General features: G+C 32.1%; 4 protein-coding genes and 1 pseudogene across 16 annotated transcripts; 2 read left to right on the top strand and 3 right to left on the bottom strand.

Annotated features, from left to right (window-relative positions):
* Nucleotides 1-9,792: 9,792 nt before the first annotated feature.
* Nucleotides 9,793-25,400, bottom strand: LOC139491497 (carboxypeptidase B-like). Its single transcript, XM_071279228.1, has 9 exons — nucleotides 25,234-25,400; nucleotides 23,595-23,904; nucleotides 21,956-22,057; nucleotides 20,536-20,640; nucleotides 17,867-17,977; nucleotides 16,336-16,420; nucleotides 14,497-14,699; nucleotides 11,434-11,518; nucleotides 9,793-10,031 (listed from the first exon to the last, which is right to left on the bottom strand). Exons 1-9 carry the CDS (start codon nucleotides 25,302-25,304, stop codon nucleotides 9,847-9,849), a joined length of 1,257 nt encoding a protein of 418 aa, XP_071135329.1. The 5' UTR covers nucleotides 25,305-25,400; the 3' UTR covers nucleotides 9,793-9,846.
* Nucleotides 25,401-38,298: 12,898 nt separating this feature from the next.
* LOC139491493 (agrin-like) lies at nucleotides 38,299-93,503 on the top strand. 9 transcript variants are annotated; one of them, XM_071279211.1, is made up of 28 exons: nucleotides 38,299-38,433; nucleotides 43,060-43,162; nucleotides 44,300-44,402; nucleotides 46,002-46,127; nucleotides 49,815-49,940; nucleotides 51,210-51,335; nucleotides 53,380-53,508; nucleotides 56,548-56,673; nucleotides 58,207-58,332; nucleotides 59,259-59,384; nucleotides 61,988-62,113; nucleotides 63,787-63,912; nucleotides 65,483-65,608; nucleotides 67,914-68,045; nucleotides 68,464-68,589; nucleotides 70,004-70,126; nucleotides 71,930-72,049; nucleotides 74,413-74,541; nucleotides 76,631-76,765; nucleotides 79,401-79,538; nucleotides 80,511-80,633; nucleotides 81,081-81,209; nucleotides 81,617-81,754; nucleotides 82,718-82,843; nucleotides 83,572-83,694; nucleotides 86,330-86,470; nucleotides 88,053-88,072; nucleotides 93,399-93,503. In XM_071279211.1, exons 2-28 carry the CDS (start codon nucleotides 43,096-43,098, stop codon nucleotides 93,413-93,415), a joined length of 3,153 nt encoding a protein of 1,050 aa, XP_071135312.1. In that variant the 5' UTR covers nucleotides 38,299-38,433; nucleotides 43,060-43,095; the 3' UTR covers nucleotides 93,416-93,503. The 9 variants fall into 9 exon arrangements, with proteins under 9 accessions (XP_071135312.1, XP_071135315.1, XP_071135316.1 ...); XM_071279214.1 differs by lacking the exon at nucleotides 51,210-51,335; XM_071279215.1 differs by lacking the exon at nucleotides 53,380-53,508.
* Nucleotides 89,984-92,932, bottom strand: LOC139492115 (uncharacterized; annotated as a pseudogene).
* Nucleotides 93,504-97,476: 3,973 nt separating the features above from the next.
* LOC139491496 (serine protease inhibitor dipetalogastin-like) lies at nucleotides 97,477-115,035 on the bottom strand. 4 transcript variants are annotated; one of them, XM_071279225.1, is made up of 14 exons: nucleotides 114,999-115,035; nucleotides 110,702-110,805; nucleotides 109,449-109,548; nucleotides 107,236-107,364; nucleotides 106,719-106,847; nucleotides 106,049-106,177; nucleotides 104,399-104,527; nucleotides 102,984-103,070; nucleotides 102,030-102,161; nucleotides 101,081-101,209; nucleotides 100,144-100,272; nucleotides 98,806-98,931; nucleotides 98,251-98,270; nucleotides 97,477-97,560 (listed from the first exon to the last, which is right to left on the bottom strand). In XM_071279225.1, exons 2-14 carry the CDS (start codon nucleotides 110,769-110,771, stop codon nucleotides 97,526-97,528), a joined length of 1,344 nt encoding a protein of 447 aa, XP_071135326.1. In that variant the 5' UTR covers nucleotides 110,772-110,805; nucleotides 114,999-115,035; the 3' UTR covers nucleotides 97,477-97,525. The 4 variants fall into 4 exon arrangements, with proteins under 4 accessions (XP_071135326.1, XP_071135325.1, XP_071135327.1 ...); XM_071279224.1 differs by lacking the exon at nucleotides 114,999-115,035 and adding an exon at nucleotides 111,872-111,979; XM_071279226.1 differs by lacking the exons at nucleotides 106,049-106,177; nucleotides 114,999-115,035 and adding an exon at nucleotides 111,872-111,979.
* Nucleotides 115,036-117,230: 2,195 nt separating this feature from the next.
* On the top strand, nucleotides 117,231-130,613 carry LOC139491495 (serine protease inhibitor dipetalogastin-like). 2 transcript variants are annotated; one of them, XM_071279221.1, is made up of 14 exons: nucleotides 117,231-117,339; nucleotides 119,115-119,215; nucleotides 120,169-120,268; nucleotides 121,853-121,984; nucleotides 122,372-122,500; nucleotides 122,890-123,018; nucleotides 124,133-124,261; nucleotides 125,374-125,460; nucleotides 126,304-126,435; nucleotides 127,238-127,366; nucleotides 128,230-128,358; nucleotides 129,248-129,373; nucleotides 129,938-129,957; nucleotides 130,530-130,613. In XM_071279221.1, the coding sequence occupies exons 2-14, from the start codon at nucleotides 119,149-119,151 to the stop codon at nucleotides 130,562-130,564; spliced, it is 1,344 nt and encodes a 447-aa protein (XP_071135322.1). In that variant the 5' UTR covers nucleotides 117,231-117,339; nucleotides 119,115-119,148; the 3' UTR covers nucleotides 130,565-130,613. The 2 variants fall into 2 exon arrangements, with proteins under 2 accessions (XP_071135322.1, XP_071135323.1); XM_071279222.1 differs by lacking the exon at nucleotides 122,890-123,018 and having other exon boundaries at nucleotides 117,273-117,339.
* Nucleotides 130,614-144,179: the final 13,566 nt, after the last annotated feature.

Below are 144,179 nucleotides of genomic sequence, written 5' to 3'. Positions count from 1 at the left end.
AGCTGCGAGACATAATATGAAGCTTTTTGTCGAGTGAGCGTAGCGAACGAGATCAAAAAGACTTCATATAATGTCAAGCAGCTGATATTTTACAATATCAATATGCAGATAATCTGATAATCGATTTATCGGGCTATATTTGCGTGTTTCAGAAGTGTTTTCTTTGTTTCACCAGCACACAAAAGATCATGACTTGATAAGTTCGGGTCAAAGTTATTAACGTCGGTTCAAACATTATGACGTCGCTGATATGTCCGGGTCAAAGTTATTAAGGCAGATATAGACAGTTGGACGACCGATAAAACTAATTATCGGTCGTCCAACTGTCTATATCACTCTGTTCAGCTCTTAATATTATTCCGTATCATGTCTTTGTGACGTCAAATACGTTGACCCGGCCTTAATAACTTTGACCCGGACATATCAGCGACGTCATAATGTTTGAACCGACGTTAATAACTTTGACCCGAACTTATCAAGTCATGATCTTTTGTGTGCTGGTGAAACAAAGAAAACACTTCTGAAACACGCAAATATAGCCCGATAAATCGATTATCAGATTATCTGCATATTGATATTGTAAAATATCAGCTGCTTGACATTATATGAAGGCTTTTTGATCTCGTTCGCTACGCTCACTCGACAAAAAGCTTCATATTATGTCTCGCAGCTGATATTTTACGATATCAACATGCAGATAATCTGATAATCGGTACGTCAATGTGCATAATAGTTTATTTATTCAATTATACAGTTGTTGTAAGTTTCAGATATTGCATAGAAGGTTTGATAAAACTGCTCGATGCAAAACGCACAGACATGGTGCAATTTCATACGTTTTATGAGATAAACAATGCTGAATATCTTTTCGTACATACACATTTGCGTATTAATACCTTAGGCAATAATAAATAACTATACGTTGCATTACTGCGTGCCTTCAAATGTTCCGTAGAACTTAGAATAAACGCAATATCATACCAAATAAGTTTTCTTTTACTGTATTGTTCGTTCCACCAAATGTGTCGCGTTCGTTGTGCGTTTTTAAATAATCACTGTACAGTTCGTTGACAAAAACCGTCACAAATCACTTTCTTGTCAAGGTATTCGAGATGGTTTTGACGACTCTTTTTCTGTATTTTATTGTAAATGTTTATCTGTTAACTTAGTCAAATTAGGTTGAACTTAAAAATATCAGTCATACAAAGCCAAAATTTCAATGTTTAACCGACGTACATCAGATAGGAATGTTTCTATTGAAAATTGGGACTTTCAACGTTATTCTAGATGAAATGAACAGTTAATAAATATATTCCAGAGAAAGTATAGTTCAGTCAATAAAACTTTAATGACTCACTTTTCACAATGTAAGGCTCTTCCAAATACCGATTTTTGTCCAAATTCGCCTTCACGAAAGCAGACATACTAGGATCTCGTTGAACTTAGTTTGCCGAATGACTTACCTGGCATTCCAATTGCTTTATTTTAGTTTTTTTTTTTTTTTTACATCTAAAGCTTTGTACATGTAGATGAGGTGTGATGGCCAGTGGGACAACTTTCCACCTAAGTTTAAATGAAATGGGTGTATTTATAAAACAATTATTATAGTCCAATGTACAACATTTCACAATGAGGAAAACCTATACCATATAGTCTGCTGAAAAAGGCCCCGATATATAAAAAAAAAAAAACCAACAACATGTTAAATAATTAAAACGAGGAAACTAACGGTTATATATTGATAACTTAAAAATTATGTATTAAAGAAGGAAAAAAATATGACAGATCTGTATAACCAAATTAATGAATGTACTACAGCCAGGCTCCTGACGTTGGACCGACACACAAAAAAAAAATGCGGCGGGATTAAACAAGTGAGCCCCCAACCCTCTCCTTTACACGTGATACTTGCGTAACAGCAAAACATGATAAAAAAGCCATGTACAGTTGCAATTAGCTCAACTCGAAATGTCGGCACAAGGCACAAAAATCATATACATAAAATATCGACAAAGGGGTAACTAAATAACTCATAGTTATTTCAAAGCGAATTACAACTAGGAGGTAAATCATGTATTAAAAGTATTAGTCAGTATATATCCAACGGTTTTAGGTAAAGACGTAATAAAATGCATAATCTTGTGCAATGCCAAATAACTATAATAAGTAAACAGTATCAAGAGAATGTACGATCTTATGAGTTCTCATAAGTATGCGTATATTGTATTAATGTTAAGTGATGTTTTAATTTAACAGGTACAGCAAAAACTTTCTACATTGTAGCCACATTTTATTTTTTTTAATTTAATGTTATGAAAGAATTTGGTAAAGGGTGACTGGGATATATACTATTATAAATGGTCACGTTGGTCTTCTTTTCTGATCGGCAGTAAAACCTGACCGATGTTGGCCACCCGTTTAGATGTGTGGGATGTAAAAGTACGCAGTTGCGTCCAATCCGAATGGGAATATTAAATCCAATGTCTTGTGTAGAGAGAACACCTCGCTAATACACTGTGCGGACCCTTGCAAAAAATTTATGATAGGTCCATAAATGGCCTGTTGAAAGGCAACATTTGTGTCCTTATTCAATATACCTCATTTAATCCGGTGGCAGTCCAATATTCTCTGGCTTAATTCCGGAGGTCCTCCTTCCAGGACCTACATTTAATATGTGTTGCTACTTTGTGATTATCCTGAACACGCATGACATATTTGCAAGTGAACGTTTAAGCAACCAACAATCAGCCATTACGTACGCGTGTCATTAACAAATAATGGGGTGCAGAAATTGGTCCGTACCAACTGTGAAACGTTTCATTTTTATTGATAACTGACGCCAAGGGTAACTGGGGAATATAAATATGGTCCCTTCTCTCTTCTCCAAATAAGTCAAAATTTGAATGAAATGCATATGGGTGGGTAGACATTAAGGTGCTGTTAGTAACTAGAATTACGAATCGTTTAGATTTTGCCATCACAGTACCAAGACTGTAATGTTCGAGGAAGTTAAGCACAATCTTTATACCTTAAAAATTATCTCTTAATCTTTACATCTTCACATTAAAGAAACTGAATTTCTATTGATGGCTATATTAAGTTACGTGGTCATTGTATACACATATTTTGTAGCCTTAATGTAACTCTATTGTAATCTATGACCCACTAGGACTCGCCTCTGAGATTCAGATCAAAAGTATATAATCCATTGATTGATTTTTATTGCTGTATATATTAAAAAGAAGATGTGGTATTGAAACAACTCTTCGCCTTTGAAAAGACCAAACGACACAAAATGAAAAACTATAGGTCAGCATACGGCCTTCAACAATGAACAAAGCCCATACCGCATAGTCAGCTATAAAACACAACAAACAGACAAGTGAAAAACAATTCCTACGAGAAAACTAACGGCCTAATTTATGCACAAAATAGGGAATAAAAAATATATATAACTACTGAATTACTGAATGAGGCACATACAGCTTTTGACGGAACTAAACACGTTAGCGGGCACCCAACCCATCCCCCTAACCGTACATTTACTGTCACGTAAAAAACCCCCCTTTTAAAAATGGCTGGATCCGCCCCTGAAATGTATATGCATCTATCGAGTTTTTGTATTTTCAATTTTCAATGTGTTTTTAATTTGATAGATGCTTTTGTGTTCTCTTAAATTGTTTCTTTTAAAATTTTACATGCACAAGGTACCTCTAAGAATGTTCCAACAATACAACGGTTATTATAGGTTGCTGTCTGCATGTAATGTTGATAAATTATTTTTTTCTAACATGTATATTGGTTATAATCATACCAAAGTATAATTTAATACATGCAAAATTTCATTGACAAACGCAATATTGTGTCAACGAAGCGTACAGCACAAAAAGGTGTAATGACAACGAAGCGTACACAACATGAAATTAAAGACGCTTTAAAACGTGTATTTTTCTTTTTCTAAACAGAACATAAAGATACGATCTTAATAAGTTTGTTAATTTTAAATATGAAATTTTCAAAAATGTATGTTTAAAAAGCTTTGAGGTACGAAAAACATTATTTTTGAATGTTTAAAAATAACGTTTTATCATTGATATCGTCGTGCGTTTTTTAATGTTTTTATATAAAGATGTCACATATTTGAAAAACCTTTTAGTAACTAATGAGTATTATGACAAAGAATATATTGGAAGAAAATATCCGAAGAAATTAAAGATATTGGATTTTCTTTAAAAGTATTATTTTTTTATTGTCAAAACTCAGTGTTACACGGTGTGTTCGATTCGAACGCGTCAACGTCCGGTCAAGTTCATCTGTATCGGGGTTATACAGGGTGCTAATGTAATCTACTCCTGGTTTAGAAAAAAACTTTATTTATTTGCAAAATCCAAATGGGTTTCAGAATTTGTTTGAAGTCAGGAATAATTATGACAGTTGAGCATGGGAGCACGTTCCTATTAGAGATTTGCAATAAAATGACATACGTACCTAATTCGACGTACGCACGTAACGGGACCGGTCAGTGGCGTAGCTTGCATGTATGCTCAGATGCTCAAGCATCCACATCATTTTGATCCAAAAAAAAAAAGATTAAAAAAAAAATGCGTTCGTAGGAGTTAAACTCGTATGTATCCAAATGTAACAAGAATGGAAATATGAGGATAACGTCCAATCATTTCTAAAGCTGTATGCGCGGTCTTTTATGTATGATCAATTAGTTTATGTAAACAAGATGTATCAATCGCAGAAAAGTGTTCTGACTTTCTGACTTTTTTGGTGAAAAGTCTTATGTCGTCAGCTACGGCAAGCCCAGACAGAGGATGATGACCGGCAGACCTGCGGAGATGTCTCATCTGAAATTGGGCCAAGCGGAGAGATGGCTTCTACATCTGACGTAGCAACGTTACTAACAACTAAAGTCTAAACCACCATTTATATCCTGATATCGTTTCCTCTGACATGAAAGACGACGTAATAAAAACGTGAATTTGTAATAGAGTGTGATCATTCATGGGCTTATATATACCCCGCGTTTCCATCTAGATACAAATAATATTTTTTTTAATAAAAGAAGAGCCAATGTTCCCCATATTGCATTTTTTTTATCTATCCAAGAAGCAAGGCCAATAACTAAAAATTATCTAAAGAGAAATAAAAGCTTCAGAGCAAATGCAATGGGATTTCTATTATAATTTTTATTTCAAAGGGGCATAACCGGTTAAAAATATTTGATCAGGACTTATTTTTGATAGTGTCAAAGACATAGCAAATGATTTAAGTTTCATAAAAATCTGGCAAGAATTATACACATGCGAGTGCCAACAAGACCGAACAGACGGAGGGACGGACGTTCGATATTTCCATGTCCCCTGCAACGCGTTAAGCGAAAGATTAATCACTATGTTTCGAAGTTCCGGCATATACAGATGTGCCGCTGTAATGGGTCCGTTTTTGAGATGTCAAATATAAGATTTGGTGGAAACTTTTACATCAAATATTTATCATGTTTATGAATTGAATGATGGTAGTTTTGAGAAAACAATAAAATTATGTTGGAAATATATGAATTGGTGGGTATTTTGAAATTACATAAAAAATCTAACAAGTGTCGGATTCTGGGGGAGTACACGTGCAAATAGAAAATGTCCGAAAAAAATAAATAATTTTCTGCATAAAAAGATCTCCAAAATTTTTTCGACTCGCTATGCTCGGCGACAGTTTGACATCCACATCATTAAAACCCTGGCTACGCCACTGCCGGTTATTGGTAACCAATTAATTATGTTAAATGCATCACTAAAGTTTTAACTAAGTATTCCTAAACTATGAAACCCATTCATTATAAATCTTATCAATATCAAATATTTCTAAGATGATGAAAAACGAAAGAAATCATGATTTTTCACGTGATTATTGAGATTGTTGCCTAAACTTCGCTGTCATAAGACCACGTATATATACGTATCTTTATCTATCATTCGATTCATTTGAGTTGTCTTTCATAGTTTGACCATAACTTAAATGGTTTTTCCGATATACTTTGCAAAATTTAATGAACCTTCTATTATTTGATATTTATATTGTTTTTGTTTGTCAGTGGCGGATCCAGGGGGGGGGGGGGGTCCGGGGGTGCGCACCCCCCTTTATTTTTGCCGATCAATGCATTTGTATCGGGACATATGTTTTGCACCCCCCTGCACCCCCCCCCCCCCCCCCCTTTCGAAAATTCCTGCATCCGCCCCTGTTTGTCGACTCGTTATCAGATAAATGTCCCTTCTTCTGTCGTTTTTTAATGTTTTATAATATTAATTTCCGTGGATATTTATTATTAGATAGATTTTTTATAGCCATTTTAGAAAAAAATGAACTCAAAGTGTTAATCAGAATGTGTCTCTGTTAAAGTTGATAACTGGGATTGCATCATACTTTATTAAGCACCATTTCAAACGTTCTCTTCTTCTGCAGTTAATCTCCTTAATTTTAAAAATACGATCTCCGAAAAAAAAATTCAACAGGGAAAAAGTACGTCAACGGGAAGTGTACATAAGTCATTTAAAAAAATAATAATATAGGTCTTGTACTTCTTTAAACTTTAATTGTTGACATACTCTTTTCTTTCAAATGGAAGTCAAGGAACATTAAAAAAATGAATATTGTAATTGATAATAATGTATGTAAATAAATGTGTACACCAATTCGTTATATAGATTGTAATTTGGAAGGTGTACTTGATTAGCAAATGATGACTAATAATCTGCATATAAACATTGACAACTGTGGATAGTAAACTATCAATTTATAATAGTACATTGTAATTGGCTAAAAATATCCTGTTCCCAAGTATCCCTGATTTAAAGCGGATGAGAGAATGCCAATTTACATAGTTGTTACAACTATAATTTCACTTCAATCTTGACGGGAATTTTCTCTTACTATTACCTATCCAATATTAATTGGAAGTAGATTCTAAAGCTATCACATATTGATTGAGTTAGCGAAAAAAACATTTTATATTCATAATTATATACTTGTATATGGGATTGACTGGTACATGTATCAGGCTATCCTCAAATACGGGTTCAATTGTTTTGTTTGACCCCCTGATCAAATGACTTTAAGACTGTATTTTTCGGCTTCTCCACCAAGTGGCTTCCACACTTCATTCACGAGTAAGAGCAGGTATTGGTTTACTCGTAGAAAGACAAGTGTGTCTTTAAAGTGGTTACGCTCTCTTCTTACCTAGCATATGAAAATGTGACTCTAATGCTGAGTTCACACGGAATTCGAATTCGATTCGCATTAACTAATCGAATTGGTTTAATTCGCATTCGAAACGTTTAACGTCCTAACGTCATTTCTAATTCGAATTACAATGCGCGTCAAATTCGCTTTACTGTTTTTTAACTTTTTTAAATTCGTATTGACAAAAGCGTATTTCTAATGCGAATTAGCCAATTCGAATTCGATTCGAATTTAAAAAGAAAACGCAAATAGCGAATTCGATTCGCATTCGAATTAAACGTACGTGTGAACGAGGAATAAGTGTTGGTCATGTATAAAACGGTATATGCATTTATCATCATATGTAATATTTGTCGCTGGATATAAGACTTACATCAGTATCATCATTATCATAAGTACTATAACTTGAGGCTAAATCTTCGTCGTAAGTATTATAACTTGAGGCTTAATTCTTTATGGAAAGCCAACGGGGTCAAAATTCTTAATTCGTAACTTGTAGTTGTGTAATTTCACAATTCGTAATGCGTCAATTGTCAGTTTGTAACTTGTATATTTGTAATTTCAAAATTGTTAATTCGTAAATTGTCAATTTGTAACTTGTAACTGTGTGATTTCAAAATTCTTTATGGGTAAATTGTCAATTTGTATATTGATGTTTTGTAACTTGTAACTTGTCGATTCGTGAAATTTCGTTGTGTGAAATGTCAAAGTGTTAAATGTTGTCGTTGTATTATGCTAACGATCATTATGACGACAGATGGCGCTCGGTTTCTTATTCTGTAAGTAGGAGCACCTCCATATGGAATGTATTATAAATACCTAACTAATTTAAATCAATTATATACAGCACATACATATAATAGAAAACAAATAAACATAAAATATATTGTTTGTTTTATATAGAGGTAACTAAGTTTGATTTGTAAAATTCAAGCGTCTGGGTAATCGAGACTATTAAATTATAGAATTTTTTTTTAATAGTCGAGTACAGTCACCTTCTACATTCGGGTGTGTTGGAATCTACTTAAAACGTTGAAACTTGTTAAAACAATAAAAAGGCGACCGTCTTGCTTCGGGATTCATTATTTTAATATTTTCATGCTACATTTTGTCTTGGTAACTTTTAAAATTCATTATTTGAAAAAAACTAAAATATTGGTCAAGTGAAATGACAAGAAATGATGGGTGTATTTGATTAGAAATTCCCAACTTACTTATTCCATTATAATATTTGTGTCAATTAAATCATTGATTTCAAAGTTTAATGACAAAATAATAAAGATTAAAAAAATTAATTGGATTATTTTTTACTTAAAGTATATTCCAGAAAACAATGCATGTTAAAAGAGCAAAACATGCATGCAGTGTATGCTCCTTTCAGTCATGCTTCAATGCAATAAGACGAAACACGTTGAGTTAGGTCGGTTATGTCGAGTAAAGTCATTTTATTGGAAATCTCTATCACGCAAGTAAATACTCAAAAAAATTACAAAGTTAAACCAAAAAGAGCAAATATTAATACAATCAAAACCCGGACCACATGCACACCTTTGATATATATGTATAAACAGACAGCAAAGTAAAAACATCCTAGGATTCTTACTGTAAGAGGAGTTATGCGGAATAACTATATATCCATAATAAGACGGACGGGTGGGAGGAGGGACAGACGGACAGAATGACAGGGGTAAAACAATTTATCTTATCTAATAATCTTACCTCCTATACATTTCCAGGAATATGATTGGTTAAAAGCGTCCGCGTGCAAACCGTGTATATTTGATATTAGGTTAGTAGGGAGGCGGGGCTTATCTCATACACGGTTAGTAGTGGAGTTACGTCCCTTTATATTCCATATAAGGTAAGAAGGGGGTGGGGCTTATTTCATACACGATTAGTAATGGTGTTATGTTCTTTATTAAAACAAAACGGTACTGAGAAAAAATCTTAAAAGTTCCAACAGACGAAGAAATTGATGATTAAGATTGAAATAAATTCATAAAACACATTTAAACCTTACAATTCGTTATTGTTGGCATCTGTTTTTGTAGGATCAATGGAAGTATTTTCTTAATGCTAACAGTATTGAAAACTTGCTCATTTTGAGAATCACTAGTCTTAATTTCACACGTTCAGATAGTCGGTAAGATAAATTCGGTACATAGTGTGCTAGTGACGTAATACGGTCACTAGCACACTATGTAACTAATAATGCCCCCAAACTTTATTTGCGGGGCATAAAAAATACCATGGGGACTATACAATTATTGCCTAAAATATGTATATAAGATTTTGAATGATTGCACATGAGACAAAAATCGACCCGGACCGCTTTCAAATGTGCATAAATAAGCCAAAAAGATAAAAGACAGGCGGGTTGACCAACTACTCCACCTGATCTTTTAGAATTTATATAACTACAAATGTACGAGTTGTGGGAAAACGTTAAAATACTATCATGTGTCCTGTCTTTGTGATTTGTATGTTCAAAAAGCGATTTTAATAAGTCTGTTGACTTTTTTTCTTAACATAAAATTGAAAAAAAACATAATATTTTTATGTCGTTTATTTCGACATGTAAACAACTATTCAGCTGATTTTAATTTAGTGATGGTATACATATGTACACAGAGCCTTCAATGCCTCTAAAGTTTCTTTCCCCGAAGGAATAATCTCTTTCGCCGGAAGTAAGAAGCCATATTGTCCTTTATCTCGAAGCTCTACACCGTACGAATATTTGATCTTTTCAGCTCCATATGTCCAGTCGGCACTACTTCCACTTGCAACATCTGCAAACATAAAACAAGTTGCTATAAAAAAAAAGAAAAGCAACACGCGAACCAAAGACCGCTAACTTGTTTTAACTTTGAATTCGTTTATATGAAATTGATAATTAAAATGGAAAATGTGTCAAAGAGACAACAACCCAAACCAAAGAGGATGAGTATGTATAAAATATTTGTCATCGAGATTTCTGGAATGTTTGATCCTTATGGTTTTATTATCTTCTACAAAGTTAAACATTTACAACGGCTAGAGTCTAGTCAATTCTGACTAAATTCTGTTATAAACATGAACCCTAAACTGCAAATGTAAGACACATTTATCTTGTCGTTCTCTTTCATATCAAAAGTCTACTCTAAATTTTGGTTAATTTGCTATAGATTGTGTGTTAAGGGTTGACCTTGCTGATCAGCTAAGATTAGCGTGGATATGAGGCGATGGAACAAACAACAGAAAAGAAAAAGATTTTTTTTTATTTTTGCACAAACTTGACCGGTGATATTAGTGGCTATGTTGTGCTACCAGCTACATGTAACACTACCGGAGAACCTGCGATCTTTCTGAGGTTTTGGCCGAGCTCGTGTTGTTCAGTATTCGTTTTTTTTTATGAAAATGTTTTACATTCTTCTTAATGTTTTCGTTTTTTTTGTTTTTTTGGCCATGACATTGTCTCAAGCTTTAGTTTTCTAGTCAACATGTTTGTGTAGGAGCCAGCAGAAGCCTGCATCCGTGTGCGGGATTTTCTCGCTGTGTTGAAGACCCGTTGGTGGCCTTCGGTTGTTTTCTGCTCTTTGACATAAATTATTCTCCATTTCCGTTCTCAATTTTATTGTACATTTATAAATGATACATTGTCTAACATTTCAGTTCTAAAAGTGAGCTATTCAAGTATCTATTTTGATAGTTTGACTATTGTATCCGTGAGTCCGGCTCAAAATGCAGCGGAAGCTTGCAACTAATGGTATTACACATATGACATATAGACGGGAAACACTTAATACACAAATCCATTCAAGCAAACGGTGATTTGTTACAGTAGGTGTTATGTTACATCCAGGTTCTTTTTTCGGTGGTAGATAGTCGTGTCAATATTAATGCAAATCATTCATCATCTTATTTTCTTAAAGTGCCAATGAGACAACTCTCCATCCAAGTCACAATTTGTAAATTAAAGTATTTTTTACAATTATAGGACAAAGTACGGTAATTAACACGGAGCGTTGGCTCACACCAAACAGCAAACTATTAAGGACCCCAAAATTAAATTACTAATGTAAAACCATTTAAACAGGAAAACCAATGGTTTAGACTATATAAAAAACAAGAAACGAAAAACACTTAATATGAACCACATCAACACACGACAACTACTGAACATCAAATTCCTTGTAAGAAAATGATACTTACAAATAATATTAGCTATGCTACCATGTTCATATTTTGTTCCATAGTCCACTTGTAATGCATCACACGCAGCCTTAGCTCCTGCATTCTGAAAATGTAAAACACATTTATGGTCAGTACAATTTACCAATAAGCGAAAACGAAAACTAATTACTGCTACACCTGTAACGTCAACTTCTGATGATCCATGGTCCGTATAAGTATATTCAATATCAATCTTTATTTGTCATATAAGTAACATTATACTTGTGACATAAACAAAAGTAACAACAACAATAAAATAACTGAGTTAAACACACACATATCTATATATATACAAGTAAAACTAACTAAGAGTCCCCTGTCCTCAGCTCTAAAGACTGTTTTATAAAGGAACCTGTTTTTTTCACTTGGTTTATATACTGAACGACTTTAGAAACGCAATACTAGATTATTTTTGTGTTATTTTTGAATGAATGTGTCAACGTCAAAAGCGATGACTGCCTGTAACTAACGCCAAAATGATTGTCAGAAAGGTCAACAAATTCTGTCTGACATTTTTGGATTCTGTTTTACACCTTCTGATTTTGCATTTGTCCAACCCATTAATTGGTTTTGGCAATTATGCGGTTGGAACTTGAGGGCTTTACAGGTTTTCCTTCAGTCAATTCATTGGCAATGCAGTTCATAGGAAACATTTATGGCATGAATCTGTACTCAATGGCACTCGGCAATTTGGTTAGCAGTTGACGTTGCGGCCGTAAACATGATTGGCAAATGACGTTGCATAATCAAATTCTGTTGATGTTTCATTGTCACTACACGTTGATCTGTTCATTGATGGCCAGCAACAAATCTTGTCTACTTGTATCGTTGTCAGAAGGACAGTAGAACGAGTTTCTGGAGTCATACGGTATGTATGCAGCACATTTATGTTTTCATGTTTGCAGTATTCTTAAGGGATAATTCAGTTCTTTGTTTTTTTTTATTTCTCAGACTGGGCAAAATGGAGATGCAACATTTAAAAAAAAAGTAAGTAAGGCAAAGGATTGAAAGAAATGTTTCACAAAGCAAAAAAACTGAAACAATCTTTCATGGGACCAAAATTTTGCTTTAAGAAATTCGTGCGACTTAAACAAAAACGGTATGTTCAATAACCACAGGTAAGTCTGATTTTGATTTTTTGTAAGGAGAAAGAAGCATGATAAGCATGAAAAGTAGTTGTAAGAGAATCAAAAAAGATTTGGTTAAAAAAATCAACAAAATGAGTGTTGCGTTTCTAAAGTCGTTCAGTATATTAGAAGGATTTAGTAGGACTACTAGTTTTTCAGTATCAGATAGATTTGGAAACATAGGATTATCTATTGCCATGTCATTAAAAAGTTTTATACGTAAAACATCATTAATTTGTTTTTAATGAAAACAGAGCTTTCCTAGCTTTTTTGGCTAAATCTGTTAAACTTGCATTTAGATTTCCATTATTTTTTATCAGAGTGCCCAGAAATTTATACTCAGTAACGTTATCAATTTTTTCATTATTGAACCTTACAATGTATGGTTCCAGTTTTGTAGTTCTTTGTTCAATGATCATTGTTTTTGTTTTTTTAGTATTTAGACATAACTGCCATTTTTGACAGTAATTTAAGCTATTTTGAAGACCTTCTTTACTTTCGGATAAAATTATAAGGTCATCGGCAAACAAAAGACTTCCTATATCAGAATTTAATATTCTCAAGGGTTTTGAACCTTTATGGTCAAAATTTTCAACTATATCATTAATAAATAAATTGAAAAGTGTGGGACTAATACTGTCCCCTTGTTTTACTCCTCGGTCAATGGGAAAGAATCTAGAATGTTTATCATTATATTTTATAGATGCTTCAGTATGAATAAACTGTTGTTTTATTATTTCAAACATATGTTTCCCTACACCCATTTTAGCTAATTTATAAAGCATTCCAATTCTCCAAATGGAATCAAAAGCCTTTTTAAGATCTACAAAACAGACATAAAGTTTTCTTTTATTTTTATGAATATATTTATTAATCCAAGTTTTAAGGATAAATACACTGTCTGCAGTTCTATGATTAACTCTAAATCCAAACTGGGCATTAGTTAATTTTTTTCCCATAGTTTTAATCATTCTTTGATTTAAGATACTAAAAAATAATTAAACATGTAAGTTAACCAAAAAAAAAAAGAAGAAAAAAATCGGCGAACTTTTTTCAGTAGTGGTAATAGTTTAATTACCTAATTTTTATTGATAGTGGCACATGCAGATATTAACAGGAAATATTAAAAATGCAACTTAATTAAAAAGCCTTCAAAAGTATTTTCACTGTTTTAAAACATTTTGAATCGTGGATATGAAGGTAGACTGTAATTTATTTCATCTCCAAATGATGCCGTAATTGTAAAATGCCATCCCATTTTGTGATTGTCTCGCTATTAATTCAATTTATCAAGTTTCATTGAGATTTTTTAGAGGAAATTTAAATTGATTGTTAAAATTAAGACCTTATAATGAATAATTGAATCATGGTATGTTTAAAGAAATCAATAAAGTCCATCATAAGCTGTTCGGGTCATCAAACACAATACATTAGAACTACAATAAACAGATAATCGAATGACACACGTGTTTAATAGTCGTCTTTAACATTATACTTCCTTGTAGGGTAAGATTAATTTTTCATTGATGATTAGGGTAAGATTAGTTTTTCATTGATAATTAGTATAAGGTTACGTGAGGGGGTAGGAGGGGTCCTGACCCCCCGAAACCCCATCATATAGGGATGTCGAAGTAATCACATAACCACAAATTAGTTTGCAAATATAATCGCATAAATCTTTAATTATTTTTTTTAAACAAGATAATCCAATAATCAAAAAAATACAGTCCAAGATTATCAGAATAATGAATAATGAAAAAAACACATAATCATGAAATTTTTGGTCTTGTAATAAAATGATCACTATATATATACAAACGGCCAAGTAAACAAATAAATAAAAAAAACAAACATAGGGAGGCTCGTTTAAGGGGCACTCATTTAAAAACACCTTTGAAAATTTCATAAAAATTACCTGATCTTCGTAATCTGCTGGTAGTTTCTTTGTCCATCCCCAGGGAGTCATCCAGAGTTGGGAAAAACTATGGAAATCGATGAAAGCTTTAATGGTGCCCTTTTGTGCAGTAATAAAATCGGCCACAGCCTTCACCTCTACCTCTGAGAAAGCTGATGGGCCACAGTATGTATCAGAACACGGTTCCTTACTTGCTCCTTCCTCTAAAATAGTACAAATTTAAGGAATTTAATGCGACTGTTATACAAGTGAGAGGTTTAGCTAGCTATAAAACCAGGTTTAAACCACAATTTTCTACACAAGAAAATGCCTGTACTAAGTCAGGAATGTGACAGTTGTTATCCATTCGTTTAATTTGATGTGTTTCAACTTTTGATTTTGCCTTTAATTTGATTGGCGACTTTCCGTTTGGATTTTTAGTTTTAGTTTTGATAAAAAGTTGGATATTTAATGTACAGTTAGTAAAGAGATCCGTTATATAAAGGCCTCAAATCTATTACAGTAAATTGCCAATAAGACAACTATCCACCAAATTTTATAAAGACATAATTTTTAAATCCCCTTCAAGCTGGTTGGAACATAAATGAATATTCGTTATTTCGAAGACCAGTTATTACATACATGTATGGCAATAACGGCATAACACACTAATATATTCATAATTTCGAAGATCAGTTTGTTCATATGGCAGTAACGGCAAAACAAACTAATGAATATTCATCTGAAAGACCAGTTTGTACATAGGACAGTAACGGCAAAACAAACTGATGAATATTCATGATTTCGAAGATCAGTTTGTACATAATATGGCAGTAACGGCACAACAAACTAATGAATATTCATAACTTCGAAGACCAGTTTGTACATAACGGAACAACAAACTAAAGCCTTCTCTCTAAAGTCTTGATCCCTATACAAAAACATTTTTACCTTTTCTGAATCCATACATTAGTGGCCCAGTTTTGCTGCATTACTATATTACAGGTTCTTTATGAAAGTTTAATACTTATTTTGATCAGAGATACATGTATACAAGAAAAAAATCCATTTACTAATAGATTTGTTGTTCTAATAGGATTACGTGGCGACATGAGACAGGCTTTAATCCAACAGTTGAATGTTGAGATTTAAGAACAAAAATGAAAATCATTTGAAATCTCAAATTAAAAGAAAACTTATTGAGAAGAAAAAATCTTCATTGAGCTTAAGGAAGTTCGCTCCTCAGTTTCAAAATAACGAGCTTTTTATAACACTAGTAAATATTGAATGGGGTTTAATAAAGGAACCAAAAAAGCAAAACAATTATATATAGGTTAATGTGCTTGTTTTGGAAATTGTACCCATTGGAATTTCGGCGGGAAAATGTTCTCTCTTGATTTTTCATAGCTTTGTCATTGACAAGTTAAAGTTCTCAAAAACTATTAAAAAATAACAAAGATTTTATAACACTTTTACAGATGGCTTATAATTATACACATACAAGATTTTTAAATATAAAAATGGGGTCAATTGGCATTTTTTTAAGGCATTCAAATGGATAAAACCAGAGAATTCCCAAAATCTGACAAAAAGTTAACAAAAAAAATTATGACATGCGAACATCGTTAATTAAGTGCGGACCTTTTGTCATCATTTTCGCAAAATAAAATTGACCCCTGTGTTCAATAACTCAATATTTCTAACTTTCCAATTTGGTCAGATTCTTTTAATCATATGCATTTGCTTTGTAAATGAATGTTTTTCATCGGACAATTTAACAGATTTTCCTAATTATCATATTTTATGATAAATTGGAATTCAAACTTGTGTATCGTTTCTTTTGTTGTTTTGTATACTTACTACACCATTCATAATCCCAATTCCGGTTAGGATCAACGCCAAAACATGCGCCATGTTTAGATCGAGTCTTCCTCCAGTTTCTATTCTGTCAAAATCAAACACAAATTCTGTTTATTTCGTTCTTTATTATTGTTTAATTTTCTATTGTTTATTTTTCCAATTTTTTAGATAGTGTGTGAAGGGATATCGCAGAGCGTTGTTTGTTCTTACAAAAAAAAAAAAAAAAAAAAAAAAAAACCCCACAAAAAACAAGATTTGCATTATCAGTTTGATTTTGTATGTATGTTTATAATTTTCATGCAAATTTTCATGTTTGTGTGTGAAGGGATAGTGTAGTGTTGTTCTTACAAAATAAGAAGCAAGATCTGCATTATAAGTTTGATTTTCTATGATGCTAAGTTACACAAGTTGTCAAAAAAAGCTATCAATGCTAAGGAAAATTACAATTACAATAGATATACAAATTGAAAAAATAGTCTACTTAAAAAAAAAATGGCTAAATATGCTTAAACCTTGAGTTAACTAGCTTCTTAAAATACTTTTCACGCTTTGGCTCTTTAATTTATAAAATTATATACCACCAAAGACATCCTTTATTTCATTGTTCGAGTAAGGGTTTACCTCGTTGGTAGCAGCACTGCATTTTGATAGGTGTTTTACTTGTAGTGCATGATGGAAAATTTAAAGTTTGAGATTCGCACGTAAAACTTTGAACACTTACATATATATTGAATCCTATAAGAAAATAATTGCATCTTTTAAAGAGAAAACTATAGGCAGAAACCTTATTTTCAGTGGTTGTCGTTTGTTGATGAGGTTCATAAGTTAATAATTACATTAGATGTATGTTTCATTTTAATATTTTATTCTTATTGGCTAACTGCACATCACGTGTTATTCCGTAAGCAGTTGCATTGCTCAATACAACTTTTCATTCATGATAACACGTGCTCCAACAATAAAGTGCACAGGTGAATTAAATAATAAAATATATAAAATTCGTGTTTTCATGATCATAGCTAAAAAATGTAATTATAAGTATTAAATGATTCTTTTTGTAACTTTATAGGGTTGTAAGAGCGTTGACCGTGCGTACATTTTTAGAATGAAACGCTTCCGCGCTTCATACAAAATGTACTTCGGTCAACGCTTTTACACCCCAATAAATTTACAAAAAGAAGCATTCAATTCTTAAATGATTTTAATATAGATCAGACCGTTGTTTTTCCTGTTTCAAATATTTTACACTAGACTCATTTTGGTGCTCTGTATAGCTTGCTGTTCGTTGTGAATCAATGCTCCGTGTTGAAGGTCGTACTTCGACCTGTAATGGTTTTAACATGTACATGTACCTAGGCTATTACAAATTGTGACTTGATGGTGAGTTGTCTCATTGTCACTCATACCACACCTTCTTATATCTATATCTAATAAAACACGAGCATGTCTAACTAAACGTACAGGGGAAACAACTTGTTTGTGTTTTGACAAAATTCTTAAATGCATTGTATTTAACAATTATATGTATTACCGTTGTCCATGTATACTCGTAACCATCCACATTAAACACTGGTAAGATGTACCACGTGTAGGAATCAACAATGTCTGTTATTTTGGCGTCTATTCCATATCGGTCTAACATCTAAAATAGAGAATTATATTGTTTATAAAGCTTGTAACTTTAGGAATTGTCCTTAACATCTTTCTCCCTGGTCTATTTGACTTCTTGGTCAACCAATGCATTCACTATTAAAGTACATATTAAATGCCAGTTTGTTAATTTATAGTTTGAAGAAAAGTAATAATTCATGTTTTGTTTCAGATTTTTCTATATAACTTTATTACTTTTTTTGCCGTCGAAAATGTATTTATACATTTGAACACAATTCATTTCTGCATTTAATGTTGCAGCATATTCATTCTTCTCAGGTCTCGTTGCAAAGTTATTTATGTTCAGTTCTAATTAGGTCATGTTATACATTTTCAAAGTCATCCTCCCCCTTTTCCCTTTATCATAAAATTACGGAAGCCTGTTAGGACCATGCTAGTCTACTTTTTACAATTTGATATAAATAATTATAAATTTGAGATAACAAATTATTAATTTGATAAACAAATTATTAATTTGATATACCAAATTATAAATTTGATATAACAAATTATAAATTTGATATAACAAATTATCAATTTGATATAACAGATTATCAATTTGATATAACAGATTATAATTATTTGATATAACTTATAATTATTATGAATTTGATATAACAAAAAAGGAAATTTGATATGTCAAATTAAGTATGCATGGATTAGGGTTATCCCCTTCTCTATTTGACATAAAGGATATATAAGTGAAACGTTTAAACTGTTTAGAGATATAAACCTAAATGTTTGTGCACTGCTCATGATCTGAAATCCTTATTCTATACATACAACGTTATTCAGGTGCTCAGATTATACTCGTGTGGTCTTTTTTTAACAGAAATTGAAAGTCCGCAATCATTCAAAATCTCACGCATGTTTCTTTGATTTTAATCAAACATTTCAAAATCAAACATTAATGTTGAAACAAATTTATTTAAGACAAATGCAGTGATGAATTGAAGGATGTTAGATAAATCCTTTCATAGATATAGGAAGATGTGGTATGAGTGCCAACTCTCCATCCAAATAACAATTTATAAAAGTAAACCATTATAGGTCAAGGTACGGCCTTCAACACGGAGCCTTAGTTCACATCAAACAACAAGCTATAAAAAGCCCCCAAAATTTACTAGTGTAAAACCGTTCAAACGGGAAAACCAACGGTCTAATCTAAATACAAAAATGGGCAACGAGAAACAACAGGAGAGTATTATATTATATGAACTGTTTTCTGATCCATAGCACTAAGTTACCTTCAGTTCTACTTTTTCACGCTTGCTTCAAAAGCCTCCAAAGAACATAATATATAACTGCTCAATTACTTATCCGAATCACCTGGATTACCTTACAATTTGCGTGCTGTTGTTTTAAAAATATTTTGTTTATTTTTGTATGTTTTTGTGAGTTTTGTATTTTTTTATAGTTTCATTTAATGTGCCAAAAAAAAAGAAAAAATGACGTTCGTGACGTCACATACCAAACAATGACGTCATTCAATAGATGACCGTTCTATTGGACCTATTTTGAGGTAAATTTTTCTTACAAAATCGAAAATCTGTTATATCAAATTGATAATTTGTTATATGTCAAATTGATATTTTGTTATATCAAATTGATAATTTGTTATATCAAAATAATAATTTGTTATATCAAATTAATAATTTGTTATATCAAATTAATAATTTGTTATATCAAATTAATAATTTGTTTTATCATATGTTTAGTAGTAAATACAGTAGTTTTGCATATGTGATAAATAGCCTGCTGTTTAATCCATATCGCGCAACTATGATGCGCACCCTTTATCGCATACCCTTTATCACAACCCTACCCTTTATCACACCCCTACTTTTTTTTTTTTTTTTTTTTTTACATAAAGTCAGTTTTGGTTTTTTTTTTGCTTAAGAAAAATTTTCCTCAAAATAGGTAAATTTTTTGAATGACGACATTGTTTGGTATGTGACGTCACGAACGTCGAGTTTTTCATATTGTATGTGACGTCACGAACGTCAAGTTTTCATATTTTTTGGCACACTAAATGCAACTATGAAAAATACAAAACACACAAATTAATACAATAATAAACAAAATATTTTTAAAACAACAGCACGCAAATTGTAAGGTAACCCAGGTGCTTCGAATAATAATTGAGCAGTTCTTTTAAGGCCTTTGAAACAAGACAAAAGTAGAACTGAAGGTAAGCCAGTGCTATGGATCAGAAAACAGTTCATATAATTTAATACTCTTCTGTTGAAATATATGATAAAGTGTATAATACATGGCAAAATCCGTATCACATGCCGAATCACCCTCGACCAATATCATCCCTCGGGCCTAAAGGCCCTTGGGCTGATATTGATGTCTCGGGATGATACGACATATGATACGGATTTTGCCATGTATTATTCTCTATATATCAAGTTTATAATTTGTTATATCAAGTTTATAATATGTTATATCAAATTGTAAAAAGTTGACTAGCATAGCCCCAAAAGGCTTCCGTATAAAACCAAATGGTAGTCCCCTAACCTCATACTAAAAATTATATCTTATTACCTGACCAGTCATGTAGATAACGGTAGCCGGTGATATCCATTCCCTGGCATGGATTCCACCCTCCATGAAGAAGCCATCCTTTTGTTTCACTTTTCCTGTATCAATCTGTATGTAACAAATTGAACAATGATGTGTATACGTATACCAATAACAAACGATCATCGATAGCGAAGGATACTACATCAGAAATGATATGGAGCCTCAGAGTTAAGTCGTTATACAAGTGCTTAATACATGTATTGGTTTTTACAAAATTACTTATTTGTTTTTCCCACTTACAAAAAAATAAGTTATTGGCTTTAAACTAACTTTCAGTTATTGTGAGTATTCACAGATCTGTACTTTGTGTTCGTTTTAGTTTTTGTGTGCATTGTATCGATGTGATGAGTGCGATCCTTTTCAAATAATTACATGGTTTGTTCTCATGTGTTACTGTTTCACCACTGTACCAGGGTATAGGGATGGAGGGACAGCAAAAAAGTTCCTTGCTGATACATTCTTTATGTACCTGGCACTAGTCAGGAGTGTGATGTTTAGTGGTTGTCGTATGTTGCTGTATTGCATATTTGTGTTTTGTTTAACGTTGTTTTGTACATAAACTAGGATGTTATTTTTTTGTTACATCGTTGCACATTAATTGTGTTATTTCAGGCATTTTTTACAATGACAACTATGCAGTATGGGCTTTTTTTTTTTTATTGTTGCCTATATAAGGTGAAGAGTTGTCTCTTTGGCAATCAAACCAAATTTTCTTGTTTTTAAATGGCGCATATAAAAAAAAATATGCATGTAGTAACGCCATTTGCTTATTGGTTAGACGTGTTTGCATGAACTAATGAGGTTTTTAAGTCCATCATTCCATGTTATTGAAAGATAATATACAGAACAAAATTCCATACTACTCCATTATATTTAACAGACGGTAGAACCTTTCCAGTCTTGCTGTGATCCCGAGTAAACCAAATTCTACATGACTTTAGTTCATCTTTTTCACCAGATAGTGAACTTTGAAAGTATTTTAATGTCTTTTCATAGAAATATTCCAAAATAAATGCATTTTGTTTTTCATTATTTTTAGACGCATTGATCTACTTTAAAAGAGCATTTAGACTTGTTATTGTGGACTTTAACGGTCTTTTCTTGCGGAGGTCATTTTGTGGACTTTAGCGGAAAGTTTGTGGACTTTGACGGCGTTGTGGACCTTAGCGGAAAATTGTTGTGGACTTAAGCGGTGTTGTGGACTTTTGAGGAGTTGTGGACTTTAATGGTGCCAAAAAGCATAATATGTTGGTTAATAATAAAATTATCTACATCTAATCATTTACGTGACTGTATAAACAAAGCTATTATAGATGTAACAATTATCAGTTTATTGACTTCTATGTGATTACTGGTAATACATTTGTAACAGTATATGTACCTTGATTAAGCGGATAGTTCGGCCTTCAAATGATTTCCCTATTTCTATCGCTTTAGTGATATTGGCGTAGACTGTGGTTACATTCGTTATCCAATCATTTATCTACAACATCCAAATACAAATAAGACAAAATCTTTTATCGTCTATTTTTGTTTGACCTTTTTATTGGGTTGCTGTCCCATTTACATTAACCCTCAAATTTTTCATTTGGTCAAATTACAACCTTGTTCAGGATTTTCTAGAAAGCTTGATGTCATAATTTAAAAATAAAAAGATATCAGGTTGACGAATAATCTTTTTATTGGGTTGCTGTCCCATTTACATTAGCCCTCAAATTTTTCATTTGGTCAAATCCAACCTTGTTCAGGAATTTCTAGAAAGCTTGATGTCGATCATTATTTAAAAATAAAAAGATATCAGGTTGACAAATAATCTTTCTTTGGTCTCTGGTGGATACCTATACCACAAAAATTTTGATATTGTTCCTTTTCCTGGTACATGTACATGTATTTCAAACTACTTTCTCTTGTTTAATATTATATATATATTTTTTATTTTAAGAACATAATGAGATGTGCTGTTTCTAAGTTGTTTTACAAAGTTATCTCTCTGTAGTGTTATGTACCATCTTAAGTCTGTTTCATCATTATATATCCATCGTAACGTAATTAGAATGAAATTCAAAACAGTGTGGCTGTGGCCATTGATTGACACATTAAATTCACCCATTGACTGGGACAATTTAGGTGAACGTTTGTATGTAACGACCACTGCTCACTATGTACTTTTTAAAGACACTTAAACAATGAGGTCACCAAAGGTTCTCAACACCTTAATAAAGTAATTCGAAAAATTAATCAGAAATAACACGATGTTTTGATTTATATCAATTATATAAATCATAACATAAAGGTTCCTGATTAATTTTTCGAATTATTTTATAATTAAAGGCGTTAAGAAACCTTTGGTGACCCCACAGTTTAAATGTCTATCGTAGGTACGTCGTGAACAGTGATCGTTACAGACAAACGTTCACGTAAATTGTCCCAGTCAATGGATGAATTTAATGTGTCAATAAATGGCCACAACCACACTGTTTTGAATTTCATTCTAAACCCGACACAGTCGATAACATCAATGTATGGGATTTTATCATTGTTGAAGGCCATTCGATTGAATATTATTGCATGCATCCACTTAATTTGAAGTCTGGAAGATAATTGTCTCGTTTGAAATCATATCACTTCTCCTTAGTTTTTATACAAGTATGTATACGTATTTTAACCCTTCAGAATTTTTTTCCACAACTATTCTAGTGATGCGTATTTTTGACATTAAATAAAAATGGCTAAATAGGTCAGTTTTATTTAATTTGTTCTAACGTCTTTAAAAAGCGACATTGAATATGTTTTAAATATATCAAGTTGTAGTGGTGTTGTTGTTCTAAATATAGAAACAGAAAAACATGCCACAATGTACGCGTATGCAGTCGAAACCGACGAAATGTGGTTGATACGAAAACGTATGACATACGAAAACATATGACACGACGATAAATCAAAACAAAAAGATAATAATATTATAACAATCCGTGAAATTTAATAAAGTCGTTTATACAATAATTTTATTAGAAACTTACATCAGCGAGATTATGGTATTCCCCGTAGTTGAATAAAGCTGCTTTCCCTTTTGGAGAAAATTTTAGGTCAACTTGATTTTGCTGGTCAATATAGTGCTGTACATTGTCCATAACTAACCGAGTTTCCATTCCTACCAGTCGGAAAGTTCCTATGAATTTACTGTTTGGAGGCAAGGAAATATGAACAGGGATATTAATTCCCCTTGGTGGCACCCAAAAATCTATTTCGTCGTGTTTGGATTCTTTGTACATTTCTTGTAAAATACGCAGCTGTAAGCTTGTCTTTGGAACCACATCGTACATTTGAAACCTGCAATCGTAGTTATGTATTTAACCGTTAAAACTAAGGCTGTGAATTCATTATTATTCGTGGGATATCAATTTTCGTTGATTTCATGGGTAAAAATTAACCTCATGTTCAAAGAAATACCAATGTTCTATGGTATTTTATTCAGATTTTGGTAAAACCACGAAACTAAATATCCACGAAAAGCATTATTTTCTCAATCCCCGATTATTGATACCAACGTTATCAAATGAACTCACAGCAACTCTTTTTATAACAAGATTTTATGTCAAACTAGAACGTGTAGAACTGGATTTGAACAAACTAGCAATGATATTATAATAAGCAACTTGCATCTTTCCAAGTTTTAGCATTTCAAAAGACCATCGAATATTATCAAGTAAAGCTGACAATAATATACATGTTAGTATTAAAACAAACCCGTTGTGTAGAATTTCGAGAAACTCTACTTTTATAGTCACATGATTATTTTTATGCCCCATTTATGAGCATTATGATTTCTGGTTTGTGCGTCCGTCCGTCCGTTCGTTCGTTCGTCTGTTCTTCCCGGTCTATCCCGCTTCAGGTTAAAGTTTTTGGTCGATTTAGTTTTTGATGAAGTTGAAGTCCAATCAACTTGAAACTTATTTAACATGTTCCTTATGATATGATCTTTCTTATTTTAATGCCAAATTAGAGATTTTACCCCATGTTCACGGTCCACTGAACATAGAAAATGATAGTGCAGATGGAGCAACCGTGTACTTTGGACACATCCTTGTTGTTTGATATATTCACAAGATTTCTATACATTTGTACTTGTCTACATATTAAAAACTTAAAAAGTATTTATTGATTTTTTTATACATTGTGTGAAATGAAACGAAAAGTTAAATACAAGCAGGTAACGCCTTGGCGTAATTATGCAGCCCCAACATTGTCTTACCATTTTTAAAACACGACACACATTAATACAAAAAAAACGAGATTAGTAACTACCAATCAGGGGCGGATCCAGCCATTTAAAAAAGGGAGGGGGGAGGGGGGGGTCCAAACCCAGGACAAAAAAATGGAGGTTCCAACTACATGTCCCCATTCAAATTTCAAATGCATTGATCATTCAAACCCCGACCCCCTTTCTTGATCCGCCACTGACCAAATAATTATAAATAGTTTTATATTACATCCTGTTCGACTCATCCTATCTTACTTTCTTTTTGTTTGGTATGTTTTTCTCTTGACTATGCATGAAATATTTGCCACTGGACGTAAGGCTAAGACCAAAATCAACCAGGACAGCTATGGTGTAGAAAACGCTAGCGCTGTCACTGTGTGTAAGAATATAAGACTTACCCATGGTAAGATGTCTTGGCGTCAGCTAGCGTCCAAACAGCTAAGCACATATAAATTATTAATAGCCTCATTATAAGTCGTTAAAGCTTTTGAAATATATCACAATAACTGATCAACAATAATCATTTATTAACTTTTGTTGTGTAATCTTATTCAAAATCAAATATTTGACAAGGAAGATAATCAAAAGGACGTTGGGAAAGTCCGAAAAATGTAATCTAATATGATCTGTAAAGTCACGGATATCATCGAATGGTTATAAAAGTATTTAAAAACTCATAGGTAATCGAATGTAAAAGTAAAATAAATGTTATCAGTAATAAAATTCAAAAGCAAAAAGGAAGTTTAAAGTAAACCTTCGGAGACCTTTTTTTGTTTACCTTGTGACCTCGTGTGACCACGTGTGATAGGTCACAAGATGACAGTAGAAATGCTATCTCATTGATTTACATTACTTGAATTACTTCAAACGTTTAATTAATAATTTTATGTTGTTTTTTCGATAAAAAAACACACACTAGTGCACACATAGTGGCGGATCTAGGGGAAGGGTTCCGGGGGTTGGAAACCTGCCTTTTTTCTTGGACGATCAATGCATTCGAATGGTGACAAATATAGTTAGAATCCCCCCTTTTGTCCTAGGTTTGGATCTCCCTTTTTTAAATGGCTGGATCCGCCCCTGAAACACATACAGACAAGATGACGATATAAGGATAAGACTTAGGAATGGGGAAAATCCAAGTTTGTGACGAACATCCTTATGAATTGTGCTGAACCTTTATATCGCTCTGATGTCAAGTTGACGGATAGATGAATCAGGGCTTGAGTGTTGTTTGTTTGCACGTGCGAATAAGTACAACAGGACCCGTATGCATAAAGCTACTTAAGTTGAGATTTCTCCAGACGGAATTTTTTGAATGTCCTCGATAAATTGGTACAACGATTGGATATTTTAACTAACGTGGTTTTCTGCATATCAGCAATGAAGTCCAAATAACTTGTTTTAGTCTCAGTTTCCAGTCTTTCTGTGAAATATGATACACGTTGATATCGGCATGAAGTTACGTGTATGCTCCTGTGTTCCTAGAAGACAGAAGACGAAATATTGAAAACTCGACGTTGACTTTCAATGTAGGTATCGTGTCAAAGACAAAAGTGATTCAAAATATTTTAAAGATTTAAATTACCTTTCAAACTGTATCATATGAAAAAAAAAATCCGTTGGGAATACACATCATATATTACGTTATATGTTTCCTTTGGGACACTATCAGGGAACAAGGAGATTGCAAAAAGGAAATAGATCCAAAAGAAAAGAGAGCTGATAAATAAGATTATTATACCTCAGTATGTTTTTTCTTATATAAAGAATAATGAAATAGTTGTGACAGACTATTTGCCAGTCGATATTTTCAAAGATTATAACCCCGGTTATGAAGAAATAACATAAAAAATTTGGTGCACACTGAATAACGCGCGTAGCGGGTTATTTAACAGTGCGCACCACATTTTTTATGTTATTTCGAATAGACAGAAAAAATATTACAGTTATTTCTTATAATTTAATTCTAAATTCCATTTTGAACTGTAGAAAACCATGAAAAAACGTTGATGACGTCACGGTCACATGACTAAATTATGTCTATGGGTTGATAACAAAATAACGTCAACCAATCAGCAGACGCGTTACATACAAAATTAAATTATTTGTTTTTAACCTTAGAGCTTTCAAATTTGTACCAGCAACAACAATATTGTATTTTAATGCCTTTAAGAGTGTTACACTGGTAGTTATATAACTAATTACTAATTACACCTTGTGTAAGAATCCTGGATTTTGATTGGTTGATAGCCAGCGTATTATTCACCAATTTACTGTTATCAAATGAATATCGTTCATTTTTTAACGACGCCGGGGTATTTGGCAAAAGGATAGACCTTTTTTACCCTCTCTGTCGTGGTATTTGCAAAAAAATACACTATCCGACTAGACGCTTGTAACGTCACGATCATCAATGCATTTTTGAACATTAACATTCGGTGTAATTATATGGCAAGCCGTTGTGGAATTTATTCCCTATTTATTAATATTAAAAAATCATTTATTAATATTAATAAATGATTTTTTAATATTAATAAATCATTTTTTAATATTAATAAATCGAATTTTTAATATTAAATAATACGCTGATTTTTTAATATTAATAAATGAATATTAATATTAAAAATTCATTTATTAATATTAAAAAATCATTTTTTAATATTAAATATTCAGTCTGATTTATTAATATTAATAAATGAATTTTTAATATTAAATACTACGCTGATTAAATCATTTATTAATATTAAAAAATCAACATCAATGTAACCTTAGCGTTTAATATAAGGCAAATCAATCATTATCTGTCAAACGCTTTAATGATGATTATTGGACAAGTCGGTCCGTAGAAATTTTGGAGACTAGTCTATGTTAAGTTAACTCGGACCACAGGCACTAGACGTTCTGTCAATAGTATAAAAATATTGGCAATTGGAAGAAAATAGTGTCCATATATATAATATATTATATATATGGTCACTATATTATATATATGGACACTATTTTCTTCCAAATGCCAATATTTTTATATTATTGACAGAACGTCTAGTATTATATATATGCATGGACACTATTTTCTTCCAATTGCCAATATTTTTATACTATTGACAGAACGTCTAGTGCCTGTGTTCGGACCATCTTATATCGACCCTGACAAGTATTTAGGAAAGTTTGAACTATTTAATGATTATAAACCATTAAATATTAAATGTTTAATTAGATTTTCTTTTAATAGTTTCTGAACTTGCCAAAATAAAAGCGTTTTAGGGACAAAACAAATTGAGAATGACCGATATTTGGCAAACATACCACAGTACCGTGGTTAAATATTCTGCATTGCCCCTATCAGAGCTTTGAAAAGATCTATTCATATCAATATTTAAGTTCAGGAACAAATCAAAACATAATGTCACATTCAAGTGAACCACTGACTAAATTCTCGATCGATTTATTTACTTGGGTCGACATAAGCGATTTGTATGCATCTTTTTACTAGTCAAATAAGACACGGAATTTCGACCCTTCCATTTTTTACATTCAAATAATTGTAATACGATTTCCCTAACTTGGAGTCTGGACTAAGTAAACATACAAACTATTAGTCCAATGCATACAGTTGAGTTACCTTGTTTCTTCCAGGGGCGTAGCTGCCTTAGGCACGTTAGGGACGTGTCTACACATAATTTTTGTATAAACAAAAAATAATAAACAACGCTATCTGCAGATGCACGCCAGAGAAGTCGTCAAAACTCTTTAATTATCAAATATCATGTATACACTAGTAACTATTAGTGAATGGAGTATTGGATATACTTAAATGTCATCATATCCCCCTTTATATAGAAAATATAACTAGAACTTTCGTTCAGATCATTTCGCTTCTATCAACAAATGCTAGAATAAACCTCAACTTAGTTATAAGTAAATGAGCTGTAACGACAAATTATTCACCAAAAGAGAAGCCTTTCATGTCCCTCTCTGGAACGCGGCGTAAATTTTTGTTTTACGTAAGGACTTATTGCCACCTCAACTTACACACATGATCTTTTGTTAATTAGTTGCTGGTTTTCAACTAACTTCCCACTTAGTCTGCATTCTACCTACATAAAACCGTGCCAAAGTTGGGCGTCCGTTTGGCTGTGCAGGATGTATACAGACGCAGTCAATTCAGGTCAGAATGGGGACGTTAAATCCGATGTATGATGGAGAGAGAATGCCACGCTCTCTGCACGTTAAGAAACTTGCAACAACTCTTTGAGGGGTTCGTAGGTGGTCTACTTAAATTCTAAATTTATGTTCCTATCCACCTCATTTGCCAATGCATGGGATTTCCAAATTTCCAGACCTTCATTCTCGACGACCCCTATTACAGAACCTAGCTTCCTGTTATATTTATCATTATTTTTGATTTAGTCCTGAACATGCATGAACTATTTGCCACTGGACGTTAAACAATCCATCAATCAATCAAGCTTTCAGTAACTTCGAGTAATCAAAGATCTACGTGTAATGACCATAAACATGCATTCAAATTCCTTAGCAGGTAGGGAGTTTACTGTACAGGATATAAGGAAATATGAATTTCTTGAATTTTGTTCCAAAGTATGAACAGAACTTCTGCCCGAGGCATAGACGGTGTGTATATCATTAGTATGTGTTTGTGTAGCCAGGGGCAAGATCGTCAATATACATGTACTTTCAATTGACGTATATTAATTATTCCCAATCAGAAAGAAATAGATGTGAAAATACTATATAAGTTATGCTGCTTAATTAAGGGCTTATGTTAATAAAGAAAATGTTGTATGATTACCAATGAGACAACTCTCCATAATTGTAAAAATGAAGATGTGGTATAATTGCCAATGAGACAACTCTCCACAAGAGACCAAATGACACAGAAAGTAAAAACTATAGGTCAACGTATGGCCTTCAACAATCAGCAAAGCAATGATTTATTAATATTAATAAATAGGGAATAAATTCCACAACGGCTTGCCATATAATTAAACAGATATATCATAATCTTGAGGGGTATTTGCGAAAAATACCAGTCTTCAGAATGAATTTCCCTCGCCTTAATATTCTCTGGACCGGTATTTTTTCGCAAATACCCCTCCTTAACATGATATATCTGTTTATTATCTTCTATGAGGCCCTCATCATAGAAAAACAAGTTTTCAGACATATCCAAGGCAACTGAAGCATTAGTATAACAATATATGTAACAGTTGTATATGCGTATGACTATACATAGATCATGTGAACCTTCTTTTATAAATTTATTTCGTATACATTTTGCAGATTATCTGGAGATCGACACTCATGATTTTTTTTTAACATAAAAGTCATAAGACCAATGTGACGCATTTAGGGTTCAACAAGCCTACACATAAAATCTACTCGGAAATATATCAGAAAACTTTGTTTCTTTTCACTACACTTGTTGTCGTAAACAAGAAAAAAGTGTTAATTTGACCTCTGCTACATCCATATCGTTCATCCAACCAGCACACCGATCCTAAATCTGTCATTTGCTTAAATGAGACATTTTTAATTGGTTTCTCTTTAGAAAAGCACCCTTGAACAAGTTGAAATATACATAATCATTGTTTTTTTTTATACAATTTGTGAAATTAATGGGTCGATAATTGGACACATTGAATAATGTAAGTGGTCTTCGGAATAACATCAACTGATAAAAAGATCTAGTCTAAGAAAGAAATATACAGGCCATCGCGTCACAAGTAAATCTAACAAATTTGTACACAAGAGGGGCAAAAGATACCAGAGGGACATTAAAACTCATAGATACAAAATAAAAAATATTCCAAAGACACTGTTTACAATATTATGCTGACGCTAACTTCAATGGTGATTTAGCTAAATAATTTCAATTACTTAAATAATGACGATCCTTCCGTAATTACAAAAAACTAAGCATGCTATACTATGGTACTTATCATTTGTTATATTATTTTCATATTATAAGAGAAAATTATGATTATGTTGCTCATCCTTTGCGCTGTGATTATATACATGTATATGATATTTGTTTGTTTGATTTTTAGGCTAATAATTAAACTTATTCATTGTTATCAATTTGAGCGTTATTATTTTTAAACAATTTATAAATCACCTGCAATGCATAATATGTTTTGTAAAGTACTTTATACTTAATTTTTGTTATCTAATAGAAAACACACCCGACTTTACCCACCAATAAGCACTGACCGCCACGAAATATATAGCAACATGAGCAAGAATGTTAAACAGTATCAATCTATCAATGTTAGAAAACACGAAACATAAAATTTTACATTCAACGTCAGATCTCCCTCTCAAAAATAAAAACAAATCAATCATAAAAACACAGTTAGACGTAGTTTAGACCCCAATGACCCACTTAGGAGTGTCTTTATATATACATGTAAAATAAGTGTGTGTGTATTGACGCTTCACTGACTACACGTGACTAGAATGGTAAACAATTTAATTTGTTATTTTTATTTGTACTACAGTATTCATCAATAGAAGTGACCACCCTTTAATCTGCTCATTTCTAAAAAAATTGAATTACTCAAGAATTTTCACATTTTTAATTCATTTGAAATAAAAAGTCCAATATAATAGCATTAATTGAAATGAAAATGATAGCAACATAACAACACAATTTCTTCATAAAAATTAAACTGCGAAAAATACAAATTAAAAATACCACATCGTACATTGTATCTGTCGAGATAAAATCTTTTAACTTCTGTACATAATGTGCTCTTACCTAATGAAGGTTACTGAAGGTTAGAGTGCCAAGCTTTCCAAGTTTTTGGTATAAGTGGGCAGTGGTGTCCTCTCCGATGGAATGCAATACTGCATTAACCTGACGAAGTAGAACCCAATACTGCCTCAGCCATGACGCCACATCTGTGGTAGTTATTTTTGTGGGCTTCAATAAGCTAACAAAAATAAATTTGGAAAGCTAGAGTACGAGATTATCATTTCTCGTTCTCTTCATTCTCTTTTCTTCTCTCCTTCTCTAACATATCTATCTCTCTAATAAAACTACTGTCTATATCTAATCTTTATTCTTTCTGGTTTTTACTTTCTCTCTTAATTCCATTCTCTCTCTCTCTCTCTCTCTCTCTCTCTCTCTCTCTCTCTCTCTCTCTTCTTTCTTTTTTTTCTGTGCCCGTAAGACACAGTCTCAGCAGTAGCAGTGAGGGAGAGAGCTAGTGAGGGAGATTGTGACAAAGTGAGCTGGTGAGGGAGACTGTGAGAGAGTGAGCAGGTGAGAGAGTGTGTGCGAGAGTGGGCAGGTGAGGGGGTGTGTGCGAGAGTGGGCAGGTGAGGTAATGAGCAAATGAGGTACAGTGTGAGTGAGACAGTGAGCAGGTGAGGAAGAGTGGCGTTGAGGGTGAGGGAGAAAGTAGGTGAGCAGCGAGCTGACAGGTGAGGGAGAGACAAGTGAGGGAGACAATAGTTGAGAGAGAAAGCTGGTGAGCAGGTGAGGGACAGTGTGAGGAAGACAGCTGGTGAGGAAAAGTGAGCAGGTGAGGGAGAGTGTAAGACAGTGAGCAGGTGACAGACAGTAGGCGAGGTAGATAGCTAGTCAGGGAGGGAGCAGGTGAGGGAGAGAGCTAGTGAGGGAGACAGCTGGTGAGGAAGAGAGTGAACAGGTGAGGAAGACAGTGAGCAGGGGAGGGAGAGTGAGCAGGTGAGTAGGTGCGTGTGTGAGAGAGTAGGTGAGGGAGAGAATGAGAGCGCGAGAGAGACGAGCGAAACGGAGTGTGAGGGAGAGGAAGAGACTTGAAGGCGATTCTGAAGGCGAGAATCGCGATCTCGGCGCTAGAGTGTAGGTAAGAAAAAAAGTATGAGCGAGAGTAAGTAGTGACAGGGAGAATGTAATTCCTGCATTTAACTTCTAAATTGGCAACCTCAGATTCGAGTACATGTATATACCGTTTTAGTATTAAAAATTCAATTCATTTAATATTAATATTATAATTATTATTTTTTTTAATTGCGTTGGTTTTATTCAGACTGTGTTAAAAAGCCTCATTTGATTAATAACTTTAAGGTAAGTATATACTCAAGTGTGCTTGTTCTTTATAATTATTGTTATATAATGTAAGGAAAAAGATTTCATACGTTAGTAAAAATTATGTTCAATCCTTTTTTTGTCTTTTTGGACAATTGAAATCATTATCAACTAAAATACAGATGAGATTATATTATCTGAGTATACATGTATGTTCATCAAAGTATTATAGAATATTTTGCTCATCCTAGACTAGTTTACATTACGAAACTATGGAACTACATGTAGTTCTAATTAAAATATTAATAAATACTATTTATGTATTTCAAAAGTCGTTATTGATGACATTTTTGTTTTTTTTTCTATTCCAAACTTTATATCAATAAAACAATAACTCGTATATCAAAAATTGAATATTGAGTTGTGGCAAAGCAGATATATTTAAGAGGGTGTCCATGGAAAAACCATGCAGTGGATGGCACATGACATATTTTGTTTTCAAAATTTTTTCATTTATTTCATATCACAAATTCATTCTTTCTCAAAGTTAAATTTTGTTTTTTTATTAACTGCAACAAATAAAGAGAAAAAAAAATACATAGAAAGCACTGAAAATTCATTGAAAAGGGAAGATAACTCTTCATTTTGTACAAAATTTTGTTGCATTGTTAGTGAACTTTAAAAACATTCTCTGAGCCATCCACTGTTGATTAAAAAATATCTTTGACATATATATCCTTTGTATGATATAAACATTGCATTGGAACCAAAAATTCAGTGGGAAAAAAATTATGTTGTGCCACCCATATCATAGGATTTGCTTGATATTTACTTGGACAGCCTCTTAATGAGTTGGTTTACTATCGTTTGAAATAACCATGCATAAGAATTCAAACACGTAAGTAAATGTTCTATTTTTCGTTTGCATTAGGTTTCACTGTTAACACTTTATTTTGAACTATTATATCTTGTATTTATATAGTATAACTAAGGTGTATCAAATACTCATTTAACCGGGTTTCGAATAGTGGATTAGACACAAGAGTAAATGTTCTGTTTTCTTTCTTAGTTACACATCACTCCCGTTTTTATTGTAAAGTATTATATCTCATAGTTATATAGCATTACTAAAATGTATCAAAGTTTCATATGACTGGGTTGCGACGAGTATTTGTAATTAATTGAGCATGATCTATGCAGCACTTAAAAAATATTAAAATAAAACAAACAAAAATTTGGAACACTAATCTTTCAATAACTTCACAATAGAAACAGCACAACCTATACAGGTTTTCAAACTTTCAATGAGGTTCTAATGATCTGGTTTACAAAAGATTTAACATCTTTTAAAAGAGAAGTTTCAAATTCTGAAACAAATTGAAATTACCAAAAATATTTCGATTATAGAAGATTTTCAACTGCTACAATTGTGCATTGATTCTGATGTGCAAAGCTTCATTCATCTTGATTGTAAAATGTACTTGACTGAGCAGGAGAAGATAGCACATGTTTGTCTTTCGTAATTTTTGCCAAAAAAAACCCTATGATTCCAAGTTTGGATAAAAACGGATAAAAATTCATCAGCAACTCTAGACTAGCAGGAGCACAACTTCAACAATTGTTCAACCTTTTCTATAAAGTTTGATAGAGCTGGATATAAAAAATACCTAAAGGTGGAGTTGCTTACACAAATAAGTCATTCCCTTTTCGCCGCCATTAGACTTTCGAAATTATTGTACTATAAATAAAGGTAACAGTAGTTTACCGATGTTCCAGTCGGTTTTTGAAGTAAAATCTAAGTGATGTAGCGTAATATCATGCTTATCACCGTTTTCGTAGATATTTTTCAAACGTTGTATACAGATAATAATAGTGCACTGACTTGACATATCAACGATATAACGGATGAGGCTTAGAAACGGGGAAATGCGAGGCTGTGCCTAGCTTTTCCCTCGTTTCGGGCCTAATCCTTATGACGTTGATATGTCAAGTCAATGCACTATTATTGTCTTTATACTGCAATCTAAGAAAAACATTTTCATTTATTGTTTAGTGTGTTAATGTTATTTGTTTGATTCAAATATTGGCAAAATCCCCCTTTATAAAGGCCTCATATCATACAGGCGGAGAAATATACAACACGATGAAATGTACATTCATTTACCTGACGAAAACCGCAACCGATGGTGAACGAATTCGTTTGAGTATACTAGACAAAAATAACTAAAAGCATAAAACACAATGATTTATAGGTTGCAAACAAAAATATTACCAAGTGTAATATGTTTTTCCAAAAATTGTAAACGAAACAAGTTTGAGTGGTTAAACGTATCGTTGTTTATATTGGAAACAAGAACAGGTTGAAGAGGTCGTATGAATAATTAAATATAATTTCGGCAATTTCTATTTAAATATTCATGATGAAAAGTGATATCGGGTCAGTAACTGTATATGACATAGAAATATACAGTCGATGCATTTTGACTGCTCAAATAGAACGAGTGCAGTATAAATATATATATATATATATTATTAATTCGTATATTTTAACAAATTTGATTCGTTTAGGGATAGTCACATGTTAAACTATATTTTCGAAGGTAGAGAAAAACGGCGGATAGCAAAAAGCATATTGCACAGAGCATATTGCACAGTTATTTTTAGAATATCTAAAATCCGATTTACCTTGTGACGTCATGTAATGAATTTCAGGATATCGTTAAACATTTTGAAACAAATGATATTTGTAATCGATTATTTGACGAAAAAAAAATCTTCAAATACATAAGATGTCAAACAAACAAAAATAGTATATAAAATAACAACTAATAATAATGTTGTTATTGTCAAGGAGACAATATGATATCTATAAAATTCAAACAAAATCAAATGACGATTTTGATACAAATATGCATAATGGTCTGAAATTAATAATATAACAAATATAGCCTTTCTATGAGGTCCTCAGTCAATATACTTCTTTCAGGTCAATATATCCTTGTATCGACATCATACAAAGGCTATATTTGTATAATATATATATATGCCTTATTAGCTATCCCAATTGAATATGCGGCTAAATGGATGATATAAAAGAGATGGAAGATAACTGGGGACAATTTGAAGTTACAAGTTAAAAAAAAATTAAAACGATGAAGAGATGAACATAACACAACACATAAAAAAGACCGAGCAACACGAACTGCATCAAAGATCGAGGGTTGAACTCAGGTCCTCCATATCAATTGACGTGCCTACTATTGGCAACCATCGTAATAAATATAAGACTAATATTGATTTTGTGTGAGTCATTATCCTTTTTTTCCAGGATCAAAGAAACATCGTAAAGCTACGGTTATGTTTATCTCTATGTATCTGTTTGTTTAGAATCTTCAGTTTCTGATTCATGATGTCTTGAGGTTTTTTTTACGATTCTATAAATGAGAGGCAACCATAGTTTACAGATATCCATAGTTTTACGATCTACTTGAAAAAACAAAATAAGAAAAATATACGATTACTCGTACTCACTCCAAACGGAACAAACACGATAACTACATGTAAATCCAGACTCATTCAAAATTTGTTATTGAATAAGACAAACTTTTTTCCTTTCAATATTAGAAAACTGACAAATGTATTTTTTTGTGCTCATACATGGAACACCAAACAACCATTTGATGTGTTTGCAAAGAACAACGGCCAACTGGCAACAATGTTATCTGAGGCCATACACCATGTGCATATCTGTACACCGGCTATTGTCTAGATGGTCGATAGTGTTCCATTTGAAACCAATGTATCGGGATTTAGGGTAGTCGATCCCGTCAACAAACACAAGTGATCTGATAGGGTATGTTTTTGTTTTCATTATTTTATTGAATTATACATCACATATAATATGTGCATCTATATTTCAAGAGGTAATTATATTTGCTTTGGACTTATAAGTTTATTACTATATGGCATTATATAGTTGTTAATTCAATGCATATGCATGTAGTTATCATTTTGTACGGATTTGACAAGATTTTAAGTCCTTAATGCTTTTATTAGATCTGCGCTGCTGGGGAAGGAACTTCTGACCTTTCTTAATCATCTGTGTTTACCCCAAGTTATTAGTATATCAATGTTTAAGCTTCTGAGTAAGGTTTTGCTATTATTGAATGTCCTTTTATATGTATGGCTTTCCAAACATGTATTCATTGAAGTTTAATATTCCAGAAACATGTGTTTTTCGGACGGGAATATTTGCAAATGTCGTTCGTGTCAACGATATGCTCAATGTACTAATAGTTATCAAAGGTACCAGGATTATAATTTATTACGCCAGACGCGCGTTTCGTCTACATAAGACTCATCAGTGACGCTCATATCAAAATAGTTGTAAAGCCAAACAAGTACAAAGTTGAAGAGCATTGAGGACCCAAAATTCCAAAAAGTTGTGCCAAATACGGCTAAAGTAATCTATTCCTGTGATAAGAAAATCCTTAGTCTTTCAAAAAATTCAAAGTTGTGTAACAGAAAATTTATAAAAAATGATCACACAATTGATATTCGTGTCAACACCGAAGTGCTGAATACTGGGCTGGTGATACCCTCTGGGACGAAACGTCCACCAGCAGTGGCATCGACCCAGTGGTTTAAATAGTTATCAAAGGTACCAGGATTATAATTTATTACGCTAGACGCGCGTTTCGTCTACATAATACTAACATTTATCATTTACAAAGCATTAAAACGATAGTTTTTGCATATGCGTAAAGAGCGGAAAAAATTAAACATACATTCACAACAAGGCTGATAACCAATATTAACGCATATGTGATGTCACGTGGCGTAGATGATGTTTGATAATTAGCCTGAGTGCGTTCGCACATCGGAAGTTATGATAAAAAAAAATACACGTCCAATTCCATTCAGGACTAGGGTTTATACTAAGACCCAAATATCTGCACGAGTATAAATATGGAGGTCTCGTAATGAAATCCGGACCGTTAGGGCAAATACCATGTATGAATAATCGAATACAAGAGACATATTTTGTTTACAGAAACATACCGAGTATAAAACGTCAGCCTTCATTGATTAGATATGTATATTTGGTTAAATCTCAATTTGCACAGAATGACATGTGTCATATTTACTGTAAACATTTTCTAACGAAGCATACTTTTAATTATCAATAATTATTCTTGCTGAATGTAATCATCTGTAATGTAGTAAGTACTTATTCTACGCCCTTTGGTACTTATATTGTTTATAAAGTCTACCAACCATAAATAATTATAATACTACAAACGAAAATAACATTACACCTGTTACGATGTACATTTCTTAAATTGGCAAAAATCAAAGGAAACGAAATAAGATTAAAATGAATCGATTGATACTTGACTTGAAATGAACCTTGTAACATAAATATTTTCCGGGGTTTAGCTTTCACATGACAGGGCAATCCTATTGTTTGGATGTAAGGCAGAATGGTTCTGATGTATATGAAACCCAATCAGTAGGGACATTTATTTTCATAGAAGGAAGGACATTTTGTACCCTGTCAGAGGTTAGTTTCATATACAAGATGGACAAATTCCGCTGCATTTTTATTTCTACTAATATTTTGTAAAATCTTGCTTTTCCCCTGATGAATAATAATAAGTAGCACTTTTTATACGATTAAGTAATTTCAATTTTTTGTTATATTTTTATTCCAGTATATGATGCAACATTTATTACAGAAATGTGATCTCCGTGACATTATTTATACAAAAACGAACGAAAGAGGTGATTTAATTCGTTATATCATGATCTCAGCATAAACACCTAATTTCAGAAAATGATTTTTTTTGGTTTAAGTTTATTGGATTTTTTAACGTTGAACATATCTGTATAAATTTATATCTGCCAACGCTTTTGCGCCTAAATGAAATAAAAAAGAAGCATTCAATTAAAAAAAAAAGACCAAAGAAAATTTTTGAGGTGTTTATTCATAAAAAAAACTTTGAAAAAAATAATACAAAATATAAGAAAAAAAAATCAAATGAATACTTAAAAAAAGGTATACTTCTAAATATATCAAAGGAATTATAACTGGAATAGCGTAGTTATTGAGTCTGTATGGAGTCCCGTTGTTCTCATTGAGACAAAAAAATAAAATAATAGGATTTCTGAATATAATAGTGCTGGGCCACCAATGTTAAGTTAAGAGCCTATAATGTAAGGTCTAGCACTTTCAATGAATGGCCCAGGGAACTTATTCACGAAGCATCCGTTTACTAACTTAAAAAAACGTAATTATATGTCTTCTATACCAATAACATAATGAAATATCAAATAACAAATGTAAGTTTTTGAATCATCTTATTAACAAAATAAGATAGGATCTTATTTATAAATATTGAGATAATAAAACAGATATCTTATAAATCAATCATGCAAGTTTTGCTTATAAGATATTTTGATATGGTTCCCTCGGTTTTTAGGTTTCAATCAGGATTTGTGTTCTCTCAATCGATTTTTTACTTTTGAACACTGGTATGCTGTTGTTTTCTTTTTTCTAATATAAATAAGATGTCTTATTTGATTTCAAGTATTCTTTCAAATATAAAATATATATCCTAGCGTATTTGCTTTAAAGATATCATTAAAAAATAAGATAGCGGTTGTGTCGTTGTATCCTCTTATAGTTGTTCAAAATAACAAATATTGATATTGATATTTTGTTAACAAAATAAGATATTTCATAGACATCATTAGATACTAGTAGTTATAGTTTTAAAAATATCCGATCAAACGTAAAATATATCGCCTTATCTATATGTTTTAAATATATCCTTGAAACATACGATAGCGGTTGTTTCATTGTATCCTCTTATAGTTGACGTGTTTCCCTAGGTTTTAGTTTGTAGCCCGGATTTATGAGTTTTGATTTATGACTTTTGAACACCGGTATACTACTGTTGACTTTTTTAAATCTTAATAAGATATCTGATACGATTTGAAAATATCCGATCGAACGTAAAATATATCGCCTAATATATATGTTTTAAAGATATCCTTGAAACATACGATAGCGGTTGTTTCGTTGTTTTCTCTTTAAGTTGACGTGTTTCCCTCAGTTTAAATTTGTAAACAGGATTTGATTTCTCTCAATCGATTTATGACATTTGAACAGCGGTATACTACTGTTGCCTTTATTTATAAATAATATAAGATAACTTAAATATGATCTTCAAACTCATTAACATATCTGAAATATAAGAAGTTGTGTTTTTAATTCCAATGATACAACTCTCCAACTTATCAAATTATCAAACAAGATATATGATGAACTTATTGAGATATATTATTATAAACTTATTGAAATATCTTATAAGCCTTTTGAGAAATCTTATCAACTAATAGAGATGTCTTTTGAACTTATTGAGATATATTCTAAAACAAATGGAGATATCGTTTACATAGAGATTAATACATGGCATTTTCCATATCAGCCTGGATATCATCCCGAGACCCCTATATCAGCACCTCGACTCCGTCTCGGGCTGATATGGGGGTCTCGGGATGATACCCAGGCTGATATGGAAAAGGCCATGTATTAATCGCTTTATCATATACTTCCGACAATAGTTTCATGTAAGGCAAATAAACAAATGCAATAACTAAAACGGTCAAAAACTTTATAAAGAAGTTAAATTATGAATCAAATATAATATAATTGTCCAACAACAGCATCACTACCTCCATATATATGTATGGTAATATTTCCTAAAGAGACATTTTGAAACATTGGAAATTTGGAAGAGTTTTATGATCATTATTACTCGATGTTTGTTGTACTATATAATGATTCTTAATAGTCAATGGCATTTGTTAGCAAGTACTACACCACAAAGGTTCCCGTATATTTTGACGTCGTCATAAAAATATCTGACGTCACAATGGAAAAGCAAACAATCGATACCGGAAACACCGAAAGTAACTTGCACGAGAAGCACTGTTATGGGTTTTTGCACGAGACGCCCCTGATATGGGTTATCAGCCCGGGTGGGAAATTATGGCCTGTGTACTTCCGCTCATTACACATATGCAAAAGCTATCATGTCAATGCTAAGTATATGATAAATTATAATATATCTGTTAAGATTAATACAGATATCGTTTTAGCTAAATAAGACATCTTAAATCTTGAATCAGATATCTTGAAAATCTAAATAAGATATATTATGTACAATAAAAAAATAACTTATGAGCAAAATGAGATATCGTGTTATGATATTTGGATATCTTTAAACAAAATAAGATATTTCATCAACAAAATTTGATACATTATAAATTAAATAGGATACATAATAAATCAATCATTTAATATATCATGTATAACTTATACGATATTTCAAAAGTAAATGAAATATCTTATACATGTTATAATCGTTTTTATCATATACTTAGCATTGATATGATAGCTTTTACATATGTATAATGAGCGGAAGTACACAAGCCATAATTTCCCACCCGACCTGATAACCCATATCAGCCCGAGCTGATAACCCATTTCAGGGGCGTCTCGTGCAAAACCCCATAACAGTGCTTCTCGTGCAAGTTACTTCCGGTGTTTCTGGTATCGATTGTTTACTTTTCCATTGTGACGTCAAATATTTTTTATGACGACGTCAAAATTTACGGGAACTTTTGCCCCCAGTTTAGTACTTGCTAACGAATGCCATTGACAATTAAGAATCATTTTATAGTACAACAAACAAGGAGTAATAATGATCATAAAACTCTTCCAAATTTGCAATGTTTCAAAATGACTCTTATTAGGAAATGTTACGATACATATATATGGAAGTAGTGATGCTGTTGTTGGATAGTTATAGTATATTGGATTCATAATTATCTCCTTTATACAGTTTTTGACTGTTTTAGTTATTGCATTTGTTTATTTGCCTTATTTAGTCCTGGTATCTATGATGAGTTTATTAACATAAAACTATTGTCGGAAGTATATGATAAAGCGATTAATACATGGCCTTTTCCATATCAGCCTGGGTATCATCCCTCGACCCATATCAGCACCTCGACTCCGTCTCGGGCTGATATGGGGGTCTCGGGATAATACCCAGGCTGATATGGAAAAGGCCATGTATTAATCTCTATATATCTTACAAAGTAGAAAATATATCTCATAACGTATTTGTTTAAACTATTTCGTTAGAAAAACCACACGATAGCTAAATAACTATTAAAGACAAATAATTTAATTTAAAACATCTATGTAAGAATATTAGATATTTGTTTAACTTTCCATACTTCAAATTAAACAAGATATCTCATAAAGACTACAAGCTATCTTATGTACTGAATAAGATATCTTTTAAAGTTGATAAGATATTTTAACAACTAATATCTTGAGATTTAATGAATATAAAAACGAATAACCATTTAACAAGACGTGTTGCATAACTATAAAAATGTTCACTGTAAATACACATCAAACCATTGAGTTTTATAAGAGTCCAAGCCTGCATATAGAGAATGTATATACTTGCTTATTGATTAAATCCTTTTAGAACACAACGCAGCTTATGGACTTCCAACGCCAAATATGTAAATTCTTTTATTTCAATCCAAAGACTTTGAGTAAACGTTGTAGATTTCATTCTTTTTTGTTGTGAGGTTATTGAGCAAGACACTAAACAATCTTCACGAAGATAAACTCGCTATTGGTCGATATTTAAAACATCCAATAATAACAACATTCAGGATCAACATTTCAAAGACTCATTGGCTTACAGTAAACTTGTTACTGAACCGTTCACACAGCGAAACCTTAAACAATTCAAGGATAATGGAGGTTTAAAAAAAATGTGCCATTAGACCAACACCACATATGAAAATTATAACAATTCGTAAGATAACAGACCACAAAAATGTTTTTGTTTTAATTTCATTGACCATGACATAAATCCTGTTATGTCTTATAGCTGTCATAAAATTGTGTCAGTACTTGCCTTGTATATTTGCAATCTAATTGTTTAAAAATATCCTGCTGATAGACACTACATATTCCGAAGATGACAATGAAGTAACTTGCTTTTCTCTTCAACACGTTTGCATTGGTACTGAATTTGTTATAGCTATTTAAAAGGTATTTATTTATACGAAGATTTTTAAAACTACACTTCAGATTATTGGAAGGGACGGATAACCACACCTGTGAAAGATGAACGTCTACATTACCAGTTTTATCGTCCTCTATGTTAACATATTTGTGTTATCGTCTGCGGCATGTACGTATCTATTTATATGTTAAAAAAATTAATAATCCATTACTTTACTTATTTCGAACCAGCGTTAACGAGTTTAACATCTTGAAGGACTTTATTCTTGGTACTCATTAATTGATCACATTTCTGAAATATATGGAAATAAATCAGAAACATCAATCGTAGAATCTCTCAGGGTACGTCACTTATATAATAAACCGACCATCACGAAATAGCACAAAAGTGCTGAAGTGGAAAAATCAGTCAATTAATTTATCATTTAATATATAAACCATCGATTTCAAAAATGTTTTGTTTCCAAAAGTTAATGAGAAATAAACCTCAGATATAGTTTATAAATTTGATTCCTCATCTAAACCTTTTCCTTGTGCAAAGCTTAACACCGAGTGTCAAACTGAGGCCTAAAATCTAAATAACAATCATTTCTCATACAAAAAAAAAACCCCAATCATAATTATGTCAATACGTTCAGATATAATTACTTATTTAAGAGAAAATCCATTAAAAACAATATTAAAAAGTCTTCGTCCCATCTCTGAATTTAAATCTTAGTTAGGACTCTTTATATAATAGTCTCTTGAACTGATGTAGACTTACCCATGTTAACCAGATTCATGATACTTCTGCAATAAATTTTATCTTACAGTTGTGTATTTAGTATTTTGTACATATATGCTCTTTATTATTTAATTAATTGACCTCAATGAGTTTAATTTTGAGGTAAATTAATATATTTATTTCTGTGACTGTATCATCCTGATTATACGATCCTTTACGATAGATATTTCGCTAATCTGAAATAACTTCCATCTTCATGCCTAATATATGATGTACTGTGTTAACAACTCTAGATTCTACTGACGAGGAAAAGTAACACTAGGCCACCGAAAGCTTAATTATTAGTTCAGTCTAATTGACATGTGGTCTAAAGCGATGAATCCGGACGGTGATGTATCGATATCCCAATAATATGAGTTCGATTCCCGACGAGGGATGATAAACAATTTGCTTTCTCAAATTTGCAGATTTAACATTGTTGTGCTGATACTTAGCTTAGTTTCAAGTTATGTCCTGATAAATTTTTTTTAAAACAGATTTAGAAAATATGAAAAAGTACTCATTTATGGTGATTTTTTTCAGGGAGAGCGCGAAAATATGGTCGTAATCGATGTAACCATTATTCTGGACCTGTTTGTGGAACGAATGGCAAAACATATTACAGTGAATGCCAAGCATTTTATTCGTAAGTATAATATAACTTCAAAATATTCAAGTCTTGTTTCATACTCGTTCATGCAATATAATACTTTTTGTTATCTTTTTGTATCGCATCACAGTGCGAGGCTATTAGTTTCAGTCGATAAACACGCCATATTGAAATAATTAATTATCATATATTTAATATTCTGAATGGTTGCTTTATGATGTTGCTGAGATACAGTAAAAGCTATTCGCCTTTTAAAATGAGGATTACATAAAAAAATATGTGTATTTCAGTTTCGATGAACTGTCATAAATTCATGTTCGTTTTATTATGCATATTCATGTTTATGACAGTGAAATTTAATATTGAAATATCAGTTATTAATACGTGTTTTTTGCTTTGATAATCTGCAATATGCACGATTTGTTTTTCTAAATAATGTTCCTATACAATGTTAACAAAAATGCATTATCTTTATTTCATTACTTCTGCCAATCTAGGCACACCTCCAGAGTCGTGTCTTTTTATAAATAAAATTGGTTTTCAACAAGTAAAGGGAACAATTTTGTACTATTAGGATAGAGCGAGGCCGTCCACAGCTTTTTAGAAAGCTCAAATGTTTAGATTTCAATTATGCAGTTTTCTATAGGCTATACTTACGTCATATGGTATCATTACATATGTTCATTCCGTTTATAGATTTAGATTGGATAACATTTTGGAGCATTTCCCACTTCTTACATATTGTAAACAACAGGATAATCTGTCGAAATTACTTCAACACCTCACACTTTTGTCATACACACAACTGTTACATATATAAATGTTGTACCATTTCATAGATAACATGATCACTTCCGTGAACGTAGATCAATTTGCCCTATACAGTTCTTTTTTTATATTGTGATTCAATTAATTTGTTGATCGATATGAAATAATAAGTATTAAGGTTTTTAAAATTAAATCATATCTTTAATATTCTGGTATTGTCTAATAAATTTAAGAAAGGAAAGGGGGAATGTGTCAAAGCGACAACAACCCGACCATAGAGTAAACAACAGCCGAAGGCAACCAATGAGTCTTCAATGTAGAGAGAAACTCCTGCACCCGTAGGCGTCCTTCAGCTGGCCGCTTAAAAAATGTTTGTTAATTGCACTATTTTCAGTTTTTCAAATTATGACATTTTGTATATATATATATATCTACCACGAAATTGATAAGATTTGTGTTGTGTCTAGTGTGAAATATATGAAACGTATTCTAAAAATATTTGAAGTTTAATTTGATGGCTCTGCAATCAAATGTTTACCACCACAAGCCCTGAGACTTAATGTTCAACTTGAAAATTAAAGCGATATTAAATGTATTATCTCAGTAGTATGAAAGTACCATACATAATGTTTACCATTTAAACTTCCAAAACCCTCTCACCAACCAACTCGAGGAAAGAAATTCTATAAAATAATTGTATAAAGCTTAAGATAAGTGTAAGATGACCAAACAGTATGAGCTTTTGGCTTATAATTAACATCGCCATTTGAGGTGAAATGGAAATTGCTATCACTGACAATTATACTGTATCACCCTATTTGTTTATACTAGAAAATGTAAGAAAGATTATATAATATATTTACACAGAAATGTAAAAGTAAATTGCGCCAAGAGATGTCCCTGTAAGGCACCTTGTGTCTGTAGTAAAGTGTACCGTCCAGTTTGCGGGGCAGATGGTAAAACGTATGGCAATGATTGTATGGCAAAGTGCGAGTAAGTATGACGTATAAAAGGAGTAAGTATGATAAGGCCACATGTATTGCCCTCGAAATCGAAAATAAACAAACTATTATAAATCCTTCAAATAACATCCGTCAAAGGGGCCTCATCGTCAGAGCTTGACGTTAATATTCTGAACAACAGCTTAATATAGAAAGATATTTTGTGGAGACTTTAATGTGTGTAAAGTTTTTTTGAATAAAGCTGTTGCTCGTTTATATTTTTACCTAAACCTTTGCATAAAGTGGCAACTATCGGTCAAATATTTGAATATAAACATGTTTATAACTTCAACGTGACATCAAAAGTGACCTTTTTGTTCTAAATGACAATATTATATTAACATGTCTAGCCATCCAAAACATTATCAAAATATAAGAACGCTTTTATAAGTTAATAAGTTTTAAAGTTTTGCAATTTCAGGGGCAACCAATGGTTCTTATCATACTTTCTCTTTATATCAATGTGTGAATGCATGACAATTTGTAGTAAGTACGAACGGTAAAACCCATGTCAATACTTGTTTAATAAAGCGCAAGTAATTATTAAGGATGAAGTTATTGCAATGCTTGTATTACAAAGTGCAACTACATACGAAGGGTAATTTTTGTATGGCAAATGCAAGTAAGTAAGAAGGTTGAACACTTATGAAAGTGTTTGTATGACAATGCGCAATTAATTAAGAAGGGTTGAACTTAACTTAGAAAATCTATTAATTATGTATGCTTATATGCCAAAATGCAACCCCTTGAAATCGAAATTTAAAATGTATTATAAAACTATAGAATAAAAATCTTCAAACTTCCGAAGACATAATTCAAGTTTTTCAAAAATCTTATTACTATGTTTTTCATATGCTCTGACTTAACGTCCTTGCATTTTAGAGATAAACTGCAGAATTGCACAAAGATCTATTTATGATAAAAAAAAAAGCTATGTATAAAATGACCTTTTTAGGTCAAGCAGTTCAATTTAAACGTTTTTCAACCCAAATTTGTCCAGATTACTATACTAAAAGTACTCTTTGTATTTGTATGTTCATTCAGAATATTATTACAAATGATTGAAGAATTATTATTTTCACACTTTCAGAGTCCGAAAAATTGATCGTATCATACCTCCTCTTTTTTTCATTTTATTACAATGTTGTTGGTTTTTGTATAAAAAGGGTTCAAATTTAACATATTTAGATAACAGGATATATGGGCCAAGCGATAAGAATAAGACAACATAATAACACGATGAAACACAATAAAGTAATCACCACAACATAAACTAATTCTAAAATGAATCTCTATCTTTAAAAGTTGAACATTTTGTTTACACATGTTACAAAATTAGCAATTTTAAGTTTGCGGTTCATTCATAAAATCAATCATGTATATGAAAATTTCATGTATATCTAGGACTAACTGAAACTGATGTTTATTGTTGTATACTTTAAAGGAACCCCAATATATATGTTTGGTTGCTTTTCCTTATACTGTATTGCTGCTTCATTGACTTAGGCCGTGTTCACATTGACATAAACTCAGTGTAATGTTAGTGTAACTCACACGTTAACTAAACAAAATTACGTTCCCATTGATAAAACTTAATGTTTACATGCAGTTTAAATCATGTTTTGTCTACATGCAGTTGATAGTCAATGTAGGCCTTGTGTAGGTTAAGTGTACACAAAACTTGGCATTTAGAACATTAATTGTAACATGTATATTAAAAGAAGAAACGATTTTTTAATAAAATTGATGTTTATATAACAATTATTAATAAAATTCTTTACATAAATATTTGTATAAACTTGATATATTTATTTGTTATAAAAACATTTAACGTAGATTTATTAACCCCTTATCAAGACTCAAAGCATCATCATTTTCGAACAAATTATTCATTTGAAAGGGTCTTCCTGAATTGACTGGACGTACACAGAAATATTTGACACTGGTCTTTACTCAAACAACGATTCACTCATGAATTATTTTTATTCAGTTTTTGTTTGCGATGTTAGCAATCAAATATTTGTTTTCAATATTTAACACTATAATGTATGGGAAAGTTCTGGATTCAGAATAGTTTTTTTAATCATCTGTATGACCAGAATTTTTTTTTTATCAAATTGGGGATCAGAATATTTATCAAGGAAAAATCCTTCCCCCTCCTTTTTTTGAAAGTGAAATGGTCGTTCCCTAACTGCTAGAAAAGTTGCATTCGGTTCTACGTAATGAACATTTAAATGACATATAGTTTACAAGTGTGAACAAATCTTATGTACAGGTGTATAGATGTTAACAAATTTAATGTGAAACCAGTGTACATTACATTAAACTAATTGTATAAACATGTTTACTGTACATGGCGTTTGGTGTGAACACGGCCTTACTCTTTTTTTTTTGTGGTTTTTGAAAAAATTGCGAAGCTCTTTTATATTGAGGTAGACACAAGCTGTTCAGTATTACACATTATGAACAAAAGAGAAGGTTCATGACCAACCTGCATATATATTGTTATATTTTTGCTATGAACGCATTATGGTATAAGTCAGCATGTCATATCACATATTTGCTTTAATTGGAAGATATGTTTGCAATGTATACGTTTGCAAGAGAAATAAAAGATATTGAAACAGTCATTGTTGATTTGAAATACCTTACATAATATAATGTAATTGAATATTCAAATAAGTTTGACCAGTCTAGAAGTCACCATATCGATGTTGACATTAATATCAATTATAAGTTGTTTTTTTTTAATAAATTTACCGTTTGAAAAAGTATCAGTTATTCGAAATACTGGGAATGTTCTTATCCCAGATATAGATTACCATGGTCATATTTGGCACAACCTTTTTTTTTTGAATTGTGGTCCTTAATGCTGTTCAACTTTATACGTGTTTGGCTTTTTTTTTTTATCTGTGCGTCACTGATGAGTATTTTGTAGACGAAACGCGCATCTGGCGTATCAAATTATAAGACTGGTACATTTGATAACTGTTTGCAGTGTTGATGGTTATACCTTTTACAATGAATACACCGCTAAATGCAATTTGTCAACTAATAAAAGGAAAACTATTGAAAACTAAAATGCATGAGGTTAAAGATATAAAATCGTGCCATGAAATCAGTTCACAATAACTGTAGTATTGTTGACAAACACAAAATTAAGATAACAGTCATAGTAATTTTCTGGTAAGTTCAATACTTTTCCGTATGATAGGTTGCTGCATCTCGACCCAAGGTGAAGCGATAATAAGGGGACCAAAATATGTCTACTTCAGCAGCTTTTTAGATTCCTGTCCCAGTACAATACCAGGAATCTGTAATTATGTGGTACTGTTAGTTGGTGTATATCATATTTTTTATGTACCTTAATCAGGTAGTTGGTTTACTCGTTTCAATTGTTTTAACGCTTTGTAAGGTCAAGGCTTTTTAAAGCTTATTAAGCGAAATGACCTACCCTTGATAACTGCTTTCTCCGTTATTTAATCTCAGTTGTAAGTTGTATCATTGCCAACGATACGAAATCTTTTTATATCATTTAAAGCATATACTTTATTTAGTTGATTCAGAAGGTTCTGGACACAAGTATAATTTCAGCTTGTCATATCGTTTAGACACCTGTCTAATGTTAATAACGGTATGTTGACCTCAAAATGTCTTAAGTTGTTTTTGTTATCCAAAGGAAAGTAAAGGTAAAATGCAACAAGAGGTGTCCATGCACAAAAACTTGCAGATGTAGAAGAATCAAACGTTTAGTTTGCGGAGTGGATGGTAAAACCTATTGGAACTCATGCAAAGCAAATTGCAAGTAAGCTTTCAAATAACTTTCGGATAATCTTTATTAATGTAAAATAGAGTGGCGATTGAAATAAATGAAACATTTAGAATAACTTGCCCTTGATCAATTAATGTAGTATCATGTTACAATTGAAATAATTGAAGGACAGGGAGCAATCATATGTGATACTGAACAGTGACCATAATTTGATTAAATAGCGTTGAGAGACTATATGGTCACGTCGATATGATTTGGATCTTTAACGTTATAATGTGCAGAGTAATATAAACTAGAAAACATTATCATACTGGTTTGGTTTGTGTTTAATGCGCCTTTAAGGAGGTAGACCTAGGTTAAGGGAAATAACTCTTAAAATCATCAGTACGTTTGTGTCAACCATTTTCAAAAACATATTCTAAGCTTCTAGGTTACATAGATTATTTTCAATCTGTTTCAGGTAAATGCTTAAAATACATTGGTGAACTTGACTTTTACAAACGCTTGACTGATTTAAAGAGTTATCTCCCTTAACCTAGGCCAACCTCCTTAAACAATGCGTTTACCCTACTTTAAACATCACACACTGACAAATCTAAAAATAATCTTGTATGATTGACTATTCATTGCTGAATTACAAATGAATAGTGCTTCTGTACACGAAAAATGCTACTTAACATGTCATTATAGTCTCTTGTGTCATGGGAATGCCATTGCAAATCATACCAAATCTCCTTCTAATATTTTAGTTGACTAAAGTCCATCTGTAAACATATATAAGACTGAAACGGTCATTTTTATCTGAATAAAATAGCTCTCTAAAGAATGAATGAACAATAAATTATAAAGCAATTTGCATTTTTTCAATCACTTTAATTTTTACCAACTGCGGTAGACTAAGTACATGTACTTGTCAGATCATTCGACTGCAGTCAATTTAGATCAGTTCATTTTATGTTAAGACTTTTTAGTTGTTTCTTTCACGTTCAGATTCACAATTTATTGAATTGTCTGAAATTTACTGAACATTTCTGAATTGACTGCCAGCAAATGGTCTGCACAGTATTGAATTAATTGCTATCATTTTTACTGAAAATTACCTGAAAATTTCTGTAAGAATAAATATGACTTAATGAATTATGGTTCAGACTTTTCAAATAAACTCAATATTAAGATTACTGTTTCAGCCCAAACTCCGGTTAAAATTAAACGTTTGTACACTCGGTCGTATTTTGATCTCATGCGTATGTTGATAACCGAATGATGAACTCCAAATGTGTTCAGTTTTGTTTTTGTCCCAAGGAAAATAAAGGTTAAATGCTACAGGAGGTGTCCATGCACAAAATCTTGCAAATGTAGAAGAATTAGAAGATATGTTTGCGGTGTGGATGGTAAAACCTATAGAAACTCATGCAAAGCAAAATGCAAGTAAGATGTCAACTGGTATTCAGAAAACATGTATACACTTAATTATAGTGTAACTGCGATAAGCAAAACTGTGAAAAAGAAAAAAGACTGAATCAAACTTTTGAAAACCATGTTACCATGGACATAATTTTAGAGTAATATGTGATAATAAAAAGTGGCATAGTTTTTGTTAGTGTAATGGACCAAATTGCATTAAAGAAAAAAAAAGAAAATACTCGGATTTAATTAGAAATTGTAACCCCACAATACATTGACAAATCGATACAAAATTAATATGGTCAAACTGGTGTTTGAATCGCCGTAAAATAAATCTGTAAACCTACATGTTAATGTATCACAGTTTCTGATACATTCCCGAAAGTACCTAGTATGATTGACTGTTCATTGCTATATTATATATACCTTCTCTTTTGTTATTTCATTACAAATATATTATTACATGTAAACAAAATAGAATAAAGAAGTTGACCTGTAACTTTTTAAAATAGCAGGATAAGAAGCTTACGTCAATGAGAACGCCACCCAACAACATGATACATAATTAATCATTACAACATCTAAAAGTTATTATAAAATGAGTCTAGATTTTTGAATTAAAAAGTAACAAACGCATTTGAAAGTAATGCCTTGTCTTCTTGATTGTGCGGTTACTTTATAAAAGCAATCTCCTATGAAATGTAATACCAAAGATTACTTCTGATCGTTGATTGCTTAATGTCTAATTTTTAATATGTCATGTTTATCCAGAACAACTTAAACGCGACCAAAAATTATGTTCAGCTTAGAAAAACACAATAATCAAACCGAACACTCACAAGCACATTTAAATAAAGCATATAGATGTAAACAATACTTTTGTTCACATTTTTTGACTAGTATGGATTTATAACTTGAAATGTAATACAGTGAAACCTGTTTAAACCGAACCTCTTCGAGATTTAAAATTGTGTTCGGTTTGGGCCAATATTCGGTTTTATCAGGTTCACGACGCATACAAAATGATATAACAGTGCTAAAGAACATATTTGGTTTGTACAGGTTTTCGGTTTATGCATGATTCGGTTAAGCCAGGTTTCACTGTATTTACAAATATCTATAGTAATAATTACTGTATCTTAACCGCCACTTGTATTATCTTTCTCGTCATTCTGTTGTCCTGCTGCTTTATTGACTTATTCCCCTTATTTGCTTTTATACTAATTTTTTGGGCTATTTGACATTGAGGCGGACACAAGATGGCCAGTAAAACACATACGCAATCAAACCAAGACTTACCTGCATATTTTCTGTATAATCATTGGAAGATAATGCATTTTGGTTTATGTTAATAACACAACATTCCATTAGCTAGCGATTTTGTTATTTAACTAATAAAAAATCTGTTTTGCCCCGGAAAATAAAATAAAATACCAAGAGTTGTTGTCTTTGTTCAAACCTTACATATGTAATATTTTCATAACAGTTTACGGTATGGATGGTAATACCTTTAGCAATGAATGCATGGCTTAATACAATTAATGTTCAGATGTAATTAGAATACGAGAAATTATAAAAACGTACGCCTAATTAACTTTTGAGAACTCTAAAATTGTTGACATACTAATAATAATGATAACAGGCCCATACAGCTGGATTTAAAGGTTAGTGCTTATGTTGTGCTGTTACAATTTTATCACAGGTTGAAGGAATGTTTCGGGCCACAAAAAATAATAGAAAAGCGGTATTTAATATTCCTGTTTTAATTCAGGAACCTGTAGTTGTCGTTTGTTTATGTATATTATATTTGTTTTTGCTTGGGTTATTTTTACCTAATTCAGGTCGTTGGGACCCTTGTTAAAACAATTTAGAAAAAACGGGGCTTTTTGTGGCTTTTTATGCAGTATGGCCTATAACTGCTTGTCTCAGATGAATGCAAATTTGCTTATTTCATATTAAGACAAGCGTTGGTTTTGAGCTTGACATATTGTTGATATTTTAGACACCTGTCTTATTTTAATAACCGTCTATTGACATCAAAATGTCATTGTATTTTTGTCGTCTTAAGGAAAGTAAAGGTAAAATACTACAAGAGGTGTCCACGCAAAAAAAGGTGTTTATGTAGAAGATTTAAACGTCGGTTAGTTTGCGGAATGGATGGTAAAACTTATCGGAACTCATGCAAAGCAAAATGCAAGTAAGATGTCAACTAATATTCAGAAACCAATCATACACTTGAACATGGTGAAAAGAGATAGTTGAAATAAGTGAAAACATAAACATACCATTCACAAACAAATTCACATATAACAAACGAAATATACTATATTCATGTGTGATACCGAAAACTGACCACTATTTGTATATTCAATGACTCCAATGACGTAAAAGGACTTATAAATACACCTTCTTGTCGGTCTGATTAGAATCTCTTAACTCCCCAATCAATCTAAAATGATAACAGACAGATATTTTTGTCATGCTGGGTGGTTTGATGTGCCATATAAAACCGGTTTTACCCTACACTATAATATGAGAGTTTTCGATATATTCAAGTGTTCCAAATATTTCTTCCATACTGTGAACGGGAAGCAATAAACAATATGAATAAAAAAGACTAGAGGCTCTCAAGAGCCTGTGTCGCTCACCTTGGTCTATGTGCATATTAAACAATGGACACAGATAAATTCATGACAAAATTATGTTTTGGTGATCATGATGTGTTTGTAGATCTTACTTTACTGGACATTCTTCTTGCTACAATTATCTCTATCTATAATGAACTTGGCCCAATAGTTACAGTGGAAAATATATTCTAAAAATTTACAAAAATTTATGAAAATTGTTAAAAAATTACTATAAAGGACAATAACTCCTAAAGGGGTAAACTGCCATTATGGTCATGTTAGCTTATTTGTAGATCTTACTTTGCTGAACATCATTGCAGTTTACAGTTTATCTCTATCTATTATAATATTCAAGATAATAACCAAAAACTGCAAAATTTCCTTAAAACTACTTATTCTGGGGCAGCAACCCAACAACAGGTTTTCTGTTTTGTCTGAAAATTTCAGGGCAGATAGATCTTGACCTAATAAATTATTTTACCCCATGTCAGATTTGCTCTAAATGCTTTGGTTTTAGAGTTATAAGCCAAAATCTACATTTTACCCCTATGTTCTATTTTTAGCCATGGCAGCCATCTTGGTTGGTTGTCAGGGTCACGCTAAACATTCTTAAAACTAGATACCCCAATAAGGATTGTGGCCAAGTTTGGTTAAATTTGGCCCAGTGGTTTCAGAGGAGAAGATTTTTTAAAAGAATACTAAAATTTTAGAAAAATGGTTAAAAAATGACTATAAAGGGCAATAACTCCTTCATGGGTTAACTGACAATTTTGGTCATCTTTGACTTATTTGTAGATCTTACTTTGCTCAACGTTATTGCTGTTTACAGTTTATCACTATCTATTATAATATTAAAGATAATAATCAAAAACTGAAAAATTTCCTTAAAATTACCAATTCTGGGGCAGCAACCCAACAACAGGTTGTCTGTTTTGTCTGACAATTTCAGGGCAGATAGATCTTGACCTAATAAATTATTTTACCCCATGTCAGATTTGCTCTAAATGCTTTGGTTTTAGAGTTATAAGCCAAAATCTACATTTTACCCCTATGTTCTATTTTTAGCCATGGCGGCCATCTTGGTTGGTTTGCAGGGTCACGCCACACATTTATAAAACTAGATACTCCGATGATGATTGTGGCCAAGTTTGGATTAATTTGGCCCAGTAGTTTAAGAGGAGAAGATTTTTGTAAAAGATTACTAAGATTTACAAAAAATGGTTAAAAATTGACTATAAAGGGCAATAACTCCTAAAGGGGTCAATTGACCATTTCGGTCATGTTGACTTATTTGTAAATCTTACTCTGCTGAACATTATAGCTGTTAACAGTTTATCGGATGCCTCTGCTGGTGGACTGTTAGTCCCCGAGGGTATCACCACCCCAGTAGCCAGTACTTCGGTACTGGCATGAAAATACGGATTTTTTAGTGTTATTAAAATTTACTGTTACAAAATGATAGAAATTATTATAAATTAAGGAATGTATCTCCCTCATGCAAAGCTCTGATTCCTTTCACGGATTTGGCTATACTTTTTGGACCTTTCGGATTATAGCTCTTCATCTTTTATATAAGCTTTGGATTTCAAATATTTTGGCCACGAGCATCACTGAAGAGAGATGTATTGTCGAAATGCGCATCTGGTGCAAGAAAATTGGTACCGTTAATTTAATTATCTTTATCTATAATAATATTCAAGATAATAACCAAAAACAGTAAAATTTCCTTAAAATTACCAATTTAGGTGCAACCACCAAACAACGGGTTGTCCGATTCATCTGAAAATTTCAGTGCAGATAGATCTTGACCTGATAAATTATTTTACCCCGTCAGATTTGCTCTAAATGCTTTGGTTTTAGAGTTATAAGCCAAAATCTACATTTTACCCCTATGTTCTATTTTTAGCCATGGCGGCCATTTTGGTTGGTTTGGCGGGTCACCGGACACATTTTTCAAACTAGATACCCCGATGATGATTGTGGCCAAGTTTGGTTAAATTTGGCCCAGTAGTTTCAGAGGAGAAGATTTTTGTAAAAGAATACTAAAATTTACGAAAAATGGTTAAAAATTGACTATAAAGGGCAATAACTCCTTTAAGGATCAACTGACCATTTCGGTCATGTTGACTTATTTGTAAATCTTACTCTGCTGAACATTATTGCTGTTCAGTTTATCTTTATCTATAATCATATTCAAGATAATGACCGAAAACAGTAAAATTTCCTTAAAATTACCAATTTAGGGGCAGCAACCCAACAACGGTTTGTCCGATTCATCTGAAAATTTCAGGGCAGATAGATCTTGCCCTAATAAACAATTTTACCTTGTCAGATATGCTCTAAATGATTTGGTTTTTGAGTTATAAGCCAAAAACTGCATTTTACCCCTATGTTCTATTTTTAGCCATGGCGGCCATCTTGGTTGGTTTGGCGGGTCACCGGACACAATTTTCAAACTAGATACCCCAATGATGATTGTGGCCAAGTTTGGTTAAATTTGACTGTTGACAATCCTCTTTAAATATTAAAGCATGACCTTGAATATATTTAAGTCAAGATAGTTACATACTTGTAAAATACTATGCATATTTTTTGCATTTTTTCTTCAGGAAAGTGAAGGTAAAGTGTAACCGGAAATGTCCATGTGAAAAACCTTGCATATGTACTAAAATTCTTAAACCAGTTTGCGGAGTTGATGGTAATACATATAGCAATGACTGCAGAGCAAGATGCAAGTAAGTTGTTGACTGATATATGGAATACAATTTTTAACTAAGATTAATGAGGTGGTGAGAAAAAGAAGTGAAACTGTAAAAATATTAACCATTGTTTGATAATTGTGACTCTGCAGTCTGAGATAAAAAGGGAAGATTCCTATGTCATGTATCTTTTTAACAGTGGCCATTATTTGTAATGTAATAATTGATATTGCATTGGAGAACAGGATTTATGGATACAGATAAACTAGTCGTTTCCGGTATTTAACTCTGTAACTTTGTTACGAGAACAATCCATTGTCTGGTCTATGCGACCATTCGTCCTTTTTGCCGTCCTGTATCAGGTTAAAAGAAATGTTTTTACCAATTCAACATGCGGTGTTGTCCGATCAATGTTGATTGTGACACGAACGTTTTGAATTTATATTTTGAATCTTTTCACGGATCACCGGATAACATGAACTGAACTTGTTGTCTAATATAGAATCATTCTTCTCCGAAACTAATAGTAAGTAAGTGCATTTTTAATTTCCTTCGCAAAAAAGTGAAAAAATGCAAAAATTAAAGTCTTCAAAATTGAAAATGAACAAGTATGAAAATTCGCGATCTTGACGCAAGACACACACAACAAATAAATGGGGAAAGGTAACATTGTATCAACCAAAGCAGGGAGAAACTGAGATGCTCTGGGAGGTCCAGTTCCCGTTTCAATTTGTCACACTTCTCGTGCTCCATGTATGATGGTCTGTGATAAAAATAAATACCCGTAGGATAAGTTAATAATAGCGAGTCCGTAACTGAATAAACATACCTACGCCTATTCTTGTTTTAATCTGGACAAAACACGTGACACATATTACTATTATCGCACCGCTGGTAAATATCACGTTATGATTGGTTTATCGCCGTCACGCGGTGACCCTCTGTAGATCTGTAAGGGGTTAGTAACTTTCATAAGGGGGGATTGACGTCACGTCTACTGTTAATGGTGACGTCGTCTATTGATGTTGTTTTATTTCATTGTTTATTTTTCTACAAAACGCAGCAGGAAAAGTCCTACAGTCTACTGCCTCACCCCCGATGGATTTTACTAAGCCTCTATGGATCCGTAGGGGGTCAGTAGCGAACCATTTAACTTACAATCTCGGTATCGGATTTGACCCTGAAAGTCTTAATTATTGATACTATTAATAATGTGGAAAATAAAAGGGTCTGAAATGGTGTTTTTTTTTTGTAATCAACATCGTCAATAAAGTTTATTTTTTTGAATCTTCGTTTTAACAGTATGTCGTCAACAAATTTGACCTCGTCTTTTATTAGTATATATATTTCGTCCATCAATGTAGACATTGCCTTGACTGGTGTTAAACATTTTTGTAAAAAATGAGAGAATCTGTATATATTATTATGTTTAGAGGACCCACATTTAGCCTCTGGCTGTTGACAATCCTCTTTGAATAAATATAGAATCAAATTAAATTTATTTAAGTCAATACGTTAACAAAGAGACGCTTTGTTAAATAATATTCACACTTTTTGCATTTGTTTCAGAAAAGTAAAAGTAAAGTGCAACAGGAAATGTCCATGTGAAAAACCTTGCATATGTACTAAAATTTTCAAACCAGTTTGCGGAGTGGATGGTAATACATATAGCAATGACTGCACAGCAAAATGCAAGTAAGTTGTCGACTGATATACGGAATACAATTTTTATAAATATATATACATATATATTTTCCATCCATTAGATAACCAATCAATGATATATCAAGACGTAAGGCAGTCTCATGAAATATGTTGATAATAATTTTGGATTCAAATTCAATTCGACTATAACTTCTGGAAACTTAGATTAAACAATATTTATTGAATCTCTTCATGAAACTTTCATAGTTCTATTTATAGTTTTCACAGAATTTCCCTAGCTATATTTGTACATGTAGATGTATTTAGATGTCTTTCCGTTTTGCTCCTCAACTACGTGCTTTATTTTGGCTTTTTACTTTCCTAATTCGAGTGTCATTGCTAGTGCATTGCTTTACGAAACGTGCATACGCGTCTGGCATACACAATTATAGGATGGGTATCTTTGATGAATCTATTGTGAATCCTGTATCAGGCGTAAATGTACACTTACATGCAAATTACTTCCATTATGTAGAAAGTAAACGTGTACCAAATTCAAAGTCATTTAGGATTTAAAGTACGATAATGTAAAACATAAATACGAATTTTGACGCTTTCAAGCAAAGACTTTTGAATCAGACGACAGAATTTTAAAACAACTTGTAAAACATTTCCAATAATTTCAAGTTGCATAACGTGAAATTGGTAACGTAAACTTTTGATAAATAGAGTATTTAGCTCCGTCAATTTGATGAGGCGTAACCGTTACATGTGAATTGAACACCGTTTCTCTCTATTCATATCATCAGAGGAAATCAGTCTAATGATATTGAAATCTCCATCTTATTCTTAACAGTTGAAGGATGGTTTTCTCTTGATGTCTTTGATTATTGTTTTTCATTCTTATTTAGTTTTGATGTAATCATGCATATATTGAATTAAATAATTTATCATGTCTCTCTTATGCTTTATTTTAGAAAGGTCCAAGTAAAATGTCAAGGTTCTTGTCCTTGTAAACCGCCATGTACATGTCCACGTATATTAGCACCTGTTTGTGGAACTAATCGAAAACAATATGCAAACCAGTGTTTAGCAAAATGCGAGTAAGAAATGTCATTTTTATTCCTGGAATATAACAATAAGAAGACGTAATATGATTGCCAATGAGACAGTTCTCACAAGAGACCAAACAACATAGAAGTGAACAATTTTAGGTAACTATGCGGCTTTCGACATTGTAAAACGCACCCGCATAATCATTACTCATATAAAAGACTCCAAAATTATATAGCGAAGACGGTTTTGCTCTTGATAAAATTGATAAAACAACTTTTATTTGCAGTTGACCCAACATAATAAAAAGGAGCAAAAGATACCAGTGGAACAGTCAAACCCATCAATCGAAAATAAACAGACAAAACGCCATGACTAAAAATGAAAAATACAAACAGACAAATAATAGTACACTAAAAAAACATATAAATTTAAAGAATAAGCAACACCAAAAACTGGGGGTGATGAAAGAGAAATATACCATGTTTCAAACTGTCCGTAGTAATATATTGTTATAAAACTGAAATGAATTTTGAACTTCAAATTTTTTTTCTTAATTTTTCTGTGCAGTTCAATCATCTTTCTATCCACTGATTATATTTTTCTTATTTTTGACCTTTATCTGCAATACTGTGTATTCATTAATTTTCGTGGATTAAGAATATTTATTATTTTTTTATTTTATCTTGTGGTTTATCTCAAATTCGTGATTTACCTTTATCATCAAGATAAACGAAAATATATATCCAACGAATAATAAAAAATACGCCGAAGTGCGATGCTGGTAACGCTGAAGTCCGATAGTCTACATAAACCTCATTTGCTAAGCTTTTCTTGTCGATGTATAAGTCAATGTAGATAAGAGACTGGTATGGGGAATGTGTGAAAGAGACAATAACTCGACCAAAGAGTAAAAAAAAACTACCGAAGGCCACCAAACGGTGGTTCATCAACACAGCGAAATAAGCCCACACCTGGAAACTGACTTTAGTTGGTCAATAAACTTAAACGTGTACTAGTTCAATAACAATGAACTTCATACTTTACTCCTAATCCTAAAAATGAACTAACATTTAAAAAAACAAACAAGACCAACAAAGTTCCTGACTTTGCACAGGCACAAAAATATGACGGGTTTAAACATGATTAGTGGAAAATCAACGCAGTTCCCCTATATCTCTAGCCAATGTAGATTAAAAAAAACACATTGATATACACCGTAAAACTCAGTTTAGAGAAGTGAGTGTCCGATGTCAGAATAAGTAACAAAATTAACTAATTGTAAAAAATTAACTAATTGTAAAAAAGGACTACTAGCAGTTACTGACATGATACGGGTCTGATAATATTTTAATACTACGCGAAACGTTGAATACTTTTTTGGTGGATAGGGGAAATCTGCAAAGGATTCTGTTTAACGTGCGTGACATTCCCTCAATACATTCGGGTCTGCAAACGAACTTTCTTCATTAAAATGATTATGCACGAGGCACTCATAAGAGAAACAACGTATAGGCCTAGGTAAAATAATAATCTAGAATTATGTCCACATGTAGGAAATCGAAGAGTACGAGCTCTCATTTAGTATGAAACTGAATTAAAGGACCGCAAAATACAATAATGAAAGTAAATTAAAAAAATAAATATGAAAAAATCTACTTATAATGACAAGTGGAAGTCTGTAGAAAGGAGGTTTAACTAGCGATCATGCGTCAAATAGACCATCGCACATCAGCGTACGAACCATCGCACTTCGGCGTAGAGCATCGCACTTCGGCGTAGAGCATCGCACTTCAGCGTGACCGTCGCACTTCAGCATCCCAATCGCACGTTCGAGTCCTACATATATATAAATAATAGCTTCAGTTAATATAAAAAAGAAGATATGGTATGATTGTCAACATGGTCAATGAGACTACTCCTTCACAAGAGACCAAGTGACACAGAAATAAACAATTTGGATTGATATATATATTTTTCAATGTAATATTCTATGAAATCAAAACACCGTAAACATTTTTAATATGAATTTGTCTTCTTTACAATAAATATGCATAATCTACATACATCAATCATCAATCATCAATCCTCGGGTGAGTCCGCTACTCTCCTTAGATGAAGGTACGGAATCGGCCGAGATGTGACGAATGATACACTCATCAATCGGCAATCCTCGGGTGAGTCCGCTACTCTCCTTAGATCAAGGTACGGAATCGGCCGAGTTGTGACGAATGATACACTCATCAATCGGCAATCCTCGGGTGAGTCCGCTACTCTCCTTAGATCAAGGTACGGAATCGGCCGAGATGTGACGAATGATACACTCATCAATCGGCAATCCTCGGGTGAGTCCGCTACTCTCCTTAGATCAAGGTACGGAATCGGCCGAGTTGTGACGAATGATACACTCATCAATCGGCAATCCTCGGGTGAGTCCGCTACTCTCCTTAGATCAAGGTACGGAATCGGCCGAGTTGTGACGAATGATACACTCATCAATCGGCAATCCTCGGGTGAGTCCGCTACTCTCCTTAGATCAAGGTACGGAATCGGCCGAGTTGTGACGAATGATACACTCATCTCATCAAATGTTTGATACTTATTAATGAACTCAAGTTTGTTTTGTTATTCGACGATTTGTTTGTCTTTACAGAAACGTTAAAGTTGATTGTCATGGTAAATGTCCATGCTCTTGTATAAATTACTGTCCCCTTAAAGGGACACCTAGCTGTGGAGGAGATGGCGTTACATATATAACAGCCTGTCATGCAAAGTGCGCGTAAGTAAACTAGTAGTGTACAATACCAATGGAACATTACAAACTCATAAGTGGATAAAACTTGACAATACATGTATAACAGCCTGCCATGCAAAGTGCGCGTAAGTAAACTAGTAGTGTACAATACCAATGGAACATTACAACCTCATAAGTGGACAAAACTTGACAAAGCCGACGTAAAATCCTAAAGTGTACAAAAAAGACAAATAAGTATATTAAGGACAAAAACGAATACTTTATGTGGTATGGGTGTCTTTCGTCATCTTTGATTACAACAAAACAGAGAACTTAGGTCAAGGTTTTCGATCAAGTTATCAAAGTTGGATGCAGGAATGCAGATAACGAATGTGATTTTCATTTAAAAGTACAAATTTATAAGATTTTAACTTAAAAATATTATTATTATACAATTGGTGATTATGTTTGCCTATTTTTTATGTTTTTAAATTGGCATAACTCTGAACTAGTACACTATCTGAAAGACTCTACACGGAGTTTTACTATTTTGCATTTCTGAAAGTATTCTTGAAGGCTATCTTCTCGTATTTTGTGTTTCAATTCTATAATTAAGTAAAGCTTCGAATTCTAATCACAAAATATATGTTTTCCCCCTGTATAATCAAATCAAATTGTGTCATTTTGTAACAATTTGTAGATTGAGAAAATGCTCGATGATCTATCATTTTTAATATATTATTTGAAGAACATTTATCAATATTATACTACTTTTCGGAAAAGTATGTTCAAATTCTTTAATTTAAAATGTATCCTCCAACCTAATGACCTAAATTAATCCCCTCAAAATCGAGGTTGTATAAATTTAGAGTTTCTCTAAGCCTAGCTATAAAATCTTATGAAAAGTTTTAAATATCCAAATGTTCCAGACTCTAGAATTTTCAAAGAATAACAAAGAGTGACTTTACCATCTGATGCATCAGAAATAGTAAAAAAATAATATAAAAAAGCCAATATAATACTCACGCCTTTAGAGAAATCGTTTAGATTTGCAACAAGTAGCCAATTGACTACACAATCAACTTCCAATATTGCATTAAAATTAGTAAAAGACATACTTAAGGATGTACTGCTTTGAAGCGATTCTTCACTTTATTTAAACGGGAAAGCACATCGAAATCATTTCTGGGCTAGTTTTAATAACAAAAACACGCTATAAATTTTGTTGATCAAATAAAAACAACAGTAGTATATATACCGCTTTTCAAAATTCATAAATCAATTGAGCATGTTGAGAGAAAACAAACCCGGTTTAAAAACCGAGGGAAACATATAAACCATAAGTGGAAAAAATAAAACAACAGAAATACTGATGTGCAACAAAAAAACCCATTGTAAATCGAAATGGACAATCACATTAATCATGATGACTCAATCAAAAAATCGACAAACAAAATCGTTCTCAATTGAAACAACTTAATGCGAATATAAGTCATTTATTTTAAAAATCTCATGAATCAAAATTAATCTAACAGGTGTTCTGCCTTTCACTCTATGTGAATAAAAGTGAGATCCAATTTACAAAGATAAAAAGTACTTTTAAAGTTGATATAAGTCATTTTTAGCTGTCTGACTTATAGTGAGAAATGTAGTATACCAGTGTAATAACATGATTAGTAAACTTCATCAAGTTCTCAAATTATTTTTCATCTATGAAGGGGTCAGAAGATACAATGTACTAAGCCTTGTCCTTGTCCGCCGGTTTGTAAATGTTCCAAAGAATACAGTCCTGTTTGTGGTGAGAACAAGAAAACTTATGTCAATTCATGCGTGGCGAAATGTAGGTAAGTATTTACATAGCGACATAACGTTAATGATGAGTCGTACACTGTGAGAGGTTTAGCGCTATACACCCAGGTTCAATCCACCATTTTCTACATGTGAAAATGCCTATACCAAGTCAGGAATACGACAGTTGTCCATTCGTTTTTGATTTGTTTTGTCATTTGATTTTGCCATGTGATTAGGGACTTTCCGATTTTATTTTCCTCGGAGTTTAGTATTTTTGTGATTTTTCTCTTTACACCTACCAATGTCATAATGTTCAATAGAAACGCATGTAACAATAGGAAAACAAACTAATTTTAAAAATCTGCGCCGAATCACAGACTCCTAAGCTTTTAATACCCTCAAAGACAAATAGTCCATGCACTTATAACGATATCGATCCAGTGCAATTGCAGTTGAGGTTTTTCCATTGATACATCTTCAGATCTCAACAATTTGATGACCAAATTACCTTATCTATAATCATAAATTTAATTAAAAGCAAACTTTTGGTGATAGTGGTACAAAATTATCCTGTTGAATAATTGACTACAAATAAAGATAAAAGCTATAACATTTCCTTCATATATAGCTTGAAGCGTAAAATATTCATGACGTGTGCTTCTGTAATATATATTCAAAATAAAAGGAACATCAGCATCACGTGTGACAAACGAGTTCCCTGTAGAAGATTTAGTATCAAAATGGCTGTCTTTCCTTATAAAAGGTTTTGTTCTGATGCATAACGTGAAGAGCTATTGGTAGACTAGTTTGGACATTAAGACATTTCTATGTTGTAAATCAACGATACAAAACGAATATTAACCTATTTCAAACTATCAGTAAAAAACCTTTATCAGACGTTAGTTCCACGATATTCATGTACTTATAACTCGAAGTAGCCATCGGAAATATACTTTCAGTGATGTTATTCTTTTTGGCAGTTGTGAGAGGATCTTTAACGATAGAATCAATTACTTTCCCATAAGAGCGGGATCAATATTAGACATCGTCTTCGTAATATACATAGATGACTCCGTATTAACAGTGCAGCATTAGCATTTTTTTCATTTGACGTATTGGTAAAAAACTATTTCGACATGCAAGGGTACAACAAACCTCATAGATACGATTTTTAACATATCATTTACGAATTCAATTCTCTATTTAAATTGTATTCAAATGTCATAAAGGTTTTAAAATTATGCATTCTGAGGTTATCGTTTCAGACGTGCCTGTGAAAGTGGACAATAATTTAACTATTGACACTTTATTATAAATGTGTGGCATTTGATGAATGGTACATTTAAAGGTCTCGACTAATTTATAACCCTCCACTATATCTTATATTATATTTGTTATATCTGACTAGTTTGTGAACAGCTTCCCAAGCTTTCTTAATCTGTATCCAAAATTTGAACTTCTCTTGTTAATAGATATAAGAAGATGTGGTACAAATACCAATGAGATAACTCTCAATCCAAGTCATAACTACATTTGTTAATTAGTAGGCGATAGCAATTGCAGTTAACAAATTGTACTTTTAAGATATGAGAGCAACTTTTTATACAATAACCAAATTTTCAGAAAAGTTGCTGTAAAATGTCCCGGCAAATGTCCATGCACGTGTGAAAGACAATGTCCAAAAAATGTTCAACCAGTATGTGGTGTTGATGGGAAAGACTATGCTACTGAATGCCATGCAGACTGCGCGTAAGTGTTAAATACAATATTTTATACAACCAAACACGCATGGGACATTTAATTTATTTTGATCTGTCACTTTCCATGTATATGCCAGTTCAAAAAAGTGATGTGACAGTAATCCTGTTATCTATGATGAGTTTATATATCAATAGTTAATTCATCTCTCAATTATCAAATTAGTTGATATGTTTTTATCATCGCTTATCTCATATCTAATTATTCAATGTGTTTTGGTTCAAATTTTCGTGTTAAGTGTATTCAACCCATCTTGCATGAGTTATTCTGCATAAATGTTAATATTTATGTAAAATTAAAGAAAACATTCAACTTTCAGATGAATGGTTTTATTTGATCATGAAACTGCGTTATATTATGTTTCAATAACGTCTTAAGTTTTTTTTGGCATTCATACACTTCTAAGATTAAAACTTCTGAACGGTTAATGACACAACTTGACAGTTATGCTTGAAATAACCAGTATAATAAGGAAAAGAAAAAAAGCCACATTCAGTTATTCAACGAAACACTATTCGTAAGATGCAATACCGCCAAATCATTGTCAAATCCGGTTGCAATCGAAAATTGGTCGAAACAAATATTCTTTTCAATTTTGACAGTTTCATGAAATTTATTCAACGTTTCATTGCAGTAAACATTTTCTTAGTCATAAACATTTATCTTGGGTGTTTCAAAGCATTTTTTCTTGTGTTTCTATAAAAAAAAATAAAAAAAATTGGAAACTTGATTGTATTTTGCTACAATGATATAGATATATAACTTGGTTATCATTTTATGCAGTTCAATAATATATAAAATGAAACTAACTGCTGATTCATTATTATTCGTTGGATACCAATTATCGTGGGTTTTGTTAATACAGGTGAAACACGAAGTGAAATGTTCAACGAATAACATATTTTCAAAAGGCTTTGTATACAGAGAACGGCAAATCCTCAGAATCCACGAATATGCAAGTTTTCAGCAATCCACAAATGCTGATACCCTTAAAAATAAATGAAATCACAGTACAAATTATTTTTCAGAGGAAAGGTCTTGTTCCTGCTCAAATGTTGTAGTATTACAAATTAATCATTATTAACGTCTAGTTAACTGTGAAATATCTATAGTTATTGTGGTCAAAAGTAGATCTTAAAATTAAATGAACAATAGTGTAAAATGATAGTAAGATATTGAAACAGTATAGAACTCTGCAAAGTAAATTTGTCGTAAAACTTTTTAAGGAAACCTTTTTTTCCCTCATTTAAATTTGAGCAGACTACTTGCTTGTTTGAACACAACATAGTTATATAGTTTGCAGCATTAAAAATTGCACATTAAAAAGACCTTTGTCTTAGCTTCCACCTAGAAATTGTTGCAGATGTAAGTCGAAAATAGAACTTTACAACAAAAGCGAAAACATTCAGTTTCCAAATTATGAACTTTTCGTTTCTATGTAGAAAAGTTCAAGAAGCGCCATCATACGGAGTAGATATCTCATAATTGATACGATATTCCAGGGCTTACATTTTCTATAACGATTTACTTGATAGATGGATGCTGCTCAGAAGGAACCTATCAAATAAAAAATACAAAATGGTGAAGTTAAAATACTCTCTTTGTATATTTTACGGGCGCCATCACGAGTTGGTTTACCGTTTAAGAATATCCGTTTCACAAATGAGCAAATGTTCAAACTAAAATTCAGTCAACATTGTCACACATAGACTTATTAACGGATTTGTACAAGCATGAGCTACACGCAGGGTTGTCAGTTTATTTTTAACTTGTGAGTTTGAATATAAATGTCCAGTTCTTAACATGAAAGAAAATTTAAAACCAGTATAAAAATCTAAGAAATATCTTTTGTCAGCTCGATATTAAGATATGTTGGCTTCCAATCTTTATATTTGGTCCTCAATGCTCTTCAACTTCGTACATTGTTTGGCCTTTTTAACGTTTTTGGATTCGAGCATCACTGATGAGTGTTTTGTAAACGATATGCGCGTCTGGCGTAAATACAAATTGTAATCTTAATATCTATGATGAGTTTATTTCGGATTTTGTCTGGTGCTTAGTCCGTTTCTGTGTGTGGTACATTTTAATGTTGTGTCGTTGTTATCCTCTTATATTTAATGTGTTTCCCTCAGTTTTAGTTTGTTACCCCGATTTTTTTTTTTGAACAGCGGTATACTTGTTGCCTTTATGAATTTCCTTATATTTAAAAAAAAATAATTATACACATTGTTTATTAGCATATTTGTTGAGCCTACAGTTAATACATTATACATTTATATGGTTGATTATATTTCAGTGACGTTGATGTAGGGTGTCAAGGAAAATGTCCATGTGTAGTCACGTGTGAAAGTAAATGTAAACAGACAGGAAGTCCAGTTTGTGGTGTGAATAAACAGGAGTATTCCTCCAGATGTCTAGCCAATTGCGCGTACGTTTCTATCTACTAACGAAACAAATGAGTAATTCTTTTATATGTCTTTGATTGGCAGGTAGAAATATGAGAAAATGAATAAATTTTGTCACGCTAACGTTAAATTTCTTTATATTTTAACATTTTTTATATTATTTAAATTTTTATAACGAAGACATTACAATTGAAGGAGATGTGGATATCATTTCAATGAGACGATAACACAAGAAACGAAGAAAGTACGGAGGTCAACACGACTATGTTATAGAGTGTGCTTATTTTAAGTTTTTTGTCGTATAACATGCATGTGCCTAGTAATGACATATTAATCAACTAAAATAAACCACTTAGATACATAACGGTAGATCAAACGCCTGCACTTGATTTAATGTTGTATTTTAGTGGTGTCAACAATCACACTTGCACATATTTGTAGAAAAGTTGCTGTTAAGTGTACAGGAATCTGTCCGTGTTCCTGTGAAAGACTGTGTCCCAAAACTAAACAACCTGTGTGTGGTGTTGACGGAAAACAATATGTAAACAAATGTGTTGCGAGATGCGAGTAAGTCTTAGTATTAATAAAACCTCATTGTTTCCACCATGTCGGGCAGTGTTTTATTTATTACCATTTACACTCTTCGTAGCTGCGATGGTATATAATAAATAAAGGCAACAGTAGTGTACCACTGTTCGAAATTGATAAATCGATTAAAAAAAAAAAAACAAATCCGGATTACAAACTAAAACTGAAGTAAACACATCAAATATAAGAGGAGAATTACGACACAACAGAAACACAATATAGATTATAACACCCACAGAAACGAACTATAATATAACAATGGCCATTTTCCTGACTTGGTACAGGACGCTTTAAGAATTAAATAAACGAGTATTCAAGTATAATATTGTATTTAAAAAATTCAGATATAAGTATAACTTTTATTCAGTTCGAAGGAAGGTCTTAATCTTGCTTTGAGAAAAGAAAACATCATTTTATTAATCATGTGAATATGCAGCGCTTATATGGATTTACTTTCACCAGAACCGCTGTAAGACGAATATTAAAGAAAAAACTATGATGCATAAGAAGAGAATCATGTAATAAATGGTCTCACGAATAAAACGGACCTATAAATAACCAATAAAACGAAGGTCAATTGTGCCTTTGTAATCTGTAAATGTATGAATAAACATTTTTAGAAAGGTTTGTTATAAATCATGTCAATACCGAAATACTGTCTTCTGAGCTGACGATTCCCTCGGGGACTGATAGTCCACCATCAGCGGTAGCTACCCTAATCCTGAACTACTTTCATCATTTACGACCTTTCAGTAAATATGCTCAGTGTGAAGCTTTTGTTTTATTGGAACGTTGTCAAATTGTCATTGGATCTTCAATGAAACATTGTTGTACCTATTTATCAAATTTAATAACTAAAAACATTGAGATAAACGACATTTGCCCCATTAATTTAAGATTTAAAGCTGATTTAAGCTCCAAATATATATAAATTGATTGTACTAGTACACGTTATTCACGATTAAGAAGAAAAAAAAAGAATATACCACATGTGGAGCAGAATCTGCGTAACCTGCTGGAACACATGAGATCACCCCTAGGTTTTGGTGGGGTTCGTGTTGCTTATTCTTTAGTTTTCTATGTTGTGTCATGTGTACTATTGTTTGTCTGTTTGTCTTTTTTCATTTTTAGCCATGGCGTTGTCAGTTTATTTTCGATTTATGAGTTAGACTGTCCCTCTGGTATCTAACCTCGTCCCTCGTCTTTTACACTGTTTAATCTAAAATGTGTAGCTTTCAAAATATGATTTCTAAGTAAGAATTATTAAGTCAAAGAAATTTCTACGTAAAAAGCATTTAAATCACAAAATGTATCACAGCTGCTTACCTGAAAATTCCTTGTGTCACATCGTAATAGTTTTAAAGAAATAATTAAAATTATTCTTTAATTGCAGAAAGGTCGCAGTACGATGCAATAAACCCTGTCCGTGTGATTGTGAAGATAGTTGTACAGATTCTAAACCTGTATGTGGGGTTGATGGACAAACGTATAAATCGAAATGTCATGCAACCTGCAAGTAAGATAAAACACATTCAGATACCTTTTAACATTGAAGCTATTTATATATTTGCATTTACATGTATTTGAATACTTAAATTTACGGTTCATACGTTGTCCAGAAAGCAACGAAATAAGATCCGTTGGGACAATTATGAATCCAGACTTTGCAATGTCTTCATCTTAGTTGTATTAGAGCTGTAGCATACTGTCATGAAAATACCATAATCTATGTACTAAATGACTGGTTGAACAAGTACGAATGTAACTAATGGACAAAGTAATGGTATTGTACTCTACATAGACTATAAGTCTTATCTAAGTTATTGTGGTCTTTAAATATCTGTTCATATTAGAGACATGAGAAAAAATGATATAGTTTATACTTTACTTTTAAATAATGCCTATCCGATACATTTAAATGCATTTATAAAAGCGGATTAAACGTATTTTGAATATGCGTTCTCTTCTTCTGGTAACAATCTTTAGAAAACATTACACTTGATAAAAACTATAAATACTAAATCAACTTTTTGGTTGCAGTCTTTGTTAAACAATTAACAACAATAACTTTTTGCTGGCGTCTTTGTTATATTAGTTTTTATGTTTGTTCACTTGAATATTGAAGCCAGTTGTGTTTAATATATATATATTTATATAAAATAAAAGATTTGGTATGGGTGCCATAAGACAGTTCTCTACATATCTACATAAGATCAAATGACTACTGAAATTCATAACAAAAGATCATCGAACGGCCTTCAACAATGAGGAAAACCCATTACGCAATATAGCATGAAATGCTCCAAAATCACAAATGTGAAATCATTCAAGAGAGGAAATGTATGGCCTGATTCATTTACAATTATCGCTGTTTAATTCGCCGTTTCAGAATCTAATTCATCCACGGTAATATTTTCAAAAGTGTACACCAAAACGTCCTGATTTTTGGGTACGAAATTACCCATGATGCTTTAGATTCTGAAACGGCCAATTGTACATATAGTTAGTCTGTTGTATATTTTAATATTGTTTTGGCTGATGGAACCTGAATTAATGTGACAGGAATATAAATAAGCAAACAGTGGAAGGTAAAGCTAGCTAGAAAAAATACATTTAAAAGGTTCAATCTTACAAGTTTCTTACAAATGTCTCTACCAAGACAGGAATATAACAGTAGCATGTCATTCTGTCTTTTAATTGATATAACTAAACGTCTTATTTTGAGTTTTCATGAACCTGTCGTTTTTATAATTTACCTTACTCATGTTAGAGTTTGGTAGTTTCGTTCATGTTCAACTAGTAAAAAATGCTTTATAATTCAATATAAAAAAAGAAGAGATGGTATGATTGACAACTACCCTCAAGAGACCAAAATAACACAGACATTAACAACTATAGGTCACCGTACGGCCTTCAACAATGAGAAATATCCATATTAAAAAGTTCTTGTTCAATTTCAAATTTCTCTGAACATATTTATATGTAACAATATAAGAACATTTATAGCTTGCTGTGAACCAAGGCTCAGTATTTAAGACCGTACTTTTACTCAAAATGCTTTAAATTATAGAAATTGTGACTTGGAGTGAGAGTTGTCTCATTGGCACTCATGCCACATCTTCTTCTATCTATATATGCAACCATTCCAATCATTGTCTGTCTTCTAGTCCTTTTCATTTTGCGATGGCATTGTTAGTTCGACTTATGTGTGTGAATGTCCCTGTTGTATCTTTCAACCCTTACTTAACATATTACAATATGATAAAAATTAGATAGTATATTTATGTTAACAATGTTTCAATTTTATGTGCCATTGAAGAAAAACAGCTGTGGAATGTAACCAAAAATGTCCCTGTCCGTGTAATTGTCCAGTCGATAACAAACCAGTGTGTTCCACAGACTCAACAACATACAGCAATGCGTGTGAAGCTAACTGCAAGTAAGCTGTATAATATACATCAATATTGATTCCCGGAATTTAACTTAAAATTGACACCCATTTCCAGACGCTTGACCGGATTAGATTTCCTGAAATATTGATTTCTTTCTTTAGGCTTCAAATTTTACAATGTATTTGACACGATTATAACAAGAAAACGAAGATTTTTTTTAGATGTCAAAATAAACACATATATCTATAGAACGATTTGATTACAAAGCAATATAATCGTTATTCTATATTCGATATTCAAAATTTAGTTAAAGCATGATTTTCATAGTTAAGAGGACTGATAAGACACGTAGAAAATCGTTTCATGACCTCTTCTAACTGCCGTAAATTCTCATTGTTCTCGAATATAAACCCTTTTCTAACTAGCATATTTGTCTTTATGTAATATGGATTTTTGTCAATAAAAGAACTTCGAAGGTGTACTTTTATATATGATATTTCTTAAATCAAAAAGTAAAACCGACCACGCTAGAAACAGTTTGGAATATAAATAGAAATGTTTATGGAAAGCCAAAAGAGAAATATATAGTGAAAATCTACATGAGACTGCTTAAATGAGGGTGATACCCTCCTGGTCTTTCAATCTCATCTTCGATATCTACGGAGGGCTTAGATTGTCACTTTTTAGCTAAAAATTGTCAAAAATTTTAGGACAAAAGGCACAGGACAATGGTGACAGCTCACTGATCTCTCAATATTTCTAATATTATACAGGCATTTAGTTAATATGTAGATACAAACGTGACTTAAGGAATTTGGGTACACTTCCTGTCTTCCGTGTATACGGAGCACCCAAAGTGCCAGTTGGATATTCAAAATTTATAGTGAAAATCTAGCTGAGACCGTTTAAATGAGGGTGAGACCCCCCTGGTCTTTCAATGTCCATACAATTCTAGTAAATCATATTCTGTATATATAAAGGTTGTATCAGAAGGATTTCTTCGATATCAACGGAGGGCTTAGATTGTCACTTTTTAGCTAAAAATTGTCAAAAATTTTAGGACAAAGGGCACTGGAAAAAGATGAGAGCCCCCTGATCTCTCTAATATTATGCAAGCATTTAGTTAATATGTTGATACAAACGTGACTTATTGAAATTCGGGTACACTTCCTGTCTTCAATGTATACGGAGCACCCAAAGTGCCAGTTGGATATTCAAAATTTTTAGTGAATATCTAATTGAGACCGCTTAAATGAGAGTGAGACCCCCCTGGTCTTTCAATGTCCATACAATTCAAGTAAATCAAAGACTCTGTTTATATAAAGGTTGTATCAGAAGGATATCCCAGAAAGACCAGGTGGGTTTCACCCTCATTTAAGCAGTCTCAGGTAGGTTTTCACTATATGATTTGAATATCCAACTGGCACTTTGGGCGCTCCGTAAACATGGAAGACAGGTAGTGTTCTCAAATTCCCTTTAGTCACGTTTGTATCTACCTAATATGTAAATGTCTGTATAATATTAGACAGATTGACAGATCATTGGGATCTCACCAGTGCGATGTGCCCTTTGTCCTGAAATTTTGACAATTTTTAGCTGAAAAGTGACAATCAAAGCCCTCCGTAGATTTCGAAGATGACATTTTTCGGAAATTCTTTTGATACAACCTTTATATATACAGAGTCTATGATTTACTTGAAATTTATGGACTTTGAAAGACCAGGTGGGTTTCACCCTCATTTAAGCGGTCTCAGGTACGTTTTCACTATATAATTGGAATATCCAACTGGCACTTTGGCGCTCCGTAAACATGGAAGACGGGTAGTGTACTCAAATTCCTTTTAGTCACGTTTGTATCTACCTATTATACAAATGTCTGTATAATATTAGAAAGATTGAGAGATCATTGGGATCTATCCAGTGCGATGTGCCCTCTGTCCTGAAATTTTGACAATTTTTAGCTGAAAAGTGACAATCTAAGCCCTCCGTAGATTTAGAAGATGACATTATTTTCGGAAATCCTTTTGATACAACCCTTATATATACAGATTCTAATGATTTACTTGAATTTTATGGACTTTGAAAGACCAGGTGGGTTTCACCCTTATTTAAGCGGTCTCAGGTAGGTTTTCCGACATATTTCTGTTGTTTAGGCTTTCCATATTTATTTCTATGATATTATCTTTATTATTTCAGTGCAAAATGAGAGTGTTAACCCCAGTTTTACGGTTCATCGAACATAAAAATAATCGTGTGAGTGGGGCATCCGTGTACTTTTGACACCTTCATATTCATGTTTTTTTTTTATATTTCTCAGAAGACATTGCTGTAAATATATATTTATTCTACGTGTTTATGTATTGTTTAAAATGTACTTAAGAAAACATAATTTATATAATTATAATTACAGAAAAGCTACAATAGCATGTAAAACAGCATGTCCCTGTACTCCATGTGGATGTCCTCAACCGAACAGTAGCGATTTATTCTGTGGGAAAGACGAAAATGAATACCCTTCCAAATGTTTTGCCGAGTGCAGGTGTGTATGTACTGTACACCAACTTCTTTTCACGGATACTTTATTTTGTGTTTAGCCCATTAGCTATAAAAGTCGCGAAAATAAATCGCTCGCAAAATAAGTGGGTTTACGGTATTTAAATAAACAATCGTTTATCTTTATTTCATAAACTAATAATCTATTTACTTATGGGTAAAATGTACTTAAGGTTTCATTTAAATTTTATTAATTGTGTAATTACATTTATTTATTAGAAAAATATTCACACAAACAGTTTCACAATATTGTTTGTCAGTCTAAGAGATATTCATGAACTCTTTGGCCAAAAGAACAAATGGAAGCCCAGGTGGTCGTGTGGTCTAGCGGGACGGCTACAGTGCAGGCGATTTGGTGTCACGATATCTCAGTAGCATGGGTTCGAGTCCCGGCGAGGGAAGAACAAAAACATTTACAGATCTAACATTGTTGGGTTGATGTTTAGACGAGTTGTATATATATACATAACAAGTCAAAAAGGATACAACATCACCATTAAATGACTATAAAATGAACAAATATTAGATATTTTGGATAACAGATATCCTTCTTCAAGTATAGCACGATGTCAAATGAATCATGTAAATAAATTCAAACTGAGAAACTTTTTCTAAATCTTGAAATTTATACAATTTAAGCGAACACCACAGACGCTGATACAATTTAAAAATTTCCAAACTTGGCGCAAAGATTACAAAGATATACCAAATGAAAAAAGTTATTTTCGATGTGAACTGACACAACTCTAAATTTCCAAAGGTTGTGACAGTTTAGATGTTATAACTGCATCGAGGGCAGTCCTCAAACAAAAAAGTCAAAAATGTCCTAACCGATCCAAGTTGGTATATTAATATTTCAAATTTGACAACGGTTGGTCAATTGCAACAGAAACTACATATTTAAGCCTCCCAAACGAATAACAGTCTAATAATGATTAGAAAAATAAGTTTTATATAATGAGGTAAAATAATTGAACTTATACATCCTATCCAGAATGAATGGAGCCCTGCAATTTAAACTTGTATTTAAAAAAACATTCGAACTGTAAAGCCATTACTAAAGTTGGAGTTACTGGAAACAAGTGATGATAGAAAAATGAGGGACTCATTCTATGTTTTTTTCATTTATGCCCTCTGGGTAGCCACGTTCAATTATTTTACCTCATTAGATAAAACGATTTTTTTTTAAACAAGGTAGCACCTCCCGAAACGAAAGCTTATTTTTTATAAGCTAGAGTTAGAGGAGGGGATAAGGTCTCTGCGCAATGCTAGGCGGTGTTGTCGTAGAAGTTGGAAATAAAACGTACAGGTTCCAGCTCCGGCGCCGGGGAGGAAGTTACGAATCAGATCTACTCTAACATCGTTAGGTTGATTTTCTACATTCAATATCCGAATAAATGACAATGAAGGGTGCAAAATCTACCATAAAAACAACAATTATGTGAATATTTAGGTTTCAAAACATGACCGTTTCAGGAAGTATGAAATTTCAGTTGCAATAAATGTATCCCATGTATACGAAGACGACTCTTAGACATGTTTTCTAGAAGAATATTTTCAAGCATGAATTGTTTTACATTGTCATTTCGGGGCCTTTCGTAGCTGACTATGCGGTATGGGCTTTGCTCATCGTTGAAGGCCGTACGGTGACCTATAGTTGGTAATTTCTGTATCATTTTGGTCTCTTGTTGAGAGTTGTTCCATTGGCAATTATACCACATCTTCTTTTATAAGTGTACGAATGTATTTCGTCAGACCTACAATTATTTTAAATGCATGAAGCATTAATATTTTGTTCAGTTAATTATCCGTCGCAATTGTGTTCACTGTTTTGTTCTGTTTTGTATATCACGTGATCATTGTTTGTTTATCTTACTTAATTCTTTTAGTATCATATTTATTTCTTCTCTGTTAACTATTATGTGCTTTTATGTTCCTTGACATGTGAATGTCAAACCTCTGAACGGATTTATATATCAAACATCTACATGATTACTAGTATTTTGGTTGGTATGTGATGTTGCCTTTTAGTCACGTTGAACTAACCGTTGTACTATTTAATATATATTATTCAGTAAAACAGAGATAGATTGTAAAGGTTCATGTCCATGTTCGTGTGATAGAAGATGTAAAAGTGGTGGCAGTCCTGTCTGTGGTATTGATGGAAAAGTGTTTAAAACATATCCAAACAAATGCCTCGCTGGTTGCGCGTAAGTTTTAATTCATAGTTCGTATATAACAGTTCGTATATGGTCAACACAATTCAGTTGACAATATACTCACCAAAGTCGGCAGTATTAAAAATGTACGACAAACGTGCTTTCCGGCTTCTCAAGACTTACCAGTGACGCTTGAATAAAAATAAATTAAAGGGGCCAATAAAGAAGAAATGGAACAAAGTTGATGACACGCAATTCTGAAAGGTATATAGTATCACATTTCATAAAGACATTATCTTTTCCTATAGCGAGTGTACATGTATTACTCGATAATTTCCTTATAATCAGTACAGATATTCAATAGGATTTACTGACAACATTATTGTTACACATATTAAGATACAAGTTTTATAATTCAATGTATGTCTAGTTAAGACACCTTGGTGGCCCTACAAAAATGCAGACAGAAAAGTATATAAACAGGAGGTTATTTCGCTAAAATTGGATGATTTCAATTTGTTTCCAAATCTCGAAAATACGCCTAATCGAACTTAACCGTGTTTACATGTTAAACCCCGCCGCATTGTTGCGCTTGTCCCAAGTCAGGGGCCTCAGGCTATGGCCTTTGTTAGTCTTGTTTTATTTTAAATTTTAGTTTCTTGTGTATGTTTCGGAGTTTAGTATGACGGGCATTATTACTAATTAGTATACATTTTTGTGTAGGGGCCAGCTGAAGTACGCCTCCGGGTGCGGGAGTTTCTCGATAGATTGAAGACCCATCGGTGGCCTTCGGTTGTTGTTTGCTCTTTGGTCGGGTTGTTGTCCGCTGTAAACATTTCCTCATTTCCGTTCTCAATTTTATTTGCTTTGAATGTCTTAGGTTAATAGAAACTTAAACTTTTAATTTATTTTACTATTAATCAACTGTAAATTAACAGAAAAAATATTAATATTAGCATTTATCAGATTATTACATGGCATTTTTCATATCGCATGTATTATCAGCCCTAGGTTCAATATCAGCCCAAGAGCCGCACGGCTCGAGGGCTGATATTGACCGAGGGCTGATAATACATGCGATATGAAAAATGACATGTTATGATCTTTTTATCATATGCTTCAACAGTAGAGAAAAATAACAGATTCACATATTGATCTTTTATGTGGTTCCCGAAGTTTAAAGAGTAAAAAGGTTCACGGCCGTCGGGCCCAAAATTTGATACATTCATTATGAGATCTTTCTATCATATGCCTCAACAGAGAAAAAGAAAACAAACATTTTAGTATGGACGAATCGGAAAAAAAATAATTCAACAATATACCTAATGATCATTGTTTGGAAAAGTCAACTTTTTAAGGAAACTTTCTAAATTATGTTTAAGAAAAACTTAAAAAATGCCGTGATTTATTAAATAATTTGTTTGTTTGTTTGTTTTTTTTAAATTTTTTTTTTTATTATTTTAAACAATATACTTTCCAGTATTCAAATAATTATTTTGTACACTACTTTGTAATGTTTTTCACTGAAAACGTAGCATTGAGGTGTATTTTCCGGAAATGGCCGAGTATTACCGGAATGCCATGTGATAACGTTACGGAAAGGCATGTGATAACAATCGAAGCATGTGATAAACTTTTCATATCAGCCCGCTAAGCACCAATTCGAAAAATATGGAATTTACGTCAAATTAATACTATTATCATACGGTAAAATTTATATGTTATTTAGTCTAAGTATATGATAAAAAAATATACTATGCAGGCATATACGGTAGGGAAAAATGATACCAAAGGGACAATCAAAATCATAAGTTGAAAACAAACAAATCATGACCTTGCAAAAAAACGAAACAAACGACATTCAGCGGTAAACAAAACACAACACATACACAAAATACTGACCACACGAACTCCATCAAAAACCATGGGTGAAATTAGCTGCTTCGGTAGTGGAAATAAATTTTGCTCCACATCTTACACCATTTAGGTAACTCATTAACTACTATTTATTACTTGCATTTGAAACAAAAGAACGTGAACTATATAACCAATTGAAGACAATTGACAACCAACATATCAAAACTGCTGTAACAAGTTCGATTAAGGCATCTATATATTGGGTAGAAAGACTGTCTTCCGCTATTTCCATTATCTTGATGAAAAGCTTTCCTAGGAGAGAGACAGACAGTATCAAGGATAATTTAATATTCATAAAAGAAAAAACTGACAATGCTTTATCAGAAAACATTCGAATCTAGGATTTTGAGAGGGGACATCAACTAGACAAATTTTGGTTTTAGACATATACATATACAAAGTCTATCCATTGTCAATATGTTTAGTTCTTCCCATAATCCGCCTCTGAAGACAAAAAAACTTGAAACAGACGAAAAGACAGGTCATTTACTATAAAGACATGTAGGTTAACACGTATATATTATCTGATTATATAAATAAACTATTGAAATATGGAAAAGGGGCTAAAATTGAGCATCGGAACTATTTCACTGAAAGCGTAATTCCACGTTTGATTCATTGGCCAGTTTGCATGCGCAAGTCCAGCTTTAAATACCATTGGTTATTTGATTTTCTTTTCGTTTTGTTTCGACTTGTCTTGATTTTGTTTCTTTTATTTTAGACGATTAGATACTTATAAGGTTTTATTTTAGTAAATTTCAATCTTTAGAAAAGTAGCAGTTAAGTGTTCCGGAAAGTGTCCATGTTCATGTGAAATTCAGTGTGCAGCTAAAGGAACAGGAACAGAAAAGCAGGTCTGTGGTAAAGATGAGAAGACGTACCCATCTGCTTGTCTTGCTGCCTGCGCGTGAGTAGTGTTAAACTTATACGTTATCATATTTTTATGTTGTAATAGAATTATAGATTATCTTTAATCATCTCAACGAGATTGGTTTTCTCGCTTGTGCCGGTATACCGAAAGTGAGAAAGGCAATCGAGTTGAGATAACCAATGATAATCTGAATATCACTTTTTTACCTATGATGACTTTGTTAATGTCTTTGACAACGGGCACGTGCATCCTTAGTTCCTAGCGATATTTTTTCAAACCATTCTACTGTGATGAGAAAGGAATTTATTAGTCAAAAGAGCAAAGACAAATTTTATAGAATAGCGATAATTTATTTTATAATAAATAAATGTTCAATGAAAACATTCAACCTCAGCCCACTTTTTCCCCCATGTACACCAGTCATTATTTGGGCCAAAGAGAACATTAAAAAAAAAACCAACAAAATAAATATCGATATAATATTTTTATAATGATTTCTTCAGTAAATCATATTTTTCTGAAGCTCGAAGCAAATTAAAAACACATTGAGATTACAAAATATCATTCGAACATTGAGGAACGGTTTGAATCAAAAAGGAAAATAAAACGGACAAAGAATCGAAACTATGCATGCGGAATATACAACATACACCTACATACATAATCTTGAAATTTTATAACATAAATATTAAAATAAAAGAGCACCCATCTTGTCATGTCATCTCCAAAGTACTGGCGTCTGGGCTTGGTAACGTTGAAGAGCTAAAACCAAAAAATAAGGTATAAACACCTGACAGGAAGCCATAATTGATCAGAGCAAAATAGTTTTGTTATGAAAAATTTTAAATTATAGAAAGTTGCATATTTCTGCATGATAATGAATTCAAATGCCTGTGTGAACTTTATTTTTTTTTTAAAGTGTATTGAATTTTATGGTTGTACATGACATTGTATCTAACTACTGAAACAGATATAATTGTTTTTTTATTTATTTTTTTTTTGCTACAGAGGAACAACTGTTAAATGTAACGAAGTTTGTAGTAAATGTCCATGTGACTGTCCAGCAGAAAACAAACCAGTTTGTGCTTCAGACTCAACTACATACAACAATGAATGTGAAGCTAAGTGCAAGTGAGTTAGTAAGCTATTTACGTTTTACAAAAACCAAGTTTTATTATGATTATAGTGTTTGTGTGTTATAACTCTGTTTTTTTTAAACATATTTATTTATAGTGGATTGGGAAACAAGATTTGCAACTTATATTAATCCCTTTCCACTCTGCGGGTGCGAGTGCTGCCTTGTAGCGGCGTTAGCCTGCTCTTTTCAAAATCTACAAGGGTGTCTTTAACGTGCAAGAGATATGGCTCTCTCTTAACACGGGTCAGTCGTTTATCGTCCCCTTCCGACGGACTATCATCGTTTCCTCGAGACCATACTCGCAAATGGTGTATCCCAGACGGGAATCGAACCAGGAACCTTTGTGTTAGTAGTCCGATGCACTAACCACTACACCACGGGTATAAGTCTGCAAATAGTGTAACAAAGAACTGTTTTTGTATTCATTATTCTATTTTCAGTAAGGTTACAATTGAATGTAAAACACCATGTCCATGTTCTCCATGTGGGTGTCCTATGCCGACAAGTAACGATTTGTTTTGTGGTAAAGATAATAACATCTACCCTTCAGTGTGTTTTGCCGAATGCAGGTAAGATACTATAATATGGGAAAATATTATTAACAATGCTCAGTATTGTGCGTATTACACTCCATTTAACATTTTGTGTTTGTATCAGTTTTGTTTTCGCATTTTTTTTTCAATTTTTAAGTGATGCTCAACAACATAATTTGTTTTCTTCAAAAATAATTCATTTTAGATTAACCAACTTAATAATCTCATTAAGACTGTTTCCACTATATTATGATGTTTCGTAAGCTCTTGAAAAAAAAAACAGGGGAAAAAACCCGAATGTTTTGTAAAGTATAAAATTAAATTGTACTTTTATATTTCTCAAAACGTTATAGTTTTTAAAATATTATCAATTTATGTTACCATTAAGACAAATTTAAGAAATCCAGACAGGAAAAAAACAATGTCAATGTTTTTTGTTACAGTAAAACTGAGGTACTATGTAAAGGTCCATGTCCATGTTCATGTGAAAGACAATGCAAAAGTGGTGGTGGAAGCCCTGTCTGTGGTGCGATTGGCTCGAAACACAAAACATATCCAAACAGATGTACTGCTGTATGTGAGTAAGTAAAGATTATTAGTTATGTTTAGATACGATATTACAACTTATATTATATATATAACATGTACAATACGACGAAAATACATGCGTTTTATATCACGAAAGCCAGACATTTGAACTCTTTTTTTGCATTTGTTTCTTTGCAAAATTAAGTAATCTGAATTTTACTGCAGAGTTTTTTCAACAAGAACACATGAAATCATTTTATATAGTCAAACTATAGAGTTAATTGATTTTGTAAAAATATTGTCTTTGTATTTTCATATGTATTTCTCAGATTTTCTCTATAATATTCAAATTTTGAATAATTTTTTCTTATTCTTTAATTTGTGTTTTAACAGTTGGAACACAGTATGAATGTGTTTCAACACATTTGAAACAGTCTAAACGTGGTCTTTAATCGTTTTCGTACAATTTTAACTCTTCCGTAATTAACCAAAACATTCTCAACTTGAATTATTTGAAAAACTAAGGATTTTCTTACCCCAGGCATAGATTACCTTAGCCGTATTTTGCACAACTTTTTGGAATTTTTGATCCTCAATGCTCTTCAACTTTATATTTGTTTGGCTTTATAAATATTTTGATATGAGCGTCACTGTTTAGTCTTATGTAGACGAAACGCGCGTCTGGTGTGCTAAATTATAACCCTGGTACCTTTGATAACTGCCAACGCACTCTGATAGTGCCGAGGACATTTAAACATAATTTGAAGAATTTGTATAAATAGGAATTCAGAATAACTTGACTGAAAATCAATATTTGTTTTACTTTCCGAAATATTAAGACAAAAGTCATACAAATTTAGTTAAAAAAAAATATCATCTAATAAATTGCAGTGTTTTTATACATCAGTTTACATTTTGTTATTTTCGATTAGCATACTTTACTTCAACACAAATACATTTGCAGTAAAAAAAATAGTGACGAAGTTAACAACTCTGCTCCAAAATGTATATTTTAGAAAAGCAACAGTAAAATGTAATCATCGGTGTCCCTGTTCGTGCGAGAGTCAATGCCCGAAAGGTGGAAAACAAGTATGCGGTGCAGATGGAAAAGACTATCTCTCTTTATGTCACGCCAAGTGCAAGTAAGTAATGTTATTGGAAAAGCACGAAGGAGTACTGTGACCTGTAAAAGGGGAAAAGTAAAATTAATGAAAATCTCGTCAAAATGAGCTTTCTTTAGGAAAACTGCCCTTATTCACACTTTTTTTTTAACTTTTGCATGTTTTGGTCATTAATGCTCTTCAACTTTGTACTTGTTTGACTTTATATCTGTTTTGATCTGAGCGTCACTGATGAGTCGACGAAAGGTACATTGTATTTGTATCTTCGAACGATTTATCTCAAGCTTACACTATCATTTAATGATGTTCACTTATCTTTTTTACTTTTTGTCAGATATTCGGAATCCTCTTGTGATATCCATATGGTTCCACTAACAAACAAGACATGTTCGAAACATCTTTGTTATGTTTTCATTGAGTTTGAAAGAAAACAATGTTATGTGTTTGAAAATACAAAAGAAGAAATGTTGTTAGTTTAGAAGAGAACAACCTGAACATATTCTCGCACAAGGAAATTATATAATGATTGTTTGTCTACAATTGCAGAATTGATCTCGATAATCCATAAACTTATTTGGAAAATATGTTTCATCTCAGTAGTATTTTCACTGAACTACACTTATTAATATAAGTATTTGAAGAACATATTGCGAATCTAGGGAGGGCGACAACGACACACATATTTAAGTTCAGAAACAATAGTTTATGTTTTGAGTATATACATTAACCTGTACATTTCATTCTTTTAGAAAAACAACAAAAGCTTGTGATGGAAAATGTCCTTGTCCTTGTACATGTGAAGGGGAACCACATTCACCTGTCTGCGGTGTTGATAAGAAAACGTACAAAAATGCGTGTGAAGCTAAATGCAGGTACGCATGTCATTTGATCAGGTTTTAGGGTAGTAAGTAAATCTTCAAAAGCAATACAGATATTGAGTGCTTAAGTTTTGAAGGAGTACTCAGAACATTTTGATACATCAGTTCAACAAAGAGTTGGATTGTTCTGTCGCTTTCAGTTTGTATAAGCGGAGTTTTAAACAAAATCTCCAGGAAATAAAATAAATATTTTAACATTAAAATAAAAACAGTTTTGCTAACTGCAAACAAAAGTATACAGGTACTTTATATGCACTATGGAGACTTATCAATTTTAAATCTAAAGTGTAACCTGTCTAATCCAACACATGAGTATTCCAACATCCTGCTTTAATCGACACATTTTCATGGTCCAAAAATATGTATATCCTTAGCATTTTAATGTTTTATGACTGATACTTTATTTGTTCTTTACACGCTACATATAACTAGTGGGGTGCTAAATCGATTTTGTTATCACGGTTTATTTTGGTCTATTATTTTAGCTAATTTCATTATAGAAATCTTCAATTGATATAATAAATAAATGATATTCCTATTGATGGAATGTACCGGTTTGGGCAATACCGATTCAATGATACAGATTATCATATTTCAACTTTGCTTAAAAATCTATTTGAATTTCAGAACTAGTTACGCTTTAAACAAGCTACGTTCAACACTCGTTCATTATTCTGCAAATGTTTTAATATTAAACGAAGATGTGGTATGATTGTCAATGAGACATAACAATTTATATCTATAAAAGTGACTAGGTTTGTTAAACAATATCTTCGTAAAATAGGGATATGCTATCCTGATAAAGTGAGTTTTCTACTGGTATAACCAAACTTCCAAACCAAATATATACATATATACACATGGCAAAAAGTATTGCAACACTGATTTGAAATGTAAATTAAACACACTCTATGTTGTTTTGTGATTTAATTTTATTGAAATAGAACTAGTAAAACATTGTCTAAATCTCTGCTGAGTTTAATCAATAAATGTCGAGTCGATAACTTCTAATCTGCACTTGCAACTACTGTACCCGTAAACAATAAAACAGGTATAGTATTATTATTGTTAAATAAACAAGCTTGTAAAATTATATGATTGAAATTAAACCATATACCTGGTCTTCCACAACTCTTAAACTTTAACAAGATTGCCGATTATTTGGCACAAGAGATGCAAGTATGTCGCTGCGACAGGTGTATGTATTGTTGTTCATCACCATTCAAATATAAATCGTATATTGTTTGGTAAATAAAAATCAATCAACTAATGGGTTAATACACCTTCCAAGATCAGACAAAAACCTATATCATCAGATAGGGAAAACCAAGCCTTATGAAGGTGGGTCAAAAGAACACCCTTTGCAAGCAGTACAGTTCTTAAAAAGGTGTTGTTGTCATACATAGACTTCAAAAAGAGCCGTTTAAAATCTACTCAATGCTACTTTTCATCGTGCGAGAAGACAAGTTAGGAGACATTTGCTTACGAAAAGACAAAAAGTTGCCCGTATGCAATGACGCAGAGCTGGTCAAAACAGAAATGAAGCGTTTTAGAAGAAGGTCACTTTGTCCGTTGAAAGTCATGTTATGTTGCACGTGGTTGATAGCCGCGTACGTGAATGGCAACAATCAAATACTGTATATGCTGAAAGGAACATCATAGGACCTGTGGCATTTGGAGGTGGATCGATTATGGTATGAGGATTTGTGTCACGTGACTGTTGGTTAGATGTTTAAACAGCTAGAGGAAATCGTAATGACCAAAGATATCAAAGAGACATTCTTCAGCCAAGTGTAGTGCCTGATTTTCATAATTATCCTCTGTGTTTATGGTTTATGTCACATAGTTCCAGTACTATTATTGATTATTAATGTGGCGAAGCAATATAAACTCTTCCTTGGTCTGCTTATAGCCTGGATATGAATCATATCGGGCATGTATGGGACATGTGTTAGTGCGTGAAAGGACACCGTCAGTTCAGACATTTGATGTATTTAACAATGCCCTTCGTCACGAATGGTTGCGGTTACTGAACAACACCTTTGTTGGTTGATGGCAGGCATGACAACACGTTGAGAGGCGTTTATTCCGGTAAATGGAAGCTAAACCAAGTATTGATGCTTTGCCCTATAACAACCAACCATTATATGAAGAATCATTCTAAGATTTATTTTGCAATACCTACTCCGACTAAACGGTTCGAGTACAGTAAAAGTTGTAGAATGCATTTTTGGGTACAGAAATACTTCTTTTTGTTATCAACATTGCTTTTAATTAACACTTTTTTACATACACTTTTAATCTTTTAACGCAAGTGCCATCATTAACAATGTATCAATACCATTATACAAATATGTTATCATAGTAGGTTTTTTTTGGCCAAAAATCAAAGTGTTGTAATGAGTTTTGCAATGTGTATATTTCAGCAATTTCTATTTATCGCGGTATTTCAGACCATTCATAAGCATGACAAATATCTCGAATATGTTTTTATCGATTCATACACATATTGCAGTCACATAATCACATGACAAAAATAATGACCCACTGCAATATGTGTATGAATCGATAAAACATATTCACGATATTTGTTTATCTTATATCTAATAACTGTATTCTAATCTTACAGTAAAGTCAAAGTGCAATGTCAATCAAAGTGTCCATGTAAAACGATAGAAGAATGCGAAAAATCATGTCCACATTTTCGGTTTCCTGTTTGTGGAGTAATTTCTAAAACCAAATATATGAACCATTGTGTGGCTAAGTGCATGTAAGTATATTACTGATATTGAATGATAAAACTAACCACTTATTAAAATTAACCGATTGATAAAGTTAACAGATTGATAAAATTAATCGATTGATGAAATTAACCGATTAATAAACCTAATTAACTAAATGATAAAATTAACAGATTGATAAAATTATTCGATTGATAAAATTAACCGATTAATAAACCTAAACACATGATAAATTTAACCGATTGATACAATTAACCGACTGATAGAATTAACATATTGATTAGTTTGGTCGGTTGATAAATTTAATCGATTAACTGATTAACTATTTTTTTTATCTGTTTACCATACTTGCAGGCATTGTTGATACTAGGTTTTTGTATTATCTACTTTATACTTAATTATTTGTTCACTAATAATTCTTGAATAATGGGCTGTTTTGATTTGTCTACGTCAATAAGCAATAAGAATTGGTCGATCTGTGTTTCTTTGTTAAGTATTTGTTTAATTTTGTACTGATTGAAATTGTAAAACGACAATGATTGCTGTATCCCTATGTTGACTATTTGACCTATTGTGTCTGTTTTGTTTACGCATCGTTGTAAATGTAATGGAATTTATTACGACTGTCATATAAGTGAGAGGTTTAGCGTTATAAAACCAGGTTCAATCCAACATTTTCTTCATTTGAAAATGCCTGTACCAAGTCAGGAATATGACAGTTGTGGTCCATTTGTTTGATGTGTGTTATAATTTTATTTTGCCATTTAATTAGGGACTTTCCGTTATGAATTTCCTCGGAGTTGAGTATTTTTGTGATTTAGCTTTTTTACTGTCTACTCCATTAAGGAGGCGGTGATAATCAATTAAACATTATCTCTATAAAACATATGCCAAAAAGAAACACCAACAAATGGATGGTTGAAAACTAAAACTAAGATTAATAGCACATTTTTAAGTATAACTGAAAACGGATCCGGAATTGGTGTTTCGCGTCCTATGCTGGCATCACGTTGCAATACAATCTGTTCCGAACGAGAAAATAATTCATGATGACGTATTTATTAGGTAGTTTGAATCAAGAAATATAACATCACAAAAGAATATTATACGCTAGAAGTCGGCTATATTTTTTGATGATTTTTTGTTCATAAGTTCTTCATTATGAATACGTATTGGATTTGTTTCATGCAAGTTTTAGCATTTAAATAGAAAGACTTACAAAACTTTGAATTTCTACAGGAGTAGATTACCTGAGCCGTATTTGGCACAACTTTTTGAAATTTTGAATCCTCAATGCTTTTCAACTGTGTACTGGTTTGGCTTTTAAACTGTTTTTATATGAGCGTCACTGATGAGTCGTATCTAGACGAAACGCGCATCTGGCGTATACAATTATAATCCTGGTACCTTTGATAACAATTTAAAGTCATTTGCTGAAAAAACGGTACCATGTATGTCATTACAGCAATATTAAATTACAAACCAGCTTTAATGTTTTATCCAGAGTTGTTTTCTGTATTACCTGCGGTAAATGTAATTTTCATTTACTAGATCATTAATGATTTTCAATTTTGATTAAAGATATTTAAATGACTTTTATATAATTTCCAGGGGAGAGGATTTTGAGTTTTGTAAGTATTGATAAATGAAATCTTCTAGTAAACGATACACACGTACATGTAAGAACAAGCTTGTTTTGGGGTTATAAAAATTGGTATTAAATTGAGAATGGAAATTAGGAATGTGTCAAAGAGACAACAACCCGACTATAGAGAAATATACATGTTAAAAAATTACTAAGACAAAATTAATAGGTTGCTAAGTAAAACCTTTAAATGCAAAGCAAGAACATGATTTTTGTTATCAATGAAATTACAAATTAAACATGTTGCGAGAAAAATATGCCAACAGTTTTTAATGAGAAAACTTCACTAAAAAAATATCAAACAATTGTACAGTAATTGTTTAGAGAATTGTTTACAATCAAGGCTTCATACAGTCAATTTTATAATTGTTTTAGCAAAATGTGATAAGTTCCTGACTCTATACATTCATAATTTGTTCTGATTAATTTAAAGATTAAAGTTAAGTCTTGACTCGCCGTAAGTACTCAGAAACTACAACATCGTTTTAGGGTACGCAATATGCACTTTTTAAATGTCTGTTTGAAAATTTTTTCTACTTTCATGAGTTTACAAAATAAGGATTCGGACCCTGTATATAATGTCACACAACAGGCTAATACATTCAGAATGAGCTAAAATATAACAAAATACCAAAAATATACCCAATCAACAACGTGCAGCCACACTGATTCGCGATTTTGAGACACAAAGGCCTTTGTTAGTCTTATATGTTTGTTAATTCCAATTCATTTATAAGTTTTTGGAGTTCTGTATGACGTCCAATCTCACTGGACTAGTACATATATTTGTCCATGGACCAGCTGAAGCTCGCCTACGGGTATAGGAGTTTCTCGCAGTGTTGGAAACTTATTGTTGGCATTTTGTGGGTTTTTTGTTATCTTTTGGTTGGGTTGCTGACTCTAAGACTCATTCCCGATATTCTAAATTTTATTATTTGAAATCAAGCAATAAAAAGTATTCATTAAACAAATACATAAACTTTATAACAAGTGTATCTCCAAAAATATTTGGAAAACATTTATTATATATTCAAAACTTACGTCTTATGGGGTTATATGGTGTTATTATCACTTATTGTTTTAATATCAACTGCATAATCATGTTCTATGAGGAAGAGTCGTTTTCAAAGAGAAGAAGGACATTTTTATTTCAATTGGATCATGATGCAAAATTTATTCCCAATAGTCGACAATTGTAGCATCTTTGTCCATTCCTCGTGCCGTATTGTAAATTTTGTTATATTCTAATTCGCCAACTCAAACGAATATAAATTATTTAATAAATAAAACAACACATAAATAGGATAAGTGTGCCTACAGCTGTAGCAGCCTTTAATATTACATTACATTCAATTTCATTCTCAAACTAAAGTCCTTCACTTTAAATTCAGGCACACTACCATCAGTCCAATCATACAATAGCACAGTTATATACAGTAACAGTAACACAATCAAAAACTATCTACAAAAGAGGAAAAATTCATATTAATATAATGTACTAATGCATATACTCCTATTAACGATAACCATCTCATAAAAGGGGTGGGTGGGTGGGTAAACATATAATAACGAATGCTGCTACGTCGTACTATAGGCAAACTTCGAATAACTTAATTTTCTCAAGCTACCCCCTTAAGTAATACTTAATCATGCTTTTCACGAAAATCATGAGGGCATATACCCGTAAAACCGGCAGTACGGGTATATGCCATCCAATCAAATAGAACGTAAACACACACGTGTTTATAGTAAACAATCACTTGACCGTTACAACGTCATGTGACTTAATACCTTTAATAAATATATTTATATTCTAATTCGCCAACTCAAACGAATATAAATTATTTAATAAATAAAACAACACATAAATAGGATAAGTGTGCCTACAGCTGTAGCAGCCTTTCGAAAGACAAAGAAAGCAAAAAATGCAAGTAGATGTGAGATGTGAACATAGAGTGATACATATACAATGTATAAAGTATATTTATGAAAATTATATTCTCAAACTTTTAGACACTGTCAGTTTTTCTTTTATATTTTCTCTTACATAGCCATCTTTGGCTTTATCTGAAGCCCATCTACCATGCTTCTTGAATAATCTATCCTGAATGCCAGCTGATGCAGCTGCAGTAGCTCCACCTGATCTCAAGCTATGTAATCCAAATTTGGACTTATCTAAACCGATAGATTCAAGAGCTGATAATATAATTTCTCTTACTCTAGTATATGATAAAGGTTTAAGACCTCTCAGTTTATAAGACTTAGATTTTTTACATAAATACATGGATCTAAATATATAATCTGAAGATGAAGCGTCAATATTAGATAATAATAAATATTTCTCCAACATACTAACAGGACATGTTTGTGTATCTGTTCTAGCAATTAAAACCTGTGTGCCTTCTCTATAATGATCAGTTTTGCTAATCGTTATGAGCAAAGAGACATGTGAATCACTAAATTTTAAATCAGATCTTTTTAAATTTACCATTTCAGAAAACCTTAAGAACCCTGCATAGCTTATAAGACACATACAACAAATTCTAATTTCTATAAGATTGTTACATTCTTGACCATATTTAATAACAATTTTCTTTAAAGTATCTGGTGTAAATGTTTTTTTTTTAATTTACAATAGCATGTCCGATCTTTCTATGAGCTCCTTCTTTAACCGATATACACAACTGTGAATAACACGGGTTTGGATAGCCTGCTAGTTTATGAGCCCAGCTTATGGAATAATATGCTTCTTCAACCTTAGCATACGAATTAAATGTCTTTGACAGGTGTATTAAGTACAATGAAACATAAAAATCTGAAGCTGGTAAAGATTTAACATTTAAATAGTTATTACACCACTTACAGAAATTGTTAAATGCATATGAATATTTTCTTTTGGTATTCTCGGCCTTCGAACGCAGACAGAACTCAGGTAGGCAATTAGATAAAGATGTCAAATCTTGGTCGACTGGCTTAGGCAAGGATTTCCATATTCCACATGAAAAAATATCTGAAAAACGTGCATATGAAATAGAAATATAATCTACTATACAACAAGCTTACAATATAATTAAATGACCTTGCCAGATTTATTTTTCATACTGGCCATGTCAGTGAGACCTTGCCTATTAAATTTGGCCTTGTCATCAACAAACGACCTTGCCAATAAATTTGGCCTTGTCTTTACTATGCGACCTTGCTCAACAGCCTTGTCGTAAATTCTTACGTGAACTCAGCGTTCAATCTAATAGCTAAAACACTAGAAACGAATTCAGAAGATCCCAACAGGGACTTATTATTCATACCATGAATAAAAATGTTCTGATTTGGTTGAAATTCTAAAACATCAATTACATATGGTTGCAAATGCGAACCTCTTTTAAAAATCATTGTCCAAAATGACGAGGAAGGCCACTTTGGAACGATCAAAGTGCCTCTAGCTTTACATAAAATCAAATGTTTAATTGCTCTACACTTTCCAGTCTTCAAATTTAATTCTTTCTCTTTTAATAAAAACATTCAGTTCACTTAAATCCAAAATCAGACGTTTTTTGCCCGAACTTTGAACTGCAACACTAAGCGGATTTACAACAAAAGGTTGAAATGGAGTTTCAATAACACCTCCGATATCAAGTAATTCTGAAATTGCTTCATTAACAAATTTAGAATGGACATTAGCAGATTTGTTATTCTTTAATGACATAGATGTAGGAGTCTGCAAAAAAGGAATAACATACCCATTTTTGATAGTATTTATAACAAACTCATTAGCACCTATATGTTTCCAAAATTGTATATGCTTGCGTAAGTTATATTTCACCCCTTTTGCAACAGATGAAATATCAATATTATCAAAATATTTTGCATGTGACATAAACAGTTCAAACTGTCCGTAAAGATTACGTTCATCTAAAAAAGTAGTATAAAAATACTTATCATTAATTCTGTTGCCTTGTTGTCCCTGAGACACCTGGTTTTGTACTGAATAGGAGGGGGCACTGAGTTCGCCAGTGGCCAAGCTGGTTGCAGTTATAACAGATGTCCTGAGATGACTGTTCCCTCCGTCTGCCGGTCCGAAAGGGCGGCTGTTGGTAGTTGTTTTGTCTAGCGTTATGTTGATTAGGCATAGGTGCAGAAGGAGCAGAAGCAGTAGCTGTAACGGTTCTATAAGGATGAGGTCTTTTCTTTTCCTTGATACTCCTGATGGCACGGGTTTCTGCAGAACGAATGCGCTTCTCGTCTTCGGAGTCGGAGGCAAGGTCGTCGCTTTCATATTCACGGACGGTTTTCCATCCTGCAGGAGATTTGTCTGCAATGCGGATGAGTTTATTTCGCTTCTTAACCTTAAGGATAGCTCAAGATACCAATTTAAGACAAGCTGCATCTTCATCAGGAATACGCTTCTGGAGCTTAACGAGGTCGGCCATGATTTCACAATTAAAGTTGAATTGTATCTGGTTGCCCTCACCTTTGAGTTTAACTGAAACTTCCTGCTTGAGTTTGGTAGCAAAATTCTCGTTGCCAACTGCCAAATCTTTGTGTAGAGTAGCGATCTTCCCATCAAGATAGGTTTTAAACAGAGAGAAAGTATCCACCAAGTCGTTATTCCCAGTATTATGTGCAGAAATACCATCACGCAACGAATGTACACTAGTACCAGCTGGCAAAGATTCATGGTCGGAATCTAGAAGTTTCTCGGAGTCAGACATACCACAATAACGAATGCTGCTACGTCGTACTATAGGCAAACTTCGAATAACTTAATTTTCTCAAGCTACCCCCTTAAGTAATACTTAATCATGCTTTTCACGAAAATCATGAGGGCATATACCCGTAAAACCGGCAGTACGGGTATATGCCATCCAATCAAATAGAACGTAAACACACACCATGTGCTTGATATAAACACACACACGTGTTTATAGTAAACAATCACTTGACCGTTACAACGTCATGTGACTTAATACCTTTAATAAATATATATATATATCGAAGCTGAGACATTTTCAAAATATTTTCGAAGTACGAATTGAGATTACTTTTTTCAAAAACTAAGCAATCCCGGATGTGTTTCCGCTTCAGCATGTTCAGCACGTGACAATAGCTTATTTTCACTCAGTTAGATTCTCTGGAAATTAGTTCTTTAAAAATCATTTAATTTAATATCCAATTTCACTACATGCATGTTTTTTTTTTACATAAATCTATAGTTTGTTCTTTACTTTGAGCCGCATATAGGATTTTGACCAAATTGTATTAGAGTATTCTAATAAAGCATGAATATTGATTAATACATATTTGATCTATTTTAGGTGAAGGAAGATTCTAAATTTGAAGACGAGCAGTAAAAAGGATCCGATAATAAATTTGTACAAACAATACTTTTATTTTATTTTGAAATAAATGGAGTGATGTCATGTTGCGTTTCAATTGTTTGATGAGAAAGGTAAGAAAACTGTTATGTCATAACTGCGTCATAACTGCGTCATTGCATGTTAAGCAACCACAAGAAGCTTAAAGAGACCTTTATCCCGAAGGATGGAGAAATCGAACCGGCCTATTTATCTTCATCGTCCCTAAATAAATATAGTCCGACTAGTCATGTTTAATATTACTTGAGACATTGACAATGTAGACAAAGGTGAGTGTTTAGCTAAATGCTTGATATATTTAATTCCCTAGCTAATGAACCTGAATGAGAATTTTAAGTGTTCTGATGAATAAAGCAGATGCGTATGCCTGAAAATGGATAAAACGTAAATCACATAAAACAAAACAGGAGACTCTATCAGAATTTACAAAGCTTATCGGTTATTAATTTGGAAACAAAAAAATACGAATTCAAAAATATTAAGGATTGTTTAACATTTTTATAGAATCAAAAGCTTGTGGATGCCTCATCTTCACTTCACAACACATAAGTTCGACTTCCAGAAAATCACCGTATGGTGACCTATATTTGTTATTTCTGTGTCATTTGGTCTCTTGTGGAGAGTTGTCACAATTTTGTTTACAAGTTGGCAATCATACCACATCTTCTTTTTTATTTATACAGTCTTGAAAATTTTGTTTTATATATTTATCTTTCTGGTGGTATCGATTTTGACTCGATTGTGAGTGTTGTTTTTTTCGAACCCCATGTGTATCAAACCAAAGAATTTTAAATTTGGATTTGCTACTTCTTTGTTTAAGCACGCCCCATTGCAGAGTATGAGGTACATTTGGCCGGCTCGAGGTTAAAATGTTTACATGTTATCTGGTGAACTATTACCTTGTGAATAGCATTTTAAAACCCCATGCTCAGTATGTCAGTCTTGCACATCACAGATTGTTTTCCCCTTTTCGCTCGTTTTTTACTTAGTGTATCAAATGTTGATTCCCTAATATCAATCTGACTATAACAGACAAATGAAAATTGATTCTAAGATTTGTAACTGTTGTTACTGGAATAACTCGTCCTGTATACCGCATGTTATGAAAAAGTTCCTTGGTCAGCTTTGGATTTGCCGGAAGAGGGTTGGACGGGATGTTGACATCGTGCTCGAATATTATTAATTACATGTAGGTCGTTCGAATTTTCCAGATATTAACAATTATGTGTGTTCTGTTGTTTCATGTAGCTACTTCAAGTTAATAAAATCATTGAATTCTTAAAAAATGGGAAACAGCACGTTTAATAATTTCTTGCGTCCGAAGTGCTTTTCTTGATTTACCTTCATCAGGAACGCTCAAAGCCAAACATTTGAAATCCGAAGATGTATAAGTACCGAACATTTGTCTTAAAAAGATATGTACAAAAAACTGGTACACAGGGCATGAAGAATCACATTTTGTAAATAATTATTTTTTTAAAGACTCAAAACCCTGCATTCTGAGCAATCATGAAGATGATTTAGATGCCTGGGAAAATGTAAATTTTGTCCTATTTTTGTTGCTGACTTCTCCATGTTTGCTCAGAATGCATCTTCGTTTGCAGCACCATAAACATATTTGACCTCTTTTATTCTTTACTTACTTTTCCGGAACTCGTCAGTTTTTTTTATATTTTGTAGGGTACGTATTGTTCGATACTGAATTATTGTTTTCGGACTGGCAATTGTTTCTGATCCTAATAATTAATTTGCTAATTACTGGTTTGATTCTGGTTTAACACTCTTTTGAAGAAATTTACTTCCCTTTGCCAATCGTAGACTGGTTCTAGATCTACACCGAAAAAAAAAGGTTTTTGCTCACGCAAAGCATAAAGGAAATATTATATCGTCATTCAAAATTTATATTTAGAAAGTATTTAGCTTTGCAAAAATCTAAATCGAAGCTACAAATGTTAAAAACTGAAAGGTTACAGACATTAAGCTTGCTCTCCATTGGCAATTAAAAGTTATGTATCTCTTAAGGGAAAAAACTAAAACAGAAATCTTTAAATATAGGCTCAATTACGGGAATTGGAAAACAAACAAACAAAACAGAAATCTCTAAATATAGAGTCAATTACCGGAATTGAAAAACAGAATAACGGAATTTGTGTTGGCAGATATATAACGACTTTATACTTTTTACTCGGCCAGTTCCATAGTTTTCTCTCTGTTTTCAAATATAACGTTTTGAGTCAAAAAAAATATGTACCAATGGATGAGCAAACATTTTGAGCAACCGAGTCAACAAAAACGACTGTAATTTCAAAAACAAGACACAAACATTGCCATTTTGATTTATACGAAGACATTATGCAGAAAGTTTAAACGAATTCGATACTAGTATTTATTCACATTGAATGTAAAAACAATTTATAAGGCGACCCAAACATTTTGTTCTTTGTTGAAGGTCGTACAGTAATCTTTAATTGTAAACGTTTACGTCATTTGGTCTCTTATTGAGATTTCAACTTGTCTCCTGGTCAATCATACAACATGTAGATCTTGGGATTTTTAAAATGAATGGAATGAAATCTTATGTATACAACAGTGGCACAGCAACCAGACATGAAAAACATATTACATAGATCTGAATATCAATTTCAGTTATACGAATTGGTTTAACGCTTCTGTAATATGAAAGAACTTTGGCGCATTTCCTATTCGAGGCGGCGGTTTTAGGAAGCGGTGCATATTTATACGAATCACATACAAACAGCACAGCCTCAGTGTGAATTTTACTAACAAAACTTAAGAAAAAGCAAGTAACTATTTAAGGGGCGTCAAAAGGCAAAATAACATTTACGTTCCCCTCTCGTAAAAATCGTTTTGTCAGTAGCAAGTTCCCTATAGCCCTTCATCAGACGATTATGCTTAGCCTCGTTAATATATGCATAGTTCAAAAGAGGGGGGGAACGATACCAGAGGGAAATTCAAACTTATATATCGACAATAAACTGACAACGTCATGAATTAAAAAAGCCCCAAAATACAGAGAGAAAGATAGACAGACAAACAATAGTACACAGAACATAAAACAGAAAACTTAAGACTAAGCAACATAAACCCCACCATACTGGGTGCTCCTGAAGGGTAAGCAGATCCTGTTGTTCAAGTTTTCTTTCCCAGAATATAAGCTACTGAACAATCTTTAAAAAAATAATCCAATATACAATCGCAAAAAAAAAAAAAGTGGTCATGTATAGGTCTTACATATTACAGAAATGTGGTTTCAGATTTAAGAATTTAATAAACTATCAAACTGAATTAGGAATAATACCTAAATCTTTTAAATGTATTGTCTGCATACCATACTACTTAATAATAATAAGATTACATGATACAATTGTATATAATACAACCCTCGACTCAGGATCAAATATACCAAATAACAAGATTTAAAAGGAGCCTGATACGAAACATGCAGTTACTCGTGCTGTGTGGATTCAGTAGAATGTGTCTCCGTGCCTGTAGTGTATGCCCTTATATTTTTACAGTAAGGTTTTTTTTTACTTGTGAGAGAGCTGTCTACTTATTCTATTATCATGATTAATGGTCTCTTGTTGACAGTTGTCTCATTGGCAATCATACCACATCTTCTTTTTTTTTTATAAAACAACTCAAACGAAAGAATGATCGTAGTGATATATCAACAAAACAAGAAACGTAAACAAAAATGATAAATAACAGCAACAAATGACAATAACTGGATAACAAGCTAATGAATTCTGATGGAAAATTGTCTCATTTTGAATCGTACCATATCTCGTATGCAGATCCACAATTTTAATATTATTCATCGCAATTGTTTCCAGTCAGTAAAAAGACAACCAAACATAACACAACATGCTTTAATCAAATACACAATAAATAAATAAATAAATAAATAAATAAATAAATAAATAAATAAATAAATAAATAAATAAATAAATAAATAAAAAAATAAATAAATAAATAAATAAATAAATAAATAAATACATAGTTATTCAAAATTTATTGACAAATGCTAAGGCCTTCTTCTGTGGCTCTTAATAACGCTTATGACCACCATTATAACTTGGACCTATAACAGAAAAAAAAAATTTACATGTAGATATATATTATCCGACAATTATCTTAATACATTTTGAAAACATAATTTCTCATTTTCTTCCATCACCAAATTTCCGCTTTGACATAAATATGCAACATGCAAGAACATTTGAAGGAAATATGTGATAACCTCATCCGATATACAACATGTTTGTGTTTTTTCAAATATTTTCACTAGCGTTCGTATTTATTACGATATTTTATTTCTTCTCGAATTTGAGAATCTAGTGATGCTTGTTTTACGACAAAGCTATGATTCGCAAATAAGTAAACGAAAATAGTCCCGGAACGGAAACGATCACTGTACTGATTTTGTTTATGGGTATGCTAGTCTGATGACTACAGCAATTTTGAAATGATTATTTTTAAATGCATATTGTGAACTAAAAATAAGGTATACAACACTCCTTTCGAAGTATTCCTGATAGGTTTCCTGTCATACTATTTTACTCTCTAAGAAGGGTAGCATACTTTACTTAATATTGACTTCAGGGTTCAGCTAGCAAGAAAGCTACTCAAAGATATTACATTATTCTGCACACTCAAGTAATTTTGCTGTAAATTTGATTGTGTGTGACTTTTACCTACTTTTCTGAAGGCATGTGTAAATTAATGTATCAATATTTTTGTTGTCTAAAATATATCAATAAACAATACTTACATGGAAAATATCTCTTGCCACTGAATAAGATAAAAATAAAATATGAGTTATAATATTGATTTAGAAAATGTCTCTTTTGTAATTTTACATAGATAGCTGCCAGCCTCCTAAAACAATACCGCGAATCCTGCTTTCAATCAGAACATTTTTTACCGAGTGGGGCAGTATTAAATCACCGCGAAATTGTATAAAATGCTCCAAATGCGAGATAAAGTATGTGCGAAAATGAGTTAATTTGTAGTATTGAAAAGAACGACTCAAATTGAGTAGAAGTATGTTTTATTATCTTTTTTACGATGTGTCAGTATCTTAAACCCAGAAAGACAAGCTTTAACTGTCCCCCTATAGACATCTAGTCAGACCCTGATCGATAAATTTATGTAAAAGTTACTTTTTTATCATTCTTGACGAGACTGAATTTGCACGGGAAAGGTTAAATGTAGAACAAGACAATTGTGTCGTATAAAGAACCTCTCGGTTCGAAGATAATACTAATAATCCCTCTATCCCTCAGTGTTTTGTGGATAGTATATATAGTTTAGATTATATACTTACGAGCATTTGGCAAAACATTCATTAGTGTATGTCTTGCCATAGGGTCCACAAACTTTTGGACCTCCTTCCTTGCAGTGTGAACATGGATCACAGGGACATTCTCCAGCACATTGTACTGTAGTTCCTCTATAAAGAAAAATTGATTTGATTCACTATACATATAGGTCTATGATATGTTAAAACACAGAATTTTTAAGGGTAAGAATATAATATGTTCCCAATAAATTCTGCCTTTTACCATAGAATTATACGTTTAATAAATTAAATGTCCAATTTTAAACTTATCTCGTTCGATTTAGGTCAATTCGTTGTAATCATGATATAATAACCATATTTAATTAATAACTGCTTAAATAAAAAATAAATATCACATCATTGATCGATCTAAATGAAGTTCAAATTGTCCTATTGTGAATAATTTGTTGATAATTTACATATAACGACTGAAAGATATAAACACATGTTATACGCATTTTCTCATTAAAATAATTATAAAAAAAAGTACACGACTTTTAACTTAAATTCTAATTTTTAGCCTCAAATAAATCTAAGTCATGTAATAATTGTATAAATGTGAAAATATCTTTGTATTTGGTGTTCATATTTTTGCATGTTGCATATATACTGTACTTAATAAATTGTGAAGCAGTAATCTTGATAACCAAGTAATAATAATTCTCATGGCAACAACGTATTAAAAAGCACGAATTTGATGACAAATGTTAAGGAGGTTCACTACTCAGTTTCAAAATCACAAGCTTTTCATAACACTAGTATATGTTGATAGGGGATTAACAAAGGGACCAAAAAAGCAAAAAAAATATGGAGGTCAATATGTTTGTTTCGCGATATTAGACATTGAAAATGTTCTCTCTTGATACTATATAGCTATATCCTTGACAAGTTAATGTAAGTTCTCAAAACTATTAAAAACTAAAAAAAATTATAAGACTTTCAAATATGGTTTATCATGATACATGTAAAAGATTTTAAAAAAAAATAAGTAAACATTTTAAGGCATTCCAATGGATAAAACCAGAGGATTCCGAAAATCTGACAGAAATCCTAAAACATGACAAGCGAACATCCTTAAAGAACCTCAGCTATCACCAAATCATCAGAAATGTATGCATTTCATTTGCGTTCAAAACTTTGCAATCAGCCACATGTATAGTTGAATAATATCTAGATAAACCTATCACAGATACCGTCATTATTTTTTTTGTTACGCCAGACGTGCGTTTTGTCTAAAAAAGACGAATCAGTGACGCTCGAATCCAAAAAAGTTAAAAAGGCCTTAAAGAGTACGACGTTGAAGAGCATTGAAGTTTTACTTACTTGCACTCGGCATGACACTTTGATTCGTGTGTCTTTTTATCAGCACCACAAACTTTAATTCCGGTCTTTACGCATCTCTCGTCACAGGGAGAACAAGGGCAGTTTCCTTTACATTCTACGGCATTGTTACTAAAATGTTTAAATATTAGTGAGCCAAGCTAAGATAGATCTGGATTTACAGAAGGTTTTTTTTCTATTTTCTATGATATACCCCAAATATTATTTTCTTTGTATATAATTTGACCTCAATAAAACATAACATGTGACTAATTTTATTTTTCTCTTTTTTGATTGCATTTCCTGACGTAAATACCTGTTTCTGCGTTAACAAACCGTCTCTACCAAAAAAAAACCACACTGATCATGTAATTTCCGTTATCTAATCATCGTTGCTATTTTGCAACTCTTTTGGTTGTGTTCTGGATGAATTAACTGACTTGATCTTGTTAAAATATAGCATTAGGCATCCACGTCACGTAGCTTGAGTCAAATATTAAAAACGATAGCATAAATTAAAGTATCTACTTCAGTACCATGTATCTTACATCTGATGAATGTTTAGCACAATTATTTATTTAAGACTCACTTTCGTTTTATTATATTTGATTATTGAGCTGTAACTTATTACGTTTTTTTTTATATGATAACATATTACTCAAGCTTAATAAATGCCCAAAATGCCATCAATATAAATCAATAAATTTGCAAAACCAATCAACTGGATACTTTCTATATATCGCATATATACATGAATATAGTAATTCTCATAGCGTTAGTCCTGTTTTAAGATTGTTTTCTCTAGATCGAGTACAAATTAATTATATGTTGTTCATGTAAAACTCAAAAGTATTCATTTGATTACTTGTACAGTTTTGCAGTCAGCTACATGTTTATCTCAAGAATATATAAAGTGGAACTTTTCAAATAATTAACTTACGAACATTTGGCATAACACTCGCTTGTGTATACGTGTCCATCAGCTCCACAAACTAAACCTGCTTTCTTATCAAGGCAATCAGCTTCACAGGAACAAGGGCAATTTGTTAAACATTGTATGGGAACTTTGCTAAAATCATTTAATATTAGTGAGCAATGTTGATATAGAAATGGCTTTACCAAAGTTTAAAATCTAAATTAATTTTAACGTATTTTTTTAATTGAAATTTAAAAACACATATTTTCTTTTTTATACATGAAACATTATTTTCTTTGTGTATAATTTGAACATAAACAAATAAGCCATGTTCCTACTATCATGCTCGTTAATATGTGTTTCTGTTTGAACAAATCTTTTCTACTCGTTAAACAAAATGGTAATGTAATTTCTGTTATTGAAATGTTGCTGCTACAATTGAAGTCCTCACATTGTGTTCTGGACATTTTGAGTTCCTTGATCCGGCTAAATTATAAACGTTAGCATCATATCGACAATGACCTGTTGAGATGAATAACATCATTTAAAGAATCCAGCCGATTGTTACTTCTCTGTTCATCATGAAATTTAATGAATGTCCAGCACATATATAAGGACATTAGTTTACCTCCGTTGTATTTTATTGAAATATTGATTCTTTACACACTAGATATACAGTTTTATTTACATATTATTCTAGTTTTATATATTTTTAAAATATGTTCGAAAAAAACGAATAGATTACCAAAAATTAATCATCTGGATACTTTTATATATCTCATAGATGATATTGTTCAAAGTGTAACTCAAGTTATATTATATTCTTTTGAGGATCAAGTAGAAGAAATGTATACAGTTTTTAATTAACAATATTTAATGTTTGATCCGTTTTATCTCCTTGCAAATCTTTGCTATCAACCACATATTTATCTCAAAAATATATAAAGGTTTACATTTCAAATAATGAACTTACGCGCAGTTGGCATGACACTTGCTGTCGTATGTTCTGTTATTAATTCCACAAACTGGATGTTTAACTACTGTTTGACAATTAGTTTTAACACAGTCACAAGGACAGTGCCCGTTACAATGTACGTCAACGTTTCTAAAATGTTAAAATATAAGTAAGCGAGGTTAATATAAATCCTGATTTAGCAATGTTTCAAATCTTAAAAACGACTTATTAAGGAAATTTAGAAAACCGAACATATTTTTTTAAATGTGTTTCTATTTTCTGTGTGTATAATTTGAAAACAATAAAATTAACAAGTAACTATTTTTATTATTCTCAATTTTTTATGCGATTCCTACATGTACTGTCTTAAGCTTTAATGTTTGCTTTTGTTTTAGCAAACCTTCTTTACTCTTAAACCAAATGATTGTTGCTGCTATATTTTAAGTCATCAAGTTGTGCTTTGGACAACATGACTGCCTTGATCTTGCTAAAACATGGAAGTTATTGTTTCATTGTTTGAGACCTTCAATCAACTGTCGAGATCAATAAAAGAATTAAAATATCTAGTTGAGTGTTACTTCTTATTATATTACGAAACTTACATCTGATGAATGCTGAGCACAAATCGGTAAAAATGAGTTTACATTAATTTTATTTTACTTGAATATCGCTTTTTACATAAACTTAGTTCTCTGTTTGCCAATTATTTGAGCTTTATATTAATCAAAAATATCAATATATAATCAAATTAAAACCAATTTACATACATTTAAATTATCTCATATATCATCTTTTTTAATAGCGTTACTCCAGTTATAAGATTAAGATTTTTCTGCGGACGGAGAGGAAAACATAATTATTTTTTTTTAGAATAAGACTAGCATGCATGTCACTTGGTTTCCAAACTTCGCTACAATCACATGTTTATCTAAAGTATATAAATAAAGATTTACTTGTAAATAATGAACTTACGCGCACTTGGCATCGCACTTGGTATCATATGTTTTTCTATCAACACCACAAACTGGACGTTTGATCTTTGGACATTCAGAAACTTTCCTGAAATGTTAAAATATTTATTACATTATTCCCAATTTTGATTTAAGTTCCTACCGTCTAGGGCATTAATGTCTGTGTCTATTTTAAAAAAATATTCTGTAGCCATTTAACTAATCTGTATAAATATAATTAACGGTACTTTATAATTGCTTCTATATTTCAAGTCCAAAAATGTTTCAATCAAGAACAAAACAGTTTAAATGTCAAAAGGTTATACTAACCGGGACCTTTTTAATTTGTAAAGAGTATAATAAAACTATCATTTTTCAAGGCCCTTCCTGGCCATGGATATATATTGACAGACTTTAAAAACGTAACACAAAGCTTGTTGATGTTTTTTATTTAATCATGTCTGATATTCCTTTCATTTCCTATAATTCCTATAATGATTCCTATACTTCTGTTTGATTAGAAAAAATAAGATTTGAGTTCTCAGACTAACAAACATCTTGACGTCGCACGAGTTTCTTGAGGCAAACTTAAAAGCGCATATCTGGTTTTTTTAGATTTGTTTCTTCGTTAAACATGTTCTTAAATCCATAGCAAACTTTTAATCAGTAAAAATTGTTGGTTTTCCTTTTAGTCATGAATCAGAAATAAAAAATTGAAATAAATCATTAGAAATTTACACACAAAATTTACTGCACAGTTTTTTTAAAACAATTCGTTATTCCAAAATGTAGTTAAAAGTTGTATTTGTCCATTACACAATAAATGGGTTCAAGCGTTGAATCAAGTTTTAGATTCTAGTCTCCCGTATTTACTTTAAATTGACAAACTTATATCATTAACTAGGACTTTTTATATTTAACATAAAATACATTTGACTTGGTATTTAACGATTCCTAACATTTCACATATACTGTATTCCATTCTAATGCAACAACGTTTGTAACGTTCATTTTGATTGGATAACGTCACTTTCTTACATGGCATCGATTGACAATTGATGCCATGTGACGTACGCGCAAGCGCAGGCGGCGTATGACAGATTTTAAATACATGTTTTAACGTTGTTTTCTGTCCGTTTCATTAGAATGGAGATACCAATATTGTATTTTAAGCTCCGACGGCATCAATTGGGGATTTGATGGTCGCAAATACCCGTTTACTGTCTCCGCTAACGCGTCGCCAGTAAACTTAATTTGCGACCATCAAATCCCCAATTGATGCCGTCGGAGCTTAAAATACAATACAGTTATCTCCTAAATATCAGTGTATTATAAAGCCATTTGATAATGGGCTAAGAAAGACTATTTTTTATGATTTGAAGAACAAAATATGTGTTTAAAAATGTTAAGATTAAGAATAATAGGAACTTGTCTTACTTGCAATCCAAATGACATTTTGATTTATATGTTTTGCCATCCACCCCACATACTGGATGATAATATGATCCGTGACAACCATCTGTGCAATCACAAGGACAGTGTTTATTACATCCTATCTTGACATTCCTGCAATATTCGAATATGAACAAATTAGAAAAATAAAATTGAGAATGGAAATGGGGAATAGGACAAAGAGACAATTACCCAACCAGAGAGCAGCCAACAACCGAAGATCACCAATAGGTCTTCAAAAGTCCAGCACTTGGAGGTGTTCCACAGCTGACCCCTAAATATACTAGTGTACAAGTTTAGTAAAAAATGGATGTCGCATAAACTTCAAAACGTATAGATTAACAAAAGTTAAAGAACATAAAACACTGACAAAGGCAAGAGGATCATAACTTGGGACAGACGAACACATGGAGCGTGGTTACATGTTTTGTGAAATCTCGGCCCTCCCCTTAAACCTCTAGCCAATGCAGAATAAAGAAACACAGAAATTCGCGCAGTAAAACTCAATTTAAAAGTCTGAGTGCGATGTCAGATTAGGTAACAAAAGAAATTAAGCAAAATGACAATGATACATAAATTAACAAAGGACTACTAGCAGTAACTGACATGCCAGCTTCATACCTCAACTAAACTGACAGATTATGTCTTCATCATATATTTTTTACTATAAATACTTAGGTTTCATGAACAAAATGTTTCAGGATAGCCATCGCTCAAAAACAATCTCATGCATTTGTTTTTCTTCAATTTAATGATTAATTACACCTTATGTAAGAATCCGGGGTTTTGATTGGTTAATAGCCAGTGTATTTTTCACCAATTCACTGTTATCAAATGAATATCGTTCATTTTTAACGCCGCCGGGGTATTTGCTAAAAGGATATGCCTTTTTTACCCTCTCTGCCGTGGTATTTGCCAAAAAATACTCTATCCGACTGGACGCTTGTAACGTCACGATCATCAATGCGTTTTAGTACATTAACATTCGGTGTAATTAAACAGATATATCATGTTATTGAGGGGTATTTGCGAAAAATACCAGTCTTGAGAATGAATTTCCCTCGCCTTACGGCTCGTGAAATTTAACATTCTCTCGACTGGTATTTTTCGCAAATACCCCTCCTTAACATGATATATCTGTTCAACAGTGTATATCACCAAATAAGACATTACATTAATTTGATATCTAATTACGTATATTTTCAGTAGTAAAGGTTTTCATAAAAATGTCACATAAAAATGCAAAGCAATATTTTAATACGACAAGGTTGTACAACACAAGAACGTAATGTTAACACCAGTTTCAAACGTATTGTATCGAAAATGTTTAGCTAACAGAATAGCAAGTAAGTTAAGTAATGTCTATAAGTATAAGAGATCGAAGTGTACATGCATAACAGAGAAAAGATATTAATTCAATTGAAAAACTACTAGCACAAACAAGATCCTCTTATATTTAACATAAAATGCATTTGACTTGGTGTTTAACAATTCCTTACATTTCACATATGCTGTATTCCAATATCAGTATATTTTAAACCTTTTTGATAATGGGATAAGAAAGCCTATTATTTATGATTTAAAGAAGTAAATATTCGTTTAAAAATGTTAATATTAATGAGTTATTTGTCTTACTTGCAATTCGCATGACATTTTGATTTATATTCTTTGCCATCAACCCCACATACTGGATGATAATATGTTGCAGGACAATCATCTGCGCAATCACAAGGACATTTTTTATTACATCCTACCTTGATATTTCTGCAATAATCAAATATGAATAAATTTTTAAAACAAATTGAGAATGGAAATGGGTAATATGTCATGGAAGTAGTCTTCAGCTGGACCCTAAATAAAAATTGTACGAGTTCAGTGAAAATGAATGTCACATAAACTCCAAAACATATAGATGAACTAAGTTGAAGAACATAGAACACTGAAAAGGGCCAGAGGCTCTTGGCCTGGGACAGGCGCAAAAACTACATTTTACTCGGTGTATAACAATTCCTAACATTTCACATATATGCTGTATTCCAATATCAGTATATTTTAAACCTTTTTGTTAATGGGATAAGAAACCCTAGTAATTTTGGGGCCCTTTATAGCTTGTTGTTCGGTGTGAGCCAAGGCTCCGTGTTTAAGGCCGTACTTTAACCTATAATGGTTTACTTTTTAAATTGTTATTTGTATGGAGAGTTGTCTCATTGGCACTCACACCACATCTTCCTATATCTATTATTTATGATTTAAAGAAGTAAATATTCGTTTAAAAATGTTAAGATTAATGAGTTATTTGTCTTACTTGCAATTCGCATGACATTTTGATTTATATTCTTTGCCATCAACCCCACATACTGGATGATAATATGTCGCAGGACAATCATCTGCGCAATCACAAGGACATTTTTTATTACATCCTACCTTGACATTTCTGCAATAATAAAATATGAATCAGTTTAAAAAAAAAATTGAGAATGGAAATTGGTAATATGTCATGGAAGTGGTCTTCAGCTGGCCCCTAAATAAAATGGTGTACGAGTTCAGTTAAAATGGATGTCACATAAATTCCAAAACATATAGATGAACTAATTTGAAGAACATAGAACACTGAAAAAAGCCAGAGGTTCTTGGCCTGGGACAGGCGCAAAAACTACATTTTACTCGGTGTTTAACAATTCCTAACATTTCACATATGCTGTATTCCAATATCAGTATATTTTAAACCTTTTTGATAATGGTATAAGAAAGCCTATTATTTATGATTTAAAGAAGTAAATATTCGTTTAAAAATGTTAAGATTAATGAGTTAGTTGTCTTACTTGCAATCCGCATGACATTTTGATTTATATTCTTTGCCATCAACCCCACATACTGGATGATAATATGTTGCAGGACAATTCTCTGCGCAACCACACGGACATTTGTTTTTACATCCTACCTTGACTTGTCTGCAATAATAAAATGATAATGATAATAAAAATGGGGAATATGTCATGAATGTGGTCTTCAGCTGGCCCCTTAATAAAATTGTGTACTAGTTCAGTGAAAATGGATTTCACATAAACTCCAAAACATATAGATGAACTGAGTTAAAGAACTTAGAACACTGACAAAGGCCAGAGGATCCTGGCTTGGGACAGACGCAAAAATGCAGCGGGGTTACAATGTTTTGTGAGATTTCAACCCTCCCTTAAACCTCTTACCAATGAAGAGTAGAGAAACACATAGACATACGCACAGTTAAACTAAATTTAAACAAGTCCGAGTGCGATGTTAGAATAGGTAACAAAAGAAACTAAGCAAAATGAAAATGATACATAAATTAACAAAGGACAACAAGCAGTTACTGATATGTTAGCTTCAGACCTTAAATAAAATGACAGATTATGTCTTCCTCATATATTGTTTAAGAAATAATTCTTTCATGCCATGCTCTATGCTCATTTTAACATGGGTAGGCATTATATTTGTTTATATCTTAATACTGAGCGTTAGCGAGGTATTAAATGTTTACAAATATAATGCCTACCCATATTAAAATGAGCATAGAGCATGGCATGATAGAATTATTTCGATTCTAATAGGAACGTTTTGACTTTTGTACTTCGAAGCGGACCTATAGTAGACGCTCGAAATGTAACCATTTTGATTTGATGAACAAAAACTCTATAGAATGTATCAATAAAAAAGAACAGAAACATTTAAACTGACTTTTAGAATGTTTTTATTTTATTTCCTAGCGAGCAACACCAACACAAATGTCCATTTTGATCTCTGGCGTTGTTCAAAATTCATCTGACGTTGCCATTTCACTTGTGACGTCAATCACGTGCAGCCCATGTTCTATTCGAATTAGAACATGGCTTTGTATCCGAAGCTTAAGAAGCACGTCATATTAGAATTTACTATAAATACTGAGGTTTAACGGACAAAATGCTTCAAGATAACCATCGCTCAAAAAAATCTGATGCATATTTTTAAATATAATAATATCATGTATATTACCAAATGATACATTGCATTAATTTGATATCTAATTATATATATTTTTAGTAGTGAAGGTTTTCATAAAAATGACACATGATTTAAATATTTTAACAGGACAAGGTTGTACAACACAAGAACATAATGTAAACATCAGTTTAAAACGTGTTGTCTTATAAATTCGACATGAGGCACAAACCTGACTTAGATGTAGACAAAAGATCAGCTGAAAACTAGTACAAAACTAAACAACAATATAAAATAAGCAATTATCCCCCATACATAATATTAACAGGTTGTATCACCTCTTCATCCATGTTTTACACTTCGTACTTATTCGGATAAGAAAAAATATAGAAAAAATCAATGAAAGTTCTCTTGACGTTCATAATGTCATTAAAATTGATAGTGCAAATATATATATATATCTATACATATACACAGATTCTACCAGTGCATCGATTGTATTACGAGCCCTATCAACTTACAGATAATTACATTTGAAATACCATGAGGCCTCATGAGGCTCGCTGAACTCTTTTTTTTTTATATTTGAAAGAAAACTGTTGAGAGTGAAAAAATATCGTTTAACAAATGAACAGAGATCAAACAAATCGCATGCTGATTAAATGAAAAATAATCAACATGTAATGCACTTGATGTGTAGATCTGTTCTACATCAAAATCTAAATAGTAATAATTCATAAAATCATTAAACATGTTAAATGCACACACGACGTTTCGTTTATAAATTTCAGCTAGTAAATCAATTCTCTAAAAAGTGCATTACAGGTTTTTTTCCGATCTAGATCTGTATGCTTTGTTAAACTTTGGGATATCACAACGTGACGCAATTTTTAGTTAACAGAACAGCCCGTAAATGAAACAATGTCTACAGATACAAAATATTGAAGGATATATGCATAACAAAGAATAAATATTAATTCAAATTCGAAAAATAATGTTTACTGCCATTTTCAGTGCAAAAATAATTTTGCGGAAGATTCGATAAAAAGAATTAAACAAGACCCGAATAAACTGTACTTACGAATAATACGCGTGACATTCATTGAAATAGTCCTTGCCATTTGTTCCACAAACAGGTCCAGAATTGCTGTCACAAGGCTTATAATTGGAGTCTGGCCTCCCTGAAAAAGATTGTTTTTCTTTTTCTTTACCTTATACACATGTTAAATCACAGCATACATATATTTGTTCGAGTGAAAGTTTACTTATTGTTTTTTAATCCTGCTGTTTTGCGTGAAAGATAAATCTTGAATCTTGATTTTTCCACCTCGACAGATTTGTTTCTATCTAAAAATAACTACATAGACTCGATTAGAAAGTGTATTGTATAGGCTACTACAGAATTAAACGGATAACTATCAGCAAAACCCTGGAACCTTGAACAGCTCAGTACATATGTGTTGACATGAATTATCATTAAATCAATATTAACTATTAACAAAAACCAGATTTTTTTTTTAATACTGGGGAGTATCTTCTTCATTTATACGTGTAATAAACTATTTACCGCTATATTTTGCATACTATTTGGAGATCAGGGTTCCATATTATTTTTAAATTCCTACGTTATTTTACATTTTAATGTTGTTTTTTATTTATTTCGAGCGCCATTGATGAGTATTTTCAAGACGAAACACGTAATTAGCGTACACAAGTTTAAAATTTGATGAGAATAAGGTTAAGTCATCAAGTGCTGTGAGTTTACATTCTTGTATATTTGATAAAGTTTGGCATAATTGATAACAACAGGTGTGGCTCCTTTAATTGAATTCATTAGAATAACTGTGGGTTTTAATGTAATGTAATTAAAATAAAAACACAAAAAGACAAATTCTAATGCAACAACGTTTGTAACGTTCATTTTGATTGGATAACTTCACTTTCTTACATGGCATCAATTGACAATTGATGCTATGGGACGTACGCGCAAGCGCAGACGGCATATGACAGATTTTAAATACATGTTTTAACGTTGTTTTCTGTCAGTTTCATTAGAATGGAGATAACAATATTGTATTTTAAGCTCCGACGGCATCAATTTGGGATTTGATGGTCGCAAATACCCGTTTACTGTCTCCGCTAACGCGTCGCCAGTAAACTTAATTTGCGACCATCAAATCCCCAATTGATGCCGTCGGAGCTTAAAATACAATACAGTTATCTCCTAAATATAAGCATCTTTTCGTTAGTAAGGACGTCAAATGCGATGAAAAGAAGCTGCAGTTAGCAAGAATCAGTACAAAAATACTACTTTATTATCAAAATAGTACGTACAGCTGAATGCAGACGATAGCACAATAAAACTAAAAAGGACGAGTAAACATGTAATGCTGAAGTTCTTCATTTCTCAGCTGTGATCACCTTTCAACTTCAATGTTCTGAAAAGGAAGATATAAAGTTGGAAAATTATTCTTTGTATTACTGTATAACTATAACAGAACCGCGTCTGATGTGTGGAATAGAAAATCAATTAAAACTTATACACTCATATTGGTAGCAAAAATAGTGACCGTACATCATTCAACCCTGAACAGAAACAATATCAGAATGTAGTACATATTAAACACAGTATGGTCACTCTGTAAATTGTAACAATAAAACTATGTGGAATACTAAAGTACTCTTTTGTCATAAAATGAAAGATTGAGAACCATTTATCATTGACTAGATATTTTTGAATGATATTGTTAAACGAAAAAAAAAGAAATGCAGGAAGACGTAAAACAGCAGAAATACCGAACTCTAAGGAATATTCTATAGTTTCTTTTTGCCAATTTTGACCTAACCTATACAAGAATCAACGAATATCGTTGATATAAGAAGCATGTAGGAGACGAAAACTACAACAGGGATAATCAATCTCATAATTCGAAAGCGAAATAAAAACTGATAATGCCATGCCTGAAACGATCAGAAGATAACACATTATACGAAATACGTTTTATTTAGCAGTTCAAACCATAACAGAAACCGGGGATTAACTCATTGCCTCCGGAGGGTGAGCATCTCCTGCTTTACATTATATTTAGTTGAGTGAATCAACTACCTTTTCAAAATCAACAGGTAAGCTTATTCGTTGATTATTACTTGCGTTGATTAAGTATTACATTTTCAAACACACGTCACATTGAACAGTCGACCAATTGCTACGAAACGTAAATACAGACTCGGAATATTGGTTAATTTTACGATGAAAACGTAGGGGGGGAAGTATTCCTGAACAAACTATTTGTCTAAAATGTTACTAATTAAATGTTTTCGTGAATAAAAATTTAAATATGCGTTTTCTTGTGAGAGAAATAAAGAACCAATTACTTAAAAAAAATAAGAACAACGCCAACAACTTTTACACATACAAGAAGAATGATATTTGCCGTATATTGTAAACTTTACATTGTTCTAGAATCGTGCAAAATAATAGTCAAAATTGTATATTTGAATTACCTGTTTTCAGAGGCGCTCAAAATGTAAGGAAGGAGTCTATTAGTGTGAGGGTATAGGAAGCATTGTATATATGAAGGCTAATTAACTAATCGATTCCAATTATGACAGCTGTATAAAAATTTGAATATGTAAATGCATCATGTATTACATTAAATCTATAAACATGTCTTTCTGCAGAATAAAAGTACTAAATATACGTAATTTAACGTAATAACAAGTTATAAAAAAAGAAATTTGCAATTTATAAATTGTACAGACATGACAGATGTACAGATGTACGACAATTGAAATTTTGCTTAACCATGAATGTTACTCTGTAAAATTATTAACAATGATTGGGGTGTATGGTCAATGTTGATTAGACAAAAAAAAAAGACATTTACCTGCACACACAATAAGAAAGTCTCGACAAACTATAATACAATTTATTGGAAAAAATAACCATTGACATTTTTCCACTATTATTCGTAACTGAATATTTGAATGTGTCTATTTTTTCAATCGAAAAATCAACCAAATCTTTACATTTTACATATTTTACATTGTTCTATTACAAACGGGTATATCGATTACACTTAGCCATCAACAGGAATGCTGGTAGTTCAAATGCATCTTTCCAATGTTGTACATACCAAATTTGAAACTAATTACTTACACATTATTGCATTTTCTGTGTTCAGAGCCATTTGAAAGGTTAGAGCATAGGAAAAGTGTTTCTATCACAATATATCTGTTTGTTTTGTTTGTTCACACATCATTTAGAATATAATGGAATTGCATACAAATGCCATACAAGTGAGAGGTATATCTAGCTATAAAACCAAGTTTAATCAATCATTTTCTATATAAGAACATGCATGTACCACCTGAAGCATATGAAATATGTTATCCATTCGTTTGGTGTGTTTGAGCTTTAGATTTTGTCATTTGATTAGGGATTTTCCGTTTTGAATTATCCTCGGAGCGTACTTTTATATGTTGGAAGAGCATATTTGAGTGTCGAAATCTTTTATTGTTATGTAGAAGGAAAATTTTTATAATACTGTTCTTATCTAGTTTGAACTGGAATTTTTTTTAAATGTAGATTAAGATTTCTTATAATTCGCGTTTTTACGGAAAAGCCGTTTTGCTACTTTTATAACATTTACAATCATTTTTAATTCATTTAATATTTCGGATCAATGAAGTTTGATCAACGTGGTTACCTCCGCTTAATTAAGTATATCGGAAATTAACAGGCAAGAGTACGTCTGATATGTGCAGTGTCTGACAGAAAGTGAATGCACTCTTATTATCCGAATTATAGCTCAGTTACCACACAAAAATGCTGAGTGCGTCATATGAAAAGTACATGTTAAATTATCACGTTATTTTAACTTTTAGAAGAACATGTTCGATGGACTTATGTAACAAATAATGCATTTGTATGTAAATTAATATCCAGCTGTTATTATTTAAATAAGTGATTGGCTTGTATTCAAATATTTACTACATGTATTTCTCCATACCAAATTTTCCCTATACATAACCATTAAATATTTCAACACTCAAATATGCTCTTCTAAAATACTAAATAGAAAATTCACAAAAATATTGAACTCCGAGGAAAAAGGAAAGTCCTTTCTCAAATGGCAAAAACAAAATCTCAAACACATCAAACGAATCGAAAAAATATTCATATTGCTGACTTGGTACAGGTATTTTTTGTGGGTATAAAATGGAGGAGTAAACTTGGTTTTATAGCTAGATAAACCTCTCACTTGTATGACATTCGTATACTGTTTCATTATATCGATAATGATGTGCGAACAATACAAACAGACATTAAAATAATACAATCTGCATATGCTCTTGCATTTCACTGAACACATGAAATGTAATTATATTGACATGACCATTTCTAAAACATGAAAGTTTTATGTGGATGCAGAAAATTATGTTTTTTCATACTGATCATTTTAATGATTTCTTGTAAAGGAGAGGTGTGTTTTAAAGATTTAAATTGATTTTAAATATATGTATAGGGCTGTGAAAACAAAGTTTCTTTATATCTTAAGCATTATTTTCAAGGGTTGGAGTTTAAACATTTGATTTATCATAATGTTAATAATATCTATATTATTATAAAAAAGAAGAGGTGGTATGCTTGCCAATGAGACAGCTATCCACAAAAGACCAAAATGACACAGACATTGATAACCATAGGTCACCGTACAAACTTCAACAACAAGCAAAGTCCACGCCCCATAAGAAAGATTACGATATGCTTCTGATTATGAACCAATGCAATAATATAATTGTTCAGTTATACCATTGAGACAAAACTAGCTTTTTTACCCTTAATTTTACCCATATTTTTTATAATTATTAATTGAGAATACGAAATGTCACTAGCGCTCTTGGCTTTACTAATCAACTGTTCAGTACATGTATGACAGCAATAAAAATATAGAATAAATGATCTAAAATATAAAAAAAGAGGATGACGCAATGGTTCATACATATCATACAGGTTATATTCGTTTGGAAAAAAACTGTATCTTCTTTGCCTTCACAGACTTTTAGATTACTTGTAGTAAAACTGTGTATAGTCACCACGGCGGTTTTACCTAAATGTTTAGCTAAATACGCCATTAGTACAACTTGATTACAACTTGTGACGTACAATTTGACAAAAGCATTATGAAAGACGATGTAAAAGTTTTTGATAAAATGCGACAACAATTTCAAAATAAAAAACACGACGTGACCTTAATCTCCAGACAGTTATTTTTAAACGTTTGAAATGACAAACGTATTTGTGTTCCTCATCAAATCACCAGGAATCAGAATATGAACAAAAAACTGATATTCAACAAGTCTTCAAAATCTTGAAAGTACAAAAAAAATATCAAGTCACATTTAATCACATTTAGTTGGATTTTCTACAGCATGTTACATGGTTTTTCTTCTCCAGAAATTCCAAATTCTTTTTTATCTAGTTTGTCATTAATTTTGGCTTACACTGTGCAAACATATTCTTAAAGAATCTAATTCTTACAAAGTAGCCTTTCGCTAATGCAAGAACTTTCACAATGCTAAATATATTTCCTATTTCAGATCAATGAGGTTTGAAAAAAGTTGTTACCTGTAATTGATCAACTTGTCGGAATTTGAATGGTAAGAGTATATTTGATATGTTTAGTAACTATGAGGAAGTGAATGTACTCTAACCTGTCTATTATCCAGACTATAGCTCAGTACCCACACAGACTTTCTGTCTGCGTCATATGGAAATTAGTCTAAGGAGTTTTTATTAACTTGTAGAAAAACATATTTTATGTAATTTTAATTGTACAAATAATGCATGTAGTTGTTAATTTGTATACAGCTGTCATTATTTGAATAAGTTATCAACATGCATTTACATACTTCATGCATGTACTTCTCCATACCAATAAAATTTAACACCTACACATATACTTCTTAAATATACTTATATAGTCTTTCTATGCTTTTTCTATTTGAATGTAGTTTAAAACAAGCAATGCAATCATATTGAGATGACCAATTTTTTTCTTCAATTTTCAAGATCAAAATATAAGTTGCATGCATATAATTATTCATTTTTTATAATAATAATTTTTAGTGTTTTGGTACCAATTTGATGTGTGTTTTAAAAGATTAATTTGATTCTAAATCTATGGACAGGGTAGCGATATTTGAAAGTAGAAAAGGGTAAAACTCGATCAACATAAATCATTTAAGAATTGGTTTGTGCTTTGTTCATTTGTTTATGTTACAATTGTTCGTCTGATGAATATGACGTTTTTTTTAAATACTGCACGTAAATCTAAGTTGTAAGAGCAACAATAAATATCAATGTGAAAGTTATTAATCAAACGCGGTGGTTGATGAGTTATGCGTAGAATTATAGATCATGAAATAATCAAGGGAAATTCGACAATAATGGCCAAATTAAACTGAATTTTGATCACAGAAAAAGATTAACTTTAATGAAAATATTTTTAAAATTATGGTTGATTTTTATTTTGTTTTAAAGATTTTAGTTGATATAAGATGTGGTATGAGCGCAAATGAGACAACTCTAAATTCTAGTCACAATTTGAAAATATTAACCATCATGGGTCAAAGAAAGGCTTTAAACATGGAGCTCACCAAGAACACCAAGCAAGTTTTAAAAGGCACCAACAAGAATCGCTAATTCAAATGTAAAATGTGAAAGTCCAGATAAGTACCGAAAAATTTAGAAGCCTCCATTCACGAACATTATTATCAGATTACGTTCTTTACAAATATATTGATATTTTGTCAGTGACAAACATAATTGAAATTTAATTTAGTTCGATTAGACCCGATTTTTTTCAGGTGATTTGTGTACCTTGATTGAATACCATAAATTATACGCAATATGATTTAGTCAAGTTTGCAAATTATAAATCTTTACAGTGATCTTCTAGGCACGTAACAATCTACTTCGTCAGAATGCTATCATAACTAGTTCTGTCTTTTCATCAGTAGAAAAACCTTTTATTTTATTTCTTAAAATGGTTTTCATTCGTCCATCAATTTGTTTCCTAGCGCTGTTTTGTTGTTTCACAAGATAATGCTTCGATATTTGGACTCTGATAACTAAAGGCGTATACGCTTGTGATACTAAAATGTTTTCCTTCTTAATGTTTCCTCACTAAACTCTGTTTTAAGTCAGCTCTACTTCAACCGCAAAAAACCTTGAGACATATAATCCCAAAATTGCTGGATATTTCCGGGGGATATCAAGATGAATCTAGAACACAAAAAAAAAAAAACGGGATTCCATATGGCATGTGAAAAATTAGAAAGAAGCATTTGAACTACCAGCATTCCTGTTAAAAACTGCTAAGTGCATTCAATGTTCCCGTTTACAATAGATCCATGTAGAATGGTTAAAACGTAAAGAACAATTTTTTTTTATCTTTCAAGTTGAAGAAATAAAAGAACATTCAAACATTTAAATATTCAGTAACGAATAATAGGTTTCAATAAGTGGAAACATATCCAAGGTAATTTTTTCCTATAAATTATAATATACTGTTTCAAAATTTAAATATAGTTTCGTCAGGTAGATGTCTTTTGTCTTTTCTATCTAAACAACATTTATAATACACCCCAAGCATTGCTTATAAGTTTACAGAGTAAAATTCATGGTTAAGCAAAATTTCAATAGTCATACATCTGTACAATTCATAAAATGTATTTTTTTTTTTTATAACTGGTCATTACGTTAAAGTGCGTATATCTAGTACTTTTATTATGCAGAAATACATGCTTATAGATTTTATGTAATACATGATGTATTTACATATTCAAATTTTTATACAGCTGCCAAAAATGGAATCGATTAGTTAACAAGCCTGTATATATATAAGGCTTCCTTTATCCTCATACCACTATACTCCTTCTATACAATTTGGGTGCCACGGAAACAGGTAATACAATTATACAATTTTGACTATTTTCTTGTAATGAAATTAGAAAAATGTAAAGTTTAACATTATGTTTATAAAGCAACGGTAATTCTTCTTGTATGTTCAAAAGGGTTGACTTTGATTTTTTTTTCAAGTAGTTTCTCTCTTAAAGAACACGAATTTAAAGAGGGACCAAAATACAATGAAGATTGTTGTTAAATTATAATTTCAAGAACATGGAAACGATTTTAATAGTTACATGTTAGACATATGGTTCGTTGAAGAAAACTATCCTCCGACATCTTCATCGTAAAAACGACTAATTGTCCGAGACTCTATTTACGTTTTGTTGCAATTGGTCGACTTTGCAATGTGATGTGTGTTTGGCAATATTATCTTATTCAGCGTTAATATTTTTCAACGAATATACCTACCTGTTGATTTCGAATAGCTAGTTTATTTACTTAACTAAATTATATTTAGTTGAAAACATGTGGAGCAAGAAATGCTCACCCTTCGGAGCACATGAGTTCATCCCCGGTTTATGAGTTGCTAAGTAATAAGTATTCAGTATACTATTGTTTGTCTTATGATCGTTTAAATCATGGTTTCAGCATGACATTATCAGATTATTTGTTTTCGTTTTCGAATAATGAATTCAATTATCCCTGATTTATTTTTTGTCTCAGTTTCCTACATTGTCCTAATATCAACAACTTCGGTTGATACTTGTGTAGTTTTGGATTAATATTTTCGAATAGAAATTCTGAGGATTAATCATTCATGACAAATTAATAGCCAACTATGAGTTTAATGCTTTTCAAAATAAATGAAAATTAAATTTTCAAATTGATGAACAGGATCTGTTTACCCTTCTGGAGCACCTGAGATCACCCCTAGTTTTTGGTGGGGTTCGTTGCTTATTCTTTAGTTTTCTATGTTGTGTCATGCGTACTATTTTTTGTCTTTTTCATTTCTAGCCTTGGCGTTCTCAGTTTATTTTCCATTTACAAGTATCGTTCGTCCCTCTTTAAGAATGGTGGTTTCAGTTGTTTCTTGATAGTCTCATACTTCATCAAAAGGATAATTGTCTCAAAAACTACGCAGATTTGAACTAAAAAAACGACTAGATTTAATTTACGCTTAGCATCCGACTAAAAACAGTGATGGCATTTTTGGTTTTGCTTTAAAATTGTATACTGCACTTTTATATTTTAATCTAAACATTATTGACAGATTTAAACATCCATTGCTCTTCGTCTTTTGCTATAAAATTGAGATGGTAATTTCTTACCAAAGAACCGAATGTGTTTTGGGCGGTGACAAATCTGCAAACAGTTAAATGCATATTTGAATGTCCAAGAACTTAGGGAAGTATCAATAACATGTACTTCAGATTTGAGAAACAAACAAATAAGAACACTTTTACGATTTGATTTTCCCTTAACGTTCGTTTTTTGTGCGGTTTTACGTTTTCCTGAAATTCATTTTATCATTTAAAAATATCTCTACAATGATAAACGGTTCTCAATCTTTCATTTTATGGAAAAAAAATCCTTTAGTATCCTACAAACTTTTATTGTTACACCATGCGGAGGAACTTTAATTTGATTAATATGACCTATATTCTGATATTGTTTTTGTCCAGAGTTGAATGATGTACGGTCACTTTTTTTGCTACCGAAATGAGTGTATAAGTTTTAATTCATTTTCTATTCAACACATTAGATGCGGTTCTGTTATAGTAATACAGTAATACAAATAACAATTTTCCAACTTTAATTCTTTCGTTTCAGATCATTGAAGTTGAAAGGTGATCACAGCTGAGAAATGAAGAACTTCAGCATTTTATGTGTCGTCCTTTTTAGTTTTATTGTGCTATCGTCTGCAACACCCTGTACGTACTATTTTGATAATACAATATTAGTTTTGTACTGATTCTTGGTAACTGCAACTTCTTTTCATCGTATTTGATGTCCTTACTACCGAAAAGATGAGTCATGTCCTTTTATATTGATTTTGAAAGTTGTTCTGATGTTGTGCTTTATCACTACTGTCTTAGGTTACAAACATATTTTAACCTTCTTGTTATTTATGTTGCTATAAACGACAAGTAACATTTGATGAAGTGCTTATATTTTGCCTTTTTGTGTTTTTATTTTAATTATATTACATTAAAAACCAAAAGTGTTATAATTAATTCAATTAAGGGAGCCACACCTGTTGTTATCAATTATGCCAGACCTTATTAAATATAGAAGAATGTAAACTCACAGCACATGATGACTTAACCTTATTATTATCTAATTTTAAACTTGTGTACGCTAAATACGTGTTTCGTCTTAAAAAGACTCATCAATGACGCTCGAAATAAATTTTAAAAAACAACATTAAAACGTAAAAAAGCGTAAGAATTTGAAAAATAATATGGAACCCTGACCTCAAAATAGTATGCCAAATATAGCGGTTAATAGATAATTACACGTATCAATGAATAAGTTACTCCCCAGTATTAAAAAGAATTCAGTTTTTGTTAATAGTTAATATTGATTTAATGTTAATTCATGTCAACACATACGTACTGAGCTGTTGAAGGTTCCAGGTTTTTGCTGATGGTTGTCTGTTTGATTCTGTAGTAGCCTATACAATACACTTTTGAATCGAGTCTATGTAGTTATTTTCAGATAGAAACAAATCTTTCGAGGTAGAAAAATCAAGATTCAAGATTTATCTTTCACGCAAAACAGCACGATTAAACAACAATAAGTAAACTTTCACTCGAACAAATATATGTATGCTGTGATTTAACATGTGTATAAGGTAAAGAAAAAGAAAAACAATCTTTTTCAGGGAGGCCAGACTCCAATTATAAGCCTTGTGACAGCAATTCTGGACCTGTTTGTGGAACAAATGGCAAGGACTATTTCAATGAATGTCACGCGTATTATTCGTAAGTACAGTTTATTCGGGTCTTGTTTAATTCTTTTTATCGAATCTTCCGCAAAATTATTTTTGCACTTAAAATGGCAGTAGACATTATTTTTCGAATTTGAATTAATATTTATTCTTTGTTATGCATATATCCTTCAATATTTTGTATCTGTAGACATTGTTTCATTTACGGGCTGTTCTGTTGGCTAAAAATTGCGTCACGTTGTGATATCCCAAAGTTTAACATAGCATACAGATCTAGATCGGAAAAAAAACATGTAATGCACTTTTTAGAGAATTGATTTACTAGCTGATATTTATAAACGAAACGTCGTGTGTGCATTTAACATGTTTAATGATTTTATGAATTATTACTATTTAGATTTTGATGTAGAACAGATCTACACATCAAGTACATTACATTACATGTTGATTATTTTTCATTTAATCAGCATGCGATTCGTTTGATCTCTGTTCATTTGTTAAAACAAAATGATTAAGTTGCAGGTCGTTCAAAATGTGAATGAAGATCGTCTGCATATTGTCGTAAAATCATAAAAACAAAAGATTCCACTACCAAATTTCGTGCAACACGATATTTTTTCACTCTCAACAGTTTTCTTTCAAATATAAAAAAAAAATTATTTATTGACATTATGAACGTCAAGAGAACTTTCATTGATTTTTTCTATATTTCTTTTTTATCCGAATAAGTACGAAGTGTAAAACATGGATGAAGAGGTGATACAACCTGTTAATATTATGTATGGGGGATAATTGCTTATTTTGTATTGTTGTTTAGCTTTGTACTAGTTTTCAGCTGATCTTTTGTCTACATCTAAGTCAGGTTTGTGCCTCATGTCGAATTTATAAGACAATACGTTTTAAACTGATGTTTACATTATGTTCTTGTGTTGTACAACCTTGTCCTGTTAAAATATTTAAATCATGTGTCATTTTTATGAAAACCTTCACTACTAAAAATATATATAATTAGATATCAAATTAATGCAATGTATCATTTGGTAATATACATGATATTATTATATTTAAAAATATGCATCAGATTTTTTTGAGCGATGGTTATCTTGAAGCATTTTGTCCGTTAAACCTAAGTATTTATAGAAAAACAATGTATGAGGAAGACATACTCTGTCATTTTATTTAAGCTCTGAAGCTAACATATCAGTAACTGCTTGTTGTCCTTTGTTAATTTATGTATCATTTTCATTTTGCTTAGTTTCTTTTGTTACCTATTCTAACATCGCACTCGGACTTTTTTAAATTTAGTTTTACTGTGCGTATGTCTATGTGTTTCTTTACTCTTCATTGGTTAGAGGTGTAAGGGGAGGGCTGAAATCTCACAAAAGATTGAAACTCCGCTGCATTTTTGCGTCTGTCCCAAGCCAGGAGCCTCTGGCCTTTGTCAGTGTTCTAAGTTCTTTAACTTAGTTCATCTATATGTTTTGGAGTTTATGTGACATCCATTGTCACTGAACTAGTACACAATTTTATTTAGGGCCAGCTGAAGACCACATTCATGACATATCCCCCATTTTCATTATTATTTTTTTTTTAATTAATTCATATTTTATTATTGCAGACAAGTCAAGGTAGGATGTAATAACAAATGTCCGTGTGGTGGTTGCGCAGAGAATTGTCCTGCAACATATTATCATCCAGTATGTGGGGTTGATGGCAAAGAATATAAATCAAAATGTCATGCGAATTGCAAGTAAGACAAATAACTCATTAATATTAACATTTTTAAACGAATATTTACTTCTTTAAATCATAAATAATAGGCTTTTTTATCCAATTATCAAAAAGGTTTAAAATATACTGATATTGGAACACAGCATATGTGAAATGTTAGGAATTGTTAAACACAGAGTAAAATGTAGTTTTTGCGCCTGTCCCAGGCCAAGAGCCTCTGGCCTTTTTCAGTGATCTATGTTCTTTAACTTAGTTCATCTATATGTTTTGGAGTTTATGTGACATCCATTTTCACTGAACTCGTACACCATTTTATTTAGGGGCCAGCTGAAGACCACTTCCATGACATATTACCCATTTCCATTCTCAATTTTTTTTAAAATTTATTCATATTTGATTATTGCAGAAATGTCAAGGTAGGATGTTATAAAAAATGTCCGTGTGGTTGCGCAGAGAATTGTCCTGCAACATATTATCATCCAGTATGTGGGGTTGATGGCAAAGAATATAAATCAAAATGTCATGCGAATTGCAAGTAAGACAAATAACTCATTAATATTTACATTTTTAAACGAATATTTTCTTCTTTAAATCATAAATAATAGGCTTTTTTATCCAATTATCAAAAAGGTTTAAAATATACTGATATTGGAACACAGCATATGTGAAATGTTAGGAATTGTTAAACACCGAGTAAAATGTAGTTTTTGCGCCTGTCCCAGGCCAAGAGCCTCTGGCCTTTTTCAGTGTTCTATGTTCTTTAACTTAGTTCATCTATATGTTTTGGATTTTATGTGACATCCATTTTTACTGAACTCCAACACCATTTTATTAAGGGGCCAGCTGAAGACCACTTCCATGACATATTACCCATTACCATTCTCAATTTTTTTTTTTAAATTGATTCATATTTGATTATTGCAGAAATGTCAAGGTAGGATGTAATAAAAAATGTCCTTGTGATTGCGCAGATGATTGTCCTGCAACATATTATCATCCAGTATGTGGGGTTGATGGCAAACAATATAAATCGAAATGTCATGCGGATTGCAAGTAAGACAAATACCTCATTAATCTTAACATTTTTAAACAAATATTATTTAAATCATAAATAATAGGCTTTCTTATCCCATTATCAAAAAGGTTTAAAATATACTGATATTGGAATACAGCATATGTGAAATGTAAGGAATTGTTAAACACCAAGTCAAATGCATTTTATGTTAAATATAAGAGGATCTTGTTTGTGCTATTAGTTTTTCAATTGAATTAATATCTTTTCTCTGTTATGCATGTACCCTTCGATCTCTTATACTTGTAGACATTATTTCACTTATGTGCTATTATGTTGACTAAACATTTACGATACAGTACGTTTGAAACTGATATTTACATTAAGTTTTTGTGTTGTACAACCATGTCGTATTAAAATATTGCTTTACATTTAAATCGTGTAACATTTCTATGAAAACCTTTACTACTGAAAATATATGTAATTAGATATCAAATTAAGGTAATGTCTCATTTTGTGATATACAATGCATTATTAAATTGAAAAAATGCATGAGATTGTATTTAAGCGATGGCTATCCTGAAACATTTTGTTCATGGAACCTTAATATTTATAGTAAAAAAATATATGTCAGTTTAGTTGAGGTATGAAGCTGGCATGTCAGTAACTGCTAGTAGTCCCTTGTTAATTTATGTATCATTGTCATTTTGCTTAATTTCTTTTGTTATCTAATCTGACATCGCACTCGGACTTTTTTAAATTGAGTTTTACTGTGCGTATTTCTGTATGTTTCTTTTTTCTGTTTTGGCTAGAGGTATAAGGGGAGGGCTGATATATCGCAAAACATGTGTAACCAGGCTCCATGTTTTCGCCTGTCCCAAGCTAGGAATTTCTTGCCTTTGTCAGTTTTGTATGTTCTTTAACTTTAGTTCATCTATACGTTTTGGAGTTTATGCGATATCCATTTTTACTGTACTAGTACACTGGTGAATTTAGGGGTCAGCTGTGGAACACCTCCAAGTGCTGGAGGTTGAAGACCTGTTGGTGATCTTCTGTTGTTGTCTGCTCTCTGGTCGGGTTATTGTCTCTTTGACCTATACCCCATTTCCATTCTCAATTTTATTTTTTTAATTTGTTCATATTCGATTATTGCAGGAATGTCAAGATAGGATGTAATAAACAATGTCCTTGTGATTGCACAGATGGTTGTCACGGATCATATTATCATCCAGTATGTGGGGTTGATGGCAAAACCTATAAATCAAAATGTCATTTGGATTGCAAGTAAGACATATTAATCTTAATCTTAACATTTTTAAACAAATATTTTCTTCTTCAAATCATAAAAAATAGGCTTTCTTATCCCATTATCAAATGGGTTTACAGTAGACTGATATTGGAAAAACAGCATATGTGAAATGTTAGGGATTGTTAATTACCCGGTCAAATGTGTTTTATGTTAAATATAAAAGTTCTAGCTAATGATATAAGTTTGTCAATTTGAAATAAATATTTGAGACTAAAATCTAAAAGTTGATTCAAAGCTTGGACCCATTTATTGTGTTAAGGATAAAAACAACTTTCAACTACATTTCGTAATTACGAATTGTTTTCAAAGGAACGTGCATTAATTTCTGTGTGTAAATTTCTAATGATTTATTCCAATTTTCATTTCGCATTCATGAATGAATGAAAATCAACAATATTTACTGATTTAAAGTTGGCAATGGATTCAAGAAAATGTTTAACAAAGAAACTAATCTAAACAAAATCAGATATGCGCTTTTAATTATGCTTCAAGAAATTCGTGCGGCATCAAGATGTTTGTTAGTCTGGGGAAATTCAAATCTTTATTTTTCTAATCAAACAGAAGTACGGGAAGCATGAAAGGAAATGAATATCAGTCATGATTAAATGAAAAACATCAAAAAACTTTGTGTTACATTTTTAAAGTCTGCTAGTATAAATCCATGGTCAGGAAGTGCCGTGCAAAATGATAGTTTTATTATACCCTTTACAAAAGTAAGAAGGTCCATTTAGTATAACCTTTTGACATTTAAACCGTTCTATTCTTGATTAAAACATTTTAGGACTTCAAATATAGAAGCAATTATAAAATACCGTTAATTATATTACAGATAAGTTAAATAGCTACGAAGATTTTTTTGAAACAGAAAAAAAACATTAATGCCCTAGACCGCGTAGGAACTAAAATCATAATTGAAAATAATAAAATATATTTTTATACAAATTATACACACTAAATATTCTAATAAAAAAATGTTTGGTCTCCTATATTTCGATGACAAAAAACCGTCATTTTTAAAAATAAGATTTAAAACTTTGGTAATTCAAGATTTATATAAACCTTGCTTTCCAATATTTTAACATTTCAGGAAAGTTTCCGAGTGTCCAAAGATCAAACGTCCAGTTTGTGGTAGAGATGAAAAAACATATGACACCAAGTGCGATGCCAAGTGCGCGTAAGTTCATTATTTACAAGTAAATCTTTATTTATAGTCTTGAGGTAAACATGTGATTGTAACAACAGTTTGAAACCAAATGACATTACATGCTAGTCTTATTCTTAAAAAACATAATCCTATTTTCCTGTCGGTCCGCAGAAAAAAATCTTATAACTGGAGTAACGCTATGAAAAATATGATATATGAAATAATATAAATGTATGTAGATAATTGGTTTTAATTTGATTATCTATTGATATTTTGCAGACATATTATTGATTAATATAAAGCTAAAACAATTTGCAAACAGAGAACTAAGTAAATGTAATAAAACGATATTTAAGTAAAATAAAATTGATGTAAACTCATTTTAACCGATTTGTGCTCAGCATTTATAAGATGTAAGTTTCGTGATACAATGAGAAGTAACACTCGACAAAATAACAAAATAATTTTAATTGTGATATAGATCTCAACAGTTGCCTGAAGATCTAATACAATGTAATGATAACTTTCATGTTTTAGAAGGTTCCAGGCAGTCAAGTTGTCCAAAGCACAATTTGATGACTTAAAATATAGCAGCAACAACAATTTTGGTTTAGGAGTAAAGAAGGTTTGCTAAAACAAAAGCAAACATTAAAGCTTAATACAGTACATGTAGGAATTGCATAAAAAATTGAGAATAATAAAAATAGTTGCTTGTTAATTTTATTGTTTTCGAATTATACACACAGAAAATAGAAATACAATTGAAATTTATTTTGGCTTTCTTAATTTCCTTAATACGTCGTTTTTAAGATTTGAAATTTTGCTAAATAAGGATTTATATTTACCTCACTCACTTATATTTTAACATTTTAGAAACGTTGACGTACATTGTAACGGGCATTGTCCTTGTGACTGTGTTAAAATGAGGTGTCAAACAGAAGTCAAAAATCCAGTTTGTGGAATTAATAACAGAACATACGACAGCAAGTGTCATGCACATTGCGCGTAAGTTCATTATTTGAAATGTAAACAGTTATATATTTTTGAGATGAATATGTGGTTGATAGCAAAGATTTGCAAGGAGATAAAACGGATCAAACATCAAATATTGTTAAATTAAAAACTGTATACATTTCTTCTACTTGATCCACAAAAGAATACAATATAACTTGAGTTACGCTTTGAAAAATATCATATATGAGATATATAAAAAGAATACAGATGATTAATTTTAGTTTATCTATTCGTTTGTCTCGAACATATGTTTAAAGTATATAAAACTAGAATGATATGTAAATAAAACTGTATATCTAGTGTGTTAGAATCAATATTCAAATAATATACAACGGAGGTTAACTAGTGTTCTTATATATGTGCTGGACATTCATTAAATGTAAGTAACAATCGGCTGGAAACTTTCAATGATGTTACTCATCTCAACAGGTCATTGTCTATATGATGCTTACGTTTATAAGTAAGCAAGATAAAGGAACTAAAATGTCAAGAACACAATGTGAGGACTTAAATTGTAGCAGCAACAATTCAATAACAGAAATTGCATTACCATTTTGTTTAACGAGTAGAAAAGATTTGTTTTGTTAACACATATTATCGACCATGATAGTAGGAACATGGCTTATTTGTTGATGTTCAAATCATACACAAAGAAAATAATGTTTCATGTATAAAAAAGAAAATATGTGTTTTTAAATTTCTATTAAAAAATACGTTAAAATTAATTCAGATTTTAAACTTTGGTAAAGCCATTTCTATATCACCATTGCTCACTAATATTAAATCATTTTAGCAAAGTTCCCATACAATGTTATACAAATTGCCCTTGTTCCTGTGAAGCTGATTGCCTTGATAAGAAAGCAGGTTTAGTTTGTGGAGCTGATGGACACGTATACACAAGCGAGTGTTATGCCAAATGCTCGTAAGTTCATTATTTGAAAAGTTCCACTTTATATATTCTTGAGATAAACATGTGGCTGACTGCAAAACTGTACAAGTAATCAAATGACTACTGTTCTGTTTTACATAGACAACATATAATTAACTTGTACTCGATCTAGAGAAAACAATCTTAAAACAGGACTACCGTTATGAGAATTACTATATACATGTATATATGCGATATATAAAAAGAATCCAGATGATTGGTTTTGCAAATTTATTGATTTATATCGATGGCATTTTGGGCATTTATTAAGCTGGAGTAATATGTTATGATATAAAAAAAAACGTAATAAGTTACAACTAAATAATCAAATATAATAAAACGAAAGTGAGGCATATTTAAGTAATTGTGCTAAACATTCATCAGATGTAAGATACATGGTACTGAAGTAGATACTTTAATTGATGCTATCTTTCTTAATGTTTGACTCGAGCTACGTGACGATAGGATGCCTACTGCCATATTTTAACAAGATCAAGTCAGTTAATTTATCCAAAACACAACTAAAGGAGTTGCAAAATAGCAGCGATAATTAGATAACGGAAATTACATGATCAGTATGTTTTATTGGTAGAGACGGTTTGTTAAGGCAGAAACAGGTATTTACGTCAGGAACTGCAATCAAAAAGGAGAAAAATAAAACTAGTCACATGTTTTGTTTTATTGAGTTCAAGTCATAAACAAAGATAATATATTTGAGGTATATTATAGAAAATAGAAAAAAAACGTTTTTAGGTTTCAATTTATCAAATTGACGTCATTTTTTTAAATTCAGATGTTTAAACTTTTGTTAATCCAGATCTATCTTAACTTGGCTCACTAATATTTAAACATTTTAGTAACAATGCCGTAGAATGTAAAGGAAACTGCCCTTGTTCTCCCTGTAACGAGAGATGCGTAAAGACCGGAATTAAAGTTTGTGGTGCTGATAAAAAGACACACGAATCAAAGTGTCATGCCGAGTGCAAGTAAGTAAAACTGTAATGCTCTACAACGTCGTAGCATGATAAACCATATTTGAAAGTTTTTTTTTAGTTTTTAATAATTTTTGAGAACTTTAATTAACTTGTCAATGATAAAGCTATGAAGTATCAAGAGAGAACATTTTCAATGGCCTATATCTCGAAAACATTGACCTCCATATTTTTTTTTTGCTTTTTTTTGTCCCTTTCTTAATTTCCTATCAATATATACTAGTGTTATGAAAAGCTTGTTATTTTGAAACTGAGTAGCGAAACCTCTTTAACATTTGTCATCAAATTCGTGCTTTTTAATACGTTGATGCCATTAGAATTATTGTTACTTGGTTATCAAGATTACGACTTCACAATTTATTAAATACAGTATATATGCAACATGCAAAAATATGAACACCGAATACAAGGATATTTTCACATTTATACAATTATTACGTGACTTAGATTTATTTGAGGCTAAAAATTAGAATTTGGGTTAAAGGTCGTGTATTTGTGTTTTTTTATTATTATTTTAATGAGAAAATGTGTATAACATGTGTTTATATCTTTCATTCGTTATATGAAAATTATCAGCAAATTATCCACAATAGGACAATTTGAACTTCATTTAGATCGATCCATGATGTGATATTTATTTTTGCTTTAAGCAGTTATTAATTAAATATGGTTATTATATTATGATTACAACGAATTAACCTAAATCGAACGATATAAGTTTTAAATTGGACATTTGATTTATTAAACGTATAATTCTATGGTAAAAGGCAGAATTTATTGGGGACATATTATATTCTTACCCTTGCACATTCTGTGTTTTAACATATTATAGACCTATACGTATAGTGAATGTATAGTGAATCAAATTAATTTTTCATTACAGAGGTACTACCGTACAATGTACTGGAGAATGTCCCTGTGATCCATGTTCACACTGCGGGGAAGGAGGTCCAAAAGTTTGTGGACCCTATGGCAAGACATACACTAATGAATGTTTTGCCAAATGCTCGTAAGTATATAATCTAAACTATATATACTATTCACAAAACACTAAGGGATGGAGGGAGTATTAGTATGATCTTCGAACCGAGAGGTTCTTTATACGACAAAATTGTCTTGTTCTACATTTAACCTTTCTCGTGCAAATTCAGTCTCGTCAAGAATGATAAAAAAGTAACTTGTATATAAATTTATCAATCAGGGTCTGACTATTAATCAGATGTCTATAGGGGCACAGTTAAAGCTTGTCTTTCTGGGTTTAAGATACTGACACATCGTATCACTGATCAATTGATCCGTCAAAAAGATAATAAAACATGCTTAGATTTTAACTTAGGTCGTTCTTCTCAATACTACAAATTAACTCATTTTCGCACATACTGTATTTCGCATTTAGCGCATTTTATACAATTTCGCGGTGATTTAATACTGCCCGTCTCGGTAAAAAATGTTCTGATTGAAAGAAGGATTCGCGGTATTGTTTTAGGAGGCTGGCAGCTACATATGTGAAATTACAAAAGAGACATTTTCTAAATCAATATTATAACTCATATTTAATTTTTATTTTATTCAGTGGCAAGAGATATTTTCCATGTAAGTATTGTTTATTGATATATTTTAGACAACAAAAGTAATGATACACTTATTTACACATGTCTTTTTCATAAAAGAAAAGTAGGTAAAAGTCATACACAATCAAATTTACAGCAAAAGTACTTGAGTGTGTAGAATAATGTAATATCTTTGGGTAGCTTTCTTGCTAGCTGAACCTGAAGTCAATATTAAGTAAAGTATGCTACCCTTCTTAGAGAGTAAAGTAGTATGACAGGTAACCTATATGTCTATAGGAATACTTCGAAAGGAGTGTAGTATACCTAATTTTTAGTTCACAATATGCATTTAAAAATAATCATTTCAAAAAAACAATTCTCGCAATTGCTGTAGTCATCAGACTAGCATACCCATAAACAAACTCAGTACAGTGATAGTTTCCGTTCCTGGCCTATTTTCTTTTACGTTCTTTTATGTTCTTGCATATTTATGTCAAAGCGGAAAGTTAGTGATGAAAGGAAATGAGAAATTATGTTTTCAAAATGTATTAAGATAATTGTGTTTATATTAGGATAATTTATATCTACATGTATATTATTTTTTTTCTGTTATAGGTCCAAGTTATAATGGTGGTCATAAACGTTATTAAGAACCACAGAAGAAGGCCTTAGCATTTGTCAATAAATTTTGACTTCTAATATATTTATTTATTTATTGTGTATTTGATTTACGTAAAAACTATGTTGTGTTATGTTTTGTTGTCTTTTTGCTGACTGAAAACGATTGCAATGAATAATAGTATACTAAAACTGTGCATCTTCATACGAGATGTGGTACGATTCCAAAAGAGACATTTATCTATCATATTTCATTAGTTTGTTATCCAGAAATTGTCGTTTGTTGCTGTTATTTATCATTCGTGTTTACATTTCTTGTTTTGTTGATAAATCATACGATCATTCTCTCGTTTGATTTGGTTTACATTTTTCATGTCAGGGTCCTTTTAAATCTTGTTATTCTGTGTGCGTATTGCTTATTGCTGAAGGCCATACAATGACCTATAGTAATACTACTTCATTTGGTCTCTGGTGGAGGGTTGTATTATAGGCAATCATACCATGTCATCTAATTTTATTTGGTAGTATGATATGCAGACTTTTGAAAGATTTTAGAAATATCTCCAATTAAGTTTGATAGCTTATTAAAGACCTTAATCTGAAACCACAGTTATATATGTTGAACCCGTGTATGACCACTTTAAATGATAGGGCGATTTATTGCGGTTGTTTATTTGGGTTATTATTTAAAGTTTGTTCAGGGGCTTATATTCAGAGGAAGAAAACTTGAACAACAGGATCAACTTACCCTTGAGGAGCACCGGTTACCTGCGATTATCCCAAGTATGGTGGGGTTTGTGTTGCTTAGTCTTAATTTTCTATGTTGTGTTTTGTGTAATATTGTTTGTCTGTCTGTTTGTCTGTCTGTCTGTCTGGTTTTTTTTTGTATTTTAGTCATGACGTTGTCGGTTCATTTCCGATTTATGTGTTTTAATGTCCATCTGGTATCGTTCCCCCTCTTTTGAACTATACATATATTAACTAGGCTAAGCCTAATCGTCTGATGGAGGGCTATAGAAAATTGCTACTGACAAAACGATTTTAACCAGAAGATGACGTATATGTTATTTTGTCTTTTGACACCCCTTCAATAGTTATTTGCTTTTTTATTTGGTTAAGATAGTTAAACTCACACTGAGGCTGTCCTGTGTGTGTGTGGTTCGTATTAATATGCACCGCTTCCTAAAAACCGGCGCCTCAAATAGAAAATGTGCTATAAAAGTGCCTTTATATTACAGAACCGTTACACCAATTCGTATAACTGTAAAGGGTCCGTTAGTTGTTTGTAACAAGGCAAGTAGCAGAACAATTATACAACAAATTAAAGACATTTCCGACATTTGATGACATTTATTGTTAGTTTCAATTGTTCAACTGCTTTTTACAGTTTCTTTTTATGTCGTGTTGTAACATAGCTCTCCCGGATAAGGATATGTTATGTGCTCACAAACACGTTAACTATGCACCATTATATTATCGCCCCGTCACAAAGCAGTAGTCAGTAATTCGATGGTTGTCGTAGATTTGATGTCTGAATTATTCTTTTTTTTTTTTAAATTGTTTAGTCATGGAGTAGGCCGTCGTTTTTTTCCGTTGTTATTCACATTGTGTCATGCTTGGGCTTTTTATGGATGACTGTCCGTTTTTTATCGGTCGTCATTCTATTGTTTGTTAAATTCACATGATGTTGGACACTGTTTGATAATTGTATCATATGCAATCACGCCACATCTCCTAACTTATATCGTTGGTTGATTTATAGAAATATAAGATTTAGTAGGATTGCCAATTTGATAACTATATCTAAATGAGACCAAAATCACTTGAATTTAAGTAACAATTTAGAGTTACGACTGTTAACCATTAGCAAAATCAACAACGTTTAGTCATCAATAAAGGACCATAACATGACAACATGTAAAAAGGGGCGCAAGTTCACATAAGCAACACGACGGGGGCCACATGTGGAGCAGGATCTGCTTACCCTTCCGGAACCCTAGTTTTTGTTGAGGTTCGTGTTGTTTATTCTTTAGTTTTCTATGTTGTGTTATGTGTACTATTGTTTGTCTGTTTGTCTTTTTCATTTTTAGCTATGGCGTTGTCAGTTTATTTTAGATTCTTATGAGTTTGACTGTCCCTTTGGTATTTTTCGTCCCTCTTTTCCATACCAGGAAAGTCGCGTCCCAAAACATCAATATAATAAACAAAATGTAAAAATGTTTAAAAAAAATGCAATTTATGACAATTAAGACAGATTGCAAACAACGACAAACACCTGAATTACAGGTACATGAAATGTGACGTGAGGATATATAATATAGAGGTGTTAGATTGTTTGTATACACCTAACTTCGCCGTAATCCGGACAGTGTTGTTCGTCTTGTTTTTAATTTCCATTTTTCAAAGGAGCCAGGTGTTGGTTGCCGGTGTTGGTCAGTGCACTGGCCAATATTTCTGGTAGTTCGTGTTATTTGCTTTATATTTGATTGTGTCAAGAAATTCTTTACAATATTTAAAAATTAGAGCAATAGATATAGGAAGATGTGGTGTGAGTGGCAATGAGACAACTCTCCATCCAAATAACAATTTATAAAAGTAAACAATTATAGGTCAATGTACGGCCTTCAACATAATTATCTAGAGTTTAACAGGCGACATTTTCAGAGAGTATCCTTACAAGTACAGTGGAGATCACTTCTAACCTCTCTTTAAATCTGTCAGGAGAACTGTTCTAGAACAGTACGTAGAACTGTCAGCCTGACACCTTTTAGTTAGTTCTAGGTTAGAACTGTTCTATATATAGCTAGAACTGATTTGGTCAGTTCTACCTAGAACTGATTTGGACAGTTCTACCTAGAAATGATCCTGACAGTTCTACCCTAGAACTGATCCTGACAGTTCTTGCTAGAACTGACCAGATATTTGGTCAGTTCTACTTCTAGAACAGTTCTACGGTTAGAATTGATTTCTAATTCTACGGCTAGAATTGATTTTTATAAATTCTACGGCCAGAATTGATTTATAAATTCTACGGCTAAAATTGATTTATAAATTCTACGGCTAAAATTGATTTATAAATTCTACGGTTTAAATTGATTTTTATAAATTTTACGGCCAGAATTGATTTATAAATTCTACGGCTAAAATTGATTTATAAATTCTACGGCTAGAGTTGATTTGTAAGTTTTAAGAACACTTTGCCTTAATATACAGGGTTGGGTAAAAAAGCGATTTAAATTATATAGAGTTTTGCTATTTTGCCAGTTTTATTTCAGATTTATAATCGGCAAGACTTAGGCAGCAACCATTTGATTTTCGGTGGTGTGGGGGGGGGGGGGGGGGGCTATGTTTTTTTTGGAAAAAAAAGTTTGTTTCCAGTTTTTGGTGAAAAAATTAATTTGTTTTGGACCCTGAGAAAAAAAATTGTTTGTTTCATCCTCAGCTACCACTAAAAGTAATGCTAAAATTGAAAGAAAAAAATTGTTTTCGGTTTGTCGCTAAAAACATAGATTGTTCTTCGCCGAAGTCGAAAAAAAAAGTTTGTACAGAAAAAAAAACCATAGCCCCCCCCCCCCCCTTCCCGCCCCCCCCCCCCCCCCCAGAAAATCAAATGGTTGCTGCCTTAGAGAACATGTTTAACCTGTTAACCTCGTCATATTCTGCATGTATGTGCCTGTTCCAAGTCAGGAGCATGTAATTCAGTGATTTTCTTTTGTTGATGTGTTACATAAATTTTTGTTTTTCTCTCAATTTTTGTACATAAATTAGGCCGTTAGTATTAGGGGGGGGGAGGCATTATTATTTTAATTGTTTTACATTTGTTATTCCGGGAGTCAGGATGGCTCATTATCACATAACAAAATTATCGGACCTCAATGACCAATATAATATCTGTTTACGAGTAGTTTTCATACCTCGGACGACCTGTTTAACAAAAATCTTTTGACCGCATCAATCTAAACTGCCTTTATTTGCTTTTTCTTTCTGCAAATCTATAAAGCGGCACAGTACTTCAGTTTTAATTTTAGGTCTAGGGGGACTATAATTTACAAGTAACAGCAATTTTGGAAAAAAAATGTAATTGTTCACATCAATTTATAGTGCCAGCATGCAGGGGCAGCTAGATCCAGGCTGGGGGTCCAACTATATGCTCCCATTCATATGCATTGATGTTAAAAAAAAAGTGGGGTTCCAACCCCTGGACCCCCTCCCCTTGATCCTCCAATGAGCATGTCCTTGTTTTATTCAAAATATTGAATCATAAAACAAATATCAGTAGTTTTTATACTTCAGACTGAGTCGTGTAATAAAATCTTTTGACTGCATCAACCAAAACTTACCATATTTGCTTTTTATTATGTAAATCTATATAGCTGCACAGCAATTCAGTTATAATTTTAGTTCTAGAGGGACTGTAGTATATAAATAACTGCAATATTGGAAATCAATGACCAGAAATTTATTTTCTCGCATTAATTGAGGGTGCCAGCATTTCCTATTTTTATTCAAAATATCGCATCAGAAACAAATATCAGTAGTTTTTATACCTCAGACTGACTCATGTTACAAATTTTGTTGTCTGTATCAATCAAAACGGACCATATTTGACAGCATCAACCAAAACTGACCATATTTGACCACATCAACCAAAACTGACCATAGTTGCTCTTTTTTATACAACTCTTATAGTCGTATAGTAAATCTGTAATATTTTTATGTAAGGATGGAGTGTATAATCATTATAATACAAATGATCTATATTATAGGGTTATTGCATGAATATTGGGGAATATTGTAGAGTAGAATATGAGTAGAATTTTATATTGCGCGTGCTTATATTATATATCAGGATGGATTGTTCAATATAAACATGATAAAGGAAAGCAACATTGGAAAACAAAATTATGGTCGCATCAGTTTAAAGTGCCAGCATGTCCTCTTTTTAATCAAATTTTTGAATCGTAAACTAATTTCATGAAAACTGACCATATTTGACCGCATCAACCAAAACTGACCATATGTGACAGCATCAACCAAAACTGACCATATTTACACTTTATAATGTAAATCTTAATATATATATAGAGAGCCGCATAGTAAATCACTTATACATGTAGTTACATATCACGATGGATTGTATAATTCAAATGACAGCAATATTGTAACACATTGGCTAAAAAAAAAATTCACATCAATTTAGAGTACCAGCAATTTTCTGCAAGTCCTCTTTTTATTCAAAATATTGAATTGTAAACAAATTTCAGTAGTTTCGATATACATGTATCAGACAGAGTCGTTTTAACAAAATTATTTGACCATATCAACCAAAACTGATCTTATTTACACTTATCATGTAAATTTATATGGCCTCATTGTAAACCAATAATATTTCTATGTCAGGACGGATCGTATGATAAAAATGACACCAACTTTGGAACACAATACACCTATATTTCTAATCCTGGCTGACCCGGCCTCTTGAACTTTTGAAGCATTCAACAATCACTTTTCCATTGTGGCGTCAGATATTTTGTTTTATGATGTCAAATTTTTACGGGAACCTGTGCGATATCCAGTAATGGCAGACACATAGCGGTAAGGTGTATTTATACCATATCTAAAAATTTAGCGCACCCTTGTGTTCTCTATGTACAGTGGAGATCACTTCTAACCTCTCATTAGAACTGTCAGAATATTCTGTCATAGAACTGTTCTAACCTGTCCTAGAACAGTTCTACCTAGAACAGTTCTACCCTAGAACTGTTCTAAGTAGAACTGTCAGAATCAGTTCTAGGTAGAACTGACTAAATCAGTTCTAGGTAGAACTGTCAGGATCAGTTCTAGGGTAGAACTGTCAGGATCAGTTCTAGGTAGAACTGTCCAAATCACTTCTAACCGTAGAACTGTCAGCAGAACTGACTTAATCAGTCAGGACTGTAGAACAGTTCTAAATGACGTCACTGCAGTAAGGGCACTTTAGAATTTAGAAGAAATAAATCACTTCCAATTACTTTGCTATATATTAAATAGCAGATTTTCTATATTCTTTACTGATCAAACGACTTTTATTACGTTACATGTACAAATATCGAAGTGAATAGAAGGTTATCCAACTCATCGGAGATATTTTTATAAGATTGCATACGGAAACATCATTGTTTACGTTTCTTCGTTCCCCGTTTTTAACAGTCTCCTAAATAAAACTCTACATTTAATTCATGGAATTTTAATCGTAATTTACCTTGTTTGCCTTGGATTTACATTCATTTATAATTCTGTTTTGACAAATGTTCAAACGAAAATTGTACAGTGGATGAATTATGGGATATTAATGAAAAAAGTGTTGTGTAACGTAAAAAACTACATTTGCACCATCTCGTCTTAGCCAAACTTATCCATAACGATTATATAAATAAATGATATCTGGGAGTCTGGAACTCAGAAACATATACTGGATCTGAACATGAATGAAACATTTGCCCCTGGACGTTCGGCTACAAACAAAATCATTCATTTTTCTTTGCCTTCTTCAAATTATATTAACAGTATACTATTCCAAGAAGAGAACTTCCCATACATGTACTTTTAATTTTATTTTTAAAATAAAGTATATGAATCAGTCATGTCAGTGTTGGATGATTAAATAGTTTTGTTTAAAAAAAAACCATCACAAACTACTGACTTAAACATGTTAAAAAGTCACTTTAGCATGTTTAATGACGTTTCATTATTATGGATACAGAGAGGAAATAACGGCGCGCTAAATTCTTAGATATGGTATAAATACACCTTGTCGCAATTTGTCTGCCATTACTGAATATCACACAGGTTCCCGTAAAATTTTGACGTCATAAAACAAAATATCTGACGCCACAATAGAAAAGTCATTGTTGTATGCTTCAAAAGTTCAAGAGGCCGGGTCAGCCAGGATTAGCAATAAGGTGTATTGTGTTTCAAAGTTGGTGTCATTTTTATCATACGACCCGTCCTCACATAGAAATAACATTGGTTTACCATGTTTACAATGAGGCCATATACATGTATATTTACATGATAAAGTGTAAATAAGTTCAGTTTTGGTTGATGCGGTCAAATAATTTTGTTAAAACAACTCTCACTCAGTCTGATATATCGAAACCACTGAAATTTGTTTACAATTCAATATTTTGAATAAAAAGAGGACTTGCTGATATTCTAAATTGATGTGGAAATTTTTTTGTAGCCAATGTGTTCCAATATTCATTGATATTGCTGTCATTTTAATTATACAATCCATCATTACCGGTATATGTATTACTATAAGTGAATTAGTATGCGGCTATATATATATTAGGATTTTCATAACAAAGTGTAATTATGGTCAGTTTTGGTTGATGCTGTCACATATGGTCAGTTATGGTTGATGCTGTCAAATATGGTCAGTTTTGGTTGTTGCGACAAATAATTTTGTTATATTCATGAGTCAGTCTGAGATATTAAAACTACTGAAATTAGTTTACGATTCAAAATTTTGATGAAAAAGAGGACATGCTGGCACTATATAAACTGATGTGAGCATAATTTTATTTTCCAATATTGCTTTCATTTTTATTAAACAATCCATCCTGATATAAAAATATACATGATTTACTTTGCGGCTATTAAGATTCACATCATGTTCATAATAAAGTACAAATATGGTCAGTTTTGGTTGATGCGGACAAATTATTTTGTTATACCAGTCAGTCTGAGGTATGAAAACTACTAATATTTGTTTATGATGCAATATTTTGAATAAAAAGAGGACATTCTGGCATTCTAAATTGATGCAAATGAAATTAGGTGGCATTGTGTTCCCATATTTCTATCATTTGTATTTTCATGATTTTACAATCCATCCATACATAAAAATATTACAGATTTAGTATGCGACTATAAGAGTTACATAAAAAAGAGCAAATATGGTCAGTTTTGGTTGATGCGGTCAAATATGGTCAGTTTTGGTTGATGCTGTCAAATATGGTCAGTTATGGTTGATGCGAAAATAATTTTGTTATATTCATGAGTCAGTCTGAGATATTAAAACTACTGAAATTAGTTTACGATTCAAAATTTTGATGAAAAAGAGGACATGCTCAGTGGCACTATAAACTGATGTGAGCATAATTTTATTTTCCAATAGTTGCTTTCATTTTTATTAAACAATCCATCCTGATATAAAAATATACATGATTTACTTTGCGGCTATTAAGATTCACATCATGTTCATAATAAAGTGCAAATATGGTCAGTTTTGGTTGATGCGGACAAATTATTTTGTTATACCAGACAGTCTGAGGTATGAAAACTACTGATATTTGTTTATGATGCAATATTTTGAATAAAAATAGGACATTCTGGCATTCTAAATTGATGCAAATGAAATTAGGTAGCATTGTGTTCCCATATTTCTATCATTTGTATTTTCATGGATTTACATTCCATCCTTACATAAAAATATTACAGATTTACTATGCGACTATAAGAGTTACATAAAAAATAGCAAATATGGTCAGTTTTGGTTGATGCGGTCAAATATGGTCAGTTTTGGTTGATGCGGTCAAATATGGTCAGTTTTGATTGATGCAGACAAATAATTTTGTTACATGATTACATGCATGTTACTGTCAGTCTGAGGTATGAAAACTACTGACATGACTGATATTTGTTTCTGATGCGATATTTTGAATAAAAATAGGAAATGCTGGCACTCTCAAATCCAATATTGTAGTTATTTATATACCACAGTCCCTCTTGACCTAAAATAATAACTGAATTACTGTGCAGCTATTTAGATTTACATAAAAAAAAGCAAATATGGTAAGATTCGGTTGATGCGGTCAAAAGATTTTATTATACGACTCAGTCTGAAGTATGAAAACTACTGATATTTGTTTATGATTCAATATTTTGAATAAAAAGAGGACATGCTCATTGGCTGATCAAGGGGGGGGGGGGGGGGTCAGGAGTTTTTTTTTTTGACGATCAATGCTTTTGAATTTGAACATATAGTTGGAACCCCCCCCCCTTTTTTAAATGGCTGGATCTGCCCCTGCATGCTGGCACTATAAATTGATGCGAACAAAATTGTTTTCCAATATTGCTGTAACTTGTATAGTACAGTCCCTCTTGACCTAAAATTAAAACTTAAGTATTGTGCAGCTATATAGATTTGCAGAAAGACTGAAGAGCAAATAAAGTCAGCAATGGTCAGTTTAGATTGATGTGGTCAAAAGATTTTTGTTAAACAGGTCCGTCCGAGGTATGAAAACTACTCGTAAACAGATATTACATTTGGTTAATGAGGATAATTTTGTTGTGTGATAACGAGCCATCCTGACTCCCAGAATAAAAAATGTAAAACAATTCAAATAATAACCCTCCCCCCCCCCCCATAATACTAATTAACGGCCTAATTTATGTACAAAAAATGAAAGAAAAACAAATATTTTATACTACACATGAACAAAAGAATATCACTGAATTACGGGCTCCTGACTTGGAACAGGCACTGACATACATGCAGAATATGGCGGGGTTAAACATGTTCTCTTGCCGATTATAAATCTGAAATAAAACCGGCAAAATAGCAAAACTCTATATAATATTAATCGCTTTTTTGCCGAAGCCTTTATATTAAGACAAATATTTCTTCAAACTTATAAATCAATTCTAGCCGTAGAATATAAATCAATTTTAGCCGTAGAATTTATAAATTAATTGTGGCTGTAGAATTTATAAATCAATTCTAGCCGTAGAATTTGAAATCAATTCAAACCGTAGAACTGTTCTAGAAGTAGAACTGACCAAATATTTGGTCAGTTCTAGCTAGAACTGTCTTAAACTGTTCTAGGGTAGAACTGTCAGGATCAGTTCTAGCTAGAACTGTCCAAATCAGTTCTAGGTAGAACTGACCAAATCAGTTCTAGCTAGAACAGTTCTAACCTAGAACTGACTAAAAGGTGTCAGGCTGACAGTTCTACATACTGTTCTAGAACAGTTCTCCTGACAGATTCTGACAGAATTTATGAGAGGTTAGAACTGATCTCCACTGTATCCATAATAATGAACCGTCGCTAAAGTGACTTTTTAAGTCAGTTAGTTTGTGATGGTTATTTTTTTAAACAAAACTATTTTACGGCATCATCCAACACTCACATGACTGATTCATATACTTTATTTTAAAATAAAAAGTACATGTATGGGAAGTTCTCTTTTTGGAATAGTATACTGTTAACATGGTTAATATTAATGGAAGAAGGCAAAGAAAAATGCATGATTTTGTTTGTAGCCGAACGTCCAGTGGCAAATGATTCATTCATGTTCAGATGAGTATATTTTTCTGAGTTTCAGACTCCCAGATATCATTTATAATCGTTATGGATAAGTCTGGCTAAATTGACGAGATGGTGCAAATGTATATAGTTTTTTTTACGCTATAATACAACACTTTTATCATTAATATCCCATAATTCATCCACTGTACAATTTTCGTATGAACATTTGTCAAAACAGAATCTTAAATGAATTTAAATCCAAGGCAAACAAGGTAAATTACGATTAAAATTCCATGAATTAAATGCAGAGATATATGACATGTATGAAGAGACTGTTAAAAACGGGGAACGAAGAAACGTAAACAATGATGTTTTCTATGCAATCTTATAAAAATATTTCTCCGATGAGTTGGATAACCTCCTATTCACTTCGATATTTGTACATGTAACGTATGATCAGAAAGAAATATAGAAAATCTGCTATTATATAGCAAAGTAATTGGAATTGATTTATTTCTTCTAAATTCTAAAGTGCCCTTACTGCAGTGACGTCAGTTTAGAACTGTTCTACAGTCCGGACTGATTTAGTCAGTTCTGCTGACAGTTCTACGGTTAGAACTTATTTGGACAGTTCTACCTAGAACTGATTTAGACAGTTCTACCCTAGAACTGATCCTGACAGTTCTACCTAGAACTGATTTAGTCAGTTCTACCTAGAACTGATTCTGACAGTTCTACTTAGAACAGTTCTAGGGTAGAACTGTTCTAGGTAGAACTGTTCTAGGACAGGTTAGAACAGTTCTATGACAGTTCTCCTGACAGTTCTAATGAGAGGTTAGAAGTGATCTCCACTGTACCTAGCTGCTATCAATATCTATGTAGCAGCTAGTCTATAGCTACACGTTCTATAATCAAAATCTACGTAGCAGCTACGATATTGAACGCGACCCAGTACTCTGTTTGATAGCATGAAATGATGCACCGGTTCTTCTATAAATGATTGAGATGAGAAATGAACTGGGAGTAAATGAGAACTTAAATTTGATCGGTAGTCCGAGTGGTCGAGTGTTGTAAGTATTCGAACTACTATATCACTAGCCAGTCACACTGAGGTTAGAAGTTTGAATCCCATACGGGACAAGAGCACTCGACTCCAATCTTAAATGACTAGGATTGTAAGTTTTCCTTCCGTAGGGCGGTTGTAATCTCCGAACACCCCGGCTCCCTCTACCTTGAAATAGTACAAGATCGTTGAAAGTGGCGTTAAACACCAATCAAAAATTAAAAAACAAATAAGTTTTCATAAAAACCTCAAAATGTTGATTTTCTAAGACCAAGGGAAGACTTTTGGGCTTATCCTGCCTCTTTTCAAACAGGTATAACAATTAGGACATGGGGTTTATTTACCCCTTTATGTCTAACTATTTTGGTTTCAAAATGTTGATGTGTTTATCCATCCTAGATTAGATCAGGGTACATGGTCATGGTCTGGGTCTTATAATTCGAAGTGTTTGCAGGTCTTTTATAGTCTCTTCGAAATCTACAAGCAACTGGCCAAGACCCGGTACGATTTCAAACTTTACACAATTATGTTATGTTTATATTGATGAAATCCATATCATGGCCTTTACACAAATTTCGATTACCGTTCTTTGAGTACGACTTGCTTCATTATTGTGCAGATAGCGTTTGCTGAACAACCACTTGCGGTCAGTGACGTCCAATATTTCTGAATGAGACTCTCACAACTTACGGGTATTTGAAATGTTTTATATTTCTTTCAACGGCAAACAAAATTAAATCGAGATTGGTGTACAGTTCGTTGTATTCAGTGTTTCATTTCTGGCTGCTGTGACACTGGTGTATACCTAAGACCTCATTCCATTCATTAAAATTAAAAGTGGTATGACAATGAGACTGCTCTCAGCTGAGACAAAATGACGTAAAAATTTACGAACTCAGGTTGGCATACGGGTTTCAACAATAAGAAAACTTAATGGACCACCGCCTATCGAATTTTAAAAAAACGAAGGATTATTTGTCTTACCCCAGGAATAGATTACCGTAGCCGTATTTGGCACAACTTTTTGGAATTTTGGACCTTAAATGCTCGTCAACTTCGTACTTGTTTGGCTTTATAAATATTTTGATATGAGCGTCACTGATGAGTCTAATGTAGACGAAACGCGCGTCTGGCGTACTAAATTATAATCCTGGTACATATTGTACATATGTATATGCATTACTTGTGAATACATATTGAATTTATTTAAGTTTTAATGTCTTCGTATCAATCTAAAAGGCAGTGTTTCTGTCTCATCTTAAATAACATCCTTTTTGTTGATTTGGTTACTCAAAGTTTTTGCTCGACCACGGGAACAGAATTATTCGACTCAGAACGTTGCAATATATGTTTGATAAGAGATACATAGAGGTGTGCCTATAGATTAGGGAGAAGTTATAAAATACAGATAAAGCGTTTTTATAAACATTGTTTAAGAATTGAATGCTCTTTTTTGTAAATTTATTGGGGTGTAAAAGCGTTGACCGAAGTACATTTTGTATGAAGCGCGGAAGCGCTTCATACTTAAAATGTGCGCACGGTCAACGCTTTTACAACCCTATAAAATTACAAAAAAAAAGCATTCAATACTTATAATTACATTTTTACCTATAGGATCATGAAAACACGCCTTTTATCAAGTTTTTATTTCATTTACCTGTGCACTTTATTGTGGGACCTCGTGTCATCATGAATGAGAAGTTTTATTGAGTGATACAACTGCTTAATTAGCCAATCAGAATAACGTATTGTAATGAAACATACATCTAATGTAATTATATAGGAATATTGTTCAGCAAACAGATCGTGCATATTGCAGACTAACAAAGCAAATAAACACGTATTGATAATTGATATTTCATATTAAGTGCAGTATTGCGGAGCATGTATGGAACGGATATAAACTCCCTGTCGGAGAATGCAAAAGAGCATCCTGCGAAAATCAAAAAACATAATAATCTCACGCAAAATTATCCCATTACATGGTATTAAAATATTATCATGACAGTTTCTAAGGCAGATAGTATCACAATAATTCTGAAAAAAAGTCTTCATAGCTGATACTAGCATTGATGATGGTAATTTTTAGAGCATTTTGTTTAAACTTTGCAGACAAAGTAACGTTATGGTGTTTGTATGGACATTTTCGTAATAAATATGATATTATTTTTATCCAGTCTTATGACAAGCGTGAAGGATAATTTATTAATAAAGTGTATTGGCTCCTCCGTTTTCAAAATATTTTTTTAAATGTTTCTCCGCGTCAATATGCTTTCAAATAAGAGGGAT

Source organism: Mytilus edulis, chromosome 10 (assembly GCF_963676685.1).
Source record: "Mytilus edulis chromosome 10, xbMytEdul2.2, whole genome shotgun sequence".
Classification (NCBI taxonomy): Eukaryota; Metazoa; Mollusca; class Bivalvia; order Mytilida; family Mytilidae; genus Mytilus; species Mytilus edulis.
This window is presented reverse-complemented; position numbering and strand designations above follow the sequence as displayed.

Coding starts and splice junctions, on each gene's coding strand:
- LOC139491496 (XM_071279225.1), bottom strand. CDS start 110,771: ATGAAGAACTTCAGCATTACATGTTTACTCGTCCTTTTTAGTTTTATT. Junction 103,071..104,398: donor AAATGTCATTTGGATTGCAA/GTAAGACAAGTT, acceptor TTAACATTTCAG/GAAAGTTTCTGAATGTCCAA. Junction 98,271..98,805: donor GAATGTTTTGCCAAATGCTC/GTAAGTATATAA, acceptor TATCTTATTCAG/TGGCAAGAGATATTTTCCAT.
- LOC139491495 (XM_071279221.1), top strand. CDS start 119,149: ATGAAGAACTTCAGCATTTTATGTGTCGTCCTTTTTAGTTTTATTGTG. Junction 121,985..122,371: donor AAATGTCATGCGAATTGCAA/GTAAGACAAATA, acceptor TGATTATTGCAG/AAATGTCAAGGTAGGATGTT. Junction 129,374..129,937: donor GAATGTTTTGCCAAATGCTC/GTAAGTATATAA, acceptor TATTTTATTCAG/TGGCAAGAGATATTTTCCAT.
- LOC139491497 (XM_071279228.1), bottom strand. CDS start 25,304: ATGAGGCTATTAATAATTTATATGTGCTTAGCTGTTTGGACGCTAGCT. Junction 22,058..23,594: donor AATACCATAATCTCGCTGAT/GTAAGTTTCTAA, acceptor TGGATGTTGTAG/ATAAATGATTGGATAACGAA. Junction 17,978..20,535: donor TTATCTACATGACTGGTCAG/GTAATAAGATAT, acceptor TCTCTATTTTAG/ATGTTAGACCGATATGGAAT.
- LOC139491493 (XM_071279211.1), top strand. CDS start 43,096: ATGAACGTCTACATTACCAGTTTTATCGTCCTCTATGTTAACATATTT. Junction 56,674..58,206: donor GACTGCAGAGCAAGATGCAA/GTAAGTTGTTGA, acceptor CATTTGTTTCAG/AAAAGTAAAAGTAAAGTGCA. Junction 68,590..70,003: donor AAATGTGTTGCGAGATGCGA/GTAAGTCTTAGT, acceptor CTTTAATTGCAG/AAAGGTCGCAGTACGATGCA.